The sequence below is a fragment of the Lucilia sericata genome, unplaced genomic scaffold (assembly GCF_015586225.1).
Source record: "Lucilia sericata isolate MDLA Ls3-8-SP2 unplaced genomic scaffold, ASM1558622v1 Contig001450F_arrow, whole genome shotgun sequence".
In the NCBI taxonomy this organism is placed as follows: Eukaryota; Metazoa; Arthropoda; class Insecta; order Diptera; family Calliphoridae; genus Lucilia; species Lucilia sericata.
The window spans coordinates 1-120,531 of record NW_023995380.1 but is presented as its reverse complement, the minus strand read 5'-3'; the positions used below and the strand labels follow the sequence as shown (position 1 = coordinate 120,531).

Here is a 120,531-nt window from a genome sequence, read left to right as displayed (position 1 = left end):
AAAATAAAAATATAAATGAAAATACAGAAGTGCCTACAACTCACATGATGATGATGCATAAACTACTCATAGAGTAAAAGAAAATCGGAAAACATAGAACAAATACTTTGAATATTTTCTTAATATTAAAAAAACAAACACCACATGTATCTCTAAATTACTACAATAGTGAGCTAACTAAAAAATATACATGTTGGAAAAAAGATGTAGTTTTATGTTATTTCATACTTTCACTTACAGTTTCCTTTATTCCCCAAAATACTTAGTTTTAACGATATACAATGGATATTTGTAAAACCATAAACCTTTCCAAAGACCTTAACATGATGGATGGTTTTGTGAAAAACCTCGAATTTTGAGTTAGTATATTATAGAGATAAATGATCAATACAAGTGTCTGTGTGAATACTATTGTTGGGGTTGGTGACGTACATATTCCATATATAAAAATATACAAATTTTGTTTCTTTTTTTATTAAAAAAAAGAAAATGAAAACAATATTTTTATTCATGGTGAAAAATATATTCCATTGAGGTACAACTTTAATTTTATTCACAAGAATTTTTATTAAAAATAAAGTTTTTAATTTCTTACTGCATAGAATGGAAAAAACCAAAAGTTAAATAAATCCCATTTGTGAATAAGTTGACGTTTTCTTCGAAAAACAAATATATAATTTATACCCTATACCACAATACTATAGAGTATGGATTTGTTCTAATGTTAGTAACTTTCAAAAATAAGTAAACCTACACCTAAATCGAAACATCCCAAACTGCACTGATTGGCCGCAATTTGGAAACTTGATAACAAACCCTCTATACAAATGACCCTGCGGAATCGCTTTTGAACACTCATACGCTCAATATTTATCACTCTATAGACCCTATTATAGGCATTCACCTACAATATTAAATTGTGTAAATTATTACATAAAATTTCATGAGCATAGATTATATCTGATATAGTATATAATGGTCGGACTTAATCGTCTATACCGTTTTCTAACTACAAAATATAAACTCTCTAACTAAAGCATTTAAATGTTAGAGGATTTGAATAAAAAAACTTTTCATTCATTCTCTAAATCCCCAAAAAGCATGTACAAACAGTTTATGGATATTTGCATGAATTTGACAGTATTGGTACTACATGTATGTATGTGCCACACATTTATACCAAAAAAAAAAAATAACAATAACATGAAAAAAATATATATAAAAAAATAAGAGAAATATCAACAGGTGTCAGGTTTCTATGGTAAACATAAAAATAGTATAAAACACGATAAAAAATAAAAATAACAAATTCCTAATTTTACTAATACAACAACAACGCATAAGTACATATTGCTATAATGAAAAAAAAAAACTTATTTAGTAATTTCTAAGGGAAGGAATGCCTAAGGAATTGACCTTATCGATATATGTATTCAATACTATTTAAAATTTTTCAAATATACATACATATATATATATACAGATATACATACATACTTTTTTATATATTAAAATTAGAAAAATATCTTTAGGATTCTTTCCCTCATGTGGCAAACCTCAAAAATTAAGTATTATCTCAAAGGCATCAGTTGTTATTTCTTTATCAACTCGTAAATCCAAATTGTGTTATTTTATTTATTTTGCCACGCATATTAGACAAAATCGCAAAAGTAGAAAAATCATGCTTTCAGGGTTTATATAAAGTCGATGAATACTAATTTCCTGGAATTTTGTGATATTTTTAAAGCTAAATACAAATTAAAGCAAACCAATACAAAAGGTAACAACATCCCTTTTACCCTTTTCCCCATATTGGCTTGAGTTCTTGTTCAGTTCTACTACTGTCCTAGTTCATTTCTATTACTGCTCTAATTCAGTACTATTTCAGTTCTAGTTCTAGTTCACTTCTGGTTCAGTTCTAGTTCAGTTCTAGTTCAGTTCTAGTTCAGTTCTAGTTCAGTTCTAGTTCAGTTCTTAGTTTCAGTTCTAGTTCAGTTCTAGTTCAGTTCTAGTTCAGTTCTAGTTCAGTTCTAGTTCAGTTCTAGTTCAGTTCTAGTTCAGTTCTAGTTCAGTTCTAGTTCAGTTCTAGTTCAGTTTCTAGTTCAGTTCTAGTTCAGTTCTAGTTCAGTTCTAGTTCAGTTCTAGTTCAGTTCTAGTTCAGTTCTAGTTCAGTTCTAGTTCAGTTCTAGTTCAGTTCTAGTTCAGTTCTAGTTCAGTTCTAGTTCAGTTCTAGTTCAGTTCTAGTTCAGTTCTAGTTCAGTTCTAGTTCAGTTCTAGTTCAGTTCTAGTTCAGTTCTAGTTCAGTTCTAGTTCAGTTCTAGTTCAGTTCTAGTTCAGTTCTAGTTCAGTTCTAGTTCAGTTCTAGTTCAGTTCTAGTTCAGTTCTAGTTCAGTTCTAGTTCAGTTCTAGTTCAGTTCTAGTTCAGTTCTAGTTCAGTTCTAGTTCAGTTCTAGTTCAGTTCTAGTTCAGTTTCTAGTTCAGTTTCTAGTTCAGTTCTAGTTCAGTTCTAGTTCAGTTCTAGTTCAGTTCTAGTTCAGTTCTAGTTCAGTTCTAGTTCAGTTCTAGTTCAGTTCTAGTTCAGTTCTAGTTCAGTTCTAGTTCAGTTCTAGTTCAGTTCTAGTTCAGTTCTAGTTCAGTTCTAGTTCAGTTCTAGTTCAGTTCTAGTTCAGTTCTAGTTCAGTTCTAGTTCAGTTCTAGTTCAGTTCTAGTTCAGTTCTAGTTCAGTTCTAGTTCAGTTCTAGTTCAGTTCTAGTTCAGTTCTAGTTCAGTTCTAGTTCAGTTCTAGTTCAGTTCTAGTTCAGTTCTAGTTCAGTTCTAGTTCAGTTCTAGTTCAGTTCTAGTTCAGTTCTAGTTCAGTTCTAGTTCAGTTCTAGTTCAGTTCTAGTTCAGTTCTAGTTCAGTTCAGTTCAGTTAGTTCAGTTCTAGTTCAGTTCTAGTTCAGTTCTAGTTCAGTTCTAGTTCAGTTCTAGTTCAGTTCTAGTTCAGTTCAGTTCTAGTTCAGTTCTAGTTCAGTTCTAGTTCAGTTCTAGTTCAGTTCTAGTTCAGTTTTAGTTCAGTTCTAGTTCAGTTCTAGTTCAGTTCTAGTTCAGTTCTAGTTCAGTTCTAGTTCAGTTCTAGTTCAGTTCTAGTTCAGTTCTAGTTCAGTTCTAGTTCAGTTCTAGTTCAGTTCTAGATCTGTTTTATTTTTAGCTAAAAAAAAAATTCTCCATATGTAGGTGGAAAATTTACACTTAAATTTTCTTTAGGTAATTGATATTGGTACCGATTGTATACTATACATGTCCTTATATACCAGGAAGCCTTATACGGCTATGAAAAAAATCATTTATTCATCTATTAAATGTTATATATAATGTAACGTTTTATATTTAATCCTTTCTATCTTTAAATGTTTTATTTTACGAATCCTCACATTCAACTCAGTAAAAAAAAACTAAAGAATTTTTTATTTTAAAATAAAATGGAAACTGAAGACAACTTTCCGCATGAACTATTTTGTGTACTGATGATGTTTTTGCACTTTAATTTACATAAAAGTGATACTTCCCATATTGTGTTATTGTGTTTTTTTACAATTTTTTTTTTTTTTTTTCATATAGATCTGTTGTGTCTCCGCATGTTTCCTAAATCTCATTAACAACCCTGGTTTTATAAAGCAGTATTTTCACTGAATATAAAAGAAAAAATAACAGATACAACATCATTCATTTCTCATATAAAAAACGGAAAATAGTGATGGGGATTTCAAAATATATACTAAATCGGAACTTTCCCTAGTCCCTAATAAATAAAGCAGAGTTCAGATAATCAGTATGTCTTTAATAAGTCGATTTTACTTTCTGTCTTCTTATTATACATATATATTGAGATAAAGTTCAATATAACTAAATATCATAACGACGGTTATTATAATACCAAGTCCCGCGAGAATAATTGCAGTTCCCTTATAGCCATATTAATGTATACATACCTTAAGAGAAATGAGTTTAAATATAATACCAAAAAAATTTGAAAAAGTTTTTGATGTCTATTTTTTTAATTCAGCATAAATTTATGTGGAAGTGTTTAATTGACCCAGTTCGTTTATCCAGAATAAAATATAAAATACTTCAAACTTTTTCTATTTACTCTAAAAATTCAAATAAATTTATTACAATTTTCAAGCGCTATTCAAATTCTAGTTAAATTTTTGGTTTTTCATGTTTTATTTTCGCCTGTAGCTTCTATTGCGGCACTTGAGAAGCAATTTCTGTAGGTAGGTAGGTAGGTAGGTTGATAGGAGGATGTATACTACATCAAATCCGAAGAAATACACCTAGGCCACTATCGGGCCTGTTGTGCGCTCCAATTCAAGAGAAAAAAAAAAAAAAAAAAAAAAAAAAAAAAAAAATTGTTCACTGAATGTATTATTTTTCCATGTTCAGAAACTCAGTTTCCTGGACGTAATTCCTAAGAATCTTCCAATCGGTGTTGGTTAAGAATGTTATTTCTGGAATAACATCACTTCCAAGATACTTGGATCTAACTTCGACGAATGCCTGACAATGGCAAAGAAAGTGCTCCAGAGTTTCACTGTCCTCTCCACATGCTCTACATTCGTCTGAATTCGCACGTCCAATTTTGTATAGATGTGCTCGTAATCCTGTGTGTCCACTGAGAATACGTACCATCATACTAACCTCAGACTTGCTCATTTTGAGAAGATTTCTCGTCTTGCTCTCATCAGGGTCACCCCATAGAATCTTTGTGGTTCTACCCACCGTTTCATTATTCCAAGAGGCCTTATGGGATTCTCTCATCCATATTTTTAATTCAGCTTTTGTTGCGTCGAATGGTTTTGCGTTTGTCAGGTTAACTACATCGAGCTCCCTTCCCTTTAAAGCTATTACATTCGCCCTTTCGTTGCCGACTACTCCCGAGTGGCCTGGTACCCATATGATGTGAACCTTACCTCTGGGAGAGTATTCAGTTAAAGCTTTCTTACAATCCAATACAGTCTTAGATTTAATTCTATCACCTGATATCGCACAAATTGCCTTCTGGCTGTCGGTAAATATATTAAGCCCTGTGGGCGCCATATTTATTCTAATCCAATTTACACATTCCGTTATTGCTCGTACTTCTGCCTGGAAGCTTGTGTTATGATTAGGTAAACGGTGGTATATTTCTGTTTCTGGGTCTTCAATATAGAACCCCAGACCCACTTTGTCCCCTAATTTAGAGCCATCCGTGTAGCAACGGATTCCTACTGGTATTTGCTCTAATGTTCCGCTTGACCAAGACATTCTATCTGGGATTAGCGTTTCAAAGTTTCCGTCATATTCAGTGTCTGGTATGCGATCAGGCACGTCCGATGAATGTGTATAACCTTCCAATGTGTCCAGTATACATTGATGACGTGTCCTATAACCGTTTTTGGCCAGTTCGCCTAAAGTAAAGAGCCGTTCGGCTGTAAGCGCCGCCTCATATCTTATATATGTTTCAATGGGTGGAATATCTAGCAACGTTTCCAGAGCCTTGGTTGAAGTAGTACACATGGCACCACTTATACCCAAGCAGCATGTACGCTGAACTCCCTGCAGTAGTTTGATATTACACTTTTTGTCCAAAGCACTCCACCAAATTATTGAAGCATAAGCTAGAATTGGTCTAATTACACTTTTATAAAGCCAATTTGTCATAGTAGGACTAAGACCCCATTTCATGCCTATGGTTCTCCTACATATCGCCCAGCACCGATGTGCCTTGTTGATCCTATCCTCTATGTGGTGTCTCCATTTTAATTTCCGGTCAAGTATTACACCTAAGTACTTAACTTTGTCTGTCACCGGTATCTTCTTGCCCAAGAAGCAAGGTTCAGTATATGTAGAAATTTTTGTCTTTCTTGTGAAAAGACAGATTTCCGTCTTCGCCGGGTTAACATTGAGGCCTCTCGGTTGAGCCCAGCTCAAGGCCGTATTCAGAGCCTCCTCAGCTCTTCTACACAAGTAATTTGGATCCTTTCCCTTTAAAAGTATTACGACATCGTCTGCATAGCAGACAGGTCTAAGTCCTTTCTCGGTTAGGGTCCTTAGGAGGCTATTAATCGTGGTGACCCAGAGTAAAGGTGACAAAATGCCACCCTGTGGTATACCGCGAAATACCTTTTTCCTGATAGTTATATCGTACATCTCGCAGCTTATCCATCTGTTCCTTAGCATGTAGTTGATCCAGTTACGGAGCACCCGGTCAACATAAAACTGGTCTAGGGATTGGATAAGGGTATCAGTGTGCACGTTATTGAAAGCGCCTTCGATGTCAATGCATACTGCCAGTGTATACAGTTTGCTATCGAAAGATTCACTTATGTAGTGGACAACTTCATTTAAAGCGGTTTCCACCGATCGTCCCTTTACATAAGCATGCTGCTTATATTTAAGGTCATTGTATGGTATGCTGCTTTTAACCATGCTATCGACTATCCGTTCCAAGGTTTTAAGTAGGAAGGACGTAAGACTTATCGGTCGATAGGACTTAGGTGTCGCATAGCTAGGTTTCCCTGGTTTGGGTATAAATATTACCTTTGCATCCTGCCATTTAACTGGGGTATATGCCAATTTTAAGCATGCAGTGAATATCTGTGACAGATGTACGGAAACCAGTCCCGCCTCCATCTGCAAAAGTGCCGGGAAAATTCCATCCGGCCCTGCAGCTTTATAGGGAGCAAAGCTCTTGATTGCCCCTTTAACCATGTCAGTTGTAATAACTATTTCCGTGTTACCCTCCCCTTCCTCCAATATCGGTTCATCTATGTTATTCGATATACCGGGTGGGAAATGAGAATCCATTAGGAGTTTCATTGTCTCCTCCATATCCTCAAGCCTCCTGCCCGTGTCATCGATCATAGATTCCGGTTGGACATGAGTTTTGGATAGGAATTTTTTTATCTTCGATACGTCATTTACGCTATCTACCTGTTCACAGAAAAGTTTCCAGGAGTCTCGTTTGGCTTTTCGAACGATTTTCTTATATTCACCAAGTTTATTACGATACTCATCCCAGTATACTGCGGTCTTTTTACGCCGTGCCCGGTTAAATAGTTTGCGAAGAGTCTTCCCAAGGTTCCGGATCTCCCCAGTTACCCAGGGTTTTTCCTGGGCAGATCTCCGCTCTCGCAGAGGGCAGCTGTCCTCGAACGATTCAACCAGGGCACTTGTGAACGTTTCCACTTTGGCATCTATATCCTCTTTATTTCGACATTGAAAAGTATCCTGACCTAAACGGTTCTTTAGTAAGGCCCCGAACATTGTCCAATTAGTTTTAGACTTATTCCGAAACTTTATCGGCTTTGGTGGTGGCCTTAGTATTTTGAATCTTATGTACCGATGATCAGAAAAGGAGTGCTCGTCCGAAACTCTCCAATCCTGAATTTCGTTTATAAGCTCTTCTGAACATATAGTTATATCTAATACTTCTTCTCTGATTCTATTGACGAAGGTAGCTTTATTACCTAAGTTCAATGTTATCAAGTCTTTAGTATTAAAGAAATCCATGAGGGCTTGTCCCCTGCGATTGGTGTTTGTACTACCCCAAGCTACATGATGCGAGTTGGCATCACAACCTATTACAATTTTCTTATTTTTCCTTTGTGCCTCTTCAACCAGTTTCATCAGATCCGACGTTGGTGGTAGGGTCGGAGAATCGAAAGGCAGGTAAATAGATGCAAGGAATATGTTGCCTCGACCTTGCTTCAGCACCGTTGCATCCGATGTTGATAATCCTGTTGAGAGGAGAAAACATAAGTTCTTGTGACATAAGATACATGTTCTCGGGCGAGATCCTGTATCAGCGTAGAAAAGTTGGAAATTTACGTGATTTAATCCAGAAACCTTGTTGCGAATCGTCCAAGGTTCCTGGATTAAAGCTATATGTATTTTACCTGTGTTGATTTTAGCCATCAGAGCGTTGGTAGCTGTCTCGCTCCGATGGAGGTTTATTTGGATAACCTCAATCATGGTCATCCATTAAACTGTCTTCCAGCGAGTTGGTGGTCACCTCCTCGCTCTTTGGATTTGACTCCTCCGGATAGCCTGAAGTGGCTATTAATGCAGTGAGTACTGTTGATGGCACTGCGGTGTCCTTATCAGGCATAGGAATAGCAGTATTTTTAATAGACACATTCCCAATTCTGGAGAGCATTGCTGTTCTGTCTTCTGGCGGGTGAGTGATTTCCTCCTCGCTTTTAGGATTTGACTCCTCAACATTGCTAGTACTTGCTAATGATGCTTTGGGTACTGTCTTAGGTGTTTTAGTGTCCTTGTCGGGGCCGGTTTTGACAGCCCTTTCAATCGGCGCCTTCCCAATTTTGGAAAGGGCAACTACACTTTCTTCTGGCGAGTTAATGGTAAATTCCTCGATTTTAGGATTTGACTCCTCAACGTTATCAGTAGTGGATACTGTGGTCTTAGGTTTTTTAGTGTCCTTTTCGAGGCTTGTTGTAACAGCCCTTCCAATCGGCACCTTCCCAATTTTGAATATGACAGATTTAGAGGCGAAGTAAGCCCTACCTTTATTCTTGGCAAGACTAGCCATGGATTTCTGGTCGATACCTATTACAAATAAAGTTCCCTCAGGTTCTTCTTTCCTGTAAAAGACATCCCATTTTTCCACGGCCAGCTCAGCATTTTGACCTCCAAGAATTTCCAGTATACGTTCATTAGCCAGTTTACTGCCCCATCCTTTTATGTAGACAGTGGACTTTAGGAGCACCGGAAGCTCGCTCTTCTTTGCCAGTCCCAGCCTAGCGCCGTCCCAGGGAGGAGGGATACTTTCCACCAAGTTCTTTAGGGTGCTAACACATTGGTGAGATGCCAACCTCATCAACATCACGCCCATGCTGAACTCGCAGCTCTCGCTCTCTATTGGTTGTTTGCCCTTTGAAGCTATTGCATGGTCCACTATCTTATTGTTGACCAGGTCTTCTATTTTACTCTGTTGGTCTATTGGAATTTTGCCTGTCGGATTACCGGCATCGTAAACTGCATAGCAGAGATCGTCCCGGTGCCTACTTCTGGCAACTTTGGCGTAAGATGGCGGCTCTTTACCTTTTCCTCCGTCTAGCTTCTCCTTCCTCGTTTTTCGGGGCTTCTTTTGAGATTCCCTTACCTTCGAGGTTGATTTCGCCGACGTGTTCGTCTTCGGAATATCTGGCTTGGCGTTGTCACCCTTACTCGCAGGATTCTCACTTGAGATTCCTTTGAGTGAAGTATGGCTTGGCTTCGACTGTGTATTAGAAGACGGGGAGCTCTTTTTCTTCTTAGGCTTATTCTCAGTTGTCAACTCCTCGGGAGACCTGATCCTTTTTGCCTCAGATCTTGTGAGAGAGTCCGATTTTTCCTTTGGAGTGTCGTGGGATTGACTAACTATGATTTCCTGAAGCATCTTTTTCAACTTCCTCCTCTGTGCTCCAGAAAGTCTTTTCTTAGTAATAGGTAGTTTAGCTATGCTATCACTCACCTCTTTCACCATTTGCTCTACTTCATCCTTTTTGGGATTTGCTATAATGGTATTATTATTATTATCATCTGAGGATTCAGAGTCGGAACCCTCACCTATATTTAAAGGCTGAGGTAGCTTAGAGCTCTCTCCGAGTACATCCTTCTCTTTCACCCCTATATTTTTGCCAGCGGCATGCTGTACACTTGACGCATTGTCCGCCACGGAGGCCAAGGTACCCACCTCCGTAGTAGTATTCTGCTCACGATTGCAGGATGACGACGACACGTGACTCGCGAGTAGATCAACACTTGCCGCCGGTACTGGGTTATTTAGGCCCTGCAGCGTAACTTTTATCTTTTTATTTTTATTTTCCATATTTGTTTTTTTTTTTTTCCAGTTTTTTGGTCCGCGGGGAATATAATATTCCCAGGTGGTGGACAATCTGCCCTCCCTCAGCTTAAGTGAAATTAAAGCTGGGAGAGGACAGATGGTCCATCACCACCCCCTATCCGCCACCCGGGGACGCGCTCGGTAGGAAAAATCTGGAAAACTCCCCCGAGAGCAATTTCTGTAACAAACAAAATAATCAAACTTTAAATTTTAACAGACTGCTTTCACATTAATGCACATATGTTTTTTTATTGAAAATGTTTGTATCTGTGTGTATGTGTTGTGGATTACGCCTGTAAGTATCCAAACAAAAACACCTAAAACATAAAAAGGGTAGATTTGTTCACACACAGCCAAGTTAAATAAACACATACACACATATGTATGTTAAATACAAATATGAAAGTTGTTATCGCAGGGCTTATTCGACCATATAGTCAAGTTAAACAATAGTCTAGTTAGAACTTAGTCTAGTCAAACTATAGTTAAATAAGCTCATGAATCGGGTCAGACTGTAAACCTTTCCTCTAAACTGACTATAAAATATATTTCACTTAGACTGAAACTGAACTATAACTGAACTAGAAATGAACTAGAACTGAACTAGAACTGAACTAGAACTGAACTAGAACTAGAACTGAACTAGAACTGAACTAGAACTGAACTAGAACTGAACTAGAACTGAACTAGAACTGAACTAGAACTGAACTAGAACTGAACTAGAACTGAACTAGAACTGAACTAGAACTGAACTAGAACTGAACTAGAACTGAACTAGAACTGAACTAGAACTGAACTAGAACTGAACTAGAACTGAACTAGAACTGAACTAGAACTGAACTAGAACTGAACTAGAACTGAACTAGAACTGAACTAGAACTGAACTAGAACTGAACTAGAACTGAACTAGAACTGAACTAGAACTGAACTAGAACTGAACTAGAACTGAACTAGAACTGAACTAGAACTGAACTAGAACTGAACTAGAACTGAACTAGAACTGAACTAGAACTGAACTAGAACTGAACTAGAACTGAACTAGAACTGAACTAGAACTGAACTAGAACTGAACTAGAACTGAACTAGAACTGAACTAGAACTGAACTAGAACTGAACTAGAACTGAACTAGAACTGAACTAGAACTGAACTAGAACTGAACTAGAACTGAACTAGAACTGAACTAGAACTGAACTAGAACTGAACTAGAACTGAACTAGAACTGAACTAGAACTGAACTAGAACTGAACTAAGAACTGAACAAGAACTGAACTAGAACTGAACTAGAACTGAGCTAGAACTGAACTAGAACTGAACTAGAATTGAACTAGAACTGAACTAGAACTGAACTAGAACTGAACTAGAACTGAACTAGAACTGAACTAGAACTGAACTAGAACTGAACTAGAACTGAACTAGAACTGAACTAGAACTGAACTAGAACTGAACTAGAACTGAACTAGAACTGAACTAGAACTGAACTAGTCTAGTCAGACTATAGCCATATAAGCCTATATAGTATAGCCTATATAGTTATAGACTATGGGCTAGTCCTACAATAGACTATGGTCTAGTTCAATTATGGACTGTAGTCTAGTCCGACTAGACTGTAGTCATATCCGTTTATAGACTACAGCCTAGTCCAACTGGACACTCTTGTCTAGTTCGATTCCAGTCTATAGTATAGCCCGACTATAGACTAGTTATATCTATAATCTAGTCATACTATAGGTATAGTTTGACTAGGCTAGTTGATTAGAATCATTACTTAAAGGTGTTACAGAAATCAGCACAAACCCATAATACCCCTCGCTTTATAGTGCTGTAAAGCATAAAAAGGGATGAATGCAATCAACATGAAAGCAAAATACAACAGCAACAAACACAAGCAAAAAACCTCAAATAGCTTAAACCAAAAGAAAAAAAACAAAATAAGGAAAACACAAATAATGTTCAACATGGTGGAAACAAAAATTCAACAATGTTTTCATAAAAAGGAAAACATACATACATACATATATTCCAAAGTATAAAAAATTGTTTAAAATGTAAAAAAGTACCCACTCAAAGTAAGTCTGTGTCTGTGTTTATAAAACATAATTCTAATAATTCTCGTTTTATTTGGTTTTGGGTTAGAATTTATGAACTCCTTAAAATCTTTAGAATTTATTAGCCTTTTATGCCTATTGAAAACAAAAGCTCTTATACACAACAGAAAACCTAAAGACAATGTAAAGAAACCAAAATATCTGAGGTAAGGGTAAGGGGTAAGAAGAGAGCCTTTTAAACATAAATTTGACTTCCTTTCAAAATACTTAACTAAGGGAAACACGTGCCACAGGTGGTTTTTAAATATTTTCCTTTAAAATATGTTTTTTTTTCTTTTTTGTTAAAGATTAAAGGCATTAAGAGGAAATATAAAAAAAATCGAACGAACGAAGCAAATAGACAGGAAAATGTCAAAATATTAAACCGTGTTAAAAGCTTTTGACACATTTTTTCCTTTAATAATTGTTTTTTGTACTTTGAGAAGGGGATAAATTCCATATAAATGAAGGGTCTTAAAAATACCCAGCATTGTCAGTGTATGCTGTCAAATCCCTTTATATAATGGGAGTTTTTTTTCGTTATAAACATCATCATAATCGTCATTATTATCATAAGCAAGTGGAATTATTATTATTATTTGTTATTAAATTTATTTTTAAAAATATAAGGTTTGTAAATTTTGCTTTTGTTAATACATACATACCTACTAAGGTAATTTTTATACCCTACACCACTTCAGTGGGGAGGGTTTGTGCTGATGTTTGTAACGCACAATAATATTGGTCCTATACCCACCTTAAAGTATACCAATCGGCTCAGAATCATTTTCTGAGTTGATTTGGCAGGTCGCAATTTTGGAGATAATTCAATGAAATTTGGCACATGATCTTTTCTGGTACCGTAGACAAAGTCTATTGAAAATGGTTAACATCGGTCCATTATTTCACCTAGCCTCCATACGACTGAACACCCCGAATATGGCTTTTAAACTTTGTAATCAAACTACAGGTCGCAATTTTGGAGATAATCCAATGAAATTTCGCACATGATATTTAATGGTACCGTAAACGAAGCCTGTTGAAAATGGTTTACATCGGTCCATTATTTCAACTAGCCCCCATACAACTGAACCCGCCGAATAGGGCTTTTAAGTTCATAATTATGTTTAATATACTCATATCTCGACAAAAAGCTGCAAAAACCAAGTTCTATACAAGATTTGATGACACTCACGCACTCCATAATAATAGGTCCTCATATGACCCTAGCCCCTATGAAAAGCCCCCATAAAAATTTCACTTAAATGTCCACAATTTTATTCAACAATAAACGGCTTAATTATGTATATCTGAGGCAAGGTACAATTCAATTTAAATGCTTTATTATGGCAAATAAATCACATTATATTTTTGTCAAAGGTGTAGGGTATTATATGGTCGGCCTCGCCCGACTATAATTTCTCTCTTTAAAATTCTATAAAATTAATAAATAACACCCTAATATATCTCTCTGAACCTTTTGCATCTCACAGCTGTTTATTTAGTCCTTCCTTAGAAAAAACACTTGTGGTATGACTATATAGTATAAGGGCTATATGACAGCTACATCATTCAAATGAAGTCTCTCACTTGTATTTCTGGTAAATAAATAATGTCTATTTAGATTCGTGGTTTGGGTAGTTAATACAATTTTGTATTTTCCCTCTTCTAGCAAATATTCCCTTTAATTTTATTGTTTTATTATCTATTTTCTAAATATAAAGGGACTAAGTAAATAAACAAACATGAAATCGCTTCAAAAAAGGGTTGAAAAATTATATAGCAATCAATAAGGATAATACAAGTTGTTGTTAAATATTTTTATAGGTATTTAAAATGTTAGGAAATTGATTGTTTTTGGTTTGGAAGGTAAATAGCTCAAGAAGAACATATTTAGTTGGTAATTGTTGATAAAACATGTACAAGTTTTATTATTTTAAAAGTTCATCAAGAGAAGATATAGAATATCTGCGGTAACCAGATCCTATAGAAAGTAGACACAGGTTCTATTACTTAATAAAAAGAAACCCACTTTTTTCTGTCCACTAGATTGATTTATAGCCAAAACTGTAGACTGATCTATAGTCAAGACTATAATCAATACTGTGAACTGATCTACAGTCAAGAATATAGACTGATCTATAGTCAAGACTATAGACTGGTATATCTTCAAGACTATAAACTGATCTATAGTCAAGACTATAGACTCATCTATAGTCAAGACTATAGACTGATCTATAGTCACGACTATAGACTGATCTATAGTCAAGACTATAGACCGATCTAAAGTCAAGACTATAAACTGATCTATAGTCAAGACTATAGACTGATCTATAGTCAAGACTATACACTGATCCATAGTCAAGACTATAGAATGATCTATATCAAGACTATAGACTGATCTATAGTCAAGACTATAGACTGATCTATAGTCAAGATTATAGACTGATCTATAATCAAAACTATAGACTGATCTATAGTCAAGACTATAGACTGATCTATAGTCAAGACTGTGAACTTATCTATAGTCCAGAATATAGACTGATCTATAGTCAGGACTATAGACTGATCTGTGGTCAAGTCTATAGACTGATTTATAATCAAGATTATAGACTGATCTATAGTCAAGACTATAAACTGATCTATAGTCAAGAAAATATACTGATCTATAGTCAAGAATATAGACTGGTTTATAGTCAAGAATATAAACTGATCAATAGTTTGATCTATATTAAAGACTATAGACTGATCTATAATCAAGACTATAGACTGATCTATAATCAAGACTATAGACTGATCTATAGTCAAGACTATAGACTGATCTATAGTCAAGACTATAGACTGTTCTATAGTCAAGACTATAGACTGATTAAGACTACGGACTGATCTATAGTTAAGGCTATGGATTGATCTATAGTCCAGACTATAGTCTGATCTATATTAAAGACTATAGACTGATTTATAATCAAGACTATAGACTGATCTATAGTCAGATCTATTGTAAATAATATAGTAAATACTATAGACTGATCTATAGTCAAGAAAATATACTGATCTATAGTCAAGAATATAGACTGATTTATAGTCAAGAATATAAACTGATCAATAGTTTGATCTATATTAAAGACTATAGACTGATCTATAATCAAGACTATAGACTGATCTATAGTCAAGACTATAGACTGATCTATAGTCAAGACTATAGACTGATCTATAGTCAAGACTATAGACTGATCTATAGTCAAGACTATAGACTGTTCTATAGTCAAGACTATAGACTGATTAAGACTACGGACTGATCTATAGTTAAGGCTATGGATTGATCTATAGTCCAGACTATAGTCTGATCTATATTAAAGACTATAGACTGATTTATAATCAAGACTATAGACTGATCTATAGTCAGATCTATTGTAAATAATATAGTAAATACTATAGACTGATCTATAGTCAAGACTATAGACTGATCTGTAGTCAAGTCTATAGACTGATCTATAGTTAAGACTATAGACTGATCTATAGTCATGACTATAGATTGATCTATTGTCAAGACTATAGACTGATCTATAGTTAAGACTATAGACTGATCTATAGTCAAGACTATAGACTGATCTATAGTCAAGACTATAAACTGATCTATAGTCAAGACTATAGACTGATCTATAGTCCAGACTATAGACTGATCTATAGTCCAGAATATAGACTGATCTATAGTTAATACTATAGACTGATCTATAGTCAAGACTATAGACTGATCTATAGTCAAGACTATAAGCTGATCTATAGTCAAGACTATAGACTGATCTATAGTCAAGACTATACACTGATCCATAGTCAAGACTATAGAATGATTTATAGTCAAGACTATAGACTGATCTATATCAAGACTATAGACTGATCTATAGTCAAGACTATAGACTGATCTATAGTCCAGATTAAAGACTGATCTATAATCAAAACTATAGACTGATCTATAGTCAAGACTGTGTACTGATCTATAGTCCAGGATATAGACTGATCTATAGTTAAGACTATAGACTGATCTATAGTCAAGTCTATAGACTGATTTATAATCAAGATTATAGACTGATATATAGTCAAGACTATAAACTGATCTATAGCCAAGAAAATAGACTGATCTATAGTCAAGAATATAAACTGATCTATTGTCCAGACTATAGTCTGATCTATATTAAAGACTATAGACTGATCTATAATCAGGACTATAGACTGATCCATAGTCGGATCTATTGTCAAAAATAAAGTAAATACTATAGACTGATCTATAGTTAGAACTGTAGACTGATATATAGTCCTATAGAAAGGTCCATATCTAGTGCCACCTTCCGAAATACAATTTTAATAGTAGAGAGTAATGAATATATATATTTGGTAATAACATTTAATGATTAGTTTTTTGTGTAAAATTTCATATAACTGGTGTTCAACCACATGTAGTTTTTATTGATCGGTTTACAGCAGTAAAGTCCCATTAAACAACCTCACTATTGTCGGGTAAACTCCATAAAACTTTTCCTATAAACATTCATCAATTGTGATTTTATTTTCTATCAATATTCCATTTTATTTTACTATTCTCTCATTTCAATATGTTTGTCGTAGCTATAAGTATGTACTATGTATTTTATTGTTATAATATGCCTTTCATTTCAGTCATTTTATCACCAGCATTGTCATTTTTATCGATTTCCCTGCAAATAAAATGAGAGGAAAAAAATCTAGTAAAAGTTTATTTCAGCTCATTGATGGGGTTATAAATGGATTTTATTTTTCCGTTTTCTGTTTCAATCTATATTTAGACTTTTCGACTTTGTTTCTTTTGTTTTTTATTGTTTTAACAGATGTTAAACAGATGTAAATGTATAGTAAAATAACACAGTTAATAATCGGAAAAAATTTCAAAAACAGCAGAATTTTTTTTGTTTGTATTTTGGTTAAAAAGTAATGATAAGATTTGTTAACAGAAAGCTATAGAAAATACAATTTTATGGTTCGTTTGCAAATACTACTTTGATGTGTGTGTCATAATCAGTTGGTGTAATATAGTACAATTTTTCGGCTGAGTATCTGTACTTGAACTTTTATTATTTATGACAGACAATAAAATTTGTTAGCAAAAAATTGCTTTTCCAGTAATTTTTAGGGGAATTTTGTATTTATGGTAGATGGGGCAAGTGTTTATGATGTGTCTACAAAATGATTAATTTAGAAAATAAATGAAACAGTTAAAGGAAATTGGGGGAAATGTTTTAATGTTTATGTTTCACAAATACCATGTTTGTAATAAACCAAATACAGTGAATACCAAAACATTCTTTGGAATTGATTAAATATTATGTATAATTGCTATAGAATGATCTATAGACAAGATTAAACACTGAACTGTAGTCAAGACTTTGGATTGATCTATAGTCAAGACTACAGACGAATCTATAGTCAAGCCTAGAGACTGATCTGTAATCAAGAAGATAGACAAATCCATTGACTGACTGAAAATAGACAGATCTATAGTCAACACTACTACTAGTCAAAACTGTAGACTAATCTATAGTCAAAACTATGGACTAATCTATAGTCACGTCTATAGACTGATCTATAATCAAGAATATAGACTAATTTTTAGTCAAGACTATAGACTGATCTATAGCCAAGACTATAGACTGATCTATAGCCAAGGCTATAGACTGATCTATAGTCAAAACTATAACCTGTTCGATAGTCAAGGCTATAGAATGGTCTATAGTTAAGACTATAGAATGATCTATATCCGAGACTTTAGACTGACCTATAGTCAAGACTATAGACTGATATATTATCAAGACTATAGATTAATCTATAATCAAGACTATAGACTAATCTAAAGTCAAGACTATAGGCAAATCTATAGTCAAGACTATAGACTAATCTATAGTGAAGACTATAGACTAATCTATAGTCAAGACTATAGACTAACCTATAGTCAAGACCATAGACTAAGCTATAGCCAATATTATAGACTAAGCTATAGCCAAGATTATAGACAAATCTATAGTCAAGACTATAGACTAATCTATAATCAAGACTATAGACTAATCTATAATCAAGACTATAGACTAATCTATAGTCAAGACTATAGACTAATCTATGGTCAAGACTATAGACTAATCTATAGTCAAGTCTATAGACATATCTAAAGTCAAGTCTATAGACTGCTCTATAATCAAGAATATAGACTAGTCTATAGTATAGACTAATCAATAGTAAAAAATGGACTTTAGTCAGGACTGTAGACTGATCTACATACCTACTATAGGACTATAGACTGATCTATAGTCAATACTATAGACTATAGACTGGTCTATAGTCAAGACTATAGGCTGATCTATAGTCAAGACTATAGACTGGTTTATAGTCAAGACTATAGACTGATCTATAGTCAAAACTAAACCAAATACAGTGAATACCAAAACATTCTTTGGAATTGATTAAATATTAGGTATAATTGCTATAGAATGATCTATAGACAAGATTAAAGACTGAACTGTAGTCAAGACTTTGGATTGATCTATAGTCAAGACTACAGACGAATCTATAGTCAAGCCTAGAGACTGATCTGTAATCAAGAAGATAGACAAATCCATAGACTGACTGAAAATAGACAGATCTATAGTCAAGACTACTACTAGTCAAAACTGTAGACTAATCTATAGTCAAGACTATGGACTAATCTATATTCACGTCTATAGACTGATCTATAATCAAGAATATAGACTAATTTTTAGTCAAGACTATAGACTGATCTATAGCCAAGACTATAGACTGATCTATAGCCAAGACTATAGACTGATCTATAGTCAAAACTATAGCCTGTTTGATAGTCGAGGCTATAGAATGGTCTATAGTTAAGACTATAGAATGATCTATATCCGAGACTTTAGACTGACCTATAGTCAAGACTATAGACCGATATATTATCAAGACTATAGATTAATCTATAATCAAGACTATAGACTAATCTATAGTCAAGACTATAGACAAATCTATAGTCAAGACTATAATCAAGACTATAGACAAATCTATAGTCAAGACTATAGACAAATCTATAGTCAAGACTATAGACTAATCTATAGTCAAGACTATAGACAAATCTATAGTCAAGACTATAGACTAATCTATAGTCAAGACTATAGACTAATCTATAGTCAAGACTATAGACTAATCTATAGTCAAGACTATAGACTAATCTATAGTCAAGACTATAGACTAATCTATAGTCACGTCTATAGACTGATCTATAATCAAGAATATAGACAAATCTATAGTCAAGACTATAGACTAATCTATAGTCAAGACTATAGACTAATCTATAGTCAAGACTATAGACAAATCTACAGTCAAGACTATAGACTAATCTATAGTCAAGACCATAGACTAAGCTATAGCCAAGATTATAGACTAAGCAATAGCCAAGATTATAGACAAATCTATAGTCAAGACTATAGACTAATCTATAATCAAGACTATAGACTAATCTATAATCAAGACTATAGACTAATCTATAGTCAAGTCTATAGACATATCTAAAGTCAAGTCTGTAGACTGCTCTATAGTCAAGACTATAGACTGATTCAAGACTATAGACTGGTCTATAGTTAAGACTATAGACTCATCTTTAGTCAAGGCTATAGTCTGATCTATAGTCAAGACTGATCTATAGTTAGAACTATAGACTGATCTATAGTCAAGACTCTAGAATGATTTGTAGTCAAGACTATAGAATGATTTATAATCAAGACTATAGACTGATCTATAGTTAGGACTATAGACTGATCTATAGTTAGGACTATAGACTGATCTATAGTCAAGAGTATAGACTGATCTATAGTCAAGAGTATAGACTGGTCTATAGTCAAGACTATGGACCAGTCTTGAGTATAGGCTGATCTATACTCAAGACTAAAGACTGGCGTATAGTCAAGACTACAGACTGATATATAGTCAAGACTTTAGACAGATTTATAGTCAAGTCTATATATCGATCTATAAGCCAAGCTATAGACCAGTCTCCTACAATTTTTCATATGACGATCTACTATACATAGATAAATCATTCAATGATACATAATTTAACCAACTATCACTTATGTAGGGTATCATTTGATTGTCATATACGGCTTTAATTTCTTAAAGCAAACGTTTTGTTTTCCGAAATCTTCCATTTATTTTTGTTAATTTCTAATTAATTGCTTTTCTATCTAACAACAAAAAAACACAAAATCGTAAATTTATTAAATGTTTGGTTAAGAATTTGCATTGTGTTTTAATAACCCAATAAAATTCGAATGAATTTTAATGATTTGTTATTTTAATGAAAAGTATTAAACATGTGGTAATTTTATTACTACAAATTGAACTATTATTCTGTTTATAAACTAAACGTTTAATTAAACAGATATTTAAAAAGAAATTCACACATTCACTATTAATTCCTGTGAATCTAGCTAATAAAAGGAAAACGTTTTATATCAACACATTTAGTTTCAGGTAATTCAAAACGTTGTTTAATTAAAAAAAAAACAAAAAACTAATTAAACTTTTACTTTAAAACCAACTGTAGCTATGGTTACAATTCTTTTTTCACATCTGTATCTAATTGTTGTTAATTAAAATTTAAGAAATACAAGTTTTTCATCTTCAAAACTTTTTTTCCTTGCTGTCATAAGCTGCCATTTATAAAATTTTCTGCAATTACTTAAATCTCTCACATTTGTTTTAATGCCAGCAATAAATAATCTTTAAACAAATAGCTATTTTCTTCCCTTTTTTTCTGGTAAAACAGAATCTACCACAACATTTTGTTGGTGGAATTTAGCAAGTAAGTCTTTCTAAATTCTTGCAAGTAAACTTGAAGAAAAGTAAACGCTATCCTTCTAAGGAACCACCAACCAATTTTTCTTTGTGGGTGTTGGTATTAATTTCCCTACATTTTGTTTACTTCAAATATTTTCTAATTAAACTTAAACAAATGTTTTTATTTCATTAGCAAAGATCTTATTTAGAAGTACTCCTGGGATGAGAGTCATAGCAAATGGTTTCTTCAGTTTGTAATGAAAATTTTTAGTAGATATAGGAACGCATTCTATACATAGGAACAATACTTTGTCATAGGAAGACTTTTTCTATATAGAACAGGTTTTTGACTTGACTATAGGTCACCCTATAGTCTTGACTATAAATCAGTCTGCAGATTTGATTATAGAACAGTATATAATATTGAATATAGATTAGTTTATAGTGTCGAATATAGATCAGTCTATAATCCTGACTATGGATGTAGTCTTTACTATGGTTAATTTCCTAATCTTGACTATAGGATTGAATATAGATCGCCTTTAGTTTTGACTATAGATCAGTCTATAGGATTGACTATAGATCAGTCTATAGTCTTAACTATAGATCAGTCTATAGTCTTGATAATAGATCAGTCTATAGTCTTGACTATAGATCAGTCTATAGTCTTGACTATAGATCAGTCTATAGACTTGACTATAGATCAGTCTATAGTCTTGACTATAGATCAGTCTATAGTCTTGACTATAGATCAGTCTATAGTCTTGACTATAGATCAGTCCATAGTCTTGACTATAGATCAGTCTATAGTCTTGACTATAGATCAGTCTATAGTCTTGACTATAGATCAGTCTATAGTCTTGACTATAGATCAGTCTATAGTCTTGACTATAGATCAGTCTATAGTCTTGACTATAGATCAGTCTATAGTCTTGACTATAGATCAGTCTATAGTCTTGACTATAGATCAGTCTATAGTCTTGACTATAGATCAGTCTATAGTCTTGACTATAGATCAGTCTATAGTATTGACTATAGATCAGTCTATAGACTTGACTATAGATCAGTCTATAGTCTTGACTATAGATCAGTCTATAGTCTTGACTATAGATCAGTCTATAGTCTTGACTATAAATCAGTCTATAGTCTTGACTATAGATCAGTCTATAGTCTTGACTATAGATCAGTCAATAGTCTTGACTATAGATCAGTCTATAGTCTTGACTATAGATCAGCCTATTGTCTTGACTATAGATCGTATATAGTCTTGACTACAAATCAGTCTATAGTCTTGATTATAGAACAGTCTATAGTCTTGGCTATAGATCAATCTATAGTCTTGACTATAGATAAGTCTACAGTCTTGACTATAGATCAGTCTATAGACTTGACTACAGATCAGTCTATAGTCTTGACCACAGACCAGCATATGGTGTTGATTGTACATCAGTCTATAGTCTTGACTATAAATTAGTCTCTAGTCTTGATTAAAGATCAGTCTATAGTCTTGACTATAGATTATTCTATAGTCTTGACTATAGATTATTCTATAGTCTTGTCTATAGATCATTCTATAGTTTTGACTATAGATCAATCTATAGTTTTGACTATAGATCAATCTATAGTTTTGACTATAGATCAATCTATAGTTTTGACTATAGATCAATCTATAGTTTTGACTATAGATCAATTTAATTTTGACTCTAGATCAGTCTATAGTCATGACTATAGATCAGCCTATTGTCTTGACTATAGATCGTATATAGTCTTGACTACAAATCAGTCTATAGTCTTGATTATAGAACAGTCTATAGTCTTGGCTATAGATCAATCTATAGTCTTGACTATAGATAAGTCTACAGTCTTGACTATAGATCAGTCTATAGACTTGACTACAGATCAGTCTATAGTCTTGACCACAGACCAGCATATGGTGTTGATTGTACATCAGTCTATAGTCTTGACTATAAATTAGTCTCTAGTCTTGATTAAAGATCAGTCTATAGTCTTGACTATAGATTATTCTATAGTCTTGACTATAGATTATTCTATAGTCTTGTCTATAGATCATTCTATAGTTTTGACTATAGATCAATCTATAGTTTTGACTATAGATCAATTTAATTTTGACTCTAGATCAGTCTATAGTCATGACTATAGATCAGTCTGTAGTCATGACTATAGATCAGTTTATAGTCTTGACTATAGATTAGCCTATAGTCTTGACTATAGATCAGTCTTTAGTCTTGACTATAGATCAGTCTTTAGTCTTGACTATAGATCAGTCTTTAGTCTTGACTATAGATCGGTCTGCAGCATTGACTATACTATAGTCATAACTACAGATCAGCTTATAGGATTGACTGTAGATCAGTCTGTAGTTTGACTATAGAACAGTCTACAGTCTTGACTATAGAACAGTCTATAGTCTTGAATATAGATCAGTCTATGGTCTTGACTATAGTCTTAAACATAGATCAATTTATTGTATTGACTATAGGTCAGTTTATAGTTTGACTATAGATCAGTTTTTAGTCTTGACTGTAGATCAGTCTATAGTTTTGACTATAGAACAGTCTATATAGTCTTAACTATAGATCACTCTATAGTCTTGGCTATAGGTCAGTCTATAGTATTGACTATAGATTAATCTATAATCTTGAATATAGATCAGTCTATAGTCTTGACTATAGATCAGTATATAGTCTTGTCTATAGATCAGTCTATAAACTTTGCAATAGATCAGTTTATAGTCTTGACGATAGAACAGTCTATTGTCTTAACTATAGATCAGTCTATAGTCTTGATTATAGATCTATAGATTGACTATAGATTAATCTATAATCTTGAATATAGATCAGTCTATAGTCTTGACTATAGATCAGTATATAGTCTTGTCTATAGATCAGTCTATAGTCTTGGCAATAGATCAGTTCATAGTCTTGACTATTGATCAGTCTAAAGTCTTGACTATTGATCAGTCTAAAGTCTTGACTATTGATGAGTCTATAGTCTTGACTATAGATAAGTCTATAGTCTTGGCTATAGATCAATCTATAGTCTTAACTACAGATCAGGCTATTGTCTTCACAATAAATCAGTCTACATTTACTATAGATCAGTTTGATGTCTTATCTATAGGTCAGTCTCTAGATGAGTCTATAGTCCTGTCTGTAGATCATTCCATATTCCTGTCTTGAGATCAGTCTATAGTCTTGTCTCTGGACCAGTCTAGAGTCTTGAATCCAGATCAGCCAATAGTCTTAACCGCAGACCAGTCTATCTTCTTGACAATAAATCAGTTCATAGTCTATATATCTAAAGTATTGGCTATATATCAATATTTAGTTTGGGCTGTTGATCAGTCTATAGTCTTGACTGTAGATTAGTCTATAGTAGGTACTTTTCTTTATAGAAGGTACCTTTCCTTAGAAAGGACTTTTTTTGTACTTTCAAAATACGAGTGTTTCCTGTTAAACAAAACAACAATTTTCCTTTAAAAAATTACTTGGAGAAGAACACCACATTAATTTTTATTAATTGTAAAAACAAGTTGTTTAAGAAAAATGTTAATTAAGTTTAAACAAGTATTTAATTTTTCATTTCATTTGTGTCCCTTTTTCGTTGTTGTGTAACCTTTTTTTCTGCATTTTGCTAAAAATAAGAAAACAACAAAATCCTTTTTCTAAACGTTTAAATAACTTTATTTACGTTATTAGTACACAGATTTTAAGATTCTGATGTTGTTTTTGTTAAATATCTTTAGATTTTTTTTATGTATTTATTTTTTAATTGTGTTTTGTCCAAGATTTGCACCCTTGAGCATTTTGAGATTTGATTTCTTTTTGTTTTTTATTTTTGTAAAGAGAAAAACACCTAAAAAGGGAAGGTAAGCCAAGAGAGGTAATGCAAAAGATTAAAGTAAAGCAAGAATACTAATTTGATTTGAATATGAGACTTTTGTTGCTGTGATAGGTACATTAAATCAAACTAGTTTTTTTCCGATTCTCATCTTTAGCTATACTTCCCTTAAAAGTTTCTTGATTTGGTTTAATTTAGTATAAACACTGGTTGTATGTTCATTCCTTAACTGCTGACACACCCGTTTTTTTTTCAAACTCTTGTTAATTTTTTTTTTATTTGTTTTTTTTTACTGCAAGTGTTGTTGTACTTGTCTTAAACGGATATTGTTGGTGTTTGTTTTTACTGTCTTTAACACTGAACTTTTTAGTTTCCTTCCTTCTATTTTTATTGTTCTAGTTCCACATCCCCATTAGTTGTGTTAATTGACACTAATTGAATTTAAACTAGTATGTTCTTTTTTTGCTCCATTTTCTTTCTTTCATTTAAAAAAATATATTCCAAAAGAACCGGACTGTAAAGGAAGTCTTTGAGACATGATTTTAATAGATTCTATTACATGACTATAAATGCAGTAGTGATGAAAGTACATGATATACATTTTTATACCCTACACCACTTTAGTGGGGAGGGTATATTGGGTTTGTGCTGATGTTTGTAACGCACAATAATATTGGTCCTATACCCACCTTAAAGTATACCAATCGGCTCAGAATCATTGTCTGAGTCGATTTAGCTATGTCCGTCCGTCCGTCTGTCTGTCTGTCTGTCTGTCTGTCTGTCTGTCTGTCTGTCTGTCTGTCTGCCTGTCTGTCTGTTTGTCTGTCTGTCCGTCCATGTAAACCTTGTAATCAAACTACAGGTCGCAATTTTGAAGATAATTCAATGAAATTTGGCACATGATCTTCTATTCCAGGAACAAAGCCTATTGAAAATGGTTAAGATCGGTCCATTATTTCACCTAGCCCCCATACAACTGAACCCCTCGAATAGAGCTTTTAAAAATTTAATCAAACTACAGGTCGCAATTTTGGAGATAATTCAATGAAATTTGGCACATGATCTTTTATGGTACCGTAAATGAAGCCTTTTGAAAATGGTTTACATCGGTCCATTATTTCACCTAGCCCCCATACAACTGAACTCCTCGAATAGAGCTTTTAAAATTTGTAATCAAACTACAGGTCGCAATTTTGGAGATAATTCAATGAAATTTGGCACATGATCTTTTATGGTATCGTAGACGAAGTTTATTGAAAATGGTTAACATCGGTCCATTATTTCACCTAGCCCCATACAACTGAACCCCTCGAATAGGGCTTTTAAAATTTGTAATCAAACTACAGGTCGCAATTTTGGAGATAATTCAATGAAATTTGGCACATGATCTTTTATGCTACCGTAGACGAAGCCTATTGAAAATGGTTAACATCGGTAAATTATTTCACCTAGCCCCCATACAACTGAACCCCCGAATAGGGCTTTTAAAACTTGTAATCAAACTACAGGTCGCAATTTTAAAGATAATTCAATGAAATTTGGCACATGATCTTTTATGGTATCGTAGATGAAGCCTGTTGAAAATGGTTTACATCGGTCCATTATTTCACCTAGCCCCCATACAACTGAACCCGCCGAATAGGGCTTTTAAGTTCATAATTATGTTTAATATACTCATATCTCGACAAAAAGCTGTAAAAACCAAGTTGTATACAAGACTTGATGACTCCCACGAATTCCATTATAATAGGTTCTGATATGACCCTAGGCCCTATGAAAAGCTCCCGTCAAAATTTCACTTAAATGTACACAATTTTATTCAACAATAAACGGCTTAAGTATGTATATCTAAGGCAAGGTACAATTCAACTTTATTATGGCAACTAAATCACATTATATTTTTGTCAAAGGTGTAGGGTATTATATGGTCGGCCTCGCCCGACTATAATTTCTTACTTGTTTTTTTTTTTTTTTGCTTAAAGTAGAAAACTTATTTAGTAAATTTGATTTTTATTAAATTTGATGTTCTTGTTAGATAAAAAATATAAATAAAACATGATTAAAGTTGTTTGCTTAAAATAAAACTACTGATTTTGTTTATGAAAGTTTTCATTCTCCCTAAAAAAGGAATCATGCTCAAAAATGGATCATTTGATGGACATTAAATAAATGTAAGACGTTTATAAACTTGTAAATAAACTAAAAATTACTTAACATCATTCTTATAAATCACAATATAAAATTTGCATATTTTTTTTTTTTCTTACAAAATTAAATAAAAGCAAAAGGATAAAACTATACATTTTATGGATGCATGTGTTTATAAATTATTTATTAAAATAAATTACATTTTATGGTCATGTCGTTAAATCAACCGCAATGGAAAGGAAAATATGCGGAGAAAGGAATAAGTAGAAAATCTTAAAAGAGTATATTACAGAGTAATAAAAAAAGAAAAGAAACAAAGTTTCTATGTATGTGATGTAAATAAAAAGCATAAGGAGATTTACATATGTATGTATGGACATTAGGATGGCTCTCTAAGTGTTTGTTTAGCTCATTCTAAGATACTAATTTCACAATATTTATACCCTACACCACTATAATGGTGTAGGGTGCATAAATAGAAAATATTTGCGCAAAATTTCTGCTGACACACGGATGGACATGGCTAGATCGTCTTAAAATCAAATAAGGATCCAGAATACTTACACATACTTTTTTGGGTCTTAAACGAATATTTTTGAATAAGTCGATTAAGCCATGTTCGTTCGTCCGTCTGGCATGCAGTCCATATAAAGTAATATTTATGAAATTTGTCACATACGCTAGTCCATGAACGAAACCTATTGGAAATTTTTAAAATCGGTTCATTATTTTGCCTAGACCCCATGCAACGGAACGCCAAGAAACAGGTTTTGATCTCGACAAAAAGAAGAGAGTTTTATACAAGCCTTGATAACCTGGCATTTGACCCTTCAAAGCCCCCTTTTACAAAATGAATAGAATGTCCACAATTCAATTATGAAAATAAAATCGCGTAAAATTCTCCACAAAGTCGCCTTACTGACTGATTAATTATCGCACAGCCTAAATGACTAAAACCAGAATAGAGATATTTTTAGTCATGTGGGTCCACTATATGGAGGAAATTGTGAAAAATAAAATTTTTGTTCACTGAGTATATTATTTTTCAATGTTCAGAAACTCAGTTTCCTGGACGTAATTCCTAAGAAATTTCTAATCAGTGTTAGTCAGGAATGTTATTTCCGGAATAACCTGACTTCCAAGATTCTTGGATCTAACTTCGATGAATGCTTGACAGTGGCAAAGAATGTGTTCCAGAGTTTCACTGTCCTCTTCACATCCTCTACATTCGTCTGAATCCGCACGGCCAATTTTGCATAGATGTGCTCGTAATCCTGTGTGTCCACTCAGAATACGTACCATCCTACTAACTTCAGACTTGCTCATTTTGAGGAGATTTCTCGTCTTGTTCTCATCAGGCCCCATAGAATCTTTGTGGTTCTACCCACAGTTTCATTATTCTAAGAGGCCTTATGGGATTCTCTCACCCATATTTTAAATTCAACTTTTGTTGCGTCGAATGGTTTTGCGTTCGTCAGGTTAACTACCGCGAGCTACCTTCCCTTTAAAGCTATTACATTCGCCCTTTCGTTGCCGAGTGTCTTGGTACCCATATGAAGTAAACCTTACCTGTGGGAGAGTATTCAGTTAAAGCTTTCTTACAATCCAATACGGTCTCAGATTTAATTGTATCACCTGATATTGCCCTAATTGCCTTCTGGCTATCGGTAAATATATTAAGCGCTGTGGGCGCCATATTTATTCTAATCCAATTTACGCATTCCGTTATTGCTCGTACTTCTGCCTGGAAGCTTGTGTTATGATTTGGTAAACGGTGGTATATTTCTGTTTCTGGGTCTTCAATATAGAACCCCAGCCCCACTTTATCCCCCAATTTAGACCCATCCGTGTAACAACGGATTCCTACTGGTATTTGCTCTAATGTTCCACTTAACCAAGACATTCTATCTGGGATCAGCGTTTCAAAGTTTCCGACATATTCTGTGACTGGTATGCGATCAGGCACGTCCGATGATTGCGTATAACCTTCCAATGTGTCCTGTATACATTGATATGAGCTATTTCGAATTAACAAAATTTGGTGGATAGATTTTAATTCGGTTATAACACTGACATATTTGTTTCGAATTTTAATGTCGTGCATGTGTTTTTAGGTAAGGTAGGGCCAATTATTGACCGATCCTCATAAAATTTGTATAGAGATGTTGCCTCCTAAGAAACTTATTTATGTCGAATTACATCGCTATTCTCATACTTTTAGTAAAGAGATTTATAGCGGTTTTCTGAAGAGAACTTTATATGGCGGGTAGGGCCAATTATGAACCGAGAGATTTTGCCTCCTAAGAAACTTATTTATTTCGATATTCTCATATGTTTAAGCCAGAATTAGTGTTAAGGTCACTTTCTGAACGACTAACTTATATAGGGGTAGGTTCAATAAGCCTATCCTAATGAAATTTGGAATTTCATCGTTATAATTGTACTTTTAAAACACCTTGTAATGGGGATATGCGAAAACGTGGACCGATATTGCCCATTTTCAATACCAAACAAACCTTACATATAAGGTAACCTGGAAAATTTCTACCTAGTTCTTTCCGTTCGGACTCTATTGTGCTTTCGACAGACAGACAGATAAACGGACGAAAATTGATATATCACAATTTAAGTACTTTTGTGGGTCTATGGCCAATATTTTGATGTGTTACAAACGAAATGATAAAATCAATATACCCACATCCCTTTTGATGGTCGGTATAGTACCAAATTTTACGAATTGTTGGATTTAGTTATACTAAATAGTGTATTTTTTGGAACTCGGTACTTTGGTACTTTGTTTAAAACTTAGTACATTACACATTTACAAGAATTTTAACATACTTGTGGTAATCTTTGAATAAGGATATACATATGTGTTTATGTATGTGTATAAGGGACCTTTTCGGTGCATTTTTTGAAAAGAATGAAGCATATAGACGTTAATTTATGACAGTTTTCACATGATCCCTTTACACATTCGAAACCCATTCGGTATAATGTAACTTCGTAAGAACAGTGAAGCTAGTTCTACATAATTATTTGACTTAGAATTAAAAGTTATATTTCCTTTGTAAGCACCTTTTTATCGTTTGACTCATTTCCCAAATATTGGACACAGGACAAATAATGCAAGAAACGGTATCTTAGCATGACCTTTAATTTTCATTGAAAACATTTTTGCCTTAAAAGCTCTCCTTAGAAAAGGAGCCACCCTAATCTACAGATTTAAAACATCTTGACATAATATTCTTGTCATTCTATTGCAACTTGTATCTCTAGTATACGAGTATCTCATCTTCTTATAATCAAAAAAGTATTGTTTTTAACAGTAAAATACTTATATTTTACACTAAGAACACAAGTAATGGGTGTTTTTTAGAGCTATAGAATTTGAAGTTGACATCATTGCTTTTTATGAAAAAAATTGAAATTGCTGTTAGGGACAAATTTTGTCCTTACTTCTTGTAATGCCTTACCTAACATAATGAATCATCCCCTTTCGCCCACATCACTTTAGTGGGGAGGGTACTATGGTATTTATGCAAATGTTTATAAAGGATAGAAATGTTGGTCCTGCCCCTATTTAATACCGATTGATTCAGAATCAGTTTTAAGTCAACAGATTTTAATACCTTAGTATAATTCTTGATCGAATACTCTATATCTAGGTTAACAATCCTTGGTCGTTGTTCGTTAAACTCCGAGTCGTTCCGGTGCGAAAAACCAATTATCGTGGAAACGTTCACGTGTCTCTAACTTCCTATTTGTTTTATATATATCCATAAAAATTATATAATCTACTTCTATGAAAAACACCCTTTACTTGTAGTGCTAAAAACTGCAAGTAAATACATTACAATACTTTTTTATTAGATATTTTTTATGACAATGTGTTGGTTTTACATACAATGACAACTCCAATGACATGTTTTGTAACTCCAAAAGTTATTCTTGTTATTACAAGTATGTACTTACACTACTTACTTCCTTTGCACTATACCAGTTATTTTTTATTGGTAAAATGTAAAATGAACATAATATGAAAACTGTACTCAGATACATGCTAAATTTAATATCCCACATTTAGATGCTTCCCAGAGGCAGAAAGAGTGACGTGTCATAATGTCCATGGTCTTTATGACACACTAAACAGAGTCATAGAGTCCATGGTTGTTATGACACTTTCATAAAATCAATGGATTTATTAAGAAATGTTTTAAATGAGTGGAACCGGTGTTATTTCGAATAAAGGCTTCGTAGTCATGGCTGCCGTCCATGACGCTCCACCTACCTTCGTTAACATGTAAAAAACAAATATCTCTCTATTTTAAGCTGCTGCTGAAACTCAGGCCATGTACCTATTGGTCCAAAACGAACTCTATAATAGTTCCATTATTTCTCGAATAGAGTTTAAATGCTTATAAATTTATTGCTTACACTATGATGACAAACTAATAAATTACAAAATAAGTCCCATACAAGGTAATCCACTTTTTTAAGAACAGGTCTAATGCATACCTTTATATATTATCCAGAAGAATCAAAAAAAACAACACACCGGAAAAAGATGAAATTTGAAACAAGTAACACTTGGTCACGATTCCTTCCGTACACAAGACTTCATGAAAAATTTCATATACAATAACAATTATGTGCACTGTAGTAGTACTTCTAAACAGAAAAAAAAACAACTGCCAAAAGAATAGAAGATGATTAAAAAATGTGACACAAAAAAGTCATGCAAATTAAAAGAAGACAAGAATAACTTAAGATGAACTACAGTTGAAGATAATATTTAGAGGAAAATTCTTCTGCTGGTGAAAATAGTTATTAGTCAGTCAACATATTTAATTGATAAAAATCGGATTTGTTATAAATTTATCGGCTATAAAAAGACCCCCTCTCCTCTAACCGATTGTTTAGTTATAATACTTTATACTCGGTGCTGTTGCAGACATCAAATTCATTTGCAGTATATCCACCAATAAAAAACCACTCACTTGTTTAACTTCTTACACATTTTACTTCTACACTGTTACAGTACATCATTTTGAGGTTAAGTGTACATGACTTTTTACAAATTTGGAGAGGAATCTTATTTACAACACAGAGACAAAAAAACTATAAAACACTAAAAGCCATTTGTTTTGCTGGATTAAAGAATTAAAGAAAGAATGAAAAAAATTTTAAATTCCTAGATTTTAATGTAACACTAAGATCTAATCAGAATATTTTGAACGTGATTCCGTTAAACTAGGTCGGGCATAAGTCACGTAAACCTGGTAATCAAACTATAACAATTTTAATATAAATCTTAGACTCTAGTCTACAGTCTAGTCTATAGTCTAGTCTATAGTCTAGTCTATAGTCTAGTCTATAGTCTAGTCTATAGTCTAGTCTATAGTCTAGTCTATAGTCTAGTCTATAGTCTAGTCTATAGTCTAGTCTATAGTCTAGTCTATAGTCTAGTCTATAGTCTAGTCTATAGTCTAGTCTATAGTCTAGTCTATAGTCTAGTCTATAGTCTAGTCTATAGTCTAGTCTATAGTCTAGTCTATAGTCTAGTCTATAGTCTAGTCTATAGTCTAGTCTATAGTCTAGTCTATAGTCTAGTCTATAGTCTAGTCTATAGTCTAGTCTATAGTCTAGTCTATAGTCTAGTCTATAGTCTAGTCTATAGTCTAGTCTATAGTCTAGTCTAGTCTATAGTCTAGTCTATAGTCTAGTCTATAGTCTAGTCTATAGTCTAGTCTATAGTCTAGTCTATAGTCTAGTCTATAGTCTAGTCTATAGTCTAGTCTAGTCTAGTCTATAGTCTAGTCTATAGTCTAGTCTATAGTCTAGTCTATAGTCTAGTCTATAGTCTAGTCTATAGTCTAGTCTATAGTCTAGTCTATAGTCTAGTCTATAGTCTAGTCTATAGTCTAGTCTATAGTCTAGTCTATAGTCTAGTCTATAGTCTAGTCTATAGTCTAGTCTATAGTCTAGTCTATAGTCTAGTCTATAGTCTAGTCTATAGTCTAGTCTATAGTCTAGTCTATAGTCTAGTCTATAGTCTAGTCTATAGTCTAGTCTATAGTCTAGTCTATAGTCTAGTCTATAGTCTAGTCTATAGTCTAGTCTATAGTCTAGTCTATAGTCTAGTCTATAGTCTAGTCTATAGTCTAGTCTATAGTCTAGTCTATAGTCTAGTCTATAGTCTAGTCTATAGTCTAGTCTATAGTCTAGTCTATAGTCTAGTCTATAGTCTAGTCTATAGTCTAGTCTATAGTCTAGTCTATAGTCTAGTCTATAGTCTAGTCTATAGTCTAGTCTATAGTCTAGTCTATAGTCTAGTCTATAGTCTAGTCTATAGTCTAGTCTATAGTCTAGTCTATAGTCTAGTCTATAGTCTAGTCTATAGTCTAGTCTATAGTCTAGTCTATAGTCTAGTCTATAGTCTAGTCTATAGTCTAGTCTATAGTCTAGTCTATAGTCTAGTCTATAGTCTAGTCTATAGTCTAGTCTATAGTCTAGTCCAACGGTTCCCAAAAGGGGGTCCGCGGACCCCTAGTGGTCCGTAGCAAAATCCTAGGGGGTCCGCGAAGACGAACGAAAAAAATCATGAATAAAAAATATTCTCTATATGTTAAAAATATTAAAAATATCTCCAAATTTTTCATAAATACTAAAATACACAATTTTTATTCAATAATCCCAGATTTGTTGGTGACTCTTTGAATTTTATTGTTTCGGTCGTTTATCAGGATGAAGCTAGGCCCTACAAATTTATTGTTTCACTTTTATAAAGTAAAGTATTACGTGATTTGTAATTTTTATTAATATATATGTATCGAAATAAATGTTTTTATAGCAGACGGATAATGATTTGCCTTAGAATTAAATACTAATACTGGTATCCCGGAATATGAAGTTAGGTCACATTTCATAATATTTTTTTAAATTGCAAGCAAAAGTGTTAATCTAGTTAATTTTAAATATAAATATTCCATTCCAACGTGATACACAGATTTTAACTTCATTTTGTTGTCCAATATTATTAAATCAACATCAGAAAATTCATAGCGTTTTGCGTAAATAGTCAAAAAAAATAATTCGTAGGTATTTTAAAATTCAAATTTAAGATCCAAATTCACAGTACATTCGCAAAGAGTTCAGGTCATATTTTATGTGGGTAACGCATTCTGCAACAACATCGAAGTAGTCTAACTTTCACATATTTTCCCGAAAACTTAGCTTACATACTCAGCTCACTCCTATGCAATCGCAAAAAAATTTAGAAACATGACTCTTTAAGCACATGTTGACAATACTTGTTAAAGAAACCTTTTCTCTACCTTGACGAGAAATGAACATGAAAGCTCTCACGATCATAAAATTAAACATCATGTAAGAAGTCATTCTATATTTAAAACCATGAAATTGAAAACATCTCCGAAATACTAAATGTTCTCAATGTACGGGAATATTTTATAGGGTTTATGGACCAGGACTAAGACAATTTTCGGACGAACAATTACACAGTGATACAGCAAAAAAATGCAGGGGTTCTCATATACCAATTCCATTTCGTTATAGTCCATAGAGTAGGAATTTATTTTTAATTTTTCCCGATCACTTCGTTTAGTTCCTTTTTAAGAGCAAAAGTTGTGAAAAAGAGCTATTTTTGAAGTTTTAACTTTAAAAAAAATATATGTTTGGTAGTTTGCAACCGATTTTCAAATTGGATATTTTGTTTTAAAGATACAAGTGTTGTCTTTTAACCCAAAAAAATAAATCCAAAATTTATGATTAATGTCTTGGTTACGGCCATTTAAGTAAAAAAACTCACACTTTTTTTCACAATTTTTAATTTTCATACTGCTCTACGTTGGCCATGAAGCAGTAACTTTAGCTTTTATTACATTTGAAAAAAGGCACATTAAGTTGGGTTTCCAATGATGGTCAATTTATGATAATCGATGAAAAAGGTTATGAGTTGTGCTAAGTTTTATAAAAATATAGCATATTTCTTCCATACAAAAACGTTCATGTTTCTGGTTTTCTTTGTAACAAGTTTAAAAAATTTTTATAAACATTTTTATACAAAAATTAATTTGTATGGAGAAAACCAAAAATTCGAGAAACATGCTATTAGAAAAATTGGCATAAATCATCCAGTTTTTCATAGATTTTTATGAAATAACAAGTTTTAGAAACTTTCCTTTATGTGATTCTTCAGGAAAGTAATAAAAGATGAACTCACTCTGCCTCATGGTCAAAGTAGAGCATGATGAAAATGAAAATTTTTTAAAAAGTGTGAGTTTTTTTACTTAAACGACCGTAACTCAGACATTTGACCATAAATTTTGGATTTCTTTTTTTGGATTAAAAGACACTTGTATCATTAAAAAAAATATCGGATTTGAAAATCGGATGAAAACTACTAAACTTATGATTTTTCAAATTTAAAACTTCAAAAATGGCTCTTTTTCGCATCTTTTGCTCTTAAAAAGTAAGTTAACGAAGTGATAGGGGAAAACTAAATATATATTCGTACTCTATGGACTATAACGAAATAGAATTGGTATATGAGAACGCCTGCATTTTATTTTTCTTCACTTTTGTAACACAGTGTTATTTATAACAATAAGATATCAAAATATGTATGGGGGTCCGTGAAATTAAATAAATTCCTCAAGGGGTCCGCGAAGTAAAAAACGGTGGGAACCGCTGGTCTAGTCTATAGTCTAGTCTATAGTCTAGTCTATAGTCTAGTCTATAGTCTAGTCTCTAGTCTAGTCTATAGTTCTAGTTCTAGTTAGCTATCTCAGTCTATAGTCTAGTCTATAGTTCTAGTCCTAGTAGTCTAGTTCTCGTATTAGTCTAGTCTATAGTCTAGTTCTGTATAGTCTAGTTCTTAGTCTAGGTTCTATAGTCTGTCAGTCTAGTCTATCTAGTCTAGTCTATAGGTCTAGTCTAGTCTTAGTCTATAGTCTGTTATAGTCTAGTCTATAGTCTAGTCTATAGTCTAGGTCTATAGTCTAGTCTATAGTTCTAGTCTATAGTCTAGTCTATAGTCTAGTCTATAGTCTAGTCTATAGTCTAGTCTATAGTCTAGTCTCAAGCTATAGTCTAGTCTATAGTCTAGTCTATAGGTCTAGTCTATCGTCTAGTCTATCGTCTAGTCTATAGTCTAGTCTATAGTCTAGTCTATAGTCTAGTCTATAGTCTAGTCTATAGTCTAGTCTATAGTCTAGTCTATAGTCTAGTCTATAGTCTAGTCTATAGTCTAGTCTATAGTCTAGTCTATAGTCTAGTCTATAGTCTAGTCTATAGTCTAGTCTATAGTCTAGTCTATAGTCTAGTCTATAGTCTAGTCTATAGTCTAGTCTATAGTCTAGTCTATAGTCTAGTCTATAGTCTAGTCTATAGTCTAGTCTATAGTCTAGTCTATAGTCTAGTCTATAGTCTAGTCTATAGTCTAGTCTATAGTCTAGTCTATTAGTCTATAGTCTAGTCTATAGTCTAGTCTATAGTCTAGTCTATAGTCTAGTCTATAGTCTAGTCTATAGTCTAGTCTATAGTCTAGTCTATAGTCTAGTCTATAGTCTAGTCTATAGTCTAGTCTATAGTCTAGTCTATAGTCTAGTCTATAGTCTAGTCTATAGTCTAGTCTATAGTCTAGTCTATAGTCTAGTCTATAGTCTAGTCTATAGTCTAGTCTATAGTCTAGCTATAGTCTAGTCTATAGTCTAGTCTATAGTCTAGTCTATATTCTAGTCTATAGTCTAGTCTAGTGGAATTTTACAATATTTTGTGGGAAATATTATTAACCAAATGAGAATTATAACTACTTTTTGCAAAGATTTTTTAAAACATCCCTCGTACGATTAAAAAATCATATTTACAGGTAAACAAAATAATGCCTCTACACTAAAAAAAACTCCCTTAAAAGAATAAAAGGTTTCCCTATATAAAAATAGCAACTTTTATAAAACAAATATATATATAAAATTAAAAAGCTATTAATAGAAGTTGCTGTAAAAACTCTTTAGAAGCCAACAAAATAGTAATAAATTAAATTTACATGATTTCATCTATTTTCAATTTCTAATTATAAATTCGGGCGATTATTCATTTCAAGCATTTAAGACACATGTACATACATGAATATGAATGACCTACTTTTTAGTTAAAAAAAAAAAAAATTTAAGACTTTTTCTTTAATATTTTTGTGTTATTTTTTATTTTCACGTACAAGCATGGTGGTATAAATATTTTTAAAACAAACAACATAGAAATATGTGCGAATAAGTGAACAAAAACAAAATTTTAACACAAAATACATAAAGATACTTTTTTTCAAAAAAAAAAAAAAAAATGTAATAAACAGTTTTTATGTTCTGAAGAAAATTTTCATTATACTAAATTATTTTTTTCTTTTTTCATTTTTCATTTCATTACAGTTGTATTTGGCACAGTGAAAGTATTTTATTTTAATATAAAAATTAAAATTAAAGCAGCATAAAATAAGAAAACAAAATATTTATCTCAATGTTGAGCAAATTTTGAAAAAAATACATTTTAACAGTTTTTCACAATAAAAATCAAAAATTAAGCTAAAATTTTAAAGTAATTATTGCCAAGAAAATATAATCAAACATGGCTGACGATATATCATCTCCGATGCGTATGCAAAAGAAAACGAGAAGTGCTTCCATATGTGCCACCGGTGGAAGCATAGAAACCGTTATTTACAATATGCCCTCGGGCAATAATACACCAGATTCACAGGGTACACCCAACTATAGAAGACGTCGACCTGCCACCAGATCACAAAGTGCTCGTATAACAAATACGGCGGGTAGATCGGTAAGTTGTTTTATACATCAATATTACGAATTTATTTTATTTAAATCTTAATGATTTATATTTTTACAATTTTAATTATAATCTTGTAGTTATGTCAAAAGAGATATGTATGTATTTTCTACTAAATAGAGTGCGTAGATTTGCGTGTGCAAAAACATTTGTGATTTTCTACATTTCTATAACAATTTATGTAATTTATTCATATCAGTGTCAGTTTTAACTGTCACAATTTTATACAATGATTTTGGAATACTCAAACATATCAACATAGTTTACACATTCATATACATACATATGTATGTGCAAATATATATGTATGTATTTTTTGACATTTGTAGACACATGTTTTTAAGGGAAGTTTCATACTGAGAATGTTTACTTTTAACAAGTAAGAGTGTTATATTCGGCAATGCCGAATCTTATATACCCACCATCAAACCTCGTTTGACTCGAATGAAACTTACTTATGTCGAATTTCATCTATATACTCGTATTTTTAGGCCAGTTATAAGCGTTAAAGTAATTTTCTGAAGGGGACCTTATATTTCGGGGTAGGGTCAATTATGCGTCGATCCTCATAAAATTTGGTAGACAGAATTTGGTTCGTATTAAATTTATTTGTGTCGAATTTCATCGCTACACTCGTATTTTTAAGCCATTAATGAGCGTTGCAGTCATTTTCTGAAGGGCACCTTATATGGAGGGTAGGGTCAATCATGGACCGATCCTCATAAAATTTTTTAGATAGATTTTGCATAGTGATTTTGGATCATTAGAAACTTACTTATGTCGAATTTCATCGCTATATTCGTATTCATAAACAAGTTATAGCTGTTAAAGCTGCTTTTCGAGGGGCCACTTGTATGGGGGCTATCCGAAAACGTGGACCTATATTGCCCATTTCAACACAAAACAAACCTTACCTATAAGAAATATTTATGTGAAATTTCAATCCTCTAGCTCTTTCCATTCGGACTCTATCGTGCTTTCAACAGACAGACAGACGGACGGACAGACGGACAGACATGGCTAGATCGTCTTAGAATTTAATGAGGACCCAGAATATATATACTTTTGTGGATCTATGACCAATATTTCGATGTGTTACAAACGGAATGACAAAATCAATATACCCCCATCTTTTTTGATGATGGGTATAAAAACGTCGGGATTGTATGACCCAATAACCCTAATGCAATCCACTAACAACTGACAATTTGGTCATAATTGGCATATTTGACGTTCATTTCTGTTTTCCGGACGTTCATACGATATGATGGTTGTATAGTAGTACCCACTATACTCAACGAGGTTTTCTGTTTTCCTAAATTCGACTTTTTCTAAATGTTAATTTCTTTTAAAATTTAATAACCCGATTTCTTGTAGAATTTTTTCTAGAAATGTTTTTGCTTTAAAAATTTATTACAAACGGGTCAAAAGTAATAATTCCATATCCAGCTTTGACATACTTTTCGACTTTTGTATGCCTCCCGACCAGTGAAACTGTAGCTCAACTTTAGAATGTTAATATTTCGTATGTAGAAGAGTTATCATTTCACAAGCTGAAATGTATGAAGTGGATGTTCTTGCATCTCTCGGATCACTGCACTATATCCGCCCCTTTTTCGCTCTCTGAACTTCTCATTACTTAACAAACAGTTAAATCAACGAATTCTTTCGGCATTTCCATAGGAAACTTTATTGGCCTTCGAGCTAAGTTTATTACTGGTCTTACCTTTTAGTCGTCCCATCAAAGTGTTAAGCATAATACTAGTTCTTCAATTCTTGCTTGCCGAAAGCAATCAACTACTGACCTAGTTCAAAAGGATATCAATAACTATACCAAATATATTCTTTCAAACATATGCCGTTAAAAAGGTTTTATTGGATCTCAACCTAGGTTAGGTTATGTTTGCAGGTCGTCCTATCATCAGATGAGAACACTTGGGTCCATTGATCCTTTTGTGATATCTGAAATGAGAAAAGCGGTCAGCGTATTAGTACACTTCGACCTAAGTATTCTCGGTTCGTAAACTAAATCAGTTCGTCGCACTAATATTGGAGTCTATCTTTCGAATATCAACCTCTGATAGATCTTCGCATGATTGCAGGTGGCCACAATCGATCATCTTATATAGTTTTTCACGTATAGAGATTTTTCAGGTTGAGAGCGTTATGCCACACAATCGTCGGTGTGCTCTCTTGCTAGTGAGGTGTCCATCTTGGCAAGAGAGTCCGCAATGGTATTACCAAGTAAATATTTGTATCTCAACTTAAATAACTCTTCTGGAATGGATGGCATACTGGCACTGGTCTTGAAGCAGTGTTCTTCTATAATATGTGTCATTCTTATACATTCCTTTAGAGGCCAAACCCTTTAATTGCTTCAATAAGACATAAAATCGCTCAACCACACTTTATAACAATCTCTGTATGGTTCCCACGTAAATTATATATTCGATCCGGAATGACCCGAGTTATACTCGGCCAAAGAATAATAGAGTGTTGCAAGTGAACAAGTGTTGCAAGTGAACGGTGTATAAGTCATACTTATTCTATATGATCTCTTATCTTACCAAAAATTAAATTCAACTGTCATAAACAGGAGCTACCGCGTACAGGGAAAGGTAGTTTGTTGGTGACAGTAGGGTATCTAACTCTATTGGTTTATTGAACAGCCCGAACACTTTTAACTCACCCTACATCCAGTTCTTTTGATACCAACTCTTTCCCAACATATAGACAACTCTTCTTTTGGATCCTGTTGAGTCGGAAAAGGCAGCGGAAACTTATTTGAATATGCATCAGTCTTAAAACCAACATTCTGTTCCCGCTATTTGGGCTTAAACCACAGCTACTACATGTACTAAGAAATTACCTAGCAACAGACTCACGAAGTACTAGATAGGTATATTGGTTAACCTAAGAGAATAACACTTGATGTAGTTTGAGGTACTGATAGCAACTCTATTCCCCATTACTGCAATAACACCAAGCTGATATCGGTTCACCAATATAACATTCCCCAGCAGTTTCGGTCTCCATAATAATTACCTGGCGTTCATGACTTCAACTGTTTTATCCCGAAGCTAAAGTTGCGATATATAACCCAGACCTTTTCCATTCGTAATATTTTGTAGAAACATATCTCTATTTTAAGACTACGAAATACCTACAAACTCACCGGTAATAAAACCTATATTTCCCACTTTAAAGTTCATAATCTGGTATTAAGTAGAGTTCGAAATGTTTCGTCATGTCGTTTAGGGAATACCGTCGTTCTAAGACTTGGTTGGATATCATATAAACAACATTTAAAGCTAATGCGGTATCGGTGTAATTTCGAACATCAGCTTAGTATGCTCGACAAATCTTTAGTAAAATTGAGGTCGGCTTATTGGCAAACATTTAGGTCTATAAAACAAGTAAGAAATTACAGTCGGGCGTGGCCGACCATATGATACCCTACACCAGTTATGAATATTAAATGTGATTTATTTTTCATAATAAAGCATTTATCTTCAATATTCCCTTGTTCCGATACATTTAAGCAATTTATGGATGAAAAACTAATTTTCTGAAAGAGGCTTTATATGGGGGCTAGGGGCAAATATGGACCAAGCCCGATAAAATTTTGTGAATATATTTATATTGACATAATATTTTATTGTGCTGAATTTCATCGCGATATTTGTGTTTATAAGTTAATTTGGGACATTCAAGTAACTTTCTGAAGGGGACTTTGCATGGGAGCTAGGGTCAAATGTGGCCCGATCTTTATGAAATTTGGCAGGGTCATCAAGACTTCTATAAAACTTAGTTGTGCCGTATTTTATCGATATATCTGTATATTTAACATAATTATGAGCTCAGAAGCCCTTTTCGGGGGGTTCTGTTGTATGGGGGCTAGGTGAAATAATGGACCGATTTTAACCATTTTCAATAGGCTTCGTCCTTGGGTCAAATAAAACGTGCGTGCCAAATTTCATCCAATTATCTTGAAAATTGCGACCTGTACCTTGCGCACAAGGTTTACATGGACAGCCAGCCAGCCAGCCAGCCAGACGGACGGACGGACGGACATAGCTTAATCGACTCAGAAAACGATTCTAAGCCGATTGGTATACTTTAAGGTGGGTCTAGGACGAATATTTTTGTATGTTACAAACATCAGCACAAATCCAATATACCCTCCCTACTAAAGTGGTGTCGGGTATAATAAGGAATTGAACCGGACACTTTATGGAGGATTTATTCCATCTCATTCGGTTCATTCGAGCTCGACATAAAGAATTATTTAATAAAAAGAGATTTCGGAAATTAAGTATGAATGATGAAGGTATTGTGCGAGAATACCCCCGACTATTGAGTATAATCTTATATTTGATTTAACTCTATTTTATGTGCACTGAGTCTAATTGTAAAGATGAGAAAGAAAGAACCTATAGGTATCGAGTTCAGTTATTCAACATAGTTTTTCACCTGATCGGTGAATTGAGTCATTTAGTGTCCTAAGAACACTTTAATGCTTATGCATATACTTAATACAGATGCCTAATTACGACATTCGTATCGATCAAATAATATTCAGATGTTCACAGCATTTGGACAAAGACATAATTAGAGGTTGGCTTTAATTTGTCTTTCTCTCACGCTTTAATTTGTCTTTCTCTCACGGAGACAGTCGTCACCTTACCGTCCGCAAGTAATCTAGTAAACAGACGCTTAAAAAACTTGAACGAAAAGGTTTATTGCCATGTAATGACTCCTTTAAACTAGCTTTCTGACTATCACTTTGTAATTTATAAACTTACAATAGGACAAGCATATGTTAAAATAGCTATTTACCTCGGAAGTCGTGTCGCTAGGGATTGCCCCACCAAGCTGTGGGGTTTACATTGAAAAGTCTTATATAGTCCTAAAAAAATAACATATTTATGTGAAACCCCTTCATATTTTCTACATTCCTTATTTATTTACTTTGCACTAACAATACCCATATCATGAAGAGTAAAAAAGTATATGTATGTCTATTCAAAAGTGTGTCTGAATTTTTTTTATTTCATTAGAAACATGTAACAAATAAATGTTTCTCTCAACTTATTTTCCCACATCAAACAGATTTCTATATAAGTGACTTCCAGAAAGTCTGCCAGAATAACTGTCTGACCGTCCGTCTGTCTGCAGCAACATCCAACAAGTATGTCAGCAGCAACATCCAACAAGTATGAGTATTTATATTAAGTTGTACACATATTTATTGTAATGAATATATATAACCTGTAGATCGGGGTGGCTAAGGTTATCCTAGAATCAGCTATTTGATAGATATATTAACAAAAGTTTAAACCAGATAAAAGTAATTTCTTACAAACGTTAGATCAATTAGAAATGGAAAATTAGCTTTAAGATCTAGTTGGAAAAACTTGTGTCAAGATCACATAGAAGCACTAAAGTGACAAATGATTCCCGCTCTGCAATACTTCGCACACTTCGGTAACATAACTCAATCAAGCAATCGAAAAATTAGGAACTTGAGAAAAAAATCGGTCTAAAAGGGACACATTAAGTTTTTGTAATACTGCCGGGGATGTTTTGCTGTGGTTTTATATTCATATGTAGATCTATGTACATGAATTTTCTAGTGTGAACATTCCATCATCATCATCATCATTCGCATTATATATACTCTTGTGTATAACACTAATCCAATTTCAAACATAAAAGTTTTCTATAAAATTTCATAAGTTTGAAAATATGTATGTTTTGATTAAATCTTTACAGGATTTCTTTTTTTGCATATTCAAAGAAATTATTTTATAAACTACAAAATTAAAAATTAAAACTTTAAATGTATTTCTAATGAAAACTATGCAATACAATCAGATATTTTAAGCATTAAGTTAAGAAAATAACACAATCAGCATTTCTTGTAGATATGTATTTTAAATAGATTTTTGTATATTAGTTCAAGAAATAAATTTTAATTTATGATTGTGTTGGCAAAAAAAAAAAATATTTAAAATTCACAATAATTTTATATGCAACTTAAGAAAGATAGCTTTTTCAATGCATACATATGTACATATGTATGTATGTATGAAATTTATAAATATTATCTAACTCCCTACTTTTTCTAAAAAAAAATCAATAAAAAACATTTTATTTATTTAATTCCTTTAAAAACCACAAAAATCATTAACATCGTTTTGATTTTATATTACTTGGAATGAAAACAGCAACAAACAAAAAAACTGTAATTTTTACGCAGTTATAAAGTCTGCGTAAAAAGAAAAAATAAATTACTATTGACATTTCACATTTAACTGAACAATTATACAATTTATAACCAAGTAATACAATTATTGCGGTTTACGCCTTTGAGCGATTTACATACATTAAGGATGTTTTTTGTACACATTTTTTACCCACCATTAAAAAAGAACTAATGAATATAATATGCAGGGTTCATATGGCCTTTATGAATCGAACCACCTTTTATTTTATATATTAATGAAGTAGAACTAAACTAAAACTGAACTAGAACAGAACTAGAACAGAACTAGAACAGAACTAGAACAGAACTAGAACAGAACTAGAACAGAACTAGAACAGAACTAGAACAGAACAGAACTAGAACAGAACTAGAACAGAACTAGAACTAGAACTAGAACAGAACTAGAACAGAACTAGAACAGAACTAGAACAGAACTAGAACAGAACTAGAACAAAACTAGAACAGAACTAGAACAGAACTAGAACTGAACTAGAACTGAACTAGAACTGAACTAGAACTGAACTAGAACTGAACTAGAACTGAACTAGAACTGCACTAGAACTGAACTAGAACTGAACTAGAACTGAACTGGAATTGAACTAGAACTGGACTAGAGCAGAACTAGAACAGAACTAGAACAGAACTAGAACAGAACTAGAACAGAACTAGAACTGAACTAGAACAGAACTAGAACAGAACTAGAACAGAACTAGAACAGAACTAGAACAGAACTAGAACAGAACTAGAACAGAACTAGAACAGAACTAGAACAGAACTAGAACAGAACTAGAACAGAACTAGAACAGAACTAGAACAGAACTAGAACAGAACTAGAACAGAACTAGAACAGAACTAGAACAGAACTAGAACAGAACTAGAACAGAACTAGAACAGAACTAGAACAGAACTAGAACAGAACTAGAACAGAACTAGAACAGAACTAGAACAGAACTAGAACAGAACTAGAACAGAACTAGAACAGAACTAGAACAGAACTAGAACAGAACTAGAACAGAACAGAACTAGAACAGAAGTAGAACTGAACTAGAACTGAACTAGGACTGAACTAGGACTGACCTAGAACTGAACTAGAACTGAACTAGAACTGAACTAGAACTGAACTAGAACTGAACTAGAACTGAACTAGAACTGAACTAGAACTGAACTAGAACTGAACTAGAACTGAACTAGAACTGAACTAGAACTGAACTAGAACTGAACTAGAACTGAACTAGAACTGAACTAGAACTGAACTAGAACTGAACTAGAACTGAACTAGAACTGAACTAGAACTGAACTAGAACTGAACTAGAACTGAACTAGAACTGAACTAGAACTGAACTAGAACTGAACTAGAACTGAACTAGAACTGAACTAGAACTGAACTAGAACTGAACTAGAACTGAACTAGAACTGAACTAGAACTGAACTGGAATTGAACTAGAACTAGAACTGAACTAGAACTGAACTAGAACTGAACTAGAACTGAACTAGAACTGAACTAGAACTGAACTAGAACTGAACTAGAACTGAACTAGAACTGAACTAGAACTGAACTAGAACTGAACTAGAACTGAACTAGAACTGAACTAGAACTGAACTAGAACTGAACTAGAACTGAACTAGAACTGAACTAGAACTGAACTAGAACTGAACTAGAACTGAACTAGAACTGAACTAGAACTGAACTAGAACTGAACTAGAACTGAACTAGAACTGAACTAGAACTGAACTAGAACTGAACTAGAACTGAACTAGAACTGAACTAGAACTGAACTAGAACTGAACTAGAACTGAACTAGAACTGAACTAGAACTGAACTAGAACTGAACTAGAACTGAACTAGAACTGAACTAGAACTGAACTAGAACTGAACTAGAACTGAACTAGAACTGAACTAGCTGAACTAGAACTGAACTGAACTAGAACTGAACTAGAACTGAACTACAACTGAACTACAACTGAACTACAACTGAACTACAACTGAACTACAACTGAACTACAACTGAACTAGAACTGAACTAGAACTGAACTAGAACTGAACTAGAACTGAACTAGAACTGAACTAGAACTGAACTAGAACTGAACTAGAACTGAACTAGAACTGAACTAGAACTGAACTAGAACTGAACTAGAACTGAACTAGAACTGAACTAGAACTGAACTAGAACTGAACTAGAACTGAACTAGAACTGAACTAGAACTGAACTAGAACTGAACTAGAACTGAACTAGAACTGAACTAGAACTGAACTAGAACTGAACTAGAACTGAACTAGAACTGAACTAGAACTGAACTAGAACTGAACTAGAACTGAACTAGAACTAGAACTGAACTAGAATTGAACTAGAATTGAACTAGAACTGGACTAGAACTGAACTAGAACTAAACAAGAACTGAGAAGCTATAGCCAATTATGAACGATTTAACTTCATAGCATATCAATATTTCTAAGAAAATAATGTGTGCAATTGGTAATTACCAAATATACTCAGATTTTACAAATCATACATAAACCACGCAAACATGTCACTTTCATTAATAAAACTATTTTGTTGAAGATTTTATAAATACACAATACTTGGAAAATATGTGCATAAAAATTATTCCAAGAAATGTATATTTCAACGGATGCAAAAATATCGAAAACTGTTATTTCATGACGACTTGTTTTGTTGTATCTGCTCTACTTACTGCTGGAAACTGCCGTCAACTAAATTTCATTAGTTGAAAGTAAATTTACCTCGTAAACAGTGGAAATGAGTAGGTAGCAGTTGCACAGTCAATAGCTATCGATAGCTGTTAACTAGGGTTTTCGTTTTTCCATAGTTTTTATACATATGAGAAGATTCGGGAAACTTAATTTGTTTCGATGAAAGGATCCATAATGCGGACATTTATATACTTATGGTAACTGTATGTATGATATTGACATGACATTTACCCGTGGAAAACTCTATCGTTTACGTTCATGTTACTCGCAACAGTTGCGGGTTGAATATGCAATTTTTGAATGTATGTGAATTGATAAATGTTCATTTTACCGTGAAAAAGCCAACAAAATTTGTACGAAATATTCTGCTGAAGCACCGTATAATAAGTACATTAGACAGACTCACACAAATAAATAAAACTATAGTTAATGTTAAGGTGAAATTTTAAAAATAGTTTAAACTTTAAAAATGTTATGTTTTAAATTCGATTCGAGAATCAAAGAGGGGCCACAAACCATTTTCTATAAAAGGGACAGATGGACCTTTTGATCAAAACAAGGGCATACTTTTTTACAGTGTTCAAACTTTAAATATTCTCTGCCCTCTCTATGGCTTTTCATACGTACATTGTACAAACACAGAAACAATAATTTCCAATTTGTTTCTGGGTTTTGTAAGTGTCAACCATTATTATCAAGGGTAAACGAGGAAATGTATGATGCATCGCGATACATTTGTCATATTGTGTAAATATTGATGTTAAATAACAAAATACCTTGAAAGTGAATAGTTCCTGAAATATGAGCAGCTGCAGGTTTAGACGTTTTTTGTTTTACTGTATATAAGGGTGGTTCCTTTTAAAGTCTTAGAAAATAAATAATACCATTTAAAGATATATCCTGGGAACTTAATATTTAATATATTCTAAGCAACATATTTTATCACATCCGATCCCACTTGAATATAAAAAATCCCGAAATTTATTTCCCCTTTTTGTTACTTAACAACGGGAAAAACCATTGCATGGTCAAATTAGCACACAGCAATACAATTTCACACACACACAATGTAAAAAACCACTCATACGCATAAATTACACGTTCATCCATTCAGTCTGTCTGTCAGACACAATACACAACCAACACACACTTCATCAAAAGAAACAAAACCCACAATTTTCAGATGTCATGCAATGTATGACGTCCTGTTGCCTCAGTTACTGTTGCTCTTCATGGCCTACAACAAATGTCCACTAACTACATACAACAATTAAAACAAAAGCAACCTAAAGTTAAAAGTTAATAAACAAGAACAGAAAAGGAGGAAAACAATCGCTGCAGAATGAAATATTTTCTATAGACCCCTGAAAACGGTTGTTCGATATCGTTCATACACTCAATAATTCATTCACTGGCGAACACTTTCACATATATGACACTTAAATTTTTCGCCATAATTTTCCAGCCAAGCAAGTCTGATATCATAACCTAAAAGGGGTTCTGATACAAAATACATGTGTCGGCCATCCCCCAAAACATACCAAACATCACTCAAACACATATGAATATAGTGTAAATTTCAGCCCGGTAAAAATGTTAATCACATAGACGATGTCTTACAGATACTTCTTCGTCAAAACAACTTCTGCATCCTCTATGTCTATAAAAATCTCTTCAACTTTCCATGTATTACTAGCCATTTTGGTACAAAACGATCTGGAGTAGTTATTTCCCCTGCTACACTTATCCTTGAAAGAATAAGATTAATACATAGAAAGTAATGATTAATATTTCTTCAGTTCTTGTTCTAGTTTAGTTCTAGTTCAGTTCTAGTTTAGTTCGTAGTTCAGTTCTAGTTCAGTTCTAGTCAGTTCTAGTTCAGTTACAGTCAGTTCTAGTTCAGTTTCTAGTTCAGTTCTAGTTCAGTTCTAGTTCAGTTCTAGTTCAGTTCTAGTTCAGTTCTAGTTCAGTTCTAGTTCAGTTCTAGTTCAGTTCTAGTTCAGTTCTAGTTCAGTTCTAGTTCAGTTTCTAGTTCAGTTCTAGTTCAGTTCTAGTTCAGTTCTAGTTCAGTCTAGTTCAGTTCTAGTTCAGTTCTAGTTCAGTTCCAGTTCAGTTCTAGTTCAGTTCTAGTTCAGTTCTAGTTCAGTTCTAGTCAGTTTCTAGTTCAGTTCTAGTTCACTTCTAGTTCAGTTCTAGTTCAGTTCTAGTTCAGTTCTAGTTCAGTTCTAGTTCAGTTCTAGTTCAGTTCTAGTTCAGTTCTAGTTCAGTTGTAGTTCAGTTTGTAGTTCAGTTGTAGTTCAGTTGTAGTTCAGTTGTAGTTCAGTTGTAGTTCAGTTCGTAGTTTCAGTTCTAGTTCAGTTCTAGTTCAGTTCTAGTTCAGTCTAGTTCAGTTCTAGTTCAGTTCTAGTTCAGTTCTAGTTCAGTTCTAGTTCAGTTCTAGTTCAGTTCTAGTTCAGTTCTAGTTCAGTTCTATTCAGTTCAAATTCTGTTCTAGTACAGTTCTAGTTCAGTTCTAGTTCAGTTCTAGTTCAGTTCTAGTTCAGTTCTAGTTCAGTTCTAGTTCAGTTCTAGTTCAGTTCTAGTTCAGTTCTAGTTCAGTTCTAGTTCAGTTCTAGTTCAGTTCTAGTTCAGTTCTAGTTCAGTTCTAGTTCAGTTCTAGTTCAGTTCTAGTTCAGTTCTAGTTCAGTTCTAGTTCAGTTCTAGTTCAGTTCTAGTTCAGTTCTAGTTCAGTTCTAGTTCAGTTCTAGTTCAGTTCTAGTTCAGTTCTAGTTCAGTTCTAGTTCAGTTCTAGTTCAGTTCTAGTTCAGTTCTAGTTCAGTTCTAGTTAGTTCAGTTCTAGTTCAGTTCTAGTTCAGTTCTAGTTCAGTTCTAGTTCAGTTCTAGTTCAGTTCTAGTTCAGTTCTAGTTCAGTTCTAGTTCAGTTCTAGTTCAGTTCTAGTTCAGTTCTAGTTCAGTTCTAGTTCAGTTCTAGTTCAGTTCTAGTTCAGTTCTAGTTCAGTTCTAGTTCAGTTCTAGTTCAGTTCTAGTTCAGTTCTAGTTCAGTTCTAGTTCAGTTCTAGTTCAGTTCTAGTTCAGTTCTAGTTCAGTTCTAGTTCAGTTCTAGTTCAGTTCTAGTTCAGTTCTAGTTCAGTTCTAGTTCAGTTCTAGTTCAGTTCTAGTTCAGTTCTAGTTCTAGTTCAGTTCTAGTTCAGTTCTAGTTTAGTTCTAGTTCAGTTCTAGTTCAGTTCTAGTTCAGTTCTAGTTCTAGTGTTCTAGTTCTAGTTCAGTTCTAGTTCAGTTCTAGTTCAGTTCTAGTTCAGTTCTAGTTCAGTTCTAGTTCAGTTCTAGTTCAGTTCTAGTTCAGTTCTAGTTCAGTTCTAGTTCAGTTCTAGTTCAGTTCTAGTTCAGTTCTAGTTCAGTTCTAGTTCAGTTCTAGTTCAGTTCTAGTTCAGTTCCAATTCAGTTCTAGTTCAGTTCTAGTTCAGTTCTAGTTCAGTTCCAATTCAGTTCTAGTTCAGTTCTAGTTCAGTTCTAGTTCAGTTCTAGTTCAGTTCTAGTTCAGTTCTAGTTCAGTTCTAGTTCAGTTCTAGTTCAGTTCTAGTTCAGTTCTAGTTCAGTTCTAGTTCAGTTCTAGTTCAGTTCTAGTTCAGTTCTAGTTCAGTTCTAGTTCAGTTCTAGTTAGTTCTAGTTCAGTTCTAGTTCAGTTCTAGTTCAGTTCTAGTTCAGTTCTAGTTCAGTTCTAGTTCAGTTCTAGTTCAGTTCTAGTTCAGTTCTAGTTCAGTTCTAGTTCAGTTCTAGTTCAGTTCTAGTTCAGTTCTAGTTCAGTTCTAGTTCAGTTCTAGTTCTGTTCTAGTTCAGTTCTAGTTCAGTTCTAGTTCAGTTCTAGTTCAGTTCTAGTTCAGTTCTAGTTCAGTTCTAGTTCAGTTCTAGTTCAGTTCTAGTTCAGTTCTAGTTCAGTTCTAGTTCAGTTCTAGTTCAGGTCTAGTTCAGTTCTAGTTCAGTTCTACTTTAGTTCTACAACTATTCCAGTGTTGTGTCTAACCTTTAAAGCCTGAATCGGTCCAAAATTGACCATTCAACTAATGATTGAACTTAATTCATCAAAAGTAATCATATCGGAACTAAATTTGAAACGAAAATGTTTTAGATGTACACAAATTATACAGAATATTTTTTCCGGATCGGATCATCATTGCGCCTATCTCCCAAATAAAAAGTCCACTTTTACAAATCACTTAATCGAAAATAACTAATATATTAATAATGATTTCGGGATAAAATTTTACACGAATATGTCCTGTATTTAAACTAATAATACTGAAATATTAGCTCAGTGCTTAACGTCTTTGTAAGGATGAAGGGTATTTAATATTCGGCATAGCCGAATGTAGCATTGCATTTACATATTTCGCATGCAAGATGACAACGTAAAAACTTCTCATATAATCAGTTTTCAATAAAATCAGCACTGTGATAAAGGAAGAACAGTAAAACTGTAAATTGAGGCATATGCGTAATACGAATAAAACCCTGCAGTTTTAAAAACTTAAAATTGAGAAAAAATATTGATCAGCATTATATCCTGCATCTAACAAAGATTGTTTAAAAGTTGTCAATAGGGCCCCCTATGCATGATAAGAGTCAGTTAAAAATTACATAGTGTATTTATGTATTCAGAAGATACAACGCGTTGCAACGTACTTATAACTAGTTCCAATTGCGCTCCAAGCAATCATTCATACTTTTTATGCAAAACATGAGAATATTTAAAAATGAATTTTTAGACCACATTTGTTAATTTGCATAACGCGGTAATATTTTTTTTCTATAACCTGCCAAATGTTCTGCCAAAAGCAACTGGAGTGTTTTTATCATTTCCTTTTATTCGTGACCATTAATAGACCCATAATGGTATGGCGGCTTTATTATTATTTTTGTTTCATATTTTTTTTGGTTTTTGTGGTCTCTTAATGTTATGTTTTTATGCTTAATGGTCGTTGTTGTTGTATGCTCAAGTATATTAAGCAATAATATCAATAGTTCAGGCGATTGTTATTTGATTAATATAGGGATTTCTTATAAGCGTTTACGGAGAATATTAAAATAGTTTCATAGGACTACAACCACTACTGCATTTTCCTTAACGAAAACCTAGACTGGACTATAGACTAGACTATAGACTAGACTATAGACTAGACTATAGACTAGACTATAGACTAGACTATAGACTAGACTATAGACTAGACTATAGACTAGACTATAGACTAGACTATAGACTAGACTATAGACTAGACCATAGACTAGACTATAGACTAGACTATAGACTAGACCATAGACTAGACTATAGACTAGACTATAGACTAGACTATAGACTAGACTATAGACTAGACTATAGACTAGACTATAGACTAGACTATAGACGACTATAGACTAGACTATAGACTAGACTATAGACTAGACTATAGACTAGACTATAGACTAGACTATAGACTAGACTATAGACTAGACTATAGACTAGACTATAGACTAGACTATAGACTAGACTATAGACTAGACTATAGACTAGACTATAGACTAGACTATAGACTAGACTATAGACTAGACTATAGACTAGACTATAGACTAGACTATAGACTAGACTATAGACTAGACTATAGACTAGACTATAGACTAGACTATAGACTAGACTATAGACTAGACTATAGACTAGACTATAGACTAGACTATAGACTAGACTATAGACTAGACTATAGACTAGACTATAGACTAGACTATAGACTAGACTATAGACTAGACTATAGACTAGACTATAGACTAGACTATAGACTAGACTATAGACTAGACTATAGACTAGACTATAGACTAGACTATAGACTAGACTATAGACTAGACTATAGACTAGACTATAGACAAGACTATAGACTAGACTATAGACTAGACTATAGACTAGACTATAGACTAGACTATAGACTAGACTATAGACTAGACTATAGACTAGACTATAGACTAGACTATAGACTAGACTATAGACTAGACAATAGACTAGACTATAGACTAGACTATAGACTAGACTATAGACTAGACTATAGACTAGACTATAGACTAGACTATAGACTAGACTATAGACTAGACTATAGACTAGACTATAGACTAGACTATAGACTAGACTATAGACTAGACTATAGACTAGACTATAGACTAGACTATAGACTAGACTATAGACTAGACTATAGACTAGACTATAGACTAGACTATAGACTAGACTATAGACTAGACTATAGACTAGACTATAGACTAGACTATAGACTAGACTATAGACTAGACTATAGACTAGACTATAGACTAGACTATAGACTAGACTATAGACTAGACTATAGACTAGACCATAGACTAGACTATAGACTAGACTATAGACTAGACTATAGACTAGACTATAGACTAGACTATAGACTAGACTATAGGCTAGACTATAGACTAGACTATAGGCTAGACTATAGACTAGACTATAGACTAGACTATAGGCTAGACTATAGACTAGACTATAGGCTAGACTATAGACTAGACTATAGACTAGACTATAGGCTAGACTATAGACTAGACTATAGACTAGACTATAGACTAGACTATAGACTAGACTATAGACTAGACTATAGACTAGACTATAGACTAGACTATAGACTAGACTATAGACTAGACTATAGACTAGACTATAGACTACTATAGACTAGACTATAGACTAGACTATAGACTAGACTATAGACTAGACTATAGACTAGACTATAGACTAGACTATAGACTAGACTATAGACTAGACTATAGACTAGACTATAGACTAGACTATAGACTAGACTATAGACTAGACTAGACTAGACTATAGACTAGACTATAGACTAGACTATAGACTAGACTATAGACTAGACTATAGACTAGACTATAGACTAGACTATAGACTAGACTAGACTAGACTATAGACTAGACTATAGACTAGACTATAGACTATACTATAGACTAGACTATAGACTAGACTATAGGCTAGACTATAGACTAGGCTATAGACTAGACTATAGGCTAGACTATAGACTAGACTATAGACTAGACTATAGACTAGACTATAGACTAGACTATAGACTAGACTATAGACTAGACTATAGGCTAGACTATAGACTAGACTATAGACTAGACTATAGACTAGACTATAGACTAGACTATAGACTAGACTATAGACTAGACTATAGACTAGACTATAGACTAGACTATAGACTAGACTATAGACTAGACTATAGACTAGACTATAGACTAGACTATAGACTAGACTATAGACTAGACTATAGACTAGACTATAGACTAGACTATAGACTAGACTATAGACTAGACTATAGACTAGACTATAGACTAGACTATAGACTAGACTATAGACTAGACTATAGACTAGACTATAGACTAGACTATAGACTAGACTATAGACTAGACTATAGACTAGACTATAGACTAGACTATAGACTAGACTATAGACTAGACTATAGACTAGACTATAGACTAGACTATAGACTAGACAATAGACTAGACTATAGACTAGACTATAGACTAGACTATAGACTAGACTATAGACTAGACTATAGACTAGACTATAGACTAGACTATAGACTAGACTATAGACTAGACTATAGACTAGACTATAGACTAGACTATAGACTAGACTATAGACTAGACTATAGACTAGACTATAGACTAGACTATAGACTAGACTATAGACTAGACTATAGACTAGACTATAGACTAGACTATAGACTAGACTATAGACTAGACTATAGACTAGACTATAGACTAGACTATAGACTAGACTATAGACTAGACTATAGACTAGACTATAGACTAGACTATAGACTAGACTATAGACTAGACTATAGACTAGACTATAGACTAGACTATAGACTAGACTATAGACTAGACTATAGACTAGACTATAGACTAGACTATAGACTAGACTATAGACTAGACTATAGACTAGACTATAGACTAGACTATAGACTAGACTATAGACTAGACTATAGACTAGACTATAGACTAGACTATAGACTAGACTATAGACTAGACTATAGACTAGACTATAGACTAGACTATAGACTAGACTATAGGCTAGACTATAGACTAGACTATAGACTAGACTATAGGCTAGACTATAGACTAGACTATAGACTAGACTATAGACTAGACTATAGACGATATAGACTAGACTATAGGCTAGACTATAGACTAGACTATAGACTAGACTATAGGCTAGACTATAGACTAGACTATAGACTAGACTATAGACTAGACTATAGACTAGACTATAGACTAGACTATAGACTAGACTATAGACTAGACTATAGACTAGACTATAGACTAGACTATAGACTAGACTATAGACTAGACTATAGACTAGACTATAGACTAGACTATAGACTAGACTATAGCTAGACTATAGACTAGACTATAGGCTAGACTATAGACTAGAGACTATAGACTATAGACTAGACTATAGGCTAGACTATAGACTAGACTATAGACTAGACTATAGACTAGACTATAGACTAGACTATAGACTAGACTATAGACTAGACTATAGACTAGACTATAGACTAGACTATAGACTAGACTATAGACTAGACTATAGACTAGACTATAGACTAGACTATAGACTAGACTATAGACTAGACTATAGACTAGACTATAGACTAGACTATAGACTAGACTATAGACTAGACTATAGACTAGACTATAGACTAGACTATATACAAAACTATAATTCTTTAGGATTCCGTGATACCAAGAATAAGAATATTACTTGACCATGTACGTGTTATTTTCTGAACACCCTCATTCCTAACACAAAACTTTCTGGATTGCTAATAGTGACATTGTCACATTTTTTACTGGTTTCTAATGTAAATGTTAGTTTTTTTGAGCATATTTATGTTTATTTTGATAATTAAGAAATGACACTTACACGCCAATGTTTTTTTGTTCCACTTTTGGTTAAAATATTCCTAAATATTTTGATTAAATATACAGGCGTATGGGATTAACACAATATAATTGCCCTAAAAAGCTAAACAAATACCTAGTATATACGTAAGTAGGTCTATAGGTATGTAATTAATTGAATTAAGTCAATAATTAATTTAACAGGTTGCCACCAAATCCAAGGAGAATTGTCTATTGTTAGAAAAAAAGAGGTCAAAACTATTACGTGACTAAAAGATTTTCATTAATAAACATAACAAAAGAAATTAGTAATTTTGTGAATTGATACTTGCATGGATTAAAGTAATCAAATTAAACCAAGAAAGCATTGGGTTGTTTAAATATTGAAGAGGGAAAGTTAATAAATTATTTTTGTTTATAATTTACAATTTGTTATGTACATATTTATAAAATATATGTTTGTATTTGCTATATTCATAATTAGAAATCTTTATAATTAATAAGAATTTATTTTTTTCATTCTTTCTAGGTTCGAAGGCGTCCCCAACAGCAACAACAAATGCAGCATAATTTACAAGAAACTCGTTCATACTGCACCAGTGAACCCAGACTTAGCGAAACAGAAACACCACCACAAAGAAGGAAACTTTCACAAAGAAGGCCACAACAACAACACCGTAAGTTCACTCCTTCACGATACTTGTTTAACAAAACTCAAAAAAAATATATCTTATAAAAGAAACTACTTAGCTAAAAAAATATGAATTATGTGAGAAGTACTAGATATGTAGATAAAAAGTTCGAGGAAACTTTTAACATACAACATAAGTATTTATACTAGACACATATAAGTATCAAGTATCTCATGCTATAAACAACTGCAAACAACTACTTTAACATAAAGTCAAAGTTTAGAATTTTCTAAGAGATTTTAATGAAGAACAATATAAACATATAAGTTTTTCTATGTTTTGATATAAAGAAGTCGCAGAAATGGGAAGGAAACCTTTACAAAACTAATACGGTAACTGGTTCTTTCGGACTATAGACCAGTCTATAGTCTAGTCTATAGTCTAGTCTATAGTCTAGTCTATAGTCTAGTCTATAGTCTAGTCTATAGTCTAGTCTATAGTCTAGTCTTTAGTCTAGTCTATAGTCTAGTCTATAGTCTAGTCTATAGTCTAGTCTATAGTCTAGTCTATAGTCTAGTCTATAGTCTAGTCTACAGTCAAGTCTATAGTCTAGTCTATAGTCTAGTCTATAGTCTAGTCTATAGTCTAGTCTATAGTCTAGTCTACAGTCTAGTCTATAGTCTAGTCTATAGTCTAGTCTATAGTCTAGTCTATAGTCTAGTCTATAGTCTAGTCTATAGTCTAGTCTATAGTCTAGTCTACAGTCTAGTCTATAGTCTAGTCTATAGTCTAGTCTATAGTCTAGTCTATAGTCTAGTCTATAGTGTAGTCTATAGTCTAGTCTATAGTCTAGTCTACAGTCTAGTCTATAGTCTAGTCTATAGTCTAGTCTATAGTCTAGTCTATAGTCTAGTCTATAGTCTAGTCTATAGTCTAGTCTATAGTCTAGTCTATAGTCTAGTCTATAGTCTAGTCTATAGTCTAGTCTATAGTCTAGTCTATAGTCTAGTCTATAGTCTAGTCTATAGTCTAGTCTATAGTCTAGTCTATAGTCTAGTCTATAGTCTAGTCTATAGTCTAGTCTATAGTCTAGTCTATAGTCTAGTCTATAGTCTAGTCTATAGTCTAGTCTATAGTCTAGTCTATAGTCTAGTCTATAGTCTAGTCTATAGTCTAGTCTATAGTCTAGTCTATAGTCTAGTCTATAGTCTAGTCTATAGTCTAGTCTATAGTCTAGTCTATAGTCTAGTCTATAGTCTAGTCTATAGTCTAGTCTATAGTCTAGTCTATAGTCTAGTCTATAGTCTAGTCTATAGTCTAGTCTATAGTCTAGTCTATAGTCTAGTCTATAGTCTAGTCTATAGTCTAGTCTATAGTCTAGTCTATAGTCTAGTCTATAGTCTAGTCTATAGTCTAGTCTATAGTCTAGTCTATAGTCTAGTCTATAGTCTAGTCTATAGTCTAGTCTATAGTCTAGTCTATAGTCTAGTCTATAGTCTAGTCTATAGTCTAGTCTATAGTCTAGTCTATAGTCTAGTCTATAGTCTAGTCTATAGTCTAGTCTAGTCTAGTCTATAGTCTAGTCTATAGTCTAGTCTATAGTCTAGTCTATAGTCTAGTCTATAGTCTAGTCTATAGTCTAGTCTATAGTCTAGTCTATAGTCTAGTCTATAGTCTAGTCTATAGTCTAGTCTATAGTCTAGTCTATAGACTAGACTATAGTCTAGTCTATAGTCTAGTCTATAGTCTAGTCTATAGTCTAGTCTATAGTCTAGTCTATAGTCTAGTCTATAGTCTAGTCTATAGTCTAGTCTATAGTCTAGTCTATAGTCTAGTCTATAGTCTAGTCTATAGTCTAGTCTATAGTCTAGTCTATAGTCTAGTCTATAGTCTAGTCTATAGTCTAGTCTATAGTCTAGTCTATAGTCTAGTCTATAGTCTAGTCTATAGTCTAGTCTATAGTCTAGTCTATAGTCTAGTCTATAGTCTAGTCTATAGTCTAGTCTATAGTCTAGTCTATAGTCTAGTCTATAGTCTAGTCTATAGTCTAGTCTATAGTCTAGTCTATAGTCTAGTCTATAGTCTAGTCTATAGTCTAGTCTATAGTCTAGTCTATAGTCTAGTCTATAGTCTAGTCTATAGTCTAGTCTATAGTCTAGTCTATAGTCTAGTCTATAGTCTAGTCTATAGTCTAGTCTATAGTCTAGTCTATAGTCTAGTCTATAGTCTAGTCTATAGTCTAGTCTATAGTCTAGTCTATAGTCTAGTCTATAGTCTAGTCTATAGTCTAGTCTATAGTCTAGTCTATAGTCTAGTCTATAGTCTAGTCTATAGTCTAGTCTATAGTCTAGTCTATAGTCTAGTCTATAGTCTAGTCTATAGTCTAGTCTATAGTCTAGTCTATAGTCTAGTCTATAGTCTAGTCTATAGTCTAGTCTATAGTCTAGTCTATAGTCTAGTCTATAGTCTAGTCTATAGTCTAGTCTATAGTCTAGTCTATAGTCTATAGTCTAGTCTATAGTCTAGTCTATAGTCTAGTCTATAGTCTAGTCTATAGTCTAGTCTATAGTCTAGTCTATAGTCTAGTCTATAGTCTAGTCTATAGTCTAGTCTATAGTCTAGTCTAGTCTAGTCTATAGTCTAGTCTATAGTCTAGTCTATAGTCTAGTCTATAGTCTAGTCTATAGTCTAGTCTATAGTCTAGTCTATAGTCTAGTCTATAGTCTAGTCTATAGTCTAGTCTATAGTCTAGTCTATAGTCTAGTCTATAGTCTAGTCTATAGTCTAGTCTATAGTCTAGTCTATAGTCTAGTCTATAGTCTAGTCTATAGTCTAGTCTATAGTCTAGTCTATAGTCTAGTCTATAGTCTAGTCTATAGTCTAGTCTATAGTCTAGTCTATAGTCTAGTCTATAGTCTAGTCTATAGTCTAGTCTATAGTCTAGTCTATAGTCTAGTCTTTAGTCTAGTCTATAGTCTAGTCTATAGTCTAGTCTATAGTCTAGTCTATAGTCTAGTCTATCTAGTCTATAGTCTAGTCTATAGTCTAGTCTATAGTCTAGTCTATAGTCTAGTCTATAGTCTAGTCTATAGTCTAGTCTATAGTCTAGTCTATAGTCTAGTCTATAGTCTAGTCTATAGTCTAGTCTATAGTCTAGTCTATAGTCTAGTCTATAGTCTAGTCTATAGTCTAGTCTATAGTCTAGTCTATAGTCTAGTCTATAGTCTAGTCTATAGTCTAGTCTATAGTCTAGTCTATAGTCTAGTCTATAGTCTAGTCTATAGTCTAGTCTATAGTCTAGTCTATAGTCTAGTCTATAGTCTAGTCTATAGTCTAGTCTATAGTCTAGTCTATAGTCTAGTCTATAGTCTAGTCTATAGTCTAGTCTATAGTCTAGTCTATAGTCTAGTCTATAGTCTAGTCTATAGTCTAGTCTATAGTCTAGTCTATAGTCTAGTCTATAGTCTAGTCTATAGTCTAGTCTATAGTCTAGTCTATAGTCTAGTCTATAGTCTAGTCTATAGTCTAGTCAATAGTCTAGTCTATAGTCTAGTCTACAGTCTAGTCTATAGTCTAGTCTATAGTCTAGTCCATAGTCTAGTATATAGTCTAGTATATAGTCTAGTCTATAGTCTAGTCTATAGTCTAGTCTTCATTCTGGTCTATAGGTATAAATAGTACTATTTGTATTATAAGTTAGTACTATTCCAAAATTTAAATTTTCCATGCCTGATATGTATCGTTTCAGAGGAACCCTAATGCCCATAAATACAAGGCTACCCTTCGAAATAACTTCTATATTTGCGTCAGAAGTTTTGTTAATGGTTTCTTTGATTCTGGTCAGCCGTGTGGCAATAGCTCTAATCTTTTACATTATTAAAACGCCAAATTGCACAAAAAGTATAAAAGAAATTTAAATAAATTTCATTTCTTACTTAGTTAACCAAAATCTGAATTAAGTTGTAAATAAAACAATTTAATATATTCACAACATTTACCAACTTGCCAGACAGACAAAATGCCCTCGAGACAATGTCACTACTATGTGTGACATTCTGCCACAAAGATAAAACTGATATTTTTAATGTAAGGGAGAAAGAACTAAAAAACAAACACAACAAAATTTGCAATTTTGTTTCTTTGTATTATTAACGCATAATTTATCCACTTAGAATTAAGTTGCCATAACAGCTGCTATAGGGACACATTACAATTATGACCCTGTCGCTCTGCACTTTACTTTGTACTATGTTTTACTTAAAGGGCATGGAAAAAGGGAATATTGTGATTATATTGTTATTAGTACAAACACAATTGTTATTATAACAGCTAGTATGAACTTTGAAAGAGTAATCGTTATACTATCGTACGTTTGTACTTATAACCAGTATTTTAATATTTAAGTTATTTTTTTAGTTGCTACTTGTTTTACTTATGCCAGCTGTTGTCGTAGTTAAAGAATTTGATTAAAATTTGATTTCTAGGGGAATTTGCCATTCTTTTGTAGTTGAAATAGTTAAGCGATTTTTGAGGTTTTCAATTAATGTACAAACTCCAATGTAATATTAAAAATTAAATATAATTTTAAACAAAAGTGATTTATGTATTTGCCCAGAAGTTCGAAGGGACAGTCCCGATCTAGCTATTACCACCCGACTTCCCAGATACTAGCTACTTTAGAATATGCTTGTCCAAGGAGGAAAATTGTCTTTCCATAGATTACAAAGAGACTGTTAGAAAACTAGTCCAATGGTGTCAATATATAGCAATGAACTTTTTCGCTTATGTTTTTGTTAAGTGTACACTCTCTGGATTATTTGGGAACAGTAAGATGACGACTGCCTCCGCTCTCACTAACAACGGGGTATAATCGTGACAATGAAAGTATTCCAGAGTATCACTGTCATCTTCGCACGCCCTACATTCGTCTAGATTCTTTTGTGTTCTAGTGTTTATTTATATACCGTAACTAGAACAGAACTAGGACAGAACTAGAACAGAACTGGAACAGAACTAGAACAGAAGTAGAACAGAACTAGAACAGAACTAGAACAGAACTAGAACAGAACTAGAACAGAACTAGAACAGAACTAGAACAGAACTAGAACAGAACTAGAACAGAACTAGAACAGAAGTAGAACAGAAGTAGAACAGAACTGGAACAGAACTGAACAGAACTAGAACAGAACTAGAACAGAACTAGAACAGAAGTAGAACAGAACTAGAACAGAACTAGAACAGAACTAGAACAGAAGTAGAACAGAACTAGAACAGAACTAGAACAGAACTAGAACAGAAACTAGAACAGAACTAGAACAGAACTAGAACGAACTAGAACAGAACTAGAACAGAACTAGAACAGAAGTAGAACAGAACTGGAACAGAACTAGAACAGAACTAGAACAGAACTAGAACAGAACTAGAACAGAACTAGAACAGAACTAGAACAGAACTAGAACAGAACTAGAACAGAACTAGAACAGAACTAGAACAGAACTAGAACAGAACTAGAACAGAACTAGAACAGAACTAGAACAGAACTAGAACAGAAGTAGAACAGAAGTAGAACAGAACTGAACAGAACTGGAACAGAACTAGAACAGAACTAGAACAGAACTAGAACAGAAGTAGAACAGAACTAGAACAGAACTAGAACAGAACTAGAACAGAACTAGAACAGAACTAGAACAGAACTAGAACAGAACTAGACAGAACTAGAACAGAACTAGAACAGAACTAGAACAGAACTAGAACAGAACTAGAACAGAACTAGAACAGAACTAGAACAGAACTAGAACAGAACTAGAACAGAACTAGAACAGAACTAGAACAGAACTAGAACAGAACTAGAACAGAACTAGAACAGAACTAGAACAGAACTAGAACAGAACTAGAACAGAACTAGAACAGAACTAGAACAGAACTAGAAATAGAACTAGAACAGAACTAGAACAAACTAGAACAGAACTAGAACAGAACTAGAACAGAACTAGAACAGAACTAGAACAGAAGTAGAACAGAACGGAACAGAACTAGAACAGAACTAGAACAGAACTAGAACAGAACTAGAACAGAACTAGAACAGAACTAGAACAGAACTAGAACAGAACTAGAAACAGAACTAGAACAGAACTAGAACAGAACTAGAACAGAACTAGAACAGAACTAGAACAGAACTAGAACAGAACTAGAACAGAACTAGAACAGAACTAGAACAGAACTAGAACAGAACTAGAACAGAACTAGAACAGAACTAGAACAGAACTAGAACAGAACTAGAACAGAACTAGAACAGAACTAGAACAGAACTAGAACAGAATAGAACAGAACTAGAACAGAACTGGAACAGAACGAACAGAACTAGAACAGAACTAGAACAGAACTAGAACAGAACTAGAACAGAACTAGAACAGAAAAACTAGAACAGAACTAGAACAGAACTAGAACAGAACTAGAACAGAACTAGAACAGAACTAGAACAAACTAGAACAGAACTAGAACAGAACTAGAACAGAACTAGAACAGAACTAGAACAGAACTAGAACAGAACTAGAACAGAACTAGAACAGAACTAGAACAGAACTAGAACAGAACTAGAACAGAACTAGAACAGAACTAGAAACAGAACTAGAACAGAACTAGAACAGAACTAGAACAGAACTAGAACAGAACTAGAACAGAACTAGAACAGAACTAGAACAGAACTAGAAAGAACTAGAACAGAACTAAACAGAACTAGAACAGAACTAGAACAGAACTAGAACAGAACTAGAACAGAAGAACAGAACTAGAACAGAACGAACAGAACTAGAACAGAACTAGAACAGAACTAGAACAGAACTAGAACAGAACTAGAACAGAACTAGAACAGAACTAGAACAGAACTAGAACAGAACTAGAACAGAACTAGAACAGAACTAGAACAGAACTAGAACAGAACTAGAACAGAACTAGAACAGAACTAAACAGAACTAGAACAGAACTAGAACAGAACTAGAACAGAACTAGAACAGAACTAGAACAGAACTAGAACAGAACTAGAACAGAACTAGAACAGAACTAGAACAGAACTAGAACAGAACTAGAACAGAACTAGAACAGAACTAGAACAGAACTAGAAACAGAACTAGAACAGAACTAGAACAGAACTAGAACAGAACTAGAACAGAACTAGAACAGAACTAGAACAGAACTAGAACAGAACTAGAACAGAACTAGAACAGAACTAGAACAGAACTAGAACAGAACTAGAACAGAACTAGAACAGAACTAGAACAGAACTAGAAACAGAACTAGAACAGAACTAGAACAGAACTAGAACAGAACTAGAACAGAACTAGAACAAACTAGAACAGAACTAGAACTAGAACAGAACTAGAACAGAACTAGAACAGAACTAGAACAGAACTAGAACAGAACTAGAACAGAACTAGAACAGAACTAGAACAGAACTAGAACAGAACTAGAAAGAACTAGAACAGAACTAGAACAGAACTAGAACAGAACTAGAACAGAACTAGAACAGAACTAGAACAGAACTAGAACAGAACTAGAACAGAACTAGAACAGAACTAGAACAGAACTAGAACAGAACTAGAACAGAACTAGAAACAGAACAGAATAGAACAGAACTAGAACAGAACTAGAACAGAACTAGAACAGAACTAGAACAGAACTAGAACAGAACTAGAACAGAACTAGAACAGAACTAGAACAGAACTAGAACAGAACTAGAACAGAACTAGAAGAACAGAACTAGAACAGAACTAGAACAGAACTAGAACAGAACTAGAAAAGAACTAGAAACAGAACTAGAACAGAACTAGAACAGAACTAGAACAGAACTAGAACAGAACTAGAACAGAACTAGAACAGAACTAGAACAGAACTAGAACAGAACTAGAACAGAACTAGAACAGAACTAGAACAGAACTAGAACAGAACTAGAACAGAACTAGAACAGAACCAGAACTAGAAAAGAACTAGAACTACAAAAATCCCAAAAAAAATGATTGTCCAAGTCTGACTATAAGGTTCTTTTAATTTGCTCTTAAAAATGGTATCTGCCATTCTTAATTAAAAAATTTATGATATTTTTCAACTACTTTGATCTTTTGAAAAGTTGCTATGCTGTACAAAACGGATTGAAATTGAAACAAAACGAAATGAGAAATAACAACAAAAGTGAATTTATTCAACACTGGTTATTGGTTGTCTTATTAAGTAATTTATATTGTAGTTATCATTTTAAATATCTTACTCTCTTCTGCTTAACTCTCTATGTCATTGCGGTAAAGATATTCATATTTGTCTTTCATTTGCAAGCAGCAACAGTTTATGACAAGTTCCCATCATCAATATGCAAATATTTAGATATGCTATGACACACACACACAGAATGCTTTAGAAAGTTTAATAATTTTCTTTGCAAAACAGCAAAGTTTTTAAATTAATATTAACATAAATTAATAACGAAAACGTAAAGAAGACAAAACTCACATAATTATGTAAATGTGCTTAAATGGTTTTAATGAAAAAATTTACAAATTCACAAATGTACAAAAACTCCCACGTAATTTAAATGCTAAGAAAAAAATTTAATTATCAACAACGTTTGTACGCGCGTAACCCATAAGTTCTTGTTGTCAACGCTTTTTTAATATTAATCATACGCCATGTGTTACTCGGTGAGTATCCGCATTGGTAGTCTGTTGGTAAAATTAAATATTAATCATACGCACCACTCAACTTCATTACAAATCAGCTTAGTAAGTGAATAAATTAATGGATGAATGAGTGTGTGTTCGAGAGATTGAATGAGTGAGTAAAGTATTTAAACCACAAATAATTATGAAAAGCTTATAATTTGGTATACAGTGAAAAGACAAATTAGGATTAGAATATTTGTAGAGGTCTGTGCAGAAATACTTCTGTTAAAATAAATTCAAATTAATATAGTTAAACAAATTATCAATTCATTTATTCCCATTATGCTTATGATCTGCAAGAAATGACAGATGAGTAGGCATAACCATATGATACTCAATACCGCCTAATTAACGGATTTTTACTAGATCAATTACAACTATATTCAATTGGTGACTTGACTCGACTATAGACTAGACTATAGACTATAGACTAGACTATAGACTAGACTATAGACTAGACTATAGACTAGACTATAGACTAGACTATAGACTAGACTATAGACTAGACTATAGACTAGACTATAGACTAGACTATAGACTAGACTATAGACTAGACTATAGACTAGACTATAGACTAGACTATAGACTAGACTATAGACTAGACTATAGACTAGACTATAGACTAGACTATAGACTAGACTATAGACTAGACTATAGACTAGACTATAGACTAGACTATAGACTAGACTATAGACTAGACTATAGACTAGACTATAGACTAGACTATAGACTAGACTATAGACTAGACTATAGACTAGACTATAGACTAGACTATAGACTAGACTATAGACTAGACTATAGACTAGACTATAGGCTAGACTATAGACTAGACTATAGACTAGACTATAGACTAGACTATAGGCTAGACTATAGACTAGACTATAGGCTAGACTATAGACTAGACTATAGACTAGACTATAGACTAGACTATAGACTAGACTATAGACTAGACTATAGACTAGACTATAGACTAGACTATAGACTAGACTATAGACTAGACTATAGACTAGACTATAGACTAGACTATAGACTAGACTATAGACTAGACTATACTAGACTATAGACTAGACTATAGACTAGACTATAGACTAGACTATAGAATAGACTATAGAATAGACTATAGAATAGACTATAGAATAGACTATAGAATAGACTATAGAATAGACTAGACTAGACTATAGACTAGACTACAGACTAGACTATAGACTAGACTATAGACTAGACTATAGACTAGACTATAGACTAGACTATAGACTAGACTATAGACTAGACTATAGACTAGACTATAGACTAGACTATAGACTAGACTATAGACTAGACTATAGACTAGACTATAGACTAGACTATAGACTAGACTATAGACTAGACTATAGACTAGACTATAGACTAGACTATAGACTAGACTATAGACTAGACTATAGACTAGACTATAGACTAGACTATAGACTAGACTATAGACTAGACTATAGACTAGACTATAGACTAGACTATAGACTAGACTATAGACTAGACTATAGACTAGACTATAGACTAGACTATAGACTAGACTATAGACTAGACTATAGACTAGACTATAGACTAGACTATAGACTAGACTAGACTAGACTATAGACTAGACTATAGACTAGACTATAGACTAGACTATAGACTAGACTATAGACTAGACTATAGACTAGACTATAGACTAGACTATAGACTAGACTATAGACTAGACTATAGACTAGACTATAGACTAGACTATAGACTAGACTATAGACTAGACTATAGACTAGACTATAGACTAGACTATAGACTAGACTATAGACTAGACTATAGACTAGACTATAGACTAGACTATAGACTAGACTATAGACTAGACTATAGACTAGACTATAGACTAGACTATAGACTAGACTATAGACTAGACTAAGACTAGACTATAGACTAGACTATAGACTAGACTATAGACTAGACTATAGACTAGACTATAGACTAGACTATAGACTAGAATAGACTAGACTATAGACTAGACTATAGACTAGACTATAGACTAGACTATAGACTAGACTATAGACTAGACTATAGACTAGACTATAGACTAGACTATAGACTAGACTATAGACTAGACTATAGACTAGACTATAGACTAGACTATAGACTAGACTAGACTATAGACTAGACTATAGACTAGACTATAGACTAGACTATAGACTAGACTATAGACTAGACTATAGACTAGACTATAGACTAGACTATAGACTAGACTATAGACTAGACTATAGACTAGACTATAGACTAGACTATAGACTAGACTATAGACTAGACTATAGACTAGACTATAGACTAGACTATAGACTAGACTATAGACTAGACTATAGACTAGACTATAGACTAGACTATAGACTAGACTATAGACTAGACTATAGACTAGACTATAGACTAGACTATAGACTAGACTATAGACTCGACTGTAGACTAGACTATAGACTAGACTAGACTATAGACTAGACTATAGACTATAGACTAGACTAGACTATAGACTAGACTATAGACTAGACTAGACTAGACTAGACTAGACTAGACTAGACTAGACTAGACTAGACTAGACTAGACTAGACTAGACTAGACTAGACTAGACTAGACTAGACTAGACTATAGACCAGACTAGACTATAGACTAGACTAGACTATAGACTAGACTAGACTATAGACTAGACTATAGACTAGACTATAGACTAGACTAGACTATAGACTAGACTAGACTATAGACTAGACTAGACTATAGACTAGACTAGACTAGAGACTAGACTATAGACTAGACTATAGACTAGACTATAGACTAGACTATAGACTAGACTATAGACTAGACTATAGACTAGACTATAGACTAGACTATAGACTAGACATAGACTAGACTATAGACTAGACTATAGACTAGACTTCAGACTAGACTATAGACTAGACTTTAGACTAGACTATAGACTAGACCATAGACTAGACTATAGACTAGACTATAGACTAGACTATAGACTAGACTATAGACTAGACTATAGACTAGACTATAGACTAGACTATAGACTAGACTATAGACTAGACTATAGACTAGACTATAGACTAGACTATAGACTAGACTATAGACTAGACTATAGACTAGACTATAGACTAGACTATAGACTAGACTATAGACTAGACTATAGACTAGACTATAGACTAGACTATAGACTAGACTATAGACTAGACTATAGACTGGACTATAGACTATACTATAGACTAGACTATAGACTAGACTATAGACTAGACTATAGACTATAGACTAGACTATAGACTAGACTAGACTATAGACTAGACTATAGACTAGACTAGACTATAGACTATACTATAGACTAGACTATAGACTATACTATAGACTAGACTATAGACTAGACTATAGACTAGACTATAGACTAGACTATAGACTAGACTATAGACTAGACTATAGACTAGACTATAGACTGGACTATAGACTATACTATAGACTAGACTATAGACTAGACTATAGACTAGACTATAGACTAGACTATAGACTAGACTATAGACTATACTATAGACTAGACTATAGACTAGACTATAGACTAGACTATAGACTAGACTATAGACTAGACTATAGACTAGACTATAGACGCATTACAAACAATAGCTTATTACCAGTATAAACTATAAAAAATAATTTCCATATAACCTTCAGTTCAGCTAAAAATAACCCCCGCATTTTGTAAGGAAATTAAATTATCTTTCTTAAGCCTACAATTTTGTTAAATCCTCTCAACACTAGATATTGTCTTTTTACTTTAAATCATGATTTAAATCATATATCCTTGATTAAGAAACAAAAAAGCAATAAATAAAGATAAAAAACCCACATTTCTTTTAGTTAATTCTTCAAAATACAGCTTTTGAAATTTTGCTAATGTTGTTTAGGAAAAAATCAATTTAAATAAAAATATATAATATCCTTTGAAAGCTTATTGTTGTATGTATTAACTACGTGAGTGTTTGCATATGTGTGTCAGTTTGTTTATCTGTATCAGAGTATATTAAAATGTTTATCTGTTTTTGTAAGTTCATTATCCTTTTTATGTATGTAATACAATATGGTTCTCTTGGTAAGCAGGAAAAACATACATGCACTCACATACCTACGCAACATCACTCGCCTGTTAGTATGCAATAACAAAATATAAAGTTTTGTTTGTTAGTGTATAAACATGTTTTTAAGTTGTTGTAAAAAAATCCTTAATAACACATCTCTCACAACAAAATAACACACTTGCACACAGACAGTCTAATACTAACACATTATTATACATACTTTTAGAAGTGTATAGAAATGGTCCTTATATAAAGTATCCTTTTTCCAATTCTTCGTACAGAATGTTTAAGCATTTTAATTTGATGCATCGTCATCATCTTTACTAGAATTTTATATATTCTTGTAAAAATCATCACAATCACACATGTAATTTGTTGTTTATTTTAATTGCATGTGTGTGTGAAAGTATGTATGAGTGTAATTGATTCTTTAATTGACTTTCATGCCAAAGAAATTAATGATGAAAATAAAACGCAAATGCCATTAATAATGTGTATCAAAATGACCGGTGTAATTAACAATGAAATTGTTGTGTTTTAAGGAAACACAAAACCAAATATAAATGAAATTATATTGTTAAATTAATTGAACTAAAACTGAACTAGAACTGAAATAGAACAGAACTAGAACTGAACTAGAACTGAACTAGAACCGAACTAGAACTGAACTAGAACTGAACTAGAACTGAACTAGAACTGAACTAGAACTGAACTAGAACTGAACTAGAACTGAACTAGAACTGAACTAGAACTGAACTAGAACTGAACTAGAACTGAACTAGAACTGAACTAGAACTGAACTAGAACTGAACTAGAACTGAACTAGAACTGAACTAGAACTGAACTAGAACTGAACTAGAACTGAACTAGAACTGAACTAGAACTGAACTAGAACTGAACTAGAACTGAACTAGAACTGAACTAGAACTGAACTAGAACTGAACTAGAACTGAACTAGAACTGAACTAGAACTGAACTAGAACTGAACTAGAACTGAACTAGAAACTGAACTAGAACTGAACTAGAACTGAACTAGAACTGAACTAGAACTGAACTAGAACTGAACTAGAACTGAACTAGAACTGAACTAGAACTGAACTAGAACTGAACTAAATCAGTTTAGTAAACATTAATTTAAATTTTCCTCATAACATCAACATTTTCCACCAAGTTTTAATGTTCAATTTGGGATTATCAAACAAAATATTTTACGGAAATTAAAAAAGAAAAATGGAACAAAGCACCTCAAATGAACTCACAAAGGGAAATAAATAAAATCAATTACATACATACATACTTATTACATTTTGTGTTACTTATACGCTCTTGTGGTTGCACAAAATATTTATATACAAATGTTTGTATTGAAAAAATTTAAATAAATGGCATATATTCAAGACTAAGATTAATATGACAAATTAAAACACATTATTATACACTTTCAATACGTAATAGAAAGCGGAATTTATTAAATTTTAAAAGATTTTCCAATTCAATCATTTATTTTATTCATTAAATAAAAATAAAGAAAAGTATGTTTAATACATTTGTTTTATAAGATTTATAACAGTAAATCTTTTATTTAACACTCAGTTTAATTTAATATAAAAAGAAATATTCATTATTTTTATGATCACATTATATTCACATTTGTATTTTATATATTAAAAGCAAAAAAAAAGCAATAACTGAAATGCCTTTTTCATGGTTATTGAAAACTTTAAAAATACAATAAAATGATAAAATGTCATCATTTACTTATACACATACATATTTTCCATTTATTTCTGCAATAATGTTCTAACGCACAATTTCCTCTGTCTATTAGATAAGTCCTTCTTTAAAATGTTTAAAACGTCAGTTTTTGGTTACATTCGAAAGTATTTCATTAAAATTTAGTTTAAAAATCAATAGTTAAAAAATAATTCTGGCTATTTTTTAGAGTTATGACACTTGAGAAAAGTTTGCTACATGTATGAAAAGAAAAATAGGGTACATCACTTTAGTGGGGTGGGTATATTGGGTTTGTGCTGATGTTGTAACGCACAATAATATTGTTCCTATAGCCTCCTTAAAGAATACCAATCTTCTCAAAATCATTTTCTAAATCGGTTTAGCCCTTTAAACCTTGTAATTAAACTACAGGCCGTAATTTTCAAGCTAATTTGATGAAATGTAGTGTTTTTGGTTAATATCGGTTCATTATTCTACCTAGTCCTCATACAACAGTACCTTTGATGTAATGGTCGGATCTCCAAAAATTTTTTAAATATTTGCCATTAGTTAGTTAGTTAGTTAGTAATTAGTTAGTTAGTTAGTTAGTTAGTTAGTTAGTTAGTAGTTAGTTAGTTAGTTAGTAGTTAGTTAGTTAGTTAGTTAGTTAGTTAGTTAGTTAGTTAGTTAGTTAGTAGTTAGTTAGTTAGTTAGTAGTTAGTTAGTTAGTTAGTTAGTAGTTAGTTAGTTAAGTTAGTTAGTTAGTAGTTAGTTAGTTATTATTTAGTAGTAGTTAGTTAGTTAGTTAGTTAGTTAGTTAGTTAGTAGTTAGTTAGTTAGTTAGTTAGTTAGTTAGTTAGTTAGTTAGTTAGTTAGTTAGTTAGTAGTTAGTTAGTAGTTAGTATTTAGTTAGTTAGTTAGTTAGTTAGTTAGTTAGTTAGTAGTAGTTAGTTAGGTAGTTAGTTAGTTAGTTAGTTAGTTGTTAGTTAGTTAGTTAGTAGTAGTTAGTTAGTTAGTTAGTTAGTTAGTTAGTTAGTTAGTAGTTAGTTAGTTAGTTAGTTAGTTAGTTAGTTAGTTAGTTAGTTAGTAGTTAGTTAGTTAGTTAGTTAGTTAGTTAGTTAGTTAGTTAGTAGTTAGTTAGTTAGTAGTTAGTTAGTTAGTTAGTTAGTTAGTTAGTTAGTTAGTTAGTTAGTTAGTTAGTTAGTAGTTAGTTAGTAGTAGTAGTTAGTTAGTTAGTTAGTTAGTTAGTTAGTTAGTTAGTGTTAGTTAGTTAGTTAGTTAGTTAGTGAGTTAGTAGTTAGTTAGTTAGTTAGTTAGTTAGTTAGTTAGTTAGTTAGTTAGTTAGTTAGTTAGTTAGTAGTTAGTTAGTTAGTTAGTTAGTTAGTTAGTTAGTTAGTTAGTTAGTAGTTAGTTAGTTAGTTAGTAGTTAGTTAGTTAGTTAGTTAGTTAGTTAGTTAGTTAGTTAGTTTAGTTAGTTAGTTAGTTAGTTAGTTAGAGTTAGTTAGTTAGTTAGTAGTTAGTTAGTTAGTTAGTTAGTTAGTTAGTTAGTTAGTTAGTTAGTTAGTAGTAGTTAGTTAGTTAGTAGTTAGTTAGTTAGTAGTAGTTAGTTAGTTAGTAGTTAGTTAGTTAGTTAGTTAGTTAGTTAGTTAGTTAGTTAGTTAGTTAGTTAGTTAGTTAGTTAGTTAGTTAGTTAGTTAGTAGTTAGTTAGTAGTAGTAGTTAGTTAGTAGTTAGTAGTTAGTTAGTTAGTTGTTAGTTAGTAGTTAGTTAGTTAGTTAGTAGTTAGTTAGTTAGTTAGTTAGTTAGTTAGTTAGTTAGTTAGTTAGTTAGTTAGTTAGTTAGTTAGTTAGGTAGTTAGTTAGTTAGTTAGTTAGTTAGTTAGTTAGTTAGTTAGTTAGTTAGTTAGTTAGTTAGTTAGTTAGTTAGTTAGTTAGTTAGTTAGTTAGTAGTTAGTTAGTTAGTTAGTTCTCCATTCCAAATTTTGCTAACTTAGCGGACATGGCCGTCAGTTCAAAAAACAAATACAGTTTCATAACAGTCATTAAAACTTGTTGAATACAAAAACAAAATTAATAAGTAGAAAAAAAATTATAAAAATGACTTAACAAAATAATAAAAAATTATTTAATTTTACAAAAGATATTTAAGATATCAACATATTTTTAACACACTTTCAAAAAACAAAAATTAATAGGCGAACTAATAAATAAATGAATTCCTTATGATGCTGTTTATGAGGTTAATGACGATTTTATTATAACATTAAAAAAAGAGCTACAAAAGAAAAATTATAAAAGAATTAATAACAATAAAAATAAAAATAATAAAAAGATACTTAATGTCAAAATCAATACTTAATAAAAAATACATTTGAATTAAAAAATATATAAGAAACAACTACAACACCAACATTTATTGTCTTTAAATTTAAAACGTTTTTAATGATACACACATACGTCTCGCTTTAATTTGCCACATGTGTTTTGTAACCATTTGGTTTTATGCACAAGTATCTATATAAATGGCCATCCCTTGGGTTTCCATGAGCTCACACGCACACTTTCCGGCTAATGGATGAGGTTCGTTACTATTCTATCATCCGCAACAACAAATAATATAAGGTTTTTGGTAATTTATTAAAACTACAAATTTAGTTTCATTGGAAAAAAGTTCATTGAATTTTTAGTTTTTTTTCTTTTTGTCCTAAATATTTGTACCTTCATTAGGCTTACATTTAGGCAAAAAGGATCAAGGAATTTATTTTGAATATATTGTTATTTTTTTGAGTTCAAGGGTCTCTAAAAGTATTTATGTATAAATTTTTTCCTATTTTTTGACAGGGTTGGAGGCATTTAGGGTTTTATTGTGGAATCAGGAAAACATTTGTTAAGTTAAAGAACATATTTTATTAACAATAGCGATACTGGTCTTCTGAATTTCAATGATTTCCATAGAAATTCATAAAGCAAAGATAAATCAATTATGAAATTTATAATATACATATATTAGGAAGTACCCAAAAACGTTATTTATGTTAAAACGGAATATGAATAAACCCAAGTACTGGGGTTTAGTTAGGGAGCTATAGTCTAGTCTATAGTCTATAGTCATAGTCTAGTCTATAGTCTAGTCTATATCTAGTCTATAGTCTAGTCTATCGTCTAGTCTATAGTCTAGTCTATAGTCTAGTCTATAGCTAGTCATAGTCTAGTCTATAGTCTAGTCTATAGTCTAGTCTATAGTCTAGTCTATAGTCTAGTCTATAGTCTAGTCTATAGTCTAGTCTATAGTCTAGTCTATAGTCTAGTCTATAGTCTAGTCTATAGTCTAGTCTATAGTCTAGTCTATAGTCTAGTCTATAGTCTAGTCTATAGTCTAGTCTATAGTCTAGTCTATAGTCTAGTCTATAGTCTAGTCTATAGTCTAGTCTATAGTCTAGTCTATAGTCTAGTCTATAGTCTAGTCTATAGTCTAGTCTATAGTCTAGTCTATAGTCTAGTCTATAGTCTAGTCTATAGTCTAGTCTATAGTCTAGTCTATAGTCTAGTCTATAGTCTAGTCTATAGTCTAGTCTATAGTCTAGTCTATAGTCTAGTCTATAGTCTAGTCTATAGTCTAGTCTATAGTCTAGTCTATAGTCTAGTCTATAGTCTAGTCTATAGTCTAGTTATAGTCTAGTCTATAGTCTAGTCTATAGTCTAGTCTATAGTCTAGTCTATAGTCTAGTCTATAGTCTAGTCTATAGTCTAGTCTATAGTCTAGTCTATAGTGTAGTCTATAGTGTAGTCTATAGTCTAGTCTATAGTCTAGTCTATAGTCTAGTCTATAGTCTAGTCTATAGTCTAGTCTATAGTCTAGTCTATAGTCTAGTCTATAGTCTAGTCTATAGTCTAGTCTATAGTCTAGTCTTAGTCTAGTCTATAGTCTAGTCTATAGTCTAGTCTATAGTCTAGTCTATAGTCTAGTCTATAGTCTAGTCTATAGTCTAGTCTATAGTCTAGTCTATAGTCTAGTCTATAGTCTAGTCTATAGTCTAGTCTATAGTCTAGTCTATAGTCTAGTCTATAGTCTAGTCTATAGTCTAGTCTATAGTCTAGTCTATAGTCTAGTCTATAGTCTAGTCTATAGTCTAGTCTATAGTCTAGTCTATAGTCTAGTCTATAGTCTAGTCTATAGTCTAGTCTATAGTCTAGTCTATAGTCTAGTCTATAGTCTAGTCTATAGTCTAGTCTATAGTCTAGTCTATAGTCTAGTCTATAGTCTAGTCTATAGTCTAGTCTATAGTCTAGTCTATAGTCTAGTCTATAGTCTAGTCTATAGTCTAGTCTATAGTCTAGTCTATATCTAGTCTATAGTCTAGTCTATAGTCTAGTCTATAGTCTAGTCTATAGTTAGTCTATAGTCTAGTCTATAGTCTAGTCTATAGTCTAGTCTATAGTCTAGTCTATAGTCTAGTCTATAGTCTAGTCTATAGTCTAGTCTATAGTCTAGTCTATAGTCTAGTCTATAGTCTAGTCTATAGTAGTCTATAGTCTAGTCTATAGTCTAGTCTATAGTCTAGTCTATAGTCTAGTCTATAGTCTAGTCTATAGTCTAGTCTATAGTCTAGTCTATAGTAGTCTATAGTCTAGTCTATAGTCTAGTCTATAGTCTAGTCTATAGTCTAGTCTATAGTCTAGTCTATAGTCTAGTCTATAGTCTAGTCTATAGTCTAGTCTATAGTCTATAGTCTAGTCTATAGTCTAGTCTATAGTCTAGTCTATAGTCTAGTCTATAGTCTAGTCTATAGTCTAGTCTATAGTCTAGTCTATAGTCTAGTCTATAGTCTAGTCTATAGTCTAGTCTATAGTCTAGTCTATAGTCTAGTCTATAGTCTAGTCTATAGTCTAGTCTATAGTCTAGTCTATAGTCTAGTCTATAGTCTAGTCTATAGTCTAGTCTATAGTAGTCTATAGTCTGGTCTATAGTCTAGTCTATAGTCTAGTCTATAGTCTAGTCTATAGTCTAGTCTATAGTCTGGTCTATAGTCTGGTTATAGACTAAATATTTGCACCAAGAATTATGGATACAGTAACTAAACAGCAAAACAACAATACATAACTACTTTGCTTTATTTGTTTCATTCCTTAGGTTATTTACATCGTCCTATACATTAGTTTATTCCAAAATACAAGGGTTTCTTTGTAATTTCCTGAAATTCAGTTTTTTCATTTCCGTGAAATAAACAAAGAAAATAGTTTCGATATGTTATTTCTTATATCTTAAGTATAATATTTAATGATCGAAATTGTGAAAGTTAAATGTCTTGTTATTTTATAAGACAACTTTTTCCGCCTACAAACCCTAAACTAAATGCTCCAAGTGAAATGTTAAAATATTGATCCTTATAAATGCACACACACACACACACACAAACATACAAAAACATATATGTGTGTACAAGTGAAGTACAATAAATAAAAGAAAAAAGTCAAGAACAAAAGAAAAACAGGCTAAAACATGTTGATGTTTTTGTTTATACTTAGGCTGACCTACTTATTGATTTTACTACACCGCTATATTAGAGACTAAAGTATTGTGAGTTTTTACTGATATTGGTAACATTCCAAAAGTTTATTTAAACTTATTGGCCCACATATAGTAGGAGCAAACCCATCTGTAACACTGATGAATGAATCAATCTCACAAATATCTACCGGGAAGAAGTCTGTTAAAACTCTGTACGAGTACCTGAGTTTCATTACTGAGAATATCAGAGTGTTCCGGCACATTTCAGGTTAGAATTTTGCGCCATCTCTTGACATTTATGAAACAGTATGGATATTGGTGAAAAGTCTAACCTGGAATTTCAGCTTGCTGGACGCTGTACAGACTGAATTTTACTTTCCATCTAAAAGTCCCCTACTCTATCTTAGACTTGAATCTATCCGTCTAAACAAAGAGTGTGTTATGTTCGATAAATAGCGTGAAAATTGTCATCACTTAAGTGTCCCCTTTGTAAGGGAGAGAGCAGACAGTTGTCCCTTTTCTATCACCAAGTAATCTAGAAAGTAGATACTTGAAAACACCTAAAGCAAACAGGTTCATTGAAATGCATTGATTCCTTTGGGCTAGCATTCTGACTATCTATTTGTAATCTATATAATGGCGATTGATTTCCTACCACATCTATTGGACTTAGTTTTCCTTAATAGCCCTCCTTTAGGATATCTCTTTCGTTCAGACTTACTTGACCGACTGTATTTTCTTATTTATTTTGTTGATGTAGGTGGTTCCTTTTATAACAGAGCTAAAAAACGAGCAAACAAAGTAGAAATGTATGTAAAAATTGATTTAAGTGCTTTGTTCCTTTAACTTTAACAAATAAACACACAGAATAAATCTGTTATTAAGGACACAAACATTTTACTTTCTCTTTTTGTTTCTTGGCAACATTTAAGTTTTTTTATTTAATTTATTTGAAGGTGCTGATACTTTCTGTTAAACGTAACATTTTTCTAGCCTGCTATTTCATACTGTCAGGGCTTGATAAGGGTCAATTCCCTAATGAAAAGAGTTGTAGAAAGACTAAAAGTTAATTTATTGTTACGATTTATTTGTTTATTTTCGAATGAAAAACAAGAAAGTTTACACGAGATATTAAATATTTTATTTAAGTTGAAGGCCCAAGAAGACACAAATCTGAGGTGTTTGAGTTTATTCTCTGGAGAGTGATTTGTTATTTTTGTTAATACATTAAACTTATCAAGGATGGTCTTTCGGATAGCATTTTATTACTTTGGAATTAATTGTTATTAAATAAGTTTTTAGTTAATAAATTATTTAATAATATGTTGCTTGTTTTTGTTTCGTTATAGCGCATCGCAGATCAAATGCATTTCTGGATGTACCCACCGTGAATATGCATCATCTGAGAGTGAGCGATGATGAGGATTTAGATCGTTTAAGAACATTTAGTGCTTCAAAAGGGGGTAAGTCAAGAAAACAGACATAATGAATAAATAATCTCATTATTTCATTTCTATTAATAAGTTCAACACTTTACATTTTTGTTACAACATTTCCCTTTCCTTTGCACCATAGTTTCTATAACTATTTTGAAAATATCTTCTTAAGAAAAAACATTTCAAATCAAATATTTGCTCTAAATTTAGACAATATTTGAATTAATAATTGATTCAATTCATATTTAAGCAATGAAACGTGAACTCATACGAGCATACCGACATGCTTAAGTGGCCATACTTAATCAAAGCCCTTCTCCACCCCCAGTTCATATCAGTTAAACTTAAGGAAAATAAGAAACTGAATTATTTGATTTTCATAAAAGTTACTTTTCAAATTTATTCAAGTATTAAATAAGAAAAGACATCATTTCATATATGTATGTATGTGTAGGGGGTATATGTTTAAGTATTCGAAACACTTTTGATTTAGTTCTTCTTCATATATGAAAGGAAATTTTAGTATATTATTAGGGTGGCTCTTTAAAATCTGAACAACTTTTCTAATGAAAAGTTCTTTAGAATCAAAAAGTTCTTCGGAGTCTGAAAAACATTTGTTTTAAAAAGCTTTAGAAATCTAAAAAACTTTTTATGGGAAAATCTTATGAATATAAATAACTCTTTCACGATAATGTTCTTCAGAATCTGAACAACCTTTCTATTGCAAAACCTTCAGAATAAAAACTTTTCCCGTGAAAAAGGTCTTCAAAATCTGAAAAACTTTTCTATAAAAAAAGTTCTTCAGGATATGAACAACTTTTCAATTGAAAAGTTCTCCAGAACTTGAACAAATTTTCTATTGAAAATGTCCTCTATTTCTATGAAAAAGTTCTTCAAAATCTCAACAACTTTTCTATGAAAAAGTTCTTCAGAGTCTGAAAAACTTTTCTATGAAAAATTTCGTCAGAATCTAAACAAATTTTCTATAAAAAAATTCTTCAGAATCTGAACAACTTTTCTATGAAAAAGGTCTTCAGAATCTGAACAACTTTTCTATGAAAAAGTTCTTTAGAATCTGAACATCGTTTCTACGAAAAAGTTCTTTAGAATTTGAACAACTTTTCTATGAAAAAGTTCTTAAGAATCTGAACAATTTTTGTATAAAAAAGTTCTTCAGAATCTGAACAACTTTTCTATGAAAAAGTTCTTCAAAATCTCAACAACTTTTCTATGAAAAAGTTCTTCAGAATCAGAATAACTTTTCTATGAAAAATTTCTTCAGAATCTGAACAACTTTTCTATAAAAAATTTCTTCAGAATCTGAACATCGTTTCAACGAAAAAGTTCTTCAGAATCTGAACAAATTTTCTATGAAAAAGTTCTTCAGAATCTGAACAAATTTTCTATGAAAAAGTTCTTCAGAATCTGATCAACTTTTCTACGAAAAATTTCTTCAGAATCTGAACAATTTTTCTATGAAAAAGTTCTTCAGAATCTGAACAATTTTTCTATGAAAAAGTTCTTCAGAATCTGAACAATTTTTCTATGAAAAAGTTCTTCAGAATCTGAACAACTTTTCTATGAAAAGTTCTTCAGAATCTGAACAACTTTTCTATGAAAAAGTTCTTCAGAATCTGAACAACTTTTCTATGAAAAAGTTCTTCAGAATCTGAACAACTTTTCTATGAAAAAATTCTTCAGAATCTGAACAACTTTTCTATGAAAAAATTCTTCAGAATCAGAACAACTTTTCTATGAAAAAGTTCTTCAGAATCTGAACAACTTTTCTATGAAAAAGTTCTTCAGAATCTGAACAACTTTTCTATGAAAAAGTTCTTCAGAATCTGAACAACTTTTCTATGAAAAAGTTCTTCAGAATCTGAACAACTTTTCTATGAGAAAGTTCTTCAGAATCTGAACAACTTGAAATAGTTCATTAGAATCTGAACAGCTGTTCTGTTGGAACTTTTATATTCAGAGTTCAACTTTGAACTACCCTAATGCTGATATCATTATACACTTTAGGATTCAGTTCATCCTCATGTACATCCGCCCAGATGCCTTAAATGATAAATTTAAATTTTTATTTGATACAAAAATAGAAGAAAACGTCATGAGTACAATGATGTCATCATCCGTACTTGTGCCACCTTAAGCTACCACTTTCTGATTTTGTGTGTGAGTGTGTTGTTCTGAGTATTTTGTGTGCCACTTCAAAAGCAACATGTTCAGACATCAAATGTATACATTTAAATTTTTATTGTCTATTGAAATTTGCATAAGCTGGGTGGTACTCGGATGGATAGGGTATATTTGGTAGATGTAAAATAATGTTAAATATTGATTGAAATAAAATTAATTTTGAAAAGTAAAGTGTTAGGATTTAATAAAAGGAGTTTGCAAAAAATAACTTGATCATATGAAGGAGTTTTTCACCATCTATACATTTAGGAATATAATCAAACAAATATATCTTGCGATCAGCCGATGATGTTCAAGTCGCTCTGTAAGAGCCTCATAAAACTGTGAAAATCTCCAAAAAATATATATTTTTTTCTACTTGGGTCTGTAGTATATATTTCATTCAAGTTTATTATTCTTTATAACATCACCCCTATTGCCCTATTTATTTTCTTTAATACATTTATTTATTTTTATATTTCTAACCAAATAAAAAAATGCAAACAAACGTTTGTTAAAAATTTCAACAATTAAACTGTGCTAAAAGTCAAAGTAATATATTTTTTATTTTTATTTATTTTCATTTTGTTTTTAAAATTGATTAATTATTTTCTAATTTATATTTTTTCCTGCTCAAGAATGTAAACAAATTTAATGAAAAACATTTTTGGGAACATGTTTAACATTTTAAACGCTACAATAAACAAATTTCCTTTTGAAATTATTAAAGCAGCGGGAAAATAAGCAAAAAATAAAGAAATTAAAAGATTTAAACAAATAATTTCCATTTTTTATTTGTATGAATTTTTACTTGAATTTGTTATTTTTTTATTATGTTTTTGTTATAAAAGAAAAGCCAACATAAAATTAAAGAAATAAAATCACAGTTCCAAGGTCTTTTAGTTTAAACAATAATAAATGAAGAGTTTAAATCTCAAAGGTTTTTGTGACTTGTAAATTTTAGGGGAAATAGTAAATTTTGTGTATCAAAATATGTAACGCATTCAGAATAATAACTATATAGCGTATAAACTAGACGTTACTGTAGTCTATAAACAAGACTATTAGACTTTATTCCAGTCTAAAGATTAGACTTTACTCTAGTCTATAGATCAAACTTTACCACAGTCTATAGACTAGACTTTACTGTAGTCTTTAGACTAGTATTTACTGTATTCTATAGACTAGACTTTACTGTAGCCTATAAACTAGATTTTACTGTAGTCTAAAAACTGGACTTTACTGTATTCTACAAACTAGACTTTACTGTAGTCTAATACACTGGAAATTACCGTAATCTTTAGTCCAGACTTTACTGTAGTCTATTGATTAGACTTTACTGTAATATAAAAACTAGACTTTACTCTGATCTATAGACTAGCCTTTGGTCTAGTCCTTAGACTAGCCTTTGATCTAGTCCTAAGACTAGACTTTGCTCTAGTCTGTAGACCAGACTTTGCTCTAGTCTGTAGACTAGACTTTACTCTAGTCTATATACTAGACTTTACTCTAATCTATATACTAGGCTTTACTGTAGTCTATAGACCAGAGTTTACTCTAGTCTATACACAAGACTTTACTATAGTCTATAGACTAGACTTTACTATAGACTATAGACTAGACTTTACTACTTATAGTCTATAGACTAGAATTTACTGTAGGCTATCGACTAGACTTTACTGTAGTCTATAGACTAGACTTTACTGTAGTCTATAGCCTAGACTTTTCTCTAGTCTGTAGACTAGACTTTACTGTAGTCTATAGACTAGAATTTACTGTAGCCTATAGACTAGACTTTACTGTAGTCTATATACTAGACTTGACTATAGTCTATAGGCTAGACTTTACTGTAGTCTATAGACTAGACTTTACTGTTTTCTATATACTAGACTTGACTATAGTCTATGAGCTAGACTTTACTTTAGTCTATAGGCTAGACTTTACTTTAGTCTATAGGCTAGACTCTAGTCTATCGACTAGACTTTACTATAAACTAGTTAGTTAGTTAGTTAGTTAGTTAGTTAGTTAGTAGTTAGTTAGTTAGTTAGTTAGTTAGTAGTTAGTAGTTAGTTAGTTAGTTAGTTAGTTAGTTAGTTAGTAGTTAGTTAGTTAGTAGTTAGTTAGTTAGTTAGTTAGTTAGTTAGTTAGTTAGTTAGTTAGTAGTTAGAGTAGTTAGTTAGTTAGTTAGTAGGTAGTAGTTAGTAGTTAGTTAGTTAGTTAGTTAGTTAGTTAGTTAGTTAGTTAGTTAGTTAGTTAGTTAGTTAGTTAGTTAGTTAGTTAGTTAGTTAGTTAGTTAGTTAGTTAGTTAGTTAGTTAGTTAGTTAGTTAGTTAGTTAGTTAGTTAGTTAGTTAGTTAGTTAGTTAGTTAGTTAGTTAGTTAGTTAGTTAGTTAGTTAGTTAGTTAGTTAGTTAGTTAGTTAGTTAGTTAGTTAGTTAGTTAGTAGTTAGTTAGTTAGTTAGTTAGTTAGTTAGTTAGTTAGTTAGTTAGTTAGTTAGTTAGTTAGTTAGTTAGTTAGTAGTTAGTTAGTTAGTTAGTTAGTTAGTTAGTTAGTTAGTTAGTTAGTTAGTTAGTTAGTTAGTTAGTTAGTTAGTTAGTTAGTTAGTTAGTTAGTTAGTTAGTTAGTTAGTTAGTTAGTTAGTTAGTTAGTTAGTTAGTTAGTTAGTTAGTTAGTTAGTTAGTTAGTTAGTTAGTTAGTTAGTTAGTTAGTTAGTTAGTAGTTAGTTAGTTAGTTAGTAGTTAGTTAGTTAGTTAGTTAGTTAGTTAGTTAGTTAGTTAGTTAGTTAGTTAGTTAGTTAGTTAGTTAGTTAGTAGTTAGTTAGTTAGTTAGTTAGTTAGTTAGTTAGTTAGTTAGTTAGTTAGTTAGTTAGTTAGTTAGTTAGTTAGTTAGTTAGTAGTTAGTTAGTTAGTTAGTTAGTTAGTTAGTTAGTTAGTTAGTTAGTTAGTTAGTTAGTTAGTTAGTTAGTTAGTTAGTTAGTTAGTTAGTTAGTTAGTTAGTTAGTTAGTTAGTTAGTTAGTTAGTTAGTTAGTTAGTTAGTTAGTTAGTTAGTTAGTTAGTTAGTTAGTTAGTTAGTTAGTTAGTTAGTTAGTTAGTTAGTTAGTTAGTGGTTAGTTAGTTTTCCGAATCCATTTTAATAATTTTCATATTTTAATATTAAATATTTCTAACACAAACCATAATTTGCAAAACAATGTCATTTAAATGGATTTTAACTAAACTATAATTTCAATTTAATGATACAAACTATTTTGTTACCACATCTAATAGCGTTAAAAATTTGAAAACACGGAAATTCTAGACTTGTTTCCAACTGTTAGTTTGCTACTCCTGTTTTCAATTTAATATAAATTTCAATGGAGTGTGTTTAAGCTGTTTTTGCTAAAGCATGCAATTTTATATAAATTAAGGAACAAAAAAGAAATAATATAAAATTAAAAAAAAACACAACAAATAAAACAGTATAAAATAGTATCAGTAAAAACAGACTTATACCAAACCACTACTGTCTGTAAATTTATTTACACTTGCAAAAAATTTTACACAATTTTTAGCACTTTTCTCTCTATACAACTAGAAAATTACAGTAATAAAATTGTTTTTTTTTTTTTTGCACAATCAATTTACAAATGGAAAGTAGTTGGTTGCAAGAAAATAAAAACTAAGAATTGTTAACATTTATAATAAATTGCAGGCAATCATGCAATTTGTAGTTTATAACGAGAAATTTTAATAAATAAAACGAATAGAAAAGTTTTTGTATTTAACTAAAACTGTAAAAATGTCTGTTGAGGTTTTAAGTTTTAGTTAAGATAAAAATTCAATTTTTCTCTCTCAATAATTTCCATAGAAATTAAACAACAGTGCGTATAATTGATGTGATGAGTTTGAAATGAATTATATATTAAGTATACGTCAGGGTGTTTTAACAAAGAAAATTACTAATTGTAGTAAAATTTGAAATTTATGAAATCAACTTTTAAAATTCTTTTAAAAACCCTCAATGTAATAACAATTTAAACTTCTTCTCTTGCAATAACAAGTGCAATGCAATTTAATTCAGCCAACCATTGACAAAGTGTTATATTTTACTAATTTATTAGTAGCATTTCTATTTCATCATCATCATTTTACTTTATTAACTATAATTACATATTTTTCCAAGCATCTTGTCACTTATAATTCTTTTTTTATTTATATATTTTCTTTATTTTTACACTTTAATCCGCACAGGTATCATTAATCGTGGCGACTCCTTTAGACGTCGTCGTTCACGCAGCAATAGTTTGGCACCCGTCAGTCCCATTCACCCACGCGTTGGTGCTTTAGCTGGCTGCACAGATGCCGATGTTAATCCCAACGATGCCAGCCAACAGCAGCAAGTAGATGTTTATCATGTCGAAATGCTGGGAGCACCCGGTGTGGGCAAACAAGCACTTGTCTCCCAATTTCGTACTTCAGACTGTATTAATGCTTACGATGGACCAGGTAAAGTGAAAAATAAATATAATAATCTTATCTCATTACTTGTCTACCGTTTTTTTTTTTTTTTGTTTTCTTAAGGCATTAATATTCAAAAAAGAAGATAAAATGTAAAAATATATATTTCTAGATTAAATGAATATTGTTTAAAATATTTTCCATAGCAAAAGTAGTAATTTCGTAGTGAAATGTATTTGTGTGTGTTGTAAATTAAGGCTGGTACATATTTAATAACTGCATTTAATCATATTGCAGAAATGTATGTATTTCACATACTGTCAATTGAAACCTATAATTTGAAAAAAGTAAAATGGAAATAAATTTTCACTAAATTGAGGTTTTTGCAAAAATGTATATTACCCATACATACACACTATTAACCCCAAATTAAAAATAAATTGTATCAAATATATTTTAAAACGTAACCTAGTAACAAGTTTATTATGACACAGATGGCATTAGAATGATTTTCTGATCTAGATAGAAGAGTAAACAGGCTAAAGATTTTTAATGGGTAATATTTTTGCTATATACTGGACTATAGACTCGACCATAGTCTGGCCTATAGACTCAACTATAGTCTGAACTATAGACTCAACTATAGCTTGGACTAGTCGAGTCTATTGTCCAGAGTCAATAGACTTGACCACCGTCGAGGTTATAGTCCAGACTATAGTCGAGACTACAGTTCAGACTATAGTCGAATCTTTAGTCCAGACTATAGTCGAGTCTACAGTCGAGTCTATAGTCCAGTCTATAGTCCAGACTATAGCTCAGTCTATAGTCCAGTCTATAGTCCAGACTATAGTCGACTCTATAGTCCAGACTATAGTCGATTCTATAGTCCAGAATATAATCGAGTTAATAGTCCAGACTATAGTCGCGTCTTTAGTCCAGACTATAGTCGAGTCTATAGTCCAAACTATAGTCGAGTTTATAGTCCAGACTATAGTAGAGTATTTAGTCCAGACTATAGTCGAGTATATAGTCCAGACTATAGTCCAGACTATAGTCGAGTCTATAGTCCAGACTATAGTCGAGTCTATAGTCCAGACTATAGTCGAGTCTATAGTCCAGACTATAGTCGAGTCTATAGTCCAGACTATAGTCGAGTCTATAGTCCAGACTATAGTCGAGTCTATAGTCCAGACTATAGTCGAGTCTATAGTCCAGACTATAGTCGAGTCTATAGTCCAGACTATAGTCGAGTCTATAGTCCAGACTATAGTCGAGTCTATAGTCCAGACTATAGTCGAGTCTATAGTCCAGACTATAGTCGAGTCTATAGTCCAAACTATAGTCGAGTCTATAGTCCAAACTATAATCGAGTCTATAGTCCAGACTATAGTCGAGTCTATAGTCCAGACTATAGTCGAGTCTATAGTCCAGACTATAGTCGAGTCTATAGTCCAGACTATAGTCGAGTCTATAGTCCAGACTATAGTCGAGTCTATAGTCCAAACTATAGTCGAGTCTATAGTCCAGACTATAGTCGAGTCTATAGTCCAGACTATAGTCGAGTATATAGTCCAGACTATAGTCGAATTTATAGTCAAGACTATAGTCAAGTTTATAGTCCAGACTATAGTCGAGTCTATAGTCCAGACTATAGTCAAGTTTATAGTCCAGACTATAGTCGAGTCTATAGTCCAGACTATAGTCGAGTCTATAGTCCAGACTATAGTCGAGTCTATAGTCCAGACTATAGTCGAGTCTATAGTCCAGACTATAGTCGAGTCTATAGTTCAGACTATAGTCGAGTCTATAGTCCAGACTATATTCGAGTCTATAGTCCAAACTATAGTCGAGTCGAGTCCAGACTATAGTCGAATCTATAGTCCAGACTATAGTCGAGTCTATAGTCCAGACTATAGTCGAGTCTATAGTCCAAACTATAGTCGAGTCTATAGTCCAGACTATAGTCGAGTCTATAGACCAGACTATAGTCGAGTCAATAGTCCAGACTATAGTCGAATCTATAGTCCAGACTATAGTCGAGTCTATAGTCCAGACTATAGTCGAGTCTATAGTCCAGACTATAGTCGAGTCTATAGTCCAAACTATAGTCGAGTCTATAGTCCAAACTATAGTCGAGTCTATAGTCCAAACTATAGTCGAGTCTATAGTCGAGTCTATAGTCCAGACTATAGTCGAGTCTATAGACCAGACTATAGTCGAGTCAATAGTCCAGACTATAGTCGAATCTATAGTCCAGACTATAGTCGAGTCTATAGTCCAGACTATAGTCGAGTCTATAGTCCAGACTATAGTCGAGTCTATAGTCCAAACTATAGTCGAGTCTATAGTCCAAACTATAGTCGAGTCTATAGTCCAAACTATAGTCGAGTCTATAGTCCAGACTATAGTCGAGTCTATAGTCCAGACTATAGTCGAGTCTATAGTTCAGACTATAGTCGAGTCTATAGTCCAGACTATAATCGAGTCTATAGTCCAGACTATAGTCGAGTCTATAGTCCAGACTATAGTCGAGTCTATAGTCCAGACTATAGTCGAGTCTATAGTCCAGACTATAGTCGAGTCTATAGTCCAGACTATAGTCGAGTCTATAGTCCAGACTATAGTCGAGTCTATAGTCCAGACTATAGTCGAGTCTATAGTCCAGACTATAGTCGAGTATATAGTCCAGACTATAGTCGAGTTTATAGTCAAGACTATAGTCAAGTTTATAGTCCAGACTATAGTCGAGTCTATAGTCCAGACTATAGTCGAGTCTATAGTCCAGACTATAGTCGAGTCTATAGTCCAGACTATAGTCGAGTCTATAGTCCAGACTATAGTCGAGTATATAGTCCAGACTATAGTCGAGTCTATAGTCCAGACTATAGTCGAATATATAGTCCAGACTATAGTCGAATTATAGTCCAGAATATAGTCAAGTTTATTGTCCAGACTATAGTCGAGTATAGACTATAGACGGGTCTATAGTCCAGACTCTAGTCGATTCTATAGTCCAGACTCTAGTCGAGTCTATAATGCAGACTATAGTCGATTCTATAGTCCAGACTATAGTCGTGTCTATAGTCCAGACTATAGTCGAGTCTATAGTCCACACTATAGTCGAGTCTATCGTCCAGACTATAGTTGAGTCTTTAGTCCAAAATATAGTCGAGTGTATAGTGCAGACTATAGTCGGGTCTATATTGCAGACTCTAGTCGAGTTTATACTTCAGTCTGTTGTATAAAGTCCAGACTATAGTCGAATCTATAACACACTATATGATACATATAATTCAGACTATAAGCCTATATATAGTTCAGAAAATAGTTTAAATTTATATTTTTAATTTTTCTACTTGCAGAATGTGATGAAGCTGAACAAAATATTTCAATTATTTTAAATGGTGTCGAATCGGAATTGAAATTTTTAATAAATGCACGTGAATTAAAGGTAAGTTAAATGGATATTAAATAAGAAATATTGCAAAACAAATGCTATTTTATAAGCCTTTGATAAATTTAAAAAAATGTTTAATACTAAAAAAACTTTAAGCAGCTTAACAGCAATTAATAATTTATTTTTGTTTTCGATTACATTTTTAATTTAAAAATCTAATAAATTTTCAACAATTTCATACTTAATAAATGTGACAAATTTATAAAGAACGCACAAAACACAAACAAATTAAAGCAAATATGATTTGCTAACCAAAAAAAATATGACAAAAAATTCAAATTTATTTGACTGCATAATAAAATATGAAGCATTGAAAAACTGGCAACTTTTACACATTATAAACCAGACATTTTGGTTGATAATTTTTTGTTTTCATTTCTACTATGCCTCCTCCATTTAAAGTCAAAATGAATTTGTTGTGTAAATTTCTTTGGTTACACTTTACAAAGTTGTTTTTTTTTTCTGCTCATCTGTACTAATGGGACAATGTAAAAGCCCGGCATTCTTTTAGTTTTGTTATGGGGTTTTGTAGTTGGCAAACAAACAAAAAATGTAAGGGAAAACAACATGAACATTTATCCCTCCATAATATATATAATGTATGTTGGCCTTTGGCCAAATGCAAAACACGAAAACAACAACAAAATTATAAATATAATGGAAGGGAGCAGAAACGTAAGAAACGGTTGCAAAATAATAATTTGCACCATTTACAAAATTCATATTATTTTGTAAAATTAATAGAAAAAAATAGAAAAACAACAATACTAAAATCACTTATTCTGTGTTTTTTTAGCATTTTTTATTTTAGTTTGTTTGTAATAAGTACAAGTATTAAGGCAAACATGACATTAAAGAGCAAATATTTGTAGTAGTAAACAAATACACTACACACACACATGCAGTTACTTTTGTAAAGATGAAAGAATAACGGACCTTAATGCCGCCATCATCATTTTAATGCTCATTATCTCATGTTCTTTCTAGAACACACACATACATATGCTTTAGAATACATGTATGTATTAAATTTAATGTAATGTTGTTTACAATGGTTGTAGTTGTTGCTACACATTTAATTATATTTGTTTTACAAATATTCTTCTCATTTTGTCAGTGTTTGGGCGATTTTTGGCAAAGTTTGTTTTAGAGTTTTACAAATAGTGAAACAAACAAACAACTTTCAGGGATTTTGTACAATTGTAGAGTTTAATTTTAAGTTTAAGTTTTCTTTCACTAAAGAGAATATGAATCAATAATATATAATGTTGTTAAAATGTTACTTATCCTGAGAAGGACTCAAAATATAAACATCAAAAAGTAACTTTTAATAAAGAGTAAATTTTTTAAGTGAAAACTACTACACAGAGGGAAAAAAGAAATATACACGCCTGGTACGAAATTGACACCAAACTGTTTAAAATTTTTAAATAACATCCGTTGTCAAAGTATATACATACGTACGACAACACTATGTAATGTTGACAACATTGCTACAATTCGTTGTCGAAATCTAAATTTTATACACATTCATTGTCTAAATGTTAACAAACGTGGTAAGCTCACTATTGACAAACAATCCGTTGAAAATAACGTAAATAAATGTTAAATAAATGTTAACGTTTGTTAACATTTAGACAATGGATGTGTATAAAATTTAGATTTCGACAACGAATTGTTGCAACATAGTGTTGTCGTACGTATGTATATACTTTGATAACGGATGTTATTGAAAAATTATAAAATCTTTGATGTCAATTTGGTACCAGGTGTGTATATTTCTTTTTCCCTCTGTGTAGGACCCTAATTTACCCACACGAAATTAAGCGGTTTAAAAGTTGGTCGAGTGTAAGCTATCACTTTTTCCCTCAGACCTTGCAACAAAGGTGGTGAATAGGGTGAATAGTAACCTTTGTCGAAAGGTCTGATGAAAAAAGTGATAGCTTACACTCGACCAAGTTCGGAACCAGCTTAACATCGGAGGGTAATATATCTACTGTCAGATGTCTGCTTTTGGAAGAGGAATAAAAGGATTAAAAGGTTCCACAAAACACAATATCGTTCAAAAAGCTTTAGACGAATGCTTTTGCGTTTGAAAAGTTCTTTGTGATGTTCGTTACTCGGTCTACTCGATCTCATCGGATAAACATGACACTTTCATCTCTCAGGATGACAACGGTCACTGTTGATCACTTGTAGCCCAAGTGTTCGTTGATCTTTGCTGATTTATACCAGATCAATTGCAGTTTTGTAGATGATATTCGACTAAATGAAAGCTCATGTTTATCATACGCCTATTTGGCCCTGATGTGGATTCGATAGATGAAGTTTGGCGTACTTTAAGGGTTAATTCTGTTCAAAATAAAGACGTTAATGATACAATGGAATTGGGCGTATTGTCTGAGCTAGCCCTACCTTCACAATAGCCTTGCTAGGTGTATACAAATGCGATATTGTGGGCAAATTTTACTCTGAGCTATTGACACTCTGTTTTAAAGAAAAGCATTTCAGAGAGAGCGTACTGCATCGATCGAAAAAATATAAGTCAGACGACTATAGGTCTATGATTATAAATTAGATGAGTCAAAACTTCCACAACAACATTAACTTGATCTCACAACATGTGTCATGATCTAATATAACGTCATATCAGGTCACATATTCAGCCTACTTGTTATTATCTAATCCGATTTCAGCAATTCTCAGTAGACCTTAATGATCTCACCATTACCTTGTCGTCATCAATATTCGGCGTTGATTTAGTTGTTTAGCCAGTCCTCACATACGATTTCCTCCACTTTGGGTTGTCGGAATAAATCCACTTTCCATCGCCAATAATTATTCGATGGGAAAATGACCTATTATAGCGTTCAAGCAGCATTTCGGACATACATAATCATTTTTTAACGTCTTTACGCTCCAACTTGCTTCTGAGTGATTTCTACTGCCTTCAAAAGATCCAATTGGAGCATGTTACTTTAGTCAACCGTTACTTTAGACTTTAGGCCGCCGGGATTGGGGGTATATGAGCCTCAGTATACCCGTACTAACAAGTGAATGTGTCGGATGTTTTTCTCAATAAATGTGACAGGTTAAAGATTTTTATTATGGTTTGAATGAAGATGAATGTAAAAGACGATGTGTAATGAACGATGTCTTAGCAACTTGAGATGATTACCAAACACATCTCAAGTTGCAGTTGCCGAAAAGTAATTGGTTTTGTTGTCGGGGAAAACTTCAGATATTATCTGAAAATTCCTGTACGGTTGTCCAATGCTCTGATATTAGCCAGAGATCTTGAAAAAAATAACGTTCACTTCCCAGACGATTAATTTCTTTCTTCGTAGAAAACCAATAATATGAATCTTAAGGTGAGCAACCCATATTGGCTGATTCTTGCTCATTATCTGAAAAGGCTGCGTAACATCTCTTAGTTTTAGAACAATAAGATATTGAACATTGTGTGTCACACGCAGGAAAGAGATCTATAAATGGTGTCATTTATTCTCGACCAATGCTTCGGCTGGTGTAGAATGGCTCGGTAAAGCCTTTGCTAATCTTTACTGAAGACTTTGTTCAATTGCCAGCTCTAAAGACGCATTGATAAAGTCCTATCAGTTGGGACAAAAGTGACTTGTCTCAACAAGACTGGCTAAAATGCTAATTTCACGGTAGATAGTACTAAAGTACAGAGTTTAATAAACTCAGACTCAAATTATCGGTCATGCTTCTTCGCCACCGGTTTTGAATAGCCTGTTCAGTACCATAACTCTTCTTCTTAACTATCTTGTGAAAGTTTTTACTTTTTCCTCTATCACTTTACCTCTCAATATCCTGGCTCTCATGTTTCCGCAATAGTCGTTTCTCAGCCCTAATATGTAGTTGGTTCGCCTTGTTGTCTTTTTCCTTGTGTCATTCTATAATAGCACAGGTTACAATTGGCCCCATACCAGAAGTGGTCTGAGTGAGGTTTTTCCGTATCGACGTACATATTTCTCTGCTGCCACTGTACATCAGAAACGCCTCAAATAGGTGCCTTGAATTGATGTAGTTGGAAAAGCTGGTTAGAATAGGCTGTTTCTATCTCTAGTATTTGAAGCTTTGCAAGCTGGAAATGCTGGTTGGAATAGGCTGTTTCTATCTCTGGTATTTGAAGCTTTGCAATGTCCAGTTTCTTTGTCGCAATTTTTACGTCGCGTACTTCTCCGTCCTGTCCATCTCATCTTCTGGATATCAGTGATATCAGCCTTAAATTTGTCGAGGTCATTGAATAGTGCCACCTCTTATGTAGAAGGTCGGTCAATCAAGCATGATATAAAGATATGTTCCTGGAATGGCTATCTAGGATATGAGATGGCCAGTTGGCATGTGGAAAGGCATATAACAAATCGTTATCATTTGAATAACACCACATGAGGGTTATGATTCGGCTTGGAATGTAAGTTTCTCTGTCGACAGCATTACAGAGCACAGAAGTTTGATTGGAACTTTGATCTGTGACCTCAGCTTGGGTGTTAATGTTAACATTGGTTATTTTAAAACTTTATAATGAGATTCAATTGGTTTCTCTAACATAGGCACCATTAATTTCAAGGTGTAGCTGAAGTAAGTTATCCTTGAAAAGGCTCTCTTATCGGGAAGGCGCTCTTAGCATAGAAATTAGACAGATAGCTTTAATTCATGCCTTTAGCACCATATGTGGGGACTAAATGGTGAGAGCATGTAGCTTAATATGTCTTTGAAAGTAACAAGAGAAAATAGTGCAGAAAATTATGATACAACAAGTAAGAAATTATAGTCGGGCGAGGCCGACCATATAATACCCTACACCTTTGACAAAAATATAATGTGATTTAGTTGCCATAATAAAGCATTTAAGTTTAATTGTACCTTGCTTTAGATATACATACTTATGCCGTTTATTGTTGAATAAAATTGTGGACATTTAAGTAAAATTTTGATGGGGGCTTTTCATAGGAGCTGGGGTCATATGAGAACCTATTATTATGGAATTCGTGAGGGTCATCAAGTCTTGTATACAACTTGGTTTTTGCAGCTTTTTGTCGAGATATGAGTATATTAAACATAATTATGAACTTAAAAGACCTATTCGGCTGGTTCAGTTGTATGGGGGCTAGGTGAAATAATGGACCGATGTTAACCATTTTCAATGGGCTTCGTCTACGATACCATAAGAGATCATGTGTCAAATTTCATTGAATTATCTCCAAAATTGCGACCTGTAGTTTGATTACAAGGATCACAAGCCCTATTGGGGGTTCAGTTGTATGGGGGCTAGGTGAAATAATGGACCGATGTTAACCATTTTCAATGGGCTTCGTCTACGATACCATAAAAGATCATGTGTCAAATTTCATTGAATTATCTCCAAAATTGCGACCTGTAGTTTGATTACAAGGATCACAAGCCCTATTGGGGGTTCAGTTGTATGGGGGCTAGGTGAAATAATGGACCGATCTTAACCATTTTCAATAGGCTTCGTCCCTGAGACAATAGAAGATCATGTACCAAATTGCATTGAATTATCTTCAAAATTGCTACCTTTAGTTTGATTACAAGGTTTACATGGAAGGACGGACAGACGGACGGACATAGCTAAATCGACTCAGAAAATGATTCTGAGCCGATTGGTATACTTTAAGATGTGTATAGGACCAATACTATTGTGCGTTACAAACATCAGCACAAACCCAATATACCCTCCCCACTAAAGCGGTGTAGGGTATAAATATATTTATTTACAAAAATTTAACAAATTTCTTTACCAAAAGTAAACAGTATAATTTAGTTTGCCCTAAGCAAATATTAAAATTAGGATAATAATAACATAATTTTGCCTCATTAATGAATATAACAATAATACAATTAAATATATTTTTAATTTTCTAATCACATCATAATCTGCCCAAAATAATAAACAAACACCACCACCCCCCTAAAAGGATGAACTGGAAAAAGCCGATGCTTTTTTGGTTGTATACTCTTGCGTGGACAAGGAATCATTTACACGAGCTAAACAGATTTTATCACGTCTACAAGATATGGATTTAATTAGAACACGACCCATTATATTGGTGGCAAATAAAATTGATTTAGCGAGATCACGTGCCGTTTCCGCCCAGGGTAAGTTTGTAATAGCAAATAATAATTAAATATTTATTAATTAACAATTTAAGTGATAATTATGTTATATACTTTTTTATTAACAATTTGTTTTTTCCCTTTTAGATGGCAAATGTTTGGCCTGTACATTTGGGGCGAAATTTATAGAAGTATCGGTGGGCATTAATCACAACTGTGATGAACTATTGGCAGGAACTTTAACACAAATACGCTTGAAAAAAGAACAAAATTTATTGCAGGTTAGTGGTGATATTAATTAAAACAAGATTTATTAACAACAAATTAAGTAAAGAAAAACAAAATTTTAAATTTTCAAAAAACTGGCTTTTTTCCTTTTACTTTCGCTTTACAACTCTTACACAAAAACACGTACACATACACACACATATTGAAACATAACCTCACTTTGACACAATGTTTTTTATTGTATTTTTATGATTTGTTTTTTTTTTTATCATATTAATTGGCCTTTTTACTAAAAAAAATATTTGTTTTCTAACACAACTTTGCAATTATTTCATTTTAATTTATTTAATTTCTTTTATCCACAAAACTTCTTTCATCTCATTGTTATTATTGTTCACTTTAGCCTAAAACGAAAAAAATCAAAAATAAATCTAAAGATAAAGATAAACCAAAAGACAATTTGAATAGCGATAATAATTGTCACAATAAGAATTATGATTTTGATCAAGGGGAAAAATCGTTAAATGATAAAAATTGTGAAGTTATGGTGAGTAAATCGTCTGTATAAATGTTTTTTTTTTTTTAAATCTAACAAAATTCCCCTTAAAACAATATTTTAATTATTTGGTGTTTAAATCCTACCAATATTTATTTAAAAAAAGAGCCCATTATCTCAAGCTCCAGTTATCATTTATCAAGAAGTTATTTTTATAACAAAATGTTATGATAAAAATAACTAGAAATTGAGCAAATGTGGATAAATGTTTTTCTTATAAATTTAAATCCTTTCTGTAATATATGTCAAACAATATTTTTTTGTTATTTGTTTATACTCCCTGTAATTATACTATAAATATGTATAAGAAGTGTAGCCTTAATATAGGCAATAGTTTTTTAATACAAAAGTTTAATTACTTTCCGAAAGTAGGTTTTTGTTTTTCTTTAATTATAAATTGTTTTTTCAATTTTATACTCCCTGTAATTATACTGCAAATATATCTAAAAAGTATAGCCTTTACATATGCAATAGTTTTTTGTTTCCCATATAAGTTTAAATATTTTCAGTTAATGCATATTTTTACACATTCCTTTTGAGACCTTAAAGCTCTGTTATTACAAAATTCCCTTTGTGAAAATTCTATTTTATGTCCCCTTATAGCATTAAAGGTCAATCATAGACCAAACTCTACAGAATGATTTGAAGTTATTTCTAATTTATACACCCAATATATTGAAAATTTACTTGTCTACAAAGTTCTATAATATACTATAACTCAATAAATTTATCAATTATTTATTTACTATATATGTATGTCCAGAACATTGATAATTTGGCCCTTTTAATCAAACCCCAGTAAATCACCTTTATAATCTTTAAAATTTCTTCTATTTTCCATATTTTGTTCTTGCCAACTTTTATTAAATAAACTTCTTGATTTTTGTTTAAGTTTTCAAAACATTTCCAAATCATCATCTTGCACACACATATTTAATGTTTTCTTTTCGTACCTTTTCTTATTTATATTGTACATACATATACATATGTATATATAAAATGCACACTGTACCTATACTGTAAATATTTCAGTCACAATTGAGGTCAATAGCACTTTTGTACTTATTATTTTATATTTAAAGAAATACTATTTAAAGGGTGTGTCGAAAATAGAGAAAAATAATTTCATTACCTACATAACTGTAGTCAATGGTGTGATATATAAACAATCCTGTATTCCAAACATAAACAGTAGTAAAGACTCTAGAAGTATATTACCATATAGGTTAGACTACTATCAAGACTATAGACTAGGGACTAGTCCAGACCAAGGTAGAATATAGTACAAGATGTAGTGAACTTATAGCCAAGATTAGAATACAGACTCTACAATAGACTAGAGTTTACATTACTCCATTGACTAGACTGGACTATATATTAGGCTAGACTGTAGTCCATACTGTTTTCCAGAATATAATCCAGACTATAGACTAAAATGTAGTCTTTTCTACTCACTAGACTATAGTCTGGACTATAGACCAGGCTAGAATATAGTCCAGGATATTGTGTACCTATAGACTAGACCATAGTCCAGACTATAGTTTCACTATAGTCTGGGCTATGTCACAGGTCTATAGTCAAAACTGTAGTGCACATATTGTCTAGGCTATAGCCCAGACATAATAATATAGACACTCTTCTAGACAAACGACTATGGACAGGTCTATAGTCAAAATTATAGAAAGATCTACAGTCAAGACTACAGAAAGGTCTATAGTCAAGACAATAGAAAGGTTTACAGTCAAGACTATGGATTGGTCTACAGTCCAGACTATAGACAGTTCTACAGTCAAGGCTATAGACAGGTCTATAATCTTGCCTATAGACCAGTCTATAGTCTTATAGACTGATATATACAGTCACGACTATAGGCTGGTTTATAGTCCGGACGATAGACTGGTCTTTAGTCAATACTATAGTCTGGTCTATAGTCAAGACTATAGATTGGTATGTAGTCCAGACTGAAGACTATACTATAGTACAGACTACAGACTATAGGCTATAGACTATACTAAAATCCAGCCCATAGACCAGACTGAAGACTAGACAATAGCCCAGACTATAGATTAGGCTATAGTCTAGACTGAAGACTATACTATAGTCCAGACTATAGACTATAGTCCAGGCTATAGACTATACTAAAATCCAGGCTATAGACTAGACTATAGTTCAGACTATAAAGTAGCCTGTAGTCCAGAGTACATATACTCTGGCTATAGACTCAACATGAGTCCAGAGTATAGACTATACTATACTCGAAACTGTAAAGTAGGCTACAGTTGAAAGTGTAGACTATGATATATTCTAGACTGTAGAATAGACTATAGTGCAGACTATAGACTGGTCTATTGTCCAGACTGGTCTATAGTCCAGCCTATAGTACAGACTATAGATTAGACTATAGTCCAGTCTGTAGACTATACTATAGTTCAGACTATAGACTAGACAATAGTAGAAGCTATAGTCTAGACTATAGTAGAGGCTATAGACTTAACTATACTGTAGAGTATATACTAGACTATAGTCCAGAATATAGACTAGAATAGACTATAGTGCAGACTATAGACTGGTCTGTAATTCAGACCATATACTATAGCCCAGACAATAGATTACAGTCTATACAACAGACCAGGCTATCAAGACGATAGATTGGTATATAGTCAAGGCTATAGTCTGGTCTATAATCAATACTATAGTCTGGTCTGTAATCCAGACTTTAGATTAGACTATAGTCCAGACTGAAGACTATACTATAGTCTACACTATAGACTAAACTATACTCCAGGCTATAGACTAGACTATAGTCCAGGCAATAGACTATACATACTAAAATCCTGGCTATAGACTAGACTATAGTCCAGACTGTGGTCCAAATTATAAAGTGGGCTGCCGTGCTGAGTATAGACTAAACAATAGTCCAAAGTATAAACTAGACTATAGTCGAAACTATAAAGTAGGCTATAGTCCAAAGTATAGACAAGAGTGTAGATTAGAGTGTAGACTAGAATATATTGCAGACGGTAGAATAGACTATAGTGCAGACTATAGACTGGTCCATAATTCAGACTATATACTATAGTCTAGACAATAGATTACAGTCCAGACAACAGACTACTGTCCAGAAGTTATGCATTAAACTATATAACAGATTATAGACTAAACTATGACTAGAATAAAGAATATTCAGTGATTATATAATACGTTAAAAAATTTTTTCTTCTTCAAAGAAATTTAATCTTTTCGGCCCACCCTCACACATGTTACAAAATCATATACATACATATGTGTTTATATATTGTACATATACTATAGATCTATTATTTAGTAAAATTTCTTAATGTTCATTACATATTTGCTATAGCTTTCCAAATCCATATTGTACATATAAACAAATGAACTATTTACAATACCACCTCCCCATACATATAGTACTTAAAGATTTTTTTCCATTATGTTGCACATTTTTTTAAATTTTTATCCAATATATATGTATGTTTCACTGTCGAAAAACAAAAAGCTTTTATTTCAGAATATTTACTAAAATACAGCACAATATGTACCAGAGTAATTAAAAACTAATTAATCAAATCTATATGATTTCATTTTTCTCTATTTTGTTTTTTTTTTTTTTTTTTGCTATAAACAGGGTCATCGTGATACCTCACCCTCACCGGCCCACTGGTATAAGAGTCGCAGCGTTATGATGGCCAGCATGAAGGCAAGACAAATGTTGACATGGATTTTGGGTAAAGAAGATTCAAAATTTAAACACTGCGAAAATTTGCAAGTTTTGTAAAATATATATAAAATGTTATGACACGATATACAGGAAATACAAATGATCAAATAAATTATAAATAATTAATAAAAGAAAAGCATTTCTTTAAAGAAAAACTATAATTGCTAATAAATATATATGAATTGTAATGTTAAATATTAAGGTTTCTTTTCAATATATGATAAAATAAAGCTAAAACAATAATAATTTATATATAAATAATTAAAACTATTTTTGTAAAATATTTTTTTTTTTCATTTATTTTATTTAAAAATATTTTTTTTAGAAAAATTATAAAAAAAATAAATAAACAAAAGTTGTAAAAAAATATTAAAAATTTAAAATATACTAGAGAAAAAATTTAAAGCCTGATAATCAAAATTAAATCAAATTTAATTAAAAAACCAACAAGCAACAACAACAACAAAAATAATTAAATTTAAACGTTACTGCTCTTAATTAAAAAAATTATACATATTTAAAAAAATTATAAAGATTTTTAAGGTGGCAACATAATTGTTATAGGAAAAGCTTTGTTAATTAAGCTTTTCAAAACATTTATAATATTTAAATTTTTTGTTTGACATTTCAAAAGCTTTTTAAAGTTTTATTTATAAATGAGCATTTCAAAGTTTTATTTCTATTAGACAAGAAAGCTTTTACAAAGCTTTTGATTATTAAACTTCAGTTACTGTAATTTATTACTAAACTTTTATAAAATCTTGTAAATTTTTTTCATTTTCAAATTATTATTTTAATCTTTTTAGACTATTTGTTTTAAATTTTTAAAATTAAAAGCTCTTTTACAATTTTATTTGCTTAAAATTGTTTTAAAGTGCTTTTAAGTGTTTATTAACTTTAAAGCTGTTTCCAAAGTTTAAATTTTATAGTTCTCTTAGGATATTTTTTTCCAAAGAAAATTTCCCACAGCAGTGATTAAAAAGCTCTTTTTTCAATTAAAATTTACAAAGCTTTTCGAAAAAAAGCTTTTAATTTGTTTTATTACTTTCTTAGATTTCTATTGAAATGTAAGCTTTCGTTAAGTTTTAAGCTCTTTAAGAACTTGTTTTTAAATATTTGCAACGAAAGCTTTTATTTAAGTACAATATATATGTATGTTATAATTATAAGCTTTAAAAGCTCTTCAATATTATAAAATCTTTTAAAAGCTCTTAAATGATTTCATAACTTTTTGTGATCATAATAAGCTTTTAGCTGTATAAACTTTATAGCAACATATTAAAAACTTTTAGATTTTGAAGTTATTCTAATATTCTAAACTTAAATCTTAAAGCTTTTAACTTTTCAACTACTCTTATTTCAAACTATATTAGTATTTTAAGAAATAAGCTTAAAAGCTTTGGAATAAAGCTCTCAAAAACGTTTTATTATTCTGATTACAAATTTTAAAGCTTTTTATTTTTTTACTCCTTTTTTATACTATTTTAGGGTATTTACAAAAAAAAAGCTTAAAAGCTTTTTCGGTAATTCTTAAAGCTCCTCTTATATCATTAATTATGCTGATCATAAATTTTAAAGCTTTTAACTTTTCAAATGTTTAGCTTTCAACAAAAAAAGCTTTAATGCTTTTTCGATCAAGCTTAAAAAGCTCTTCTTAAATCAATTATTCTGCTGCCTAAAAAGTTTTTACAAAAACTTTTAAAAAATCAATGATAAAACTATGCAACAATATGGAACCAAAATTTTATGAAAATACAATTTTTCTGTAGTTTTTATGATAAAATTTAAGTAAATAAATAATAAATTTAACAATTAATATAATTATAACAATAACAACAAATTAAATAAAGTATTTATGTATTAGAACTTAAACTTATATGTAAATTTAACAGAAAAAAAAATAAGAAAAAAACTGAAAAACAAATATTAGAAATTTCTACTCATCTTTAAACAAAAATTAAATAAAATTAGTTAAAATATAATATTTTTGTTAAATAAATAAACATTTATACTACAGTCAGTGACAAAAAAATTAAGAGAAAACTTAACATACAGTGAATGCAATTGGCAAGAGATTTACAGTTCATAATACTTCGAAGACAAGACTTTCCATGAAATTTTAAAGCTTTATTCTCAGATTCTCTCCCGGTCAATGTAGGCCGAGGTAGGACTATGAATACAATCCTGTTGTACCATTCTTTAAGAGAAACATATATCTTTGTTAAAAGATAATCTCTATGCACTAGTAAATGCAACTAATTTTATTTAAATTTTTTAATTCGTCTTATTTTTTGTCACCGACTGTAAACCCTATAAAATGGTTTCTACATTCTTAAGAAAAAAAAGTAACTAAATAAAAATTCAATTAAAAAAAAGGAAAACTCCAATTAAATAAAAAAATATTTAGTTAAATTAAATCTATTATAAATATTGCTTCCATTAAACAATTTTTAAAATTTATAAAAAATACATTATTTCTATTAAATTACACAAATTTTTCTTCATTTGTTTTTCATAGTCTTCCTCTTAATAATTTCAATGTTTTTCTTTTTTAATAAATTTTATGTGAAATTTTATGTTAAATTTATCTTTAAAAATTAATAACAATATAAATGTCCATTATAATTGTAAATTATACATATTTATAATTTCAAATTGTAATTTTTTTGTTTATTCTTTATATATAAAACTAAAAGCTCATTTGTATAAAAAAAGAAAAATTGTAACAAAAAGAAAAATAATAAAATAAACTATTAAAAAATATATATATTATGTAGCCCAAAAGAGTCTCATAAAGTTGAGAATAACAGTAAGTATTTACATAGTAAGAAAAGCAAAAGAAACTTAACAATATTATTAAGATGTCCAAAAAAGCTTAAACCCCTTTAAAGGTCATATCAGACTGCAATATAATAATAATTGTTTAAAACTGTTAAACTGTTTTTACCTTCAGGTCAAGTTTATGGCTTCAAAACTAACAATTCCTAGAAAAATTTTAATTATTTTAAACACTGTATTACCAATAAACTGCATTATCATGTCCGTAATAAACTACGCAATATTTGTACATATGTATGAACATATCGTTTGTTTGTAGGAAATCTGAAATGAATTGATCAAAGGTGAATTATATATAAAGACCAGTCTGTGGTGTTCCTCTCTCAGCCGTCAAGAATAATATTCAGTCTTGACTATAGATTAGTCTATAGACCAGTCTATAGTCTTGACTGTAGATTAGTCTATAGACCAGTCTATAGTCTTGACTATAGATTAGTCTATAGACCAGTCTATAGTCTTGACTATAGATTAGTCTATAGACCAGTCTATAGTCTTGACTATAGATTAGTCTATAGACCAGTCTATAGTCTTGACTATAGATTAGTCTAAAGACCAGTCTATAGTCTTGACTATAGATTAGTCTATAGACCAGTCTATAGTCTTGACTATAGATTAGTCTATAGACCAGTCTTTAGTCTTGACTATAGATTAGTCTATAGACCAGTCTATAGTCTTGACTATAGATTAGTCTATAGACTAGTCTATAGTCTTGACTATAGATTAGTCTATAGACCAGTCTATAGTCTTGACTATAGATTAGTCTATAGACCAGTCTATAGTCTTGACTATAGATTAGTCTATAGACCAGTCTATAGTCTTGACTATAGATTAGTCTATAGACCAGTCTATAGTCTTGACTATAGATTAGTCTATAGACCAGTCTATAGTCTTGACTATAGATTAGTCTATAGACCAGTCTATAGTCTTGACTATAGATTAGTCTATAGACCAGTCTATAGTCTTGACTATAGATTAGTCTATAGACCAGTCTATAGTCTTGACTATAGATTAGTCTATAGACCAGTCTATAGTCTTGACTATAGATTAGTCTATAGACTAGTCTATAGTCTTGACTATAGATTAGTCTATAGACCAGTCTATAGTCTTGACTATATATTAGTCTATAACCAGCCTATAGTCTTGACTATAGATTAGTCTATAGACCAGTCTTTAGTCTTGATTATAGATTAGTCTATAGACCAGTCTATAGTCTTGACTATAGATTAGTCTATGGACCAGTCTATAGTCTTGACTATAGATTAGTCTATGGATCAGGTATAGTCTTGACTATAGATTAGTCTATACACCAATCTATAGTCTTGAGTACGGGTTAGTCTATAGACCAGTCTATAGTCTTGACTATAAATTAGTTAAATCGAATCAGAGTGTTTCTAAAAAAGGTGTGTGTGAACAGTACCCTTTCCACGTTAAAGGTGTAGGGCATAACAATTTAGGGTTTTCTTATTTTTTCATTTTATCATTTCCTGATTTCTATTTTACATCCTCTTTGTCTTTAAAAGCAACATCAATAAAAAACTTTTTTTTTTAATTGCCAATAAGTCTATAAAAAGAAGAAATTCTAATTAAACTGCACATTTTAATTAATTTTGTTGTTGTTTTAACTTTTGGGTAAAATTACAAAGTTCTTTAGTTTTCAATGTTTCTTTAACTATTGAATTAAAAACAAAATGCTATTATTTGATTTTTAGTTTATTGAAAAGCAGTGAATTTTTTCAAAATGTTTAGAATTTCAAAGATTATGGAAGCATCCCCTTACAACTCCTTAAATGCCGATTGTAAGTGATAATGATACTTAAACTTTGTGCATTTGCTCAAGTAAATTATTCAGTAATGACGCACAGATCGTGAGGAAAAAACCATTATTTATTTTCCAAAACTATTTTTAAATTAAGACTTCATTCATACCATTTACGTTAGTCGAACGGTTTTGAGATTTACTTCATCATGTGTGTTAATCATTTCAAGTAAATATTTAAAAACAAAATTTGAATTGTTCAGCTGAGAAAAAAGATCGTTAAAATAAAAAATATTTACACAAAAAATTTAACCTAGCCACACTTTTTTATTTTTGCACATGATGATTTATTTTCATTACAAATTTGATTTATTTGATTTGTACCAGGGGAATGTTTTGAGTGCAGGTAATTACTTAAACGGAAACATACTGAATTTCAGAGGGGCACACTGGAGGAATGAAAAAAATAAACAAATCTGTGATTTTTATTTTTAAAACTAAATCAAATTTAAAACAGGTATGTAACGACTTATTAAAAAAGTGTGTTATTTTGGAAATAATTCAGAATTATTTTCAATTTTTACAAGAATTGAGTCATTTAAAATAATGTTTTTAATTTTACACATTCTAAATACGTACATACAGTAAACTCGAAGTAGTGTGATAATGCAGTTCCTCGGTCACGCAGTGCTGAAGAACTAACATGAAGTATGGAAAATTGAAATTTAAAAATAAAATCTTTTAGGTTTAGATTATAGACTACAGACTAGACTGTAAACTAGACTATAGACTAGACTATAGACTAGACTATAGACTAGACTATAGACTAGACTATAGACTAGACTATAGACTAGACTATAGACTAGACTATAGACTAGACTATAGATTAGACTATTGACTAGACTGTATTAGACAATATACTATAGACTAGACTATATACTATAGATTAGACTATTGACTAGACTATTGACAAACCTATAGACTAAACTATAGACTAGACTATAGGCTACACTATAGAAAAGACAATAGACTAGACTATAAACTAGAATATAGACTAGACTATAGACTAGACTATAGACTAGACTATAGACTAGACTAGACTATAGACTAGACTATAGAGTAGACTATAGACTAGACTATAGACTAGACTATAGACTAGACTATAGACTAGACTATAGACTAGACTATAGACTAGACTATAGACTAGACTATAGACTAGACTATAGACTAGACTATAGACTAGACTATAGACTAGACTATAGACTAGACTATAGACTAGACTATAGACTAGACTATAGACTAGACTATAGACTAGACTATAGACTAGACTATAGACTAGACTATAGACTAGTCTATAGACTAGACTATAGACTAGACTATAGACTAGACTATAGACTAGACTATAGACTAGACTATAGACTAGACTATAGACTAGACTATAGACTAGACTATAGACTAGACTATAGACTAGACTATAGACTAGATTATAGATTAGACTATTGACTAGACTGTATTAGACAATATACTATAGACTAGACTATATACTATAGATTAGACTATTGACTAGACTATTGACAAACCTATAGACTAAACTATAGACTAGACTATAGGCTACACTATAGAAAAGACAATAGACTAGACTATAAACTAGAATATAGACTAGACTATAGACTAGACTATAGACTAGACTATAGACTAGACTATAGACTAGACTATAGACTAGACTAGACTATAGAGTAGACTATAGACTAGACTATAGACTAGACTATAGACTAGACTATAGACTAGACTATAGACTAGATTATAGACTAGACTATAGACTAGACTATAGACTAGACTATAGAATAGACTATAGACTAGACTAAAGACTAGACTATAGACTAGACTATAGACTAGACTACTATAGACTAGACTATAGACTAGACTATAGACTAGACTATAGACTAGACTATAGACTAGACTATAGACTAGACTATAGACTAGACTATAGACTAGACTATAGACTAGACTATAGACTAGACTATAGACTAGACTATAGACTAGACTATAGACTAGACTATAGACTAGACTATAGACTAGACTATAGACTAGACTATAGACTAGACTATAGACTAGACTATAGACTAGACTATAGACTAGACTATAGACTAGACTATAGACTAGACTATAGACTAGCTATAGACTAGACTATAGACTAGACTATAGACTAGACTATAGACTAGACTATAGACTAGACTATAGACTAGACTATAGACTAGACTATAGACTAGACTATAGACTAGACTATAGACTAGACTATAGACTAGACTATAGACTAGACTATAGACTAGACTATAGACTAGACTATAGACTAGACTATAGACTAGACTATAGACTAGACTATAGACTAGACTATAGACTAGACTATAGACTAGACTATAGACTAGACTATAGACTAGACTATAGACTAGACTATAGACTAGACTATAGACTAGACTATAGACTAGACTATAGACTAGACTATAGACTAGACTATAGACTAGACTATAGACTAGACTATAGACTAGACTATAGACTAGACTATAGACAGACTATAGACTAGACTATAGACTAGACTATAGACTAGACTATAGACTAGACTATAGACTAGACTATAGACTAGACTATAGACTAGACTATAGACTAGACTATAGACTAGACTATAGACTAGACTATAGACTAGACTATAGACTAGACTATAGACTAGACTATAGACTAGACTATGACTAGACTATAGACTAGACTATAGACTAGACTATAGACTAGACTATAGACTAGACTATAGACTAGACTAGATATAGACTAGACTATAGACTAGACTATAGACTAGACTATAGACTAGACTATAGACTAGACTATAGACTAGACTATAGACTAGACTATAGACTAGACTATAGACTAGACTATAGACTAGACTATAGACTAGACTAGACTATAGACTAGACTATAGACTAGACTATAGACTAGACTATAGACTAGACTATAGACTAGACTATAGACTAGACTATAGACTAGACTATAGACTAGACTATAGACTAGACTATAGACTAGACTATAGACTAGACTATAGACTAGACTATAGACTAGACTATAGACTAGACTATAGACTAGACTATAGACTAGACTATAGACTAGACTATAGACTAGACTATAGACTAGACTATAGACTAGACTATAGACTAGACTATAGACTAGACTATAGACTAGACTATAGACTAGACTATAGACTAGACTATAGACTAGACTATAGACTAGACTATGGACTAGACTATAGACTAGACTATAGACTAGACTATAGACTAGACTATAGACTAGACTATAGACTAGACTATAGACTAGACTATAGACTAGACTATATACTAGACTATAGACTAGACTATATACTAGACTATAGACTAGACTAGATTATAGACTAGACTATAGACTAGACTATAGACTAGATTATAGACTAGACTATAGACTAGACTATAGACTAGACTATTGACTAGACTATAGACTAGACTATTGACTAGACTATAGACTAGACTATAGACTAGACTATAGACTAGACTATAGACTAGACTATAGACTAGACTATAGACTAGACTATAGACTAGACTATAGACTAGACTATAGACTAGACTATAGACTAGACTATAGACTAGACTATAGACTAGACTATAGACTAGACTATAGACTAGACTATTGACTAGACTATAGACTAGACTATTGACTAGACTATAGACTAGACTATAGACTAGACTATAGACTAGACTATAGACTAGACTATAGACTAGACTATAGACTAGACTATAGACTAGACTATAGACTAGACTATAGACTAGACTATAGACTAGACTATAGACTAGACTATAGACTAGACTATAGACTAGACTATAGACTAGACTATAGACTAGACTATAGACTAGACTATAGACTAGACTATAGACTAGACTATAGACTAGACTATAGACTAGACTATAGACTAGACTATAGACTAGACTATAGACTAGACTATATAGACTAGACTATAGACTAGACTATAGACTAGACTATAGACTAGACTATAGACTAGACTATAGACTAGACTATAGACTAGACTATAGACTAGACTATAGACTAGACTATAGACCAGACTATAGACTAGACTATAGACTAGAATATAGACTAGACTATAGACTAGACTATAGACTAGACTATAGACAATACTATAGACTAGACTATAGACTAGACTATAGATTAGGCTATAGACTAGGCTATAGACTAGACTATATAATCATTATATATATAGAGTTTATACTACATCAATTCTGATGTAGTATTATAGACCAGTATAATTATAATATAATTATTTCTTCAGAATTGATGTAGTATAAATCTTCCTATCAACCAACCTAAAACAAGAATGTGAAAAAAAACGTAAAATGTTCATGGGTTATATCCGAATTTTGTTCATATCTCCGTTATTTATGGACCAATTTTACTGATATAACTTCTGACTTAACTTCTCGAAAACATGTCTGATAGAATTATTGAAGGTTCGCAGCTCGCAGATACCTGGGGTCTTCTGAAATCTGATTTCAACATACAGTTACCTATAAGAACTTTTATGTATGAAAGCCTACTAAACCCTTCTCACGAAATCTGATTTCAACATACCGTTACCTATAAGAACTTTTATGTATGAAAGCCTACTAAACCCTTCTCACGAAGATGAAAGATATAAAAACGATATAATTTACAATTTACAGATTTACATTTTTTCCCAAAATTTCTGTGCTTGGAAAAAATCACTTAAATGGTCATTCCAACTACAGTGGAGTAGGGTATATGTGCACAAGTATGTAGTTTTATTTTCTCAATTTTGCTAATACTAGTAGAGTATTATTAATTAGAACATTTAATAGATGCATGACAAATAGTGCGTATTCCTGAAACAGTAACTACTTACAACAGTCAATAACAGAAAAAAAGGTGTTACTCGTAGAATTATTTGTTTTTATTATTGTTTAAATCAGCTTGGTTATTATTTTGTATTTAACATATAAAAGCTAAATGAAATTAACAAATATCGAGCATTTTACTAAGTGATTTAACAATAGAAAGTTGATTGTTTTTCGGAACAACTAAAGTGAAGTAAAAAATTTCAAAGGAAAACTGTTAAATATCAACACAAGTTTTTAAAATTAAATATATTAATTAAATAGATAATTAGCAATAATTTAAGGTAAGTTTAAGAGATAGAATTTATCCCACCGCAAGTCTCTATACAAAATATTTTTTTTCTCGTCCACAGCATGTATCCAGTTTCAACAATTCTCTTAGCTATCCTGCTCACAACAGTGGCTCTAACATCTACAGCTCCTTTAGATTTGGACTCGAATAATTCAATTATATTTTATACAAATTCACCCTTGATAAGACATTTATACAAAAGAGATTTAACTTCTTTGGCGGATAATGTATTACAGGAAAATCCTAATGAATTTGCGGATAAAGATTATGATATGGAATTGGCTGAGGTAAATGTGTTTAGACCAGTATTTCGTTATCGTGCTTCGTATGCCAGAAGAGGTGGTTAATAACCTTTAATTTTTAGATCTTTTAGAATTAATATTTTTAGTACAAGATTTTAATATTTATTTTAAACAAAAAAAGATAAAAAATTTATGAGCAAAATACATATAAAATAAATGCAACTAATTTATTTATTAATAAGAAATTAAATTTTGAGTTTTTATTATTTGAGCTTGGTTGTCGTTAGAAATCATTCTAAATAATAGCAATTGAACAAATTTATACATACATATATGTATAGATGTTGATAACTCACCAACGATATAGGCTATGACGAATCATATATACCCGGTATTAATTACCGATATTTACTCACATGTATTTAGCTTCAGTTGTATTATCATATACATACATATGTATATGAGTATGAGAATAATTTTCGGAAGAAATCTTGAGTCAAAAAAGTTGATAAAATATATAGTTATAATCCAAAAAAATATTCTTTTTTGTTTGGATTATAACTTAGTTAGTTAGTTAGTTAGTTAGTTAGTTAGTTAGTTAGTTAGTTAGTTAGTTAGTTAGTTAGTCAGTTAGTTAGTTAGTTAGTAGTTAGTTAGTTAGTTAGTTAGTTAGTTAGTTAGGTAGTTAGTTAGTTAGTTAGTTAGTTAGTTAGTTAGTTAGTTAGTTAGTTAGTTAGTTAGTTAGTTAGTTAGTTAGTTAGTTAGTTAGTTAGTTAGTAGTTAGTTAGTTAGTTAGTAGTTAGTTAGTTAGTTAGTTAGTTAGTTAGTTAGTTAGTTAGTTAGTAGTAGTTAGTTAGTTAGTTAGTTAGTTAGTTAGTTAGTTAGTTAGTTAGTTAGTTAGTTAGTTAGTTAGTTAGTAGTTAGTTAGTTAGTAGTTAGTTAGTTAGTTAGTTAGTTAGTTAGTTAGTTAGTTAGTAGTAGTTAGTTAGTTAGTTAGTTAGTTAGTTAGTTAGTTAGTTAGTTAGTTAGTTAGTTAGTTAGTTAGTTAGTTAGTTAGTTAGTTAGTTAGTTAGTTAGTTAGTTAGTTAGTTAGTTAGTTAGTTAGTTAGTTAGTTAGTTAGTTAGTTAGTTAGTTAGTTAGTTAGTTAGTTAGTTAGTTAGTTAGTTAGTTAGTTAGTTAGTTAGTTAGTTAGTTAGTTAGTTAGTTAGTTAGTTAGTTAGTTAGTTAGTTAGTTAGTTAGTTAGTTAGTTAGTTAGTTAGTTAGTTAGTTAGTTAGTAGTTAGTTAGTTAGTTAGTTAGTTAGTTAGTTAGTTAGTTAGTTAGTTAGTTAGTTAGTTAGTTAGTAGTTAGTTAGTTAGTTAGTTAGTTAGTTAGTTAGTTAGTTAGTTAGTTAGTTAGTTAGTTAGTTAGTTAGTTAGTTAGTTAGTTAGTTAGTTAGTTAGTTAGTAGTTAGTTAGTTAGTTAGTTAGTTAGTTAGTTAGTTAGTTAGTTAGTTAGTTAGTTAGTGTTAGTTAGTTAGTTAGTTAGTTAGTTAGTTAGTTAGTAGTTAGTTAGTTAGTTAGTTAGTTAGTTAGTTAGTTAGTTAGTTAGTTAGTTAGTTAGTTAGTTAGTTAGTTAGTTAGTTAGTTAGTTAGTTAGTTAGTTAGTTAGTTAGTTAGTTAGTAGTTAGTTAGTTAGTTAGTTAGTTAGTTAGTTAGTTAGTTAGTTAGTTAGTTAGTTAGTTAGTTAGTTAGTTAGTTAGTTAGTTAGTTAGTTAGTTAGTTAGTTAGTTAGTAGTAGTTAGTTAGTTAGTTAGTTAGTTAGTTAGTTAGTTTGTTGTTTGTTTGTTTGTGTTTAGTTTTTCTTATTTTCAATCCATTTGCTTAACCTCCAATGATATTATATCAACTCTGTTTTTTCTTATTTCACAATATTTTTAGAAAAGAAATGTGGCAACATTTATTGAATTCGTTCAACTAGTGGCAACCTTACGGCAATGATTATTTTTCACGTTTTGTTTTGTTTAGTTTTCCATTGTTCTTAAAAAAACAAACGTTTTAAGTGGAAGGAAAAACTTTATTTTAATAGGCAATATTAAATACGCAAATATTACTATTTTGGAAGATTACACTATTTAACAATAATTGATAAAAATTCTATGAGTGTACAAATAAAAATTGGTTTACATTCAACAAAACTTTAATCATAAAATAGATAATTAAATTGTGCAACAAAAAAATAAAAAGAAAATACTGATTCATAAATTTTTATTGAAAAATATTTGTTGAGTGACGAAATAAAAAAATAAAAGTAAAAATACAAGATTTGTAATTGTGTATAGAAGAAAAAGAGGGAATTCCCCGAAAATCAACATTTTAAGAAAGTATAATCGGCACACAACTACAGATTGATTTTTATTCACTTTAGTTACGTTGATTTGTTCAGATTTTTCACAAGTTGTTTTTTTATAATTTGTGAACAATGTCTGATGAAGAATCATTTGTTATATTGGGCTCATCACCCATGTCCTCATTGGAAATTGATGGTGTGGAAACCAAGAAGAACTCGTTAACATCTTTAGAATCCGATACCCCGGGCAGCCGTTTTACATCTTTAAAAAAGAGTCAAATTAGCGATTTACATAATGCTCAAGAAATGGCGACACAAACACATGAAGAAAATCTCACACAGCCTGAAATGGCTATTTCTAGGGAGAAAAGTCTTATCAAGGAAGTCGCACATAGCAGTTTACAAAATATAATGTCTGAACCTAAGACGGGAATGGAAATTATGGCACCAAAACCAGAAATGGCTGAAGAAGTAATAAAAATGCAAAAATTAAACATTTCTGAACAGAAATCCTTATCAGCAGAAGAAATTGCTGCCAGCAAATTATGGAGCAGGCAACCACAGGTCCAAGTAGAAGAACATATGATGCCATTTAGTTTAGAAGATTGTGCTGTAAAATCACCTTTCCAAAAGGAACAGCAGATGGAGAAAAGTATCAGAGAGAAAATGAACAACTCAACAAATACAAATAATAAGAGTATAAATGAAACTGGCAAATCTTCTAACTCTAGCAACACAACACCTCCAATATCGGTTGGCAGTAATTTGGCTTCAAGTTTTTTAATGGGAGAAGTCAATGCAGATGTTTTAAAGGTAATTTTTTGAGCGTACTTAATAATGAACTGTTATTAGTTTATAGCCTTATCTAATAGATTGTTTATAATATTGTATCAGACCTCTATTAGTATCATTTTCAAATATTTTTGGCTCCTTTTGGCTCTCTAAATACACCAAACAGCTGTTTAAATGTTAATTTTATTTCCATTTTATATGTTTTCTAAAACTATAATATAGTCTATAATGTTGATGTTTTCTATTTAATCATATACATACCGATTTATTGTTTTGTTTATATTATTAGAAACCAGGGGAAATCCCCAACTCATACAAGGCTTTGTATTGTTTTCAAAACAAATATATATATATATGTATGTTGTATATATATTGTAAAAATTGATAAAGAGAAGCTAGTTTTAGATGAGTATTGGTTTCATAGTAAACTGTACTACGAAAACAAAGGATAGTACAATAAAATAAATGACCTATTCCACTACTAATCTAAATTGCTGTATTATATAGAAAAAATAGAATTAAACTAAGAAATTTTGCTTTCAAATGATTAAGAGTAAAGCTACGATATCTAGAATAAGGCTAACATAATCATTAAGCATCATAAATAAAGAAATAAAAGTAAATAAAAATCTACAATTTCTTTTACAGACCAGTGTATACTCTCAGTTTCCCAGTATCTCAATGGAGGCATGTGCAGAGGATGTAGTTAAATTACAGAACATGGTCAGCGAATATTCGGTATTGAAAAGTAAGCTTTAAATAAACATTTTTTTTTGCTAAATACCTCTACAACAACTTTTTTATAATTGTTTTTTTAGATACAATTAAAAAAGCCAATATCACAATGAAACAATTCTATAATAGTTCACTACAATGGAAGGAAAAAATGAGAACAATGGAAGAAGAATACAAACAAAAATTGAACAAATGTCATGAAGAAATTGATGTGGTAATTGTATAATATTATTATAGCTCTTGAAGTGTGCAGTTTCTGCTTAATGCTTTTAAGCAAAACGTAATGATTTTATTTTAGAATATCTAGGATATGAAAAAAGAGCTCACCTTTTTGAAATATTTCTTTTTTCTATATAATTTTACTACTAGAAAGTTTTCATCATACACTGTTCTAGATAATAAACTAATCTAGAGTCTAGAGTAGAAAGTAAGTCATAGACTAAACTATAATATAGACTAAACTAAAATTCAACAAATTTAATTTAACTTAATATACGGCCAAAGTAAAGCAATACGTTTTGTTTAAAAGCATTAAGTAGGAACTGTACACTTCACTATTTATGACATTATTATTATATTTTCCATGTTAAAAGTAAATGAGTATGATAAATTGTTTTATCTTCTCAAAAATTATTTTTTTTATAATAACTACATTTCGTTACCTATCCAATAACGTTTTTTTCTTTCAAAAGTTACGCAAACAGAATCAAGTAATGGAAAGTACTTTTAAGGGACAAATTGAAGCCTTAGAAATTGCACGCAAAAAAGATCGAGAAGAAACTATACAGGATATATCCGAAAAGAATGCATTAATCGAAAATATGAGAGCCCAAATAATTAAATTAGAACAGCAACAATTAGTAAGTACAAACAAATAAATCGAAGTATTAGTTCTTTAAACAATAACCTCTTTTAGGCCTCCTTTGAATTTGTGGCCCAAAATCAAAGCGAACAGAAAAATGAACAATTTCAACAAGTGTTCATAACACGAAATGAACACGAACTTAAAATGAAACAACTCGAAAGACAATTATCCGAAATGGTCGCTTCGAACTTAGATCTTAAAGATGTCGAGAATCAATATGTAGACGAAATAAATTGCCTAAAAGTCAATTTAACAGCGGCCGAAGAGTTAATTAAAAAACATCGTAATGAAATCGCCCAGTTGCATGTACTCGATATAGAAAGGCAACAACAAATCGAAAAATTAGAACAATCCTTAGGAGAATTGCGCGTAACGAATGAGGAACAAAGTGAACGCATAACACTGTTGGAACATCAAAACGAGGTACATCGTAAGGATTTCGAAATGGAACAGGAAAGTCGCCAGACGGCTGTACAGGAAAAACAACAAATTCTGCAGGATTTACGAATATTACAAAGAAAAAATCAAGAACTAATTGAAGAACATCAAAAAATAGCGGAAAACTATCAGAAGAGATTATCTACAGTCGGTACAGCAGATGCTATGTGCATGTCTGCGGCAGCAGCTTCAGCTCAATCGTATATTAATAACCCTCAAAGACCCATAAGAGTAAGCCATGTCAGTTATTGTTTTTTGAACATGTTTGAAATTTACCTTAAATATAAATTTCGTTTTCTCTTTTAGACTTTACCTTCACCGTCATCCGTTCCCGCTGCACCAACTACTGCACCGCCAGTCGCTATGCATCTGTGTCCCATTTGTAATAAAGCTTTTAGGACATTGAATATTTTAACAAGTCATGTTAATGATTGTATAGATAAAAATTAAGTATCAACATTTAACCATAAAAATATATGTATTTCTATATTCTATAGGTGTGTTAATTCATTAATCAGCGAGTAAAAATCAATATCAAAACGTGCTGTTTGATTAAAAATTTTTCAATTTATGAAAAAATACAAGAAATATTTATATTTGTTTTTTAGTTCTTAAAAAATACCCTGTGCGCTTTGGCATAAATTAATTATAAATACTAATATTATTTCTTTTTGAAATGAAGAATCATGTAAATAAAAGAATCATTTCAATAAAAAATTAATTTACTCATAATGGGTTTTGTTTCAGTTATAATTCCAACAATATTATCTTGAGTATATATTTAATTTGTATAGACAAAATAAATATCGAAATTTAGCTCCCGGAATACAGGTGAAGTATGATTTTGAAAAATACCAGGAATTGATTTTATTTCTGATTGAAGACTATATTTAATTTAAATAATTTCTCTGTGTTTAGTTTATCGAAAACTTAAATTTATTCTGCTTTGCTACTTTATGTTAATATCATTCCTATTTACACCTGAGTGAATTTGGACTCAACCTAGACTGGAATAGAACTGAACTAGATCTTAACAAGAAATGAACTAGAATTGAACTAATCTAGAACTGAAATAGAACTAAACTGGTACTGAGCTAGAAATGAAACAGAACGGACTCAGAATTTAACTAGAACTATAATACAACTGATCTAAACCGAAACTGATCTAAAAATGAAACAGAACTGAGCCCAAACGGAACTAGAAGAGAACATGAGGTGATCTTGTAATGATCTAGAACTGATCTTGAATAGCTCGTGAAATGATCTAGAACTGAACTAGATATAATATAGAACTGAACTAGAATTGAACTAGGACTGAAATAAAACTAGACATAAAATGGACTGGAACTGATGTAGAAATAAAACTGGAACTATAATAGGACTGAACTAAACTAAACTGAAACTGATATAAAAATGAAACAGAATTGAACCCGAACGGAAATAGAACAGAGCATGAAGTAATCCTCAAAAGTACTAGAACTGAACTGGGAATTGATCTTGAAAAGATCTAGAACTGAATTTGAACTAGAACTAATGTAAAACTGAACTAGAACTATAAACTAAACTAAAACTGATCTAAAAATGAAACAGGACTGAACCGAAACGGAACTAGAAGAGAACACGAACTGATTTTCAAAAGATCTAGAACTGAACTTAAAGTGGTGGTGAAATGATCTAGAACTGAACTAGAATTGAACTAAAACTAAACATAAAATCGACTAGAACTAATCTAGAAATGAAACTTGAACTATAATAGAACTGAACTTAACTGAAACTGATTTAAAAATTAAGCAGAATTGAACTTGAACGGTACTAGAACATGAACAGATTCTAAAAAGTATTAGAACTGAACTAGAATTGATATTGAAAAGATCTAGAACTTAATTTGAATTAGTTCTAGAACTGAGCTCAAACTATAAACTTAACTGAAACTGGTCTAAAAATGAAACAGTACTGAACCCAAACGGAACTAAACCAGAACATGAAAAGATCTGGAACTGATCTAGAATTGAACTGGGACTGAACTTGAACTAAACTAAAAGTAAACTTGAATTGATCTAGAGCTGAACTAGAACTAATCCAGAATTGAGCTAGGACTGAACTAGAACTAAACTTAAAATGGTCTAGACATGAAACAAGAACTATAATAGTACTAAAGTATACCGAAACTGATCTAAAAATGAAGCAGAACTGTATACGAACTGCTACAGAACATAATGTAGAACTGCACTACAACAAAACTAGAACAGAACTGAAACATACCTAGAACTAAAGTAGAACGGAACTAAGACTGGATTAGAACTGTGCTAAAGTAATAGCCTAGAGTTCACTGCTAGCATAGAACTTATAATTTTAAAGAAATCTATAGCCAAAGTTTATTCGTCCTTGTCGAGATAGTGGATGCTGGTTGTTATTTATTAATAATCAGCTGCTCTTTACAGATATTAGTGGCCCTAAGTTCGCTCTGGGTTAATGAGGTCATTACTTTATGCCGATAGCATATATGATTAGTTAGTGCATAAACAAAGTAATCGCTAACAGCTGCACTCTGATTGTACAATAGTTGCCCAGTCCAGGCTTCATTATTAGAATTAAGTTGATTACAAGTAAATATTTCGTATGTGCGTATAAAGGTTTATTTAACATAAAAACATAATTATTTATATATATAATGTAAAATAGTATTGTATATGTATATAATAAACATGTATAATTATTGTTAATAACAAAAAAAAAACACACATAATTAGCATTTTATAATTTACTAATTATGGGAGGAGGAGCCAATGACCAAACACGCTGTATATCTTGATTAGCTACTAAATTATTTAAAATTCGTAGATCTAAAAATAAAAATAAGTACATAAATGAAATTGTCAATAAATTATAAGAAAAATGCTCACCATTTGTTTTAGCATAATCCTCCAAAATGGAACGTATCGATATTATAGGCACTGCACTATTTATATTTGGATAAACTACATTATCCATTTTAATATTCGACACACAAATGCCCATTATACAGCCGTGTTCATCAAACATGGGACCACCACTTTGGCCAGCCTGTACACAGCCATCTGACATTATAGCAGCTGGTGTATATTTTATAATGCGACCTTGAAATATCGAAGGATTGAAGTCGTATTTTAAATTGAAATTAACAAAATAAGGAAAGCCAGCATTGTAAACAGTTTGACCCAAGCTCGGTTTTGATTGGGCCAAACGTACGCAGTAGCGTTCGGGAATGTTGTCCGGGGCAGAGAGAAGTGCCACATCGAAGGCTGTGTCATAGTGAGGATTACGCCAAAGAACATCGGCTTCAAATTCGCCGTCTACACCGCGGCAGGCTACTTTTGAATTGACCTGTAATATGTAGTAAGTGATAAGAAGTGAAACAAACATTTAAATTAACTATGATCAAGATCTACTAACAAAATCGAATAACTCTACCTGAAACACTACATGCGAACAGGTCAATATGAATCTCTTATTCTGGACTTTAACAAAAGTTCCAGTGCCCTGGCTACCAGCCGCTTCTATAACTACCATAGTACGTTCCCCTATAACAAACAACAAATATAACATTAAACAGTTGACAACAAGTCATAGTTGGATTAATTACAGGCAAAATTGGACGGTTCTCTGGGCAGCATAATAGTGGTGATTTTTATGCCCAATTGATTCATAAAATCCCTTAATAAATGTGCAAAATTAGCTGCCATAGTCATTTGAAGATTTTCGTTATTACGCTGAAAAGCCGTGCATATGATGAGACCAATTAAACGCCTAAAAGAGAGTTAATAGATATAATAAGTTCAATTCTAGTCCAGTCCTAGATCAGTTCTAGTTAAGACATATTTTATTGCTGATTAACTTCTATTTTAGTTTTAGTTCACTTTAAGATCACTTTTAGTTTAGTTATAGTTGCGGTTCAATTTTAGTTTACTATTAAATACTTACAATTTATTATTAAACACCGCTGAACCCTCACATCCCAAAGGTAAATTGTTGGACAACACAAATAGGGAACCATCTTTTCCAATAACATTGGATACCTTGCCAATACTGATGGTTTTATAAAAATTTTCCATACCAAAAGGTGTACACATGGTCAGTACATCATCCAAAGGTCTAATGGGATATTTATATCTCAAATAATGGGCTATATGTTCAAAAAATTTTTCAAAACGTTCAGGAGAATCTATAGATTTAGCCGGACGCATAGTCAATATCAAAAATGACGTCAACAGCACTTCATTGTGATCTTTAGTTGACGTATTATTAAAGCTTATGGAATTTAACATTTTGTGCAAATTTCTGGATATTTCTTGCGAACTAAATACGTATAGAAGTTTCGCTCGATATCTGGTTAAAATATGCGGAACATTGGCATTGCGTTCGGTAACAGCAACTGGTAACTTACGGCGATCAAAAGTAACCTGATAGCTAAGGGAGTTTAAATGCTGAGCCTCCTCACTTTGACCATCCTGAGCATTGACCAATTTACACTGTTGCAGTTTGTGTATGATTTTTGTGCTGGCGCAGACATTTTCATTAGTATGATCGGCCACAAATGGTAGCATGGGTCTGATGTAGGGTTGTAGTATACAGCCAGATGTAATGATAACTTCATTATTGATAATAATTGCAGATTGTTTGGCATTAGGATGGTTGGTCACCTCCAATAAAGCGTGACGTATTTTCAGTAACATTTTAGGTATACTTGTTTGTGCAGTTTGTTTACATTAACAAAATATGTGCTAAAATATACAATATACAATTTTTTTTAAATTGTTGAAGAAAGTGTTTTTAATTTAACTTACCGTTTTCAAGCCTGTGTATAATACAAATATCTTTATCATTCCAGAAAGTCCATAAGTCCAAGCGTATTTGTCAGAGATAACAAGTTCTTTTTATGTGTACACCATTTTAACAAGATTTTCGTGTTTCAGGCAAAATATCCAAACAAATTTGAAATATTCTGAATTGTTTTCTTAATTTACTTAATTTTTAAACAAATAACAAGATTTTTGTAAAAAAATAATGCAAATTAGTTAAATTAAATAGTAATTGTTTTGTTTATGCGTTTATTTTTCGTTTTCTTTGTTTTCTTTATATTTTACTTTCACAATAAATACAATGTTGTTAACAGAAGCATGGTAACAACTCTGTAATAGATTAACATATAATTTTTTGAAAGGTTACCTGCTCGTTTAAATTTTGTTCATTTTTTTTAGTATTTTATATATTATGTGGTGTCAGAAAACTTATTTCGGTAACCATGTTTTATTGATAACAGTTGTAGAGCTAAATAAAATTTTTATGATAAAAAAGCTTGAAGAAAATTGTTATTTTATTTCATTTTTGTCAACTTTTTTCACGTTACCACATTTAAGCGATTTTTCATTTCAAACATAAATTTCTGGCAACATTATATTTTACAGCTGTAAAAATAAAACAAAAACACAACCAATCATTTGTTTACTTTTATCCAATTGCAAAATAAAACTAGGAAACTGCAATAAAAATGATAAAATCATTGTTATTAATATTATTAGTCATTACCCTAGTTGCTGGTGTAGCCCACGACTGTACAACACTGTTGATGGGTCAGTATTTATGTCCAGATCCTAGTAGAAAACAAATTGATCCCAAAACGCAACAATTCTATGGTTGTCAACAAACAGGAGTGGCCAAAGGTAAAGTTTATTTCAAATTCTATCGAATTGACAAATAAAAGTTAAACAAAACTTTAATTTAATAGTCTGGTGTGTGGCAGCTGATGGCATAGAATGTATGGGCACTAACAATAATACTTTCACCAAGGAATTGCCCTGTAAATGGACGTAAGTAGTAATATTTTTTTCAGAACCCTTTGGTTTTTAAAGTTTTTCATTTTTTTTTCTAGTAATGGCTATCATTTGGATACTGTTTTATTGCTATCCGTCTTCACTGGCATGTTTGGTTTAGATCGTTTCTATTTGGGTTACTACGGCATGGGTTTACTGAAGGCTTGTACATTGGGTGGTTTCTTTATTGGCCAACTAGTTGATATTATATTGATAGCTTTACAAATTGTTCGACCAGCCGATGGTTCTCATTATATTATACCATATTATGGTGCTGGTGTTGATATTATAAGAAGTAATAATGAAACGTATCGAGTACCGCGTGACGATTGGTGAACAAAAGTTGAAAGCGATAATGAGAATTAAGGAGAATTAAGGACTGTTTAATAAAGTTAGCATTAAATAGAAATTCAAGAAAAAAAGAATAACTGTAATAGGCGGTGATACCGTGAAAATGACAAATAAAACTATGCATGAATCTTGAAGTAATGAAGTCATTTTTTATACTATCTAGAAAAGAGTAACTAGCTAAACTATTTTTGGGAGGTTTACGATAAGGACCTATAATACTGCTATTTTATAAACATTTATAAATATTGCTTTATTCAGTTCAATTAACCGGATAATAATTTCTTATTTATAGCCAAAATCTTGATTCTATCCATTATATTCATTTTTGGGCCCTCCCTAAGGGAAACGACGATAAGCTTTAACTGTTTTTGTAACTTCTCTAGTTTAGGAGATTTGAATTTACGTTTTTACCCTTTTTAACCCCCAAAAAAATCGAATTTCCAAAAATCCCGTCTTATTGGATACATTTGGTGGGAGACTAACATCCTGCCCAAATTTCAGCTCAAAGAGCTTAAACCGTTTAGGCTCTACGATGATGAATCAGTCAGTCAGTCAGTAAGTAACGTTAGAATTTTATATATGTACGTATGTATGCCACCATAGTGTTTGGAGACAACAAGAGCTTCACTGAAAGGCACACCAGACTGACATCGCGCTCTATTATGGGTGTATGGTAGTGATTCTGCTGAGATCAATGGTATA

At 31.8% G+C, this 120,531-nt stretch overlaps 4 protein-coding genes across 6 annotated transcripts; 3 read left to right on the top strand and 1 right to left on the bottom strand.

Annotated features, from left to right (window-relative positions):
- Positions 1-37,306: 37,306 nt before the first annotated feature.
- LOC119611438 (GTP-binding protein RAD) lies at positions 37,307-98,655 on the top strand. Of its 2 annotated transcripts, XM_037967014.1 has the most exons (9): positions 37,307-37,665; positions 56,131-56,278; positions 77,617-77,730; positions 84,114-84,368; positions 87,683-87,771; positions 93,741-93,921; positions 94,027-94,160; positions 94,511-94,654; positions 98,310-98,655. In XM_037967014.1, exons 1-9 carry the CDS (start codon positions 37,456-37,458, stop codon positions 98,457-98,459), a joined length of 1,425 nt encoding a protein of 474 aa, XP_037822942.1. In that variant the 5' UTR covers positions 37,307-37,455; the 3' UTR covers positions 98,460-98,655. The 2 variants fall into 2 exon arrangements, with proteins under 2 accessions (XP_037822942.1, XP_037822943.1); XM_037967015.1 differs by lacking the exon at positions 94,511-94,654 and having other exon boundaries at positions 98,310-98,654.
- Positions 98,656-110,483: 11,828 nt separating this feature from the next.
- Positions 110,484-114,357, top strand: LOC119611435 (NF-kappa-B essential modulator). 2 transcript variants are annotated; one of them, XM_037967011.1, is made up of 6 exons: positions 110,484-111,612; positions 112,240-112,339; positions 112,410-112,540; positions 113,019-113,186; positions 113,243-113,860; positions 113,936-114,357. In XM_037967011.1, exons 1-6 carry the CDS (start codon positions 110,932-110,934, stop codon positions 114,077-114,079), a joined length of 1,842 nt encoding a protein of 613 aa, XP_037822939.1. In that variant the 5' UTR covers positions 110,484-110,931; the 3' UTR covers positions 114,080-114,357. The 2 variants fall into 2 exon arrangements, with proteins under 2 accessions (XP_037822939.1, XP_037822938.1); XM_037967010.1 differs by having other exon boundaries at positions 110,485-111,612; positions 113,243-113,869; positions 113,936-114,356.
- A 1,885-nt stretch (positions 114,358-116,242) lies between these two features.
- LOC119611436 (peroxisomal leader peptide-processing protease) lies at positions 116,243-118,743 on the bottom strand. Its single transcript, XM_037967012.1, has 6 exons — positions 118,453-118,743; positions 117,590-118,389; positions 117,252-117,415; positions 117,080-117,189; positions 116,533-116,992; positions 116,243-116,472 (listed from the first exon to the last, which is right to left on the bottom strand). Exons 2-6 carry the CDS (start codon positions 118,339-118,341, stop codon positions 116,384-116,386), a joined length of 1,575 nt encoding a protein of 524 aa, XP_037822940.1. The 5' UTR covers positions 118,342-118,389; positions 118,453-118,743; the 3' UTR covers positions 116,243-116,383.
- Positions 118,744-119,066: 323 nt separating this feature from the next.
- On the top strand, positions 119,067-119,892 carry LOC119611437 (TM2 domain-containing protein CG10795). Its single transcript, XM_037967013.1, has 3 exons — positions 119,067-119,328; positions 119,394-119,475; positions 119,538-119,892. The coding sequence occupies exons 1-3, from the start codon at positions 119,157-119,159 to the stop codon at positions 119,812-119,814; spliced, it is 531 nt and encodes a 176-aa protein (XP_037822941.1). The 5' UTR covers positions 119,067-119,156; the 3' UTR covers positions 119,815-119,892.
- Positions 119,893-120,531: the final 639 nt, after the last annotated feature.

Coding starts and splice junctions, on each gene's coding strand:
- LOC119611438 (XM_037967014.1), top strand. CDS start 37,456: ATGGCTGACGATATATCATCTCCGATGCGTATGCAAAAGAAAACGAGA. Junction 56,279..77,616: donor AAGGCCACAACAACAACACC/GTAAGTTCACTC, acceptor GTTTCGTTATAG/CGCATCGCAGATCAAATGCA. Junction 94,655..98,309: donor ATAAAAATTGTGAAGTTATG/GTGAGTAAATCG, acceptor TGCTATAAACAG/GGTCATCGTGATACCTCACC.
- LOC119611435 (XM_037967010.1), top strand. CDS start 110,932: ATGTCTGATGAAGAATCATTTGTTATATTGGGCTCATCACCCATGTCC. Junction 112,340..112,409: donor CGAATATTCGGTATTGAAAA/GTAAGCTTTAAA, acceptor TTGTTTTTTTAG/ATACAATTAAAAAAGCCAAT. Junction 113,187..113,242: donor AATTAGAACAGCAACAATTA/GTAAGTACAAAC, acceptor AACCTCTTTTAG/GCCTCCTTTGAATTTGTGGC.
- LOC119611436 (XM_037967012.1), bottom strand. CDS start 118,341: ATGTTACTGAAAATACGTCACGCTTTATTGGAGGTGACCAACCATCCT. Junction 116,993..117,079: donor GTTCGCATGTAGTGTTTCAG/GTAGAGTTATTC, acceptor TACATATTACAG/GTCAATTCAAAAGTAGCCTG. Junction 116,473..116,532: donor GGATTATGCTAAAACAAATG/GTGAGCATTTTT, acceptor TTTTATTTTTAG/ATCTACGAATTTTAAATAAT.
- LOC119611437 (XM_037967013.1), top strand. CDS start 119,157: ATGATAAAATCATTGTTATTAATATTATTAGTCATTACCCTAGTTGCT. Junction 119,329..119,393: donor ACAAACAGGAGTGGCCAAAG/GTAAAGTTTATT, acceptor TTAATTTAATAG/TCTGGTGTGTGGCAGCTGAT. Junction 119,476..119,537: donor GAATTGCCCTGTAAATGGAC/GTAAGTAGTAAT, acceptor TTTTTTTTCTAG/TAATGGCTATCATTTGGATA.